The following is a 144,179-nucleotide window of genomic DNA, read 5'->3' on the forward strand; positions in this document are numbered from 1 at the left end:
TGGGCATACTATATTTTTGTGCTGTATATGTATTTGTGATTTTGCTGATGCAGCAATGGAATGGCTGTTTACATTTCTGTGGAAATTTAAGGTTCGGTCTTGATCACTAAACAGAAATTGGTCCCATAAAGGCTACTTTCTGCCTATCATTCTCTGCGGCTTGCACCACAACAGTGCTATAGATTAAAGTGGCTACCATACAATTCTGCCCCTATAGCACAGTGGCTGTTGATACTGTATACAAGCATCATCAATGCACAAATTATGTATCAAGTAGTTCCTTACCAGCAGAGCAGATCTTATCATCAGGATAGAAAATATTATAACAATTATATCCTTCACTAGATTTTGCCTTACTGACAACATTTGGTACACTTAGCAAATTTAAATGGATTCATCCATCTATACAGGCACACTCATATATTTCCAGGTGCACATGCATAAATGCAGGCACAGGTGCGACTTTTGTTGTCAAATATATTAAAAAATCTAGGTCAAAACTTCCCTGGGTCTAGTCTGAGTAGGACTAGTGCTGAATACCAGCTGTGTTTCTACTATGTTAAGCTGGAATGCCTTTACTACGTTTTTCATCTGTCTAAAAGACAAGTATTTTCCAAATCCTTTTAAACAAATGCACACTAGTGCATAAATTTGAAAGATGAGAAACCAGGTCATAACTTGGGCTATGACAAGTTGACTCAGGTATCAGTATATTTACACAGATGCAGCACCATGATACAAGGCTACTGCATCAGCATCAATACTATCATCAGATAAATGACACAAGACTGGATGGCAAACCTTTGGTTAACGGAACTAGTGGAAATTCAGGTGCCATAATTAGGGATGGGCAATACCAATTACAAGATTTTCAGATGACTATGAAGATGGACAAGAGGCACTTAAGAGATTGTCTCTTTAGGTCCGATGCAGAAAGGGTTCTAACCATGATGGCTTCTACCAAGAGTTTGCCATGGTTCCCACTTATTAAAATGGAGCATACCCAGGCCAGTTACTTGTCAAAGCTTCCACTTGCCATGCTTAGAATCGCTTTCACAGAATTATGATTCCAATCGATGCTCTTGGCGGTGTTGGATGGACACTACAGCAAAGTACATTAGGAAGAGAGACTTTGTGTGGGCAACCCTGTGTGGAGGACCTGTGCCACTATTTATTGCAGTGCCCATTATATATAGACCAAGAGACCGATTCATAAAACCCCTGTTTCCAAATGGAACTCACTTGAATAGGGTGAAATGGTTGCTGAGCGATACTGATGACTTTGTAACTTATAAAGTAGCATTCTATGAGTTGGCAGCTAAGAAGATCAGGAGGAAAGAACTAGATAAAATAGTGGTCAACTGCAAAGGGGATTCAGATATTTAGCACATTTTACTAGAGAATTTTCTGCTATTCTATTTTATGCAACAAACAATCTTAGTAGTTGTGACCGTGGTTTATATTGTATGTGTGGTGCCTGATGATTTTTATGGTTATTACTGTTTTTCCTTTTGTTATTTTTCTGAATGATGCCATGGCCTATGGCTAGCGCAATAAAAGTCTATGATGATGATGATTGAATTAGGGGTGGGGGTGAAATGGTTTGGTTCACTTTTTTCTTTTGCAGCAGACCAACCTTATATGACACTCCCAAACTGACTTACTGTCAGAGACTGGGTAGATGAGGAAGAATGGTGGAGACCGCCACCCCAGCCTATTGCCTAGAGAGGAGGAAAGGGCAGATAGCATAGACCTCCAGGAGTGGTTTGGCACAGGGCAGACCTCAGAAGGAGATGAGGACAAAACTTGGGAAATAATGGGAGAGGAGGAGGAGGAGGAAGTGGACAACATTCAGTAGACAGAGCCTGAGCAGCAGTTGAATGAGTTGCTGTCACTGGAGAGTATTCCAGAACCCATTCCTTCTCAGGCATTCGCTGAGAATAGCAGAACAGAGAGCTGTGAGGCAACAGTCATGTACCAGTCAATGTCAGAGGCAGGAGGAGTAGTAAGATGAATAGGGAAGTAACGGAGAAGTGGGTGGAGCTTCACTCAGGGCAATGTTAGGCATCACAGTGCATCTTTAATTTGTCTCTGTAAATTGTATTTTTTTAAATATATATATATATTAAATTTTCAAATTCTGCATTTCAAATAAAGCATCTTTTATTATACCATGTTTTCATTGACTTCTCGCCCTCCCCTTGCAAGGTTCATTTATCTTTTCCACCATTCCTGCATATTTTAATATATCCCCCTAATTTTCCTATCTTACATCAGTTCAAAATATGTTATGCTGTTGAATTATTTTAATACTTCCAGCGTTGCTATGCACAATTATTTTCAATATGCTCAGCAAAAAAATTCCACTCCTCTTTAAATATCCATTCTTCTTGTTCTCTTATTCTACTTATTCTACTTGTTAGAACTCCTAATTCTGCATATTTCTACCAGTCTTCCAGTCTTTCTACCAGTTGCCAGTCTTCCTTACTAGGGACCTCTCTCACTTTCCATTTTTTAAAAAAATAATATTTATTAAAGGTTTCAGAATTACAGAAAAAAAGAAAAAAAATTAAAAACAACACTACAATACATAAAAAGGAAGGGGGAAAAAGCAAAACACAAAAACCAATGCAACAATACAGCAAAAAGATACAAAAAGAAAAGGAAAAAAAACCACAAATCCCATATTACATATCTTTAACTTCCATTTGCTTGTTTCATTGACCTCCTCACACCTCCCTTTTTGTATTCTAATTTGATTAGTTATTTCAGCAAATTCTTTCCATCTTTCTCAATTTTCATTATAATTTATCTTAACAATTTAACCTATTAATTAACTCAACAGATCCTTTCCATCTTTTCCCCATGTTCTGTTATTCGAATTACCTTAGTTTATTTAACCTTATCTTACCGTAAAATACTTTAGAGCTTAAAGCTTAATACTCGATTATACATAACTCCTGATATCATTTCTACTAGAGTCATATAGTTTCATTCCAACATTTTCCCTAATATTCATTAATTTTAGGCCAATTCCCTAGAAAAAAAGAAATTTTCTTTATCAATTTTCTTTCAGTCTTCATCCAACGTCTCTTCTTCCTGGTCTCGGGTCATGTCAGTCCTTACTGTCCATTCCATCTAGTCCATCAACCTGGTAATCTTATGTCCGAGGCCCTTAAGTCTCTTCCATGTCCCTTCTGCAGATCTTCTTCTTCTTGTTTATACTTGCCCTTTTCCTTGTCTTTTGTTGGTCTCTTTCTTAATTTCTTTCCTTTCTCATTGAGGAGTAGGACTCTGGGGGATTCCAACCCAAAATTATCTCCATCTCCCTTCATCAAATCAGCCCATTCCCCACAGTCCCACTCCCCACAGTCATCAATGTAATCCAAAAAGTATTTAAAAGCATATTTCAAGGTCTCTCCAAAGTTAAGAACCTCCTCAGCTCCAGACTCCCCCTGGCCCACTCCAACTTCAATCTTCAATGACAGCGGCTTATGCTCCTGTAGGGCCTCGGGTCTCTCCATTTGTATTATTTGAGGTGCAACCGCATCCTCCTCCATTATCTTCTGCAGTTGCCCAGTCAGTACAGGTTCATGAGTTGGTCCCTGAATGATTTCTGTATCAATATTCCCTGTTTGTCCACAGTTATTAACCGCAACAGTCATCAAGTCCATTTTCTCATTCATCAGATCCATCTTCTCATGCATCTCTTCCAGCAAGGCATTTGTCTTGCATAAAGCAAGCACCCAAACTTCCTCCCAGCTCATATTTAGTCAAGGTCAGAAAAGACTGGTCCCACGATCTTAATCTCACAGCTGTTGAGTCCTCAAGTAGACTGCAGCAACAATTTAACAAGCTCCCTCTAGAGGAGACAATTTCTATTTGTATCCATTTTTTTTAAGGCAAGTCCAGCAAGGGAAAATTACTTTCATTTTTCAAATATTTTGTTTCTTTAGAATGCAAAAGACAACATTGGAATCAGTTTATTTCTCTTCTTTAGCTATCTGTCAAAGTATTCCATTCACAGTCAATAAACCTCTCCAACTATTTCTGTCTCTGACACCCCGTTCCCAGGTTAGAGACGGTGGAAACTTATCTTTCTTCACTCCCTCTCCTGCAGGGGTTAAACAAAGTCCCCCCCCCTTTTCTCCTGCTTCCAAGGGGGTTTCAGTAATTATAAATGAAGGAAATTTAGACTTTTTTAACGACTTTCCAGGCTTTAGCTTACAAGGTTTTTTGCTATAGTCTATATACAAAAAGTGGAAGACGGACTTCCTGTTTTGAACCTTCCCGCTTCGATGCCAAATTAAGATATTTCTTGATCCAATTTTCCGTTTCTACTCACGGGTACTTGTTTTAAATCCAATTGTCCACAGGAAAAAGTCAGCACTCTCCGGCAATGGCTATGTGGCTTCACTCCGTGAAAGTAGCAATCAGTTCGCAGCACCGCGCCGCTCACCCCACTTCGCTCCGGCGCCCCAAAAAGGGGTTCCCGGTGAGTAGGGGGGCGCTCCTGGTGCCCTGCCGAACCCCACGTTCCCAGGCTTCCTCCGCCTGGGATTTCTAGCGGGTCCCCGCCTTCGCCGCAGCGGGAAGACCCAGTTTTCACGGAGCTAGTTCCTCCGGTCGGAGGAACTCCGCCATTTGCCGATGGCGCTAACCCGGAAGTCCTTCTCACTTTCCATTTTGGGGCTAACAAAATCCGAGCTGCTGTTGTTGCGTACATGAATAAGTTCTTCTGACTCCTGGAAACCTCTGTCTGAATAATCCCTAACAGAGATGCCTCTGGGGTTTTTTTTGGGGGGGGGGAGGTGTTTTAAACATTTTTTTCATCTCATTATATATCATCTCCCAACATACTTTAACTTTTTTGTGTGTCCACCATATGGAAAAAGTTTCCAACATAAATCTGATTCCACTTTATACATTTTAGCCAATCTACTCGGAGATAAATGATCTATGGATCATTTTCATATAATTCTCTTTCAGTGTGTAGCATGCAGTAAATTTCAGACCATTCTTCCAAAGTTTCTCCCAGAGGTTTAAGTTTATATTATATCCTATATCTATTGCCAAGTGGGTTATTGACTCTTTAACCAGCTCATCTTTTGTTGTCCATTCCAATAATAGTTTATATATTTTGGACAATAATTTTTTCTTGTTTGTCAACAAACCTTTTTCAAATTGTGAGTTTTGGTCCAAAAAGCCATTTTTCTTATCTAATTTAAACATATAACGTAATGGGTGATACTGTAACCAATCAGTAACTTGGCCCCTTACTTCTTCCAGTGGTTTCAATATGGGTTCACTCCCTGAAAAGTCCAACAAATTGCTATAGGTCACCCACCATCGATCCATGTTTATTAGTTTGATTGTTTCAATTGGCAACAACCATACGGGTGTTTTTCTTTCCAACTTTTTTTGTGTGTGTTTCTCCCAGACTCCTGATAACATGGTTCATAAAACTCTTATATGTTTTAGCTTTTCCAAAGGCATGCATGCCAACAAAACTTCATGTCGTGACCTTCCAGGTCTAAAATGTGTGCATTCTCCTATACAATCCATTTCCTTAGCCAACACAGAGAAGCCACCTCATAGTACAATTGTAGGTCTGGCAGGGCAAAGCCTCCTCTTTCTTTTGTATCAATCAAATTTTTATGTTTATTTTGTGGCTTTCCCCCCTGCCAAACAAATTTAGAAATATTCTTTTTCCATTCTTTGAGGCAACTTAGTTTGTCAACAATCTGGATTGACTGAAATGAAAACAACATTTTGGGGAACACATTCATTTTGATAGCTGAAATTCTCCCTAGCAGGGAAAGCTTCATCCTTCCCCAAATCTCTAACTCTTTTTTAGTCTCTTTCCATAGTTTATTGTATTTATCTTGAAATAAGATTTTTCACCATCAACCAGATCCCACATATTTCACTTTCTTAACTATTTTTAGGCCACTCTCCATTTCCAAAACCTTTCTCAACTGGTTTTTCCATGTTTTTCACCAGCATTTTAGTCTTTTCTGTGTTTATTTTAAAGCCCACCACATCTCCAAATCTTTTAATTTCTTCTATTGCCTTGGGGGACACTAGCTATAGGTTGTTCCAATGTTAACACCACATCATCAACAAATGCCTTTAATTTATACAATAGATGCCTCACCTCTATACCTTTATTCTCCCTATTTCCCCTTATATTTGTGTAAATTGTGTTAATAAACAGAACTGAAAAAGCTTGCTGTTTCACTGCCTTCCTGGGAATCAGCCACAGCTGTCGACAGCACCCTGACACTTATACATCAAAACGCAATTCCCTGTTAGATGAAAAACTCTCTGGATTTTGAAATTCACCTCCAGTGTACAAAAGGTGTGTAAAGTATTTCATGCAAAAGATGCATAATACAAAATGTGTATTGTATGGGTAGATGTGTCATAAGGCAAGTGCGGATTTTGAGTAATGAGTGCATACAAAGTGTTAAATATAATGCAGACTTTTATCTGTTCTTTAAAAAAAAATGGAATGGATTGAGCTCTGTGAGACTGAAATGGGGTGGAATTAAGTGATCACCTCATCTCTATATATCCTATGCCAGGTCAATTCAGCCCTGTGCACCTGATTCACTGTAATAAATTGTTATTAAAGAATTGCTGTTGAAAGTCAGCAGTTTAAGATGAACTAACCCCACTTGCCAAGCGTAGGATGTCACCGTAGTTTTATCAACTTACTCTGTCCACACTGTTATAGTGCATACCCATCTATAGGAATTGACAGAGAGTCTTCTCTTGAAGGCTTCATTTCTTTTATTAAATTGTCTTTTATTTAGCCTATGTTCATTTGGGCAAATTAGAAAAAATCCCTATTAGGAAAAGGGCTTCTGATAAACAGCATCCTTATGTTATACCAAGCTGTAAATCAAAGGCAGATGCAATGAAGTTCATTACAACATATAAAATGAAAATTCGAAACTTTTCTAAACTACTGATTTGCTGCCTCTTTTTAAAATTTATTATGCTGGATTTAATTTATTTTAGAACGTGTTAGACATTACTATTTCGTATCGCACCATGAAGACTTGATTTCTGCATACGCCATCTGGAAAGGAAAAGCACCAGCATTGAGACATAAATGTGAATTAATAGACTCTAGCAGATGGGGTGGAAAACAAAAATCACTTGGCAACCTGCAGTTGTCAGTCAAACACTAGCACCAAAATGAATTCTTGGGCAGGCATATGGCAATAAGCCAAATCCACACCCACTGCAAGTCCACTGTGATATTATCCAGAAATTCAAAGTGAGTAAAATACTAGTTAATCAGGGGTGTGTTTTTTCACATATTTCACTGAGTTTAGAGAGATGGCTATCATAAATTGAAAAATACCATTGTTAATTAGTCATTTGATAGCTTTATTAGACCTTATATTTATGAAACATTTATAGCACGGCAATTATCAAATGGATGCGTGGTGGCAAATTTCAAGGCCACATTGTGGAATATTTTCACATGTTGCTGTTTAGTCATTTAGTCATGTCCGACTCTTCATGACCCCATGAACCAGAGCACATCAGGCACTCGTGTCTTCCACTGCTTCCCGCAGTTCCTATTCTCACATAGGAAGCTGTTAATACACATGGGACTTTGGTTGGTCACCTGTTTCGGAATGGGGGCTGGGTAGGAATTTTTCCAACATGGCAAATTGACAGTGGTTGCTTGGTTTTCACCTACCTCTTAGCAATCGTCACAACTTTGTAAGGTTTGGTGGTTAGGCATTGGTTTCGGTGAGTGTGGGGAGGGGAGGTGTGGCCATCACCTGCCTCTCCAAGTTAGAGGGTATTCCGTTAAAGAAATCCAGGGGTCTGGATCTCGTCCGAAGCCCGGGAGGGGCTAGGGCCATGCCAGGACCACCAGCAGCTCCAGGGGTGAGCACCAGTCAATAGCCATTGATGGTGCTCCCCCTGTCATAGTTTACGCTTTGCAGGCTTCCTGCTGGGTGGGCAGGAGCCAGTTATAGTCTGGATACCAATGCCTAAGCCAATATATGAAGACAGCCCTGTATTGGGAAGCTTTTTATGTTTGATGTTCTGGGTATAAATAGAACTACTACTACTACTACTAGGACTGCCATCTGAATAGGCAAGTACAGGATTGCACTGTTTGTTTTTTCACAAGTTGGTAGATCTTAAGATTCTAGTAAAAAGAGATAGAGAAAATACCACTTACAGGCATCAACTGGGAGTGATGATTGAGGCCCAGGACAGCCTTCCTACATGGCTTCCTACATGGCTCGTGGATGCCATTGGTTCTTCCTTTAACTTCTAGAACAGTCAGGGCTCTCTACACAAATTTTGAATTTGAACTGGCCTATAATGGCTAGGTGCGGGGGGCGGGGGGGCAGGTCTCACCACGATGGACCTGACTGTAGCCTGGCTTCTGTCAGGTCGACCAATTGTTCATAAATCCTGGCTGTGCTGGCACCTGGGATCACAAAGTAGATCCCACAAGCCTGATATTTGTCCACCACCATGGATTTATTTAACCATAATAGTATGAAGTAATGATGTCATTCTTGAGTGGGGTTGGTAATATTTATTACACTTCTATGCTATTTATTAATTAAATTTGTATGCTTCTCAGAACCCTGTCCTGACATTGATAGTAGTAAGTTGGTTAACATTGGAAATGAGCCAAAAAAATTCAGAATACATTTTCTGTGTGTGCGTGCACTTGTGTGTTGTAACCCCTAGAAAAAGAATGCCACTTAGTGGAATATTCTCTGACATTTCCCCACCATTTTGGGTGGTAGGGGTTGTAATTTCCTCCCCACAATGTCCTGGAATGATGCTAAGCCTTGGACATTTTGGAGGTTCCAAAATGGTGGCCAGACTGCCTGTGCAGCTGCTCCTGTTGCCACTGTTAGCGGTTAAACTGTGGGTTAGTGCTATATGCAAACAAGCTCCCTGTGACCTCATTTTATATTCCATCCACCTTCATGCAAAATATTGCAAGCTTATATCTTACTATGAATGCAATCATACCAACACCTTGTGATTAATGTTCCCTACATTTAACAGTGTAAATCAAATGTTATCTCTTAAGTGTATGTGTGCCTATTTATATGAATGCTATGTTTCATATTTGTTCTGTGTTTGTACTTCAATATAAAGAATCCAATTTCCCACCCTACGCATAGTGCTTTCAAGTGTTTTTAGGACTAATTTGTTCTTGTAATGTCATTGGGAAGATGCATTATGTAAATCTTAAAGCTTCATCCCTGGAAACCATTTGAAGAAATAAATAAAGAATTTCAATCATGCAAAACTATCTTTGTGTCAGTAAGTCAAATGCTAGTAGGAGGTGCACATTCATTTTATTCCGCCAGTCATCATAAGGCAATTCTGACACGTACCATTGGAAGATTTGCTATGAAAAGCTATGAATGGATTAAGGAATGAATGCAGACTTTAATACCATCAGGAAATAAATAAAAACAATGGAAGACTTGGGGGCACTATTCTGGATAATAAAGCATCCAGACATGAATTTTCCAACTTTGCTATGAGTAATGCAGAGAATGGCAGGCATATAATTTTAGATGAAATTAAACTGTGCTATGGTTCTGCTTCAGAGCAACTTGCCATCCTTGGTCTTGATTTCCCTCCATTATTATGAAGGGGGAAAGGGCAAGGACTATGCTTTCTGCTTACTGGGACCCTAGCTGGTACTTGCTTGCTTGGGACATGTGCTGAACTTTGATCATTTTTTGACCATAGCTGGGCCAGACTTAGTCAGAAGTGTGTGGCCAAAGCATTTAAGTCATCTTCTTCAACATCAATACTACAATGATCTGTAGCAGCAATACTGCATAAATGTTTAAAAGATCTCCAAAATGGTGGCAGGTGCAACATATGTGCAAGGATCCAGAGCTGGCACTTTTTTGTGGGTTGGTGGAGAGTGTTGGAGCAATGAGGGACTTGGGATTTTGCATATCTTTTTGGCTGGACCCAAAGTGCACCTGCCACTAGTGGGGCACCAATGTTCAGGGAGCTTTCCGAGGTCTTTGCTAGTACATTGGAACTTTAAATGTCAGCTGACCTTTGACTGTGTTTAGGATTGTGCTCTACACCAAAGTACATTTAATTAAAATAATCATACATTCTTCCATGCTTATGCCAGTTATTACTACTATCACCACTATTATATTTTATTTGTGTATATGATAATGATGATGATAAATCTATGTCTATGGCACTGTAATAATACTATATAATATCATGACACATTTATGTCCGTGATACTACGACTACTATCATATTCGTCTTTGAAAACGTGTGTTTTCTTTAGGTTGGATTCCCTCTTCGAAATTAAAGAAGAAAAGTAAAAACATATATTTCGCAATGTGATTTACTTTTCTCTGAAGGAACCATATCTCTTGTTGTTTTATTCAGTTCTGCACTCAGTAGCTCTAACCTTTCCAATATTTCTTCATAGTAGAATCATCCTTGGCTGTATAATTCTAGTTGTTGTTGTTAAACAAGATGACAAAAACAAGATTAAGCTTCTCAGGTGAAAGATTCACAGCACTATCAATTCATATAAGGAGATAATAATATTAAGAAACACTATCGTATATTGCATTCTACCTTTGCAAGATACAAACTAATATTTTATTCATTGAGTAAATTTTCTATTAGCATGCAGGAGATAACTTCCTTGAGCTACTCCTTCAAGAGTTTACAGTATTTTATTGAGATATTGCAGCTAATTCAGAATTTTTTAGTCATGGCTCAATTTACATGAAGTTTTAAAACATTTTCTAGCAATATTTCACTTGCCAGTCTGTTATTCAGATGTTAATATTTTGGATTATATCCAATTGGTCTGACTGTACTAGCTACCAATTAGCTTCTGGGCCCAATTCAAAGTGCTGCTTTTCACCTATAAAGCCTTAAATGGCTCAGGACCTCTGGACCTCAAGGACCGCCTCTCTCCATGTGAACCTACCTGGACCCTGAGATCATCTTCTGATGTCCTTCTTCATGTGCCTCTTCCACAAGAGATCTGGAAGATAGCAGCACAAGAACAGGACTTTTCTGCAATGGCTTCCCATTTGCGGAATGTTCTATCCAAGAACTTCATTCTACAACTTATGTGTCAGGCAAAAATATTCCTGTTTAACCAGGCCTTTGGATCATTGACATCTGATGCCCTTTAAAAAGGTGTCATAGAAGGGGAGATTATTTGGTTGTATTTTCTTTGTTTTTTATGTTTTTTATATTGTGAATTTATGTTGTTAACCACCCTGAGATCTACGGATATATAGCGATATAAATAAGGCATCGGTTTTTCCGGTTTGTGAGAAAGGAGGTGTGAAATCTGCAAACAGCCCTCTACAAGAACCCATCCTTTGTGCCTAGCAGAGAAAGGACCTGCTGGATATGTCACTAATTTGAACAAAGCTGGACGTACATGCTGTTCTCCACCCAGTGGTCCACTGAGGCTTGGCTGAATCTCCAACCAGCACCTGCTCCTCATTGATATTGGCTCCATCCCTCTCCTTATGTACCAAGTGGCTCCATCAGCTGTGTCTCAGGTAAGAGCACATATGACAGCACTGGTCACTGCCCAACTTTTCACAAGTCAGCAAAGGAAATTATTGCTTTCATTATTTTGCCAGTTGTTACTGTCAGTTGAAGATATATCTACTATTTTACCAATAGCATTTTTTCAATATAGTCATAGCTCTTTTCCACTACTATTTTATCATTCAGCTACACAATAATGATTTGAACATGTAAGTGAATTATTTGAAATGTAGGTGTCTTTGTTTTATCTATCTATCTATATTTATTTAACCATTCATTCATTCATTCATTCAATTAAAGCAATCAATTAAATCTATCACATTTTCAGTGTGTGGAGATCTGTGACATATTGATATTACATCATAAGCCATAAGGGAAGAGAAAACATAACTTGTTACCTGGCCATGGCAAGTTGCAAATTTTGCTTTTGTAGCTGTAATGTAATACATTTTAAGTGTTCTGTTGCAATCATTTCATGTTTCACTTTCTTCCTTTAAAAGGCACATCACTGCTTGAGAGACATCATATTGATTTTAACATGACTTTGGCTTCAGGCGTTCTATCACATTCTCAGAACACATTATGTAATTACTGATTTTGGAGTGTGTACTGAGTTTGTGATGGTTGAATCTGTTGGGAGTTCCAGCTAGCTGAAGCCTTGGCAGAATCATACAGTTTAGAATCTTGGGGCCATAATGACTATAAAGGTCAATTGCTCCTGGATGAAATAATTTCTTGGTGATCACAATGGAAGGGCCACCCTTATGTGCTCAAAATAATTATCTGTTATGAAAGCTCCCTTCCATTAATTGGGAATTCATTGTCCATGAAAATGTACTTCTTTCTTTCTTTCTTTCTTTCTTTCTTTCTTTCTTTCTTTCTTTCTTTTAAATAGTCCTTGGTCCTAGGCTAGATGTGGACTTGCAAAGATCACAATTCAATTTATTTTTAAAATGTCTATTGGCTCAAGTTCTGATAAGCTTACTGGCCTCCCACCAGTCACCAAATGGTCAAGTAAGCATGAGGCTTATTCGCTGGAACCTTGCCTGTGGGAAACAGTTTAAAGTCCCCAAAATGGATGTTCCAAGGGTGGGACGGGCTGGGGCTGAACCAGCTTGGGATGCAGTGTATCTCGGGTGTCATTGCCATCTCATGATGTCATTCACCCCAGATTAAGCCCAATCACCATGTCCCTCAACTTCTGTTATGACCACCATATGTAGCACATCTGCATATACAGTAGTGGTCTCACCAATCCACAAAACCCCACCAGAGGAAGGAGTGAGTTTGGATTGTGCCCTAAAATACTAACACATTATAAAATCAAACTGCATATAAATAAGTTTGCCCCTTTTAGAGGTTCTTTTTGGGGGGGATGGGGCTCTTTAGGTGGTGTGCTAAACTGCCCACGTTCAATCTTATGCATAGTTACCTGGGCGGTTCAGGAAAATATTACTGAGCTCATCTGGCTATACTTCCGAGTCAACATACACAGGACAATGATGACAATGTTTCCAGAAAATTTAGAGTCTTAACCTGAACCTTATCTTTAAAATATGGAATATTGTGCTCCCTCATTTGTGACCCACGTTTGTGAGAAAATGAAGGTGCATGAGTCATGCCATTAGTAAACAACACCTGCTGATTATTGCTACAGGATATCTCTCCAAGCCAATGGGGGCACAACTTTTGATAACTCTATTTCTCACCAGTGTTTTTCTTGGGGTTATCCATCATCGGACTATTGTCATACATGGCCAGGAGTGACTGTTGCTGGTTTTGAAGTATGTGTATGTGTGTGTGTGTGTGTGTGTGTGTGTGTGTGATATTACTGTTACAAACCACAAAAGAAAAGTGGAATAATTTGCCATGTTTTAGGGTTTCATTATAATGTGTAATAGTTTTTTTTAATAATATAAAAATGAGGCTGCTGTATAAATCTTTCGAATGACATTTGAAAAGGACCCAGATAAGCTGGTGAAAAACAAATGGCAACTAATGTATCTTTCACATTGGCTGTGGCAGTGATTTACTATGTTGTCTGCGATGCTAAATATACATCATAAATCCCTCCAACAGGAGCCTTATTATGTTCATCCATCTCTTCCCCATGAGCCAACGTTTTCGCTTTTCATAAACCTTATTGTATAAAAAGGGCTCATTATAGGGAATAAAATGCAGGTGAAAGCCAGTGATCTTCCATTAACCTAATGAGGACTTTGTCTACAATGGTGAAGTGAAGACACTCAGAAAGTGATGTTATCATTAAAAGCGTCATATGGAATGACACTTGGAAGCCTACCTTGTTTTGTGCTAGAGAGAGACACACACACACACACACATAAATCCTGTAAACTTCCACTAGTTGCCCAGGTAATCTTCCCCTTGCATACAAGGCATCATGTAATGTCTATCAAACGATGTAGACTTCAAAAGAGGAAGGAAGTTGCAAAGCATGTCAGATGGGATGAGTTTGTTTCCAGGACCTTTCACATAAGTTTTAAAGGATCATTTTTCAGTCACTCCCTGCTTTAGCTGGATCCTTGATAAATGGCAACATACCTGGCCGTTACCTGCTATATGTTTTGTACATGGGGGAGAGGGCTATATTTAAAATCTATATATCTTTTTCTGCCACTTTTGCAAGATGTGGACATATTCAAAGCAAGTTTTGATGGGTGGTGGCACACTAGGGATTTGTGTCATATGCCCACACACATATAGTCAGGGCTTTCTTCCCTTCCCTTCCCCTAGTGTGTGTGTGTGTGTGTGTGTGAATTCTGTCTGGCAAGCTGAAATGCTTGTACTGATTGAACAATCATAATAGCATGACATTGATTTCCATTCCTTTTTTTTAATATTTATTTTTATATGTGTTTCTGATACAATTCCATAACAAAGAAATGAATGGAAATAATGCAAAGAACACACCAAAAAAAGTCTGAAATAGAAAAGAAATTTTAAGACATCGAAAAATAAACAGAAAACCAGAAAGCATTCCTCCACCGGCTTCCCATCTTCTTTTTCCATAGTTCCTTTTGTCTCCTCTTTTTCTTGCGTTTTCTTGGTTCACCCCATCTATTGCAACTACTGTTATTATACACAATTTAGTTTTTTCTTACACTGTTGAAAATCTTACCATCCTGCTAGGTTAACTGTTTGTTTATAATGCTTTTTCATATATTCAATAAAAAATATCCAGTGCTCCTTATATCTTTCGTCATTTTGATTTCTTATTCTAATCTAGTGGTCATCTCTATCCATTCCTGATATTTTACTGTTCTAATGTTTATTGTGGGTGTTTTTATATTTAGTGTACACCACTTTGATATCCCATGTTAAGTGGTATATGAATCTGTTCAATAAATGATAAATAAAAATTATAGTCTGAAACTTTGCCGCTAAGTTATTGTCTGAAATTTTGCATGTATATGAAATGAATATAGCTGCAGTCCAGAAAGAAAAGTAACATCACGTAAAAGCTATCATTCTCTCTACACTCTTTCTTATTGTCCCAATCAATTATTCTGAACCATTCTTTTGAAAAGAAAATGGGAAAAGAAAAGATGAACCAAGAAAACAGAACGCACAACTGTGACTAGAAATCTGTTACAGATCATGTTTTTCTATTTTCTCATCCTGTTTTTTTCCAGTATGCCTGTTATAGTTCTCTTTTCCCTGCTTCCAAACAGACTGGATTATAGAGAGGAAGAAAAATTCTGAATTGCCTTTCTACAGAAGTATAAATAAATAATCCTAACTACTTTTATTTCTTTGACTTCTTGCTAGCAGTAGATAGAACTCTTAACAGTTGTTATACTCAATTTCCCCCCACTGGTAAAATAGGAAGAGAAAAACCTTTATCAAATTAAGTAGGTAATTTCCCCTTGAAAATGCTTTCATGTGACATCAAGAAATGTCTGTGGGCGATATAAAGTATTTTTATTATAATTTATGTATAAGTTAATCATTTCTAATTTATGAAGTTATAAATTTGTGTCCAATATCCTGAGCCATATTCTCGGTGGATGAAATGTTCCCCAAAGAAAGAAAGAAGTAGTCAAAGCATCATCACAATTCTCTACCACCTCCATTTTTATTTTCTAAACTAGTGAGGATCACATTCTGCCCCTTGATTTCAAATTGCAAGTACCACAAGAGTCTTCAAACTTTGACATCATGACTCCCTAAAAACAGATACAAATAAGTTCTAAGATCTCTTAAAACACTGTAGGCATTCTAATCTCTTTGGTAAGTGCAAACTATCCATACACATGTGCACATGCAAAAGAAGGGAAGAGGAAATCTGAAAAGTTTCCTCTCCAGCCTGGAACTCATTGACAGCTTCTGGGACCACATCAGAGATGGTTCCTTTGTGGTACAGAATGTAGGGTTGCTTAGTGTGGTACAAAGTGTGGATGGCCGTGTGTGGTCGATTCCTACAGCAGCATCACAAATACTGCCATAGCCTCTATATGACAACAGCACATACTGTGAAAATGTGCCAGGTGAGAGTTGGATCATGGGAACAGGCCCCATTCACTAAATCTACACAGCCTAAGCACAACTGGGGAGAGCATTGCTTAGTGCAAAGCTCCTGCTTTCACTTAGAGAGCCTACACTAATATATGCAAAAGAACTGTACAGGTCCTACTCACAAAGTCCATGTTATTGGTCTGCACACACACACACACTCACTTGCCACATGTTCTTAAGTCAGTTCATTCATCTGAACAGGAGTTGTGGGAGAGGTGTTTCTTCTCATATTGTCTTAGTAGATTGCAAGCTGCTTCCTTCCTCTGAAACTGCTGCTGAGTTTTGCTTTTATTCCCATCCCCCAACAGCAGAGAAGAAGGAAAGACTACATCCATACAAACTAACCCCAAAATGAACAGGTTTGAGGAAAAGTGACATTCTGAGGCTCTGGAATTAGGATTCCAAACCTGTGAGTTTGGCAACATGGCTGGAAGATAGGGCGGACTCTTCTTTCTGGATAAATGACCATTTCACACTGCATGTGTCAAGGCAGATTCTGCATGCATCAAAGGCCATTTTGGCACATCTTTGTGGAGAAAGCCAGACAATGTGTCCTGAAAGGGGGGGAAAGACCACACTATGCAAGCAGCTCTCTGACAAGAATTTAAAATTTCTGATGATGCACAGTGTGGCTTTATGAATTTTCTGAAAGCTGCATACAAGAACAGTTATGGGATAGGGAGGTATAGAAATGGGCTGGTGTCTTCCCTAGCCGTCATTCAACTATCCATTTCATGAGGCCTGAAACATGGTTACAAAGTTTCATAGAAGCTCTTAGCATCCTCTTCTAAGGAATACAAAACTGAATTCACTGGTGTAAATGGTCAGCAAGGGCCCCAGCATATAAATATTAATTTTAAGTTCCCTCTTATGTTCCAGTCTTGCTATACAAATCAAATATATATTTATTAACTCTGAATAGCATCATGCATTGTTTAGCCTCTCTTGTACAGCCATTTAAACACAGAATATGCAAGATAAAGCATTCTAATTTTTAGAATTATGTGGCAACATTGTTTCCTCTCTCCATTTATTCAAAGCTTTTTGATTTCTTTACACAATTTGCTTTTTTTTAAACCAGAATCTTAATATTAATAGATACACAGAGGCACTATTAATGTACTCTCCTGTTCTGTATGGAATTTGTTTATGTATTTTATCATTGTAATGCTTTCATCTGTTTTTATAATTGCATTTTCTGTTGCTGCAACCCACCCCTAGACCTTATGGTGAAGGGTGAGTAAGAACTCTTATAAATGAATTAAATAAATGCTAAATAAATAATTTGGATAGCAGCAACTTGGATAGCAGCTATTATGCTTAATTGTCCAAGCTGATAAGACATAAAATAACCTCAGATTATTTTGGGTTGCATCTCCTTAGGTTCCCCTGGAAATATTTATTAAACCAAGCCCAACAGTTGGGATGTCAGGGCCTGGACTGAAGGGGAAGGCTGGGAATCACCCCCTGCTCCTCCTTTGCTTCCCTTGGAGGTGGGGTGAAGTGGGGGGAGCAGTCCCCTCTTATCCAGTAGTTTCAAGAGAAGAGGGAGACAGGTTTGAATTGCAGCAGAACTCAAAATTGCGTTTCGAGACCCCCAAGCCCTTCCCCCGTAAATAACTTCACACTGACACATAAATTTTTATTTTTATTTTATTGGGCAAAATTTTAGGCCACAACTTTATTAATTACAGAAAAGTGAGAGGTATTGGCTTAGACACTGGCAACAGACTATAACTGCCTCCTGCCTCTCTGGCTGGTAGTCTGAAAGGGTAAACACCAAACGAGGGAGCAACATTGATGAAGATCAACTGAAGCTCATCCCGGGGTTCCTGTGGTCCTGGCATGGCCCTAGCCCCTCAAGTGGACTTCGGACGAGATCCAGGACCCCCATATTCCTTTACCGGAATACCCTTATTCATGGAGGGGCAAGTGATGGCCACGCCTCCCCTCCCACATACTCCCCTCCCACATTCAATAAACCAATGCCTAACAGCCAAAGCTTACAAAGTTGTGAGAATTGCTAAGGGGATAGGCGAAAACCAAATGGCTGCAGCCAATCTGCCAAATGGAAAAAGTTCCTACCCAGCCCCTGCTCCAAAGCAGGTGACCCAAACCGAAGCAAGGCCAAAGCAGCATGACCTAAAATAAGGGAGGGAGGGCGGGTGTTCGGCAGCACGAAGCAAGTGTCCCCAATCACACCACGCTGCCACTTTTATAGGCCCTGGGAATCACGCCGCTCACCCTGATTGGCGAAAACAGCCTAGCGCGATCCCAGGGCCTAACGGTTAAGGCTTGGGCCAAACCTAGCTACAACCCACCCTGCAGAGATGTCCCAGGGGCCCGAGCGCAACCAGGAGCTTTGTTAAGGAGGATCCCATCTTACAAGTTATGAGGTGTCAGGAGAAGGAGGGTGTGTGGGAGAATTGCCAGCAGAGATGTACTTGGAAAGCATAGAAGCACCACCATCCACACGTACAGGCCGCTCCCTTTGAATTCAAGAGCAAAGGGCTCAAAGACGTTTGACTCCTGAGACCACCCATAGGGCCACAGGCTGTTGCTGGGGAAAGAAGGGGACAAGCTCAGAGTGAGCAATATCACTATGGAGTTAAGGAATGGGTTATTTGTCTTGCACCACAAGAACTGAATAAAACCATAAATACGAACTTTCTTGCTTCTGCCTTGATCCTTGATGCTGCTGGCGGAGGATAGAATCCCCCAAGGCTGACACGGTCCATGGCTGAGGAGCAAATAATGCACTGACTTACATGCCCAGGAGGTGAGAGATGTTTCCCTTTGATGTAATCCTTGATTCCTGTGGTCTCCTCTTTGTTATTTGGTGAATTGGCAGGTCCTCTAATTTGTTACATTTTAATAAATATAAACTTTCTTACTTGAGACTTCTTTCGAGGTATGGTAGCAATACTCATTGGTACTTAAAATGTATACTTCATAAAACTAGGAGGCAACTTTACTTAGAACAATAAAGATGTGGCATTTCATAGCCACGTCTAGGGCTATGATGCACAGATACAGCATGCATAGATACAGCATATTTGGGTATAGGCTTCTCCCACTAACTACTTCCTCTACATTTTCTCTTGAGTTTCTTTTTCCAGCTTCTTTACTAGATTATGACGTTAGACAGGAACAGTATATGCTCTTGTCACATCCACAGTTTACTGCTTCTTCTAAAAGCAAAGAAGCAATAACAGTCATAACTATAGCTAGGCTATAAATGTTGTGTCCCAAACAACGCATACTAACTCAACTGTGACAATAAATAAGCTCCAAAAGACTCTGGAAAACCTACAGTGGTGAGAAGAAAAGGATGCAATTGACTCTCTTGACTTGCCAGCCCACAAATATTGGTTCCAAATTGTCCAATTAGAAGACATGTGGGGGAAAGACTGATTCTCCTCAAGGTTCTTTTTTAATTTGCAGTTTTATATTGCTCGTATAAATATAGACAATTATGGCTAAAGCAATTCATGATTTCACTGATGAAAACTAGTTATTTCATCTTTTACATTTTTCAGTACAGAAGATAAAATTATATCATTCCTTTGTGTATGTGCATGCCTCTGCATGCATGTACATACACACATACTTAATATTCCTGTTCTGCCTACTACTAGAATGAAATGAAGGCAAAGATAATTGCTTACATGAGAAATGATGGGAAACAGTATGATCCTATGCATATTTATTTCCATTACTCTTCACCTCTTCTGTTGCAAATGAGGGAAGATCAGCAGCCTTTGCTTTTATTTTTAACTGACCACAGCTTAGTGTTGTGTTTGAACCTGAACAAACTGTGGTTCGTCTTAACTATGTTTTGCTACAAAACTTCAAAATGTGGTTTATATAGCTTGCTTGTTTCTTTAAACCACAATTAAGAGTAGCCATAATTTGCAGTTTTGATATTTGCAAAGCCAGAGTTTTTGATCTCCTCATGACAATGCCAGAATAGAAGAGTGGGTCTTTGTGTTGTAATTTATAGAAAAAGTGCTATTGAAATGCTAAATTTCAAACAGTTTCCCGTGATAAGTTTTTTGGCCTAACTAGAGAACAGAGCTGCATAAATGTGTCTGGCAAGGATTTCTCCCCCTACCCTTTTTAAAAACACACACGCACACGCACACACACACAAACAATTTTGTAATTTTGAAAATTGCCCGTTCAAACATGTCTGTGACACAACTTTCAAACATTTCCCCCCTCCAGCAAAGCCACTTTCTGCATTTTCTCTTTCTTTTATTTGGGATTCAGCAGAAGAATTATCCAGCCAACAGGAAGTAATGTGTCAGCCAAACCATATTCCAGCATAATTATGCCCACCTGGTAGAGAGACACTCTGCCCATGTGCTAAGGAGGGGAAATGAATAGGCTGTCTTTTTGAATACCACCAACAATAACATGATTTTGCTTGCTGCTGTGTTGCATTAGTACACTGGCAAAAGCAAGGTTTTGTCTTCGGGTGATCTTTGAGAGAGTCTCAAAATGTATGACAGAACCATCAAGAGTAACAACTTAATAAAACCAACACAGAACACTGAATTAATACAGTAAAACACAGATCTTGTTGTTTCTAAGAACTGAAAGAAGCGTAACTTTGAAAAATGTGGGGCATGGACTCTATTCCGCATGCTTCTGAGAGAAATGGCAGAAATGCTGATAGCTTAAATTCATCCGGTGACATTGCCAGCCATTCTCAACAGCACACTACTTGTCAGTTCTAGTGTTTGAATCCTTACATTATCTCACCTGAAAGCCATTAAATGGCACACAGACATCTGTGTTGTCTTACAGTTATGGAAGCTCCTGAGGACTGGCAGGGATTCAAAATCATTATGTTCCAAACACACATACGCCAGGGTGGAGGAGAAAGAAGCAAAAGATCAGCACGACAACATTGTCTGGTGGTCATGCCAACCTTAAAACAATCCAGACACATTCTATGGTTGGCAAGTTGCCACGAAATATCATAACTCTTGAAATCAATAGGTTGGAACATGTTAAATTAACCATTCATAATAGAGCTGAACCAAAATTTCGTGGGAGGCATGTTTCCAACAAACTTTCTGAGATTTTTATTTTCCTCACCTCTTAGAAAAAGAAGGAAACTTAGTTGTCAGGGTTTTTTCCCCTGAGCAATCACCACTTTTTAATTCTAATTTTTATAACCCAGTAAAATAGATCTCATAAGGAGGATGTGGGAACAACTAAATGCTATTTAATTAACAGTTATGCTTAAAGAAGGAGAGAAGTTTAGAGAAGTCATTAATGAGTGGAATCTGGTAACAAAATATGCAACAAGAGAGTTGGGAATTTCAGGACAGGGAATAAACTACATGTTTATATAAAACTAAATAATATTTATCATTTTGGATAAATGAGTAGGGTGAGTTTTTATGAAGAAGAAGAATGAGCCAAACACCATCTGTGTTATCCACACATTTTACCGAGTGACTGTTAATATTATACATATTTATAAGAGAGGAGGAGTACACTGTACATTTTAAACGATGTCTTTTTCTATACTGTTATTATACTCATGTTCTGCTTCACATTAGTTGCATAGAACATATATCAAAGTGGTGGCTGCTATTATTATTATTATTATCATTATTATTATATTAAAAAACTTGGGGAGAGAAAAAAGTTGTGTTACTGACACTGCTAGTTGTGAACCCCACTCCTAAAGATACTCTTGGAGAAATTATCCTCTCTGTCTCCCCAATTTCTCTGTTCATGAATAGGGTGGAAAATTTTGTGGCGCTATAGACACACAGCTCTAATTCATAATTTACAGCAGACACCTGCTAGAATGATTGCCAGGAAATAGACCAGGTCTCCAGCTATGCTGTGTTTTCCCTTCTCAGCTTGTGTGATAATGCAAGTGTCCTTCACCCAGTAGATTTCTTCTTCTTTGCTTGACTGAAACTGCCTGCTTGGCTTACAATGATGAGTGACCCTGAAATCTCTTTTGCTCTAACTGGTGTCACAGAACCACACAGAAGCTTAAATCACATCTGCTGGAGCCAGTTATTCAAGCTATTTGGACCAAGGTCTTGTTACTTTCCCCCCTCCCCTTCTTGCTAAGAGAATCTGAGTCTTTGAATGCTATTTTCTTGTTTAGTACCAAAGTCAGCACTTGACCTGTGCAATCTTCAGAATCACAGATTTGTGTGTTTTTCATGGCATTGCATATCTTGGTTTCCTGCTCTTCTCATGATATTTCTCTGCATTTTTTCCTTGTCTGCATATAATCTTCTTTCCTTGTTCAGAAAACTAGAGGAGCTTCACCCCGATAAGAAAATACTAGGTTCATTTTTAAAAGTCTAAATACTACTGATAAAGCAGGGCTTAAAGACCCTGTTTTAGACTTTGCAATATTTCAGCAATGGACAGTTCCATTCATCAGAGTACTTTTAAGCACTGTATAATATTAAAAAAATCTAAGATGTTACTGTAGAAATTCCCAATCCATTTCACTTTAAAATGTGTATTGATAGCAATTCTACTCGTTAGGCTGGCTGGTTAAGTGTGGGTGTGTTTGTGTAAAAGGGGGCATAGTAATAAATTACAAATCTAAGTAAGAGCATTATGGAAAATGAGATCAGAAAATGTATAATGCGAAAACATAAGCTATAAACTATGCACAGATATAATGGAGGTAGAAATTATAAATGGGCTGAGACAATTTCTAAACTCTTATTGCTATTAGCAGATGGCATCTGCTTTTTATATACCTATTCCAAAAAAGGGAATTGCAAAATGGCTTTAGATTCTGCAACCAGAAACCCCAGATACTAAAATCTTTGCAACAAGAATAAATTATACAAATTTATATTGATTTGAAGGCTTCGTTTAACAAAATGATTAAGTCAATAGGCCTTGGGATGGATCCCATGAGAGGATGCAATGCAGGTGGGCTGAACAGATAAAAGTAAAGACTAAAATTTTGCAAAACATAGCAGTTTCATAGAATACATCATTAAATCACCATTTTGTTTGTAGTCCTTGCAGCTGGTATTTGAATTCTGGTATTAAATCCAGTTTCTGTGAAAGAGGACAGAGAGAATATTCAGGTTCACATTTCTGAGGAACCATTAATGATTACTAAAATAAGGAATGGAAGGGCAGACTGACAAGTTTCAAGGAACTGGCTTGGTTCTCTGCCTTCTCTGTTAAAGCTAGTAATAAAGGCAGGAGATGTCACAAGGGTCAGGAGGTAAGGTCTCCCCTGATATCCAGCATTTCTTCCCAGAGACCTGACTAACTGTCAGTCAAGTGACAAAGGCTATCACCTTAGATACGGTAATACTGCTACCTGACTTCTACAATTTTTGTCCATTTGACTTTCAGCTATGTGGTAAACATTAAAATGGATAGCTATCCACTTGCATCTTCTCTGATATATGGATGAAAGCCTAGTATATAATAATTTTCAGCACCTGAATGAGATCTGAAATGAAGTATGGGCACTTTTAACATTAGCTCACCACCATTCTGTCATGGCACTAACATTACAAGCTCTACAGAGTCTTGCCCCTCTTCACCCTTAAGTCTTGCTTCTGTAGCTTGTCTATTATTTATCATACTGTAATACAGGACTGGAGTGATTCCAGCTAGAAAAGGAATTAAAACACACAAACACAGACTTCACCAAACAGATTTAAAATGCTGGATTTATGAAGATCCACAGATGAATGGATGATTCAAGAGTGGTCCACACTCCAACTCATCTCTCCAATGATACCTACAATATTATTTGTTTTACAGATAGCCAGAAGTTATCAAAGCAGTGGACAATAAAATAAACTTAGGCACAATACTTTTGTGTACAGTCATGTGATTTAGCAGTGAGATTGTCACCGCTCATGCACACTGGTCCCTTCAATGCTCCATCAAGTGTTCAGCATACGCTGTGAAAAGGTATGCTTATAGGAATTCTAGTTGCCTTACTCCATGCACCACTGAAGGAAAAGCTTGTATGAACAGTAATGTATTCACAGTATACACCTAAATCATAGACTAGAAAGCTTTACCAGAATTCTTCCATTGCTTTAAGCATTTTTTCCCTTTAGTAAAAGAAAGAGTGTAAAATCCAAACTGCTCAGGACCACAAGGAGCACTCTCCCTGTCTGAACCAACTTGGACCCTGTGATCGCAATCTGAGACCCTTCTTTGTGTGTCTCCCCCATGAGAGGTCTAGAGGGTGGCATTATGAGAAGGGACTTTTTCCGCAAGGGCTCCCTGCTTGTGGAATGTTCTCCCCACGGAGGCTCACCTGGCACCTTTGTTACATGTCTTTAGGCCTCAGGCAAAAACATTCCTTTTCTCCCAAGCAATTAGCTAATTAAACAATCTGTGTCCTTTTAAACTGGGAGGTATGGATTTTGTTTGTCACCATCTTATTAATTTTTGTCTTTTAAAATTGTAAACTACCCTATTATGAAGAAGAAAAATGAGAAGGAGAAGAAGTCACTGCTTTCCCTCAAACTATTAGAATTTCTCTGAGACCCCCAAATATATATTAAAAAAATCCTTGGAAGTCATTTTTAGCCTATCTCCTGAAGCTTTGAAAATTGTTCAGCTGAGCACTTCACAGCAGCACTTTGTTAGCTACATTAATCTATAGATTGCTGGACTTATGACACATGCTTTACCTTTATGTTCATCTTTGAATTTTCTAATGCCTGCTTAATTTACAAGTGTTTTCATTATTGTGACCTTTACTCTTCCTCTTTATAATTCTGCCAGTGTATCTGCCATAGATGTATATTAATGCAGGTATTGGTAACCTACAGGCACACATTTCTTGAGTAGATTTTTTTTATAAAAATGCATAGTGCATGGGTCTACTTAGCTCCGATTAATGGTGACATCATTTATGTTCACATTCTGAAGCATATATTCTGAAGCAGTTAAAGGTCAATAGGCAAGTTCATGCAAATGCCTGGAATAAAATTATATTTGATACTGCAAAACTGAACATGGCTTGGGTGCTTTCATGCTTAATGACTGTAGACTGTAAATAATATTGGGGGAGAAATGCACTGAAAATAAAATAAAATGTCAACCACATTAAAATCTATCAGAACATGTATTTTTTATATATATATATATGAGGAATTAGAGAATGAGTAAAACATGAAGGTAAAATGTATTTTTGTGACTATTTAATGTCTTGCTCTGTACAACTCTGTGCATTGGATGACTTTGCCTGGCAGCATGGGACCCAAAGAGGAGCAGGGAAGGTTCATTTGCATCTCTCAGAACTTCTCTTGGGATCTCATGGGGCAGTGGCACCCTGTAGAATCTCATGCGGTACAAAGGGCAGGACTTTAAAAGTTCTTGCTCACAGGTACTCAGTGCCATTTTCCCCCTAGCCACCTTTCTACCTAATCACCCTCAGTGCAAGAGCCTCTATGGGTGTGATGGGTCTAGAAGCCTTTCGCAAGGAAGACCTCTGCTCACTCAGAGATATATTTATAGTCTTTATTTACATACATATTTACAAAGGTACAGAACATAGATTCATGCGTTTGAATCCTCAGTAGCAGATCCAGGAAGTGGGAGCTTTCTGCTCCTCCTCCAGCAAAGGAGCTGGGGAAGCCCCAAGCACCTCCTTTGTTCCCTACGTTTTAACCCCTCCTGTCCTGTGCAGAAGGAATGGGCATTGAGTCTCCCTTTGTCCCTGAACTAGTCAAGTGGTGTTGCTGCTCTCCAGCATCTGGGAGCATCCTCATCGCTTGAGTTCCTTCGGCTTGCTTGTCCTTCTCTCCCTCTTCTGTCTTTTAAAAAGGCTCCTGTTCTTTTCCCTCCCTCAGCTCCGGGGCATTCCCAGGCAGCCCCGTGACAATGGACTATTTTGGTTGCTGGAAAGGATTTTTCTCCCAACCTTAATTGGCCCCTAGGCTGGGTTTCCCTTTTTGCCTTTCACTCAGGGACATAAGCTTACTTTTCTTAGGCAATGTATATTGGCGGAAATGACATTGGGTACGATCAACATAGTAAAGGGGACTCCATAAGGGGACTGGGGAAAAGATTGACCATGGCACACCATAAACTCAGGTTAGGGCCCCTGCGTGGCTGGAATCTCTTATGCTAACCACCCCAAGAGACCCTGCATGCCTGGCTTGCACCACTCAGTGCTGGATGACCCCCAAAGAGAAATCCCCCAACTCTGGCAGATGGTCATTCCAACCGCAAGGGCTGTTGGAATGTGGAATGGGATCCTTGCCCTACTTCCATGCCATCCCCACTTTCTACTGCTGTGAATAAAGTTTTGGCCTGATATTTCACAATCCTGTGTCTTGTTTGTTAATTCATGACTGTCACAGGGTCCCAAAAATAGCACCAACGGGGGGGGGGGCAGAGAAAGAGAGAGAGAGATTCTAGTTTCCCATTGAAATGAAACAATATGGAGCAACACTTGTTTGGGTATTTCATTTAGAATATTAAACTATCCCACTGCAAAGAAAGTCAACGAGTAAGCAGAATCTTATCGAGGTGAGGGAGGCCTGAAAGGCATAGGATTGGAGCCAGACATTCTTTTGTGCAGAACTCTACTCAGGGGACATTCCTGTGGGAGGAAGGAGGGGAAGTAAATTTTGCTAATTTTGCCTCCTGAAGTTGCAGAATGGAATGTGGTGCAAGGGAACGTGATGAAAACAGCCTCCCTCACCTTTCACCAATAGCACTGCCACTGGATCGCAACCCATCCATGAATGGAAGAAGCCTTTCCTTTCATGGAAGTCCATGTGTGGATTCAACCCTTAAGAACTGTGTGTTTTTCAATTGTGCATTGTCCCGAAAAGCTTTTGTGAGGAAGAAAATTTGTAGATGTTTCTTTTTCATTATAGGTCGTCACAGAAATGCCAGATAAATATGATGGAACTTGCATGCACTGTTAAGAGTAAAAGGGAAAAAAGGCACTGAGATTAATGTCAAAGGGAGGCAGGGCAAGAGGCAGAGCTATGTGACATGTAAGGTCTTTCGAGCAAGGACAGAAAGCCTGAACATCAGAAACAACACAAGATCATAATGATTTATTTGGCCATAAAGCATTGCTCTTGTTCCACCACTTCTTTGTGTTCCCTCCTTAGTGTGATCAAAAGGGCAAAGTTACAAATATGAAAAGTTTTGGTTCTTTTTCTGCTTGCACGTAAAGAAATCAAAGTGCTCCCTGCCCCCTTTCAGGCCTAATAAGCTGGTTTTTGCTGTTATTCTTCCTTCTGTTGTTTAGCAGTGATTTCATTTATGTGGACAAAACCCTGGTTTTGACATTTATAGTTCCTAACTAACAAGGTACTGCTTTCCATTTGTAAGATTCTGGTCTCTGAGCACAAAGTATCGCCTACATTCTTTAATGGTGTCAAACACCATCTGGAGCTGGGTTGCTCTAGCCAGACAGTTTCTACTTTCTATAATACTCAATAATGCTGAGTGTGTTTAAAAGTAGCTTATGATTTGGTGTGGTTCATATAGAAAATTTCTAGAGATTTCCTCTTTGCCATGGGTACATTCTGAGTACCCATGGATTGAAAGTGGGTCTAGATCATGGCTGGGCAAACTAAGGCCCGGGGGCAGGATCTGGCCCAATCACCTTCTAAATCCGGCCCGCAGACTTTCTGGGAATCAGCGTGTTTTTTCATGAGTAGAATGTGTCATTTTATTTAAAATGCATCTCTGGGTTATTTGTGGGGGCTGCCTGGTGTTTTTACATGAGTAGAATGTGTGTTTTTATTTAAAATGCATCCCTGGGTTATTTGTGTGGCACAGGAATTAGTTCATTTTCCCCAAAAAATATAGTCCGGCCCCCCACAAGGTCTGAGGGACAGTGGACCAGCCCCCTGCTGAAAAAGTTTGCTGACCCCTGGTCTAGATCTACCGTATTTTGCGCTCCATAGGACGCTCCGGCCCATAGGACACACCTAGTTTTTTTGGGGGGGGAAATAAAGAAAAAAAAATTTATTTCCCCCCCAGGTGCGGGGCTGGAAGAACTAGGTTGGGGAACAGTGGGAAGGTGCGCTCTGCCTCCCCGCTGTCCCCCGAGCTTGTGGGGCTGGCGATGGGGAGAAGTGCGCTGATCCTGGGACTGCAGGCAGCTCTGCGCGGCCATCCGGAGCGGGGTGGGACTTTGCGCCCCGCTCCAGATGGCCGCGCAGAGCTGCGCTGATCCCGGGACTGCAGGCAGCTCTGCGCGGCCATCGGGAGCGGGGCGGGACTTCGCGCCCGGCTCCCAGTGGCCGCGCAGAGCTGCGCTGAGCCGGGGACGGCAGGCAGCTCTGCGCGGCCATCCGGAGCGGGGCGGGACTTCGCGCCCGGCTCCCGGTGGCCGCGCAGAGCTGCGCTGAGCCGGGGACTGCAGGCAGCTCTGCGCGGCCATCGGGAGCGGGGCGGGACTTTGGACCCGGCTCCCGGTGGCCGCGCAGAGTTGCGCTGAGCCCGGGACTGCAGGCAGCTCTGCGCAACCCTCGGAGCCGGTCTCCCGAGGGTTGCGCAGAGCTTCCTGAAGCCTGGAGAGCGAGAGGGGTCAGTGCGCACTGACCCCTCTCGCTCTCCAGGCTTCAGCGACAGCCTGCATTCGCCCCATAGGACGCACACACATTTCCCCTTCATTTTTGGAGGGGGAAAAGTGCGTCCTATAGGGCGAAAAATACGGTATATGATTACCTCTTCGCATCTTCTGAGGGTAGAAAACGCCTTGCCTATTGATAGCACTGTGGCTCTTGTAATTCAGCATCCAAACCTGCTTGAAGCATCCTGTTTTATTTGGTAACATCTGAGGAAAATTGGGAAATTGCATCAGTAAACTAAACTCATATAAAAATACATACATAAATACATACATACATACATTTATAGAATGATGAGTATTCATAATTCTTTGGGAATGAGAAATTAAATTATAATATTCCTTCCTACAATTATTTTTCCTTAAATTACTTTTTTATCCTTTAAAGCAGATGGCACAATGTAAAGGATAAAATAAGTGCCTTTTATTCTGTTTTACTGTGTATAAACTTATTTCAACCTATATGTTTTTTGTATGGAACTTTGTAAATACTTAAAGAAGAAGTCTTCTCGATACGAATGCAAGGCAGACCTTTTAACATCACAGTAATCCAAGTTTATGCACCAACTACTGGTGCTGAAGAAACTGAAATTGACCAATTCTATGAAGACTTACAATACCTTATAGAAGTGACACCAAAGAAGGATGTTCTTCTCATTATAGGGGATTGGAATGCTAAAGTAGGGAGTCAAGAGATAAAAGGAACAACTGGCAAGTTTGGCCTTGGAGATCAAAATGAAGCAGGGCAAAGGCTAATAGAGTTCTGTCAAGAGAACAAGCTGGTCATCACAAACACGCTTTTCCAACAACACAAGAGACGACTCTACACATGGACATCACCAGATGGGCAGCATCGAAATCAGATTGATTATATTCTCTGCAGCCAAAGATGGAGAAGCTCTATACAGTCAGCAAAAACAAGACCTGGAGCTGACTGTGGCTCAGATCATCAGCTTCTTATAGCAAAATTCAAGCTTAAACTGAAGAAAGTAGGAAAAACCACTGGGCCGGTAAGATACCATCTAAATCAAATCCCTTATGAATACACAGTGGAAGTGAGGAACAGGTTTAAGGATTTAGATTTGGTGGACAGAGTGCCTGAAGAACTATGGATGGAGGCTCGTAACATTATACAGGAGGCAGCAACGAAAACCATCCCAATGAAAAGGAAATGCAAGAAAGCAAAGTGGCTGTCCAATGAGGCCTTACAAATAGCGGGGGAGAGAAGGCAAGCAAAATGCGAGGGAGATCGTGAAAGATACAGGAAATTGAATGCAGATTTCCAAAGAATAGCAAGGAGAGACAAGAAGGCCTTCTTAAACGAGCAATGCAAAGAAATAGAGGAAAGAAATAGAATGGGAAGAACCAGAGATCTGTTCAAGAAAATTGGAGATATGAAAGGAACATTTCATACAAAGATCACCATAATAAAGGACAAAAGTGGAAAGGACCTAACAGAAGCAGAAGACATCAAGAAGAGGTGGCAAGAATACACAGAGGAATTATACCAGAAAGATATAGATGTCTCGTATACCCCAGGTAGTGTGGTTGCTGACCTTGAGCCAGACATCCTGGAGAGTGAAGTCAAATGGGCCTTAGAAAGCACTGCAAATAACAAGGCCAGTGGAAGTGATGGTATTCCAGCTGAACTATTTAAATTTTTTAAAGATGATGCTGTTAAGGTGCTACTCTCAATATGCCAGCAAGTTTGGAAAACTCAGCAGTGGCCAGAAGATTGGAGAAGATCAGTCTACATCCCAATCCCAAAGAAGGGCAGTGCCAAAGAATGCTCCAACTATCGCACAATTGCACTCATTTCACATGCTAGCAAGGTTATGCTTAAAATTCTACAAGGAAGGCTCAAGTAGTATGTGGACCAAGAACTCCCAGAAGTGCAAGCTGGATTTAGAACAGGCAGAGGAACCAGAGACCAAATTGCAAACATGCGCTGGATTATGGAGAAAGCTAGAGAGTTCCAGAAAGACATCTACTTCTGCTTCATTGACTATGCAAAAGCCTTTGACTGTGTCAACCACGGCAAACTATGGCAAGTTCTTAAAGAAATGGGAGTGCCTGATCACCTCATCTGTCTCCTGAGAAATCTCTATGTGGGACAAGAAGCTACAGTTAGAACTGGATCTGGAACAACTGATTGGTTCAAAATTGGGAAAGGAGTATGACAAGGCTGTATTTTGTCTCCCTGCTTATTTAACTTATATGCAGAATTCATCATGCAAAAGGCTGGGCTGGATGAATCCCTAGCCGGAATTAAGATTGCCGGAAGAAATATCAACAACCTCAGATATGCAGATGACACAACCTTTATGGCAGAAAGTGAGGAGGAATTAAAGAACCTTTTAATGAGGGTGAAAGAGGAGAGTGCAAAATATGGTCTGAAGCTCAACATCAAAAAAACGAAGATCATGGCCACTGGTCCCATCACCTCCTGGCAAATAGAAGGGGAAGAAATGGAGGCACTGAGAGATTTTACTTTCTTGGGCTCCATGATCACTGCAGATGGTGACAACAGCCACGAAATTAAAAGACGCCTGCTTCTTGGGAGAAGGGCAATGACAGGCCTAGACAGCATCTTGAGAAGTAGAGACATCACCTTGCCAACAAAGGTTCGCATAGTTAAAGCTATGGTTTTCCCAGTAGTGATGTATGGAAGTGAGAGCTGGACCATAAAGAAGGCTGATCGCCGAAGAATTGATGCTTTTGAATTATGGTGCTGGAGGAGACTCTTGAGAGTCCCATGGACTGCAAGAAGATCAAACCTATCCATTCTTAAGGAAATCAGTCCTGAGTGCTCACTGGAAGGAGAGATCGTGAAGCTGAGGCTCCAGTACTTTGGCCACCTCATGAGAAGAGAAGACTCCCTGGAGAAGACCCTGATGTTGGGAAAGATGGAGGGCACAAGGAGAAGGGGACGACAGAGGACGAGATGGTTGGATAGTGTTTTCGAGGTTACCAGCATGAGTTTGACCAAACTGTGGGAGGCAGTGGAGGACAGAGGTGCCTGGCGTTCTCTGGTCCATGGGGTCACGAAGAGTCTGACACGACTAAACGACTAAACAACAACAACAAAGAAGAAGTCAACAGATTTAAGTTAATCTATTGGTTTTAATGGGTCTACTCTGAGTCTGATCTGCTCGGATAACAACAAATTTCCTTTTGTCCAAGCTGCTGAAACATGTTGACTATTATTCTCTTTGGAATACCTATGCAATTTTGCCATTTAGACAGAAAATACCAAAGTTACAGGCAGAAGAAAATAGGATAGGTCTCCAATGAAATGAATGGAAAAGCAGGAACAAATGTAAACTGAGAATGAAAGCAATTAAATCAAGGCAAAATGAAATGGCAGCAATGAAAAAAGAACATGATGTGAAATTAATGAGGTCTAAAAAAATATAAAATTGGGGGAAATGTATTTCATACTTCCACAATTGCCTCCCTTGTTATTGTGCCCCTGTCCCTTTTGAATTCATTCAACTCAAATATTAAACCAAATACATATTGGCAAAAAATATTTTAAAAAATTAAATAGGTGTTCAGAGTATTTGAGGAATTTTGATTGACCATTTTTAGTTTAATGTGATGTATTTAGGCACCAGAATAATAAACTTCAGATAGAAACCATGTATACTTCCAAATACCATCTCCATGTGACTGTGCCTGAAATCTTTCTGGGAACTGATGGAAGTGAAAAGTGCAATTGTCTCCTTGCCAGAGGCTGACTTCCACCTTTAATGCATAACTTTGATTTCAGCACGAGATTTCATTATTAGATTTGGTTACAATAAACACTTCCACAGTGCAATCTTGATGCGTCCTCTATTAGATTACAGTTTTCATTCCAAATCCTTCAAATATTTCTATTCCCAAGAAGTGTATTTAGAAAGTTAAAAACAGCAAAAGGCAAAGTATACAAGCCAGGAAGAAAATGTCAGGCATGGTGCAGTTCTAGTCAAAACAATAGGAGTGTGTCTACAGTTGAACATTCAGATTCCATGGCAGCCCCATCCTCCTAGCTCTGGTATCACTGCCTGTTACCTGGATGTGAATGGGATGGGGCAGTAGCTAGGGCAAGGCAACACAACCACACCAGTAGGAGTGAAAGATTGGCCCCATTGATGTTTCCACACAGCTGAACTTCACTGCTGCCCTGCCCTGCCCCTGCCCTGTACAAGTAAGCTGGTGCTGAGAGAGGAGCTCCGCACCTCTACACACCATATGGCTGTTCCTGTGTATAGCAGGTGTGAGGAACCTTCAAAAGTTGCTGAGCTACAACTTCCAACCTCCTTGGCCATGCTTGCTAGACTGATGGAAGTTGTAGGTCACCAACATCTGGAGATTCCCCACACCTTGCATATAACGATGGGGAAATTTTCATTCCCTCCAGATTTTTAACCAAATCGACCTAATTTGCACCTCATACAATTATCTATCAGATTTCACACTTCTCTGAATTTTACATTTTTTTAAAACAAAAAACAAAATATACAAATGCACATTTTAATATTGCACAAATGCATATCTTGAAATGTGAACATGGGATCAAATGGTTTTTAGTATAAAAAATAACAATAATTAAACCATAACAAGGAGCTGACAAAAAACAGTGACACATAATGGTACATTGCCATTATAATATAATGCCATTAGTCCTGTTTATAAATTTACATATATAATTTTACGTTTTTTCCCAATCATAATCTCAAAGTTTGCAGCCAAAGGTGCCCATGTACAATTTTCTTGCTAGCCCACATAAAAAGCTATGCCAAGTCTTTTGAAACTGGTGTGTCTCATTTCCTTTTCTTACTGCTCCGAGTTTAACTGTTAGTTTCCTTGCCCACTTCCAAACAATGGCAATTGCCATACTTCCATGTACCAGCATTGAAGCATATTAGGTTCAACCATCTTCCAGGTTTTAGCAATAGCAAGACTTGGAGCAATTAATAGAAATGTCACCAGATCTTTGTACACTACTGTTTTAGATTAACCATTAAATATCACAGATGGTTGTGGATCAAACTGCAATGACTGAATAGAGATTCATTTAATTTCTTAATATTCCAGAATCGGACAATTTCTGCACATGATGGGATTTAAGTGTATCTACCTGGGACGCAGGTGGCGCTGTGGGTTAAACCACAGAGCCTAGGACTTGTCGATCAGAAGGTTGTCGGTTCGAATCCCCGCGACGGGGTGAGCTCCTGTTGCTCGGTCCCTGCTCCTGCCAACCTAGCAGTTCAAAAGCACGTCAAAGTGCAAGTAGATAAATAGGTACCACTCCGGCGGGAAGGTAAATGGCGTGTCCGTGCACTGCTCTGGTTCGCCAGAAGCATCTTAGTCATGCTGGCCACATGACCCAGAAGCTGTACGCCGGCTCCCTCGGCCAATAAAGCGAGATGAGCGCCGCAACCCCAGAGTCGGCTACAACTGGACCTAATGGTCAGGGGTCCCTTTACCTTTACCTTACCTGTATGCTAGATTGTAATCAAGGACCCTGACCTCAGGGTGCTCCAGACCACTTCCCATAGTAATCCACTTACATTCAACTAGCAGAGCTAAATATTAAGCATGTATGTTTCTCTTCCCAGGATTCACATAAGATAAAGCTTTAATCAACATTTTGACTAAATCTATGTGAGTGAAACTTCTGATGAATTTTGCATTCTGGCAGAAGCCAAAGTATCAGTAAGTATAATGGATGGGGTAAATATTCTTAGATTAGAGTGTAATTAGAAGTGATTTGGGTGAATTTTACTCAGGCAAAGCACCCAAAACCAAACATTTTCCACATAGCCTTAGCCTTTTCCTCTGTCTCAGAGGAAAAGCTACTTGTCCTTTCACATTAGCTGTTCCCTGCTACTAAATTAGGAGCATGGACAGACACTATTTAGATACACTATCTAGCAGCCTTCCCTAATCCAGGTGCCTTCCAAATATTTTGGACTTCAACCCCCATAATCCCTAACTATTGACGATACTGGCTGGGAATGATGGGAGTTGTAGTCCGAAACATCTGGGAGGCAGTATGTTGGGGAAGGTTGGCTTAGTGATATTGCAGATTTCCTATACTATTCTTTCTTGATCAAAGCTTTCTTTGATACTGATATATTTTGGAAAAGGGTAGGTTTTAAAAATATAAATTGACCTTTTCAATAACCATTTATATTTCCCCCATCCCCCCCCCCGCATCAAATTTAAACAAAGGGGGGGTGGAAGAGAAAATGAACATCAAATTATGCATGCAGCAAAGCTTATCAGCTTAATAGTTGTGTGCACATTTAACTTACATTTGAATTTTACCAGGTCACTGCTCTTTTTCTCAAATCGCACTTTAACTCTGTCAGCAATCAATAAATGAAGTATTCTGAGCTTATTGCTCATTTTGCTTGTTCTGTCTCGGAGGCTCTTGTCACTGAAAGAACAGTGTGTCCTTTCTCAATCCAGCACTTCCCCCCTCTAACATGAGCATTTTGTTTCAGTATTTTGGTGTCAAGAGATTAACAGGCTTTGGGGTTGGTTGGGGGAGATCCATCAGAGCATTTTTATCTAAAATTGCTCTTCTGGATGGTTTGGGTTATTTTTTCCCCTTTTGAAACTTCAAAAAGAGCAGATATCTTTTGGCCATCTCTAGTTTAACTCACAAATGAATTACTGACAATCATTCTTCATTTGAAATGACCTCTTTGCAGTTAGATGAGTGTCTAAAACAGAGTGTTGAAGAGAAAGATATTTTAAAATTTCCTTGCTAGTCATTTTTACACACAATGGTTAGCTTACTTCTGCCCAATACAAAACACAGAAATCCTTTGGGCAGTTTCTGTAATGTACAGATTTCCTTCTCTTGATTAGAATGGTAATTCTTAACTATACTACAGAGCAGGATCTCAACCAGATATGGATTTCTGTTTTACCTGAACAGGAAATTGGAATATGAGTAGAGGCCATGGGCTGCACATGCCAGTCAAACATCCAAATTCACTGGCTATGCCATCACCACTCTGACCTCACACTGAGTGCAAGGTTCTGATGGAGCATGGTCAGTGGTCCGGGGAGGTAACTCCCTAGACTGAGACCATGGTTGCTAATTCTCTTCCCACACCGGGTGAGCTCCAGTCACAGGAACAGTTCTGATAAGCACCCCAGCCTCAGAACCTGTAATGTGTTGAAGGATTCCTGTCTAGGTTTCCCAGACCCATTCAGTTTGGATGGAAAGAGAGGCAACATGCCTTTGGGAGGTTGTGTTCCATTTTCTGCCTTGCCACTAGCCCTAAACTAGGGAGGTTCCTTTAATAATTCAAAAAATGCTTCAGGCTGCTCAAAAGTATGCATCACTTCTTACTCCCCTCATATCTTCAATTTTCATGCCAGCTAAAAGCCTGTCACCAGGATAATTTGCCAATTTATGTCACACCCACCCAGCTGGGAGACACAAACCTAGCAACACACAGCAGATGGAAAACCCTCCATCCTAAATGTCATTGCAGGATGTACGTGGGTGGCGCTGTGGTCTAAACCACTGAGCCTAGGGCTTGCTGATCAGAAGGTTGGTGGTTCGAGTCCCTGCGACGGGGTGAGGTCCTGTTGTTCGGTCCCAGCTCCTGCCCACCTAGCAGTTCGAAAGCACGTCAAAGTGGACCTATGGTCAGGGGTACCTTTACCTTTACCTATACATTTACTTTTCCTGAAGCAATATGTAGGCAGATACTGAGGTCAATTACACCAAACTAGAGTACTAGGCATGCATACTCCACTGAATCCAGCCTGGCTAGTGAGCTGACTATTCAAGCCTATGGTGGGCAGCTGCTAACCTTGCCCTTATTTTATCTCTTGCTGGACTTCAAATGGACCCAGCACTTCACAGGGGCAGGGACAAGTGGTATTCTGTTCACAAAGCAGAAGGGTAGTACCAGAACTTTGAAATATATGTTAATATATTTTGCAGATGGGGAGGAGTCATAGAATCAAGCACAAATAGCTTCTGGAAATTCTCCAGTGTATTTGCAAGTGGGGTGGATTGTGGAAACCATGTCACCAGATTTATCCAGTCAAAATTCTCCAATAGCTTCTTAGGGCTGAGACTCACCAATATCATTAACATAGCTTCCTTCTTTGTGTCCAACTTCACAATAGACAGTTTACTATATGAATGACAGTCTGGTTCATGTTCAGTTTGATAAAGAATCTTGAGAAATGGGAACAGAGGTGGGATAGAAGTTCCCTACCTACAGTTAACACTCAGACTGAGCACCCAGACAGCCGACTGAGCAGGCACACAGGTCACCTGGTCCCTGCCATCTCCACTATAATGAAATGTATTGCATTTCTATTTAAATTACAGCAGTAACACCTAAATTTTGATCTATAGATATAAATTAGCTTATGCAAATTGTATACAAATCAGGATTTTCTTTTGTCTTCATTATGGATGATGCAGTTCCTCCTTTATGGCAAGGGATAAGTGATCACCAATGGGGGGGGGGGCTTGCTAAGCTGGACTGATTACTTGAAGTAACATAGAAGGGAAATAAATTTCCCAAACAGCTAGGATTGGGGTTGTCAGGGTCTGCTAGCTTTCCAAAGAAAGGCAAAGCTGCACTGCCTTGAGGGTTAAAAATGCAATGGATTGTGGAGGATTGTCCAGTGTCCCCCAATAATAGGATTACATGTGAGACTACACCTCAGGCCACTCTCAAAACCCAACACTCTGCTATCACACTGGCCAACCAGATGTCCTTGGTTTAACTTAATATTGTGTTAAATGTGTTTTCATTCTTGGAATAGCATGCACAGGAAGCTTAAAATTGCTTAGAACCTTGTATTAAGATACTTGAACTATATGAAACAATATATAAAACATAAAAAATAAAATAAACTGAGGACACTGGATAACCCCTTGCTTTTTTATATCTATGGTATATATTGTAAAAAGCTTTCAGAGTGCAGAATGAAGAAGGCTAACAAGATAATATAAAACATCTATAATTTGATGAGACATAGCATGCAAAAAAAAATTGTTGCAATTTAAGTTTTAGTATAAGGATGGGCCATAGTCAAGCAAATACATTAAATAGAATAATCAATAAGCAGAACAAAAGGATCATGATGTACTTTAGGTGCTAATGAGGCAATTTATAAAGATGGTACAAACTTGTGCAGTGTAAAACATTGCCTAGTTTAAAGGTCATAATTAAGATGTAAATCTAATTCTTTCTTAGTTGGTTGCTTAGAGAAAGTAGAACAGATATTTGTCCAACTAGGTAAAGGTAAAAGGTAAAGGACCCCTAGACAGTTCAGTCCAGTCAAAGGCAACTATGGGGTGCAGCTCTCATCTCACTTCAGAAGAAGCGAGTATTTATCTACTTGCACTGGTGTGCTTTCAAACTGCTAGGTTGGCAGAAGCTAGGACAGAGCATCGGGAGCTCACCCCGCTGCAGGGATTTGAACCGCTGACCTTCTCATTGGCAAACCCAAATGGCTCAGTGGTTTAGACTACAGCGCCACCCACATCCAACTACATCTACAGTAAACATGATATCCCAAAGAACAAAATTCAGGATTGATTTGTTCTCAAAAAATGAGATTGCTATCTTGTGTACATATTCTCAAAGAGTGCATTTTAACTATTCTCACCCCTGTTTTTTCATATAACACTATACAAGTTGTCTTGGCCTTGCTGGTGTCACTCATACAAGGAGAGTCTGAAAGACAAATATTTTTCTCTCTAAGAGTCATGAAAAATGTAGGACAGAATCCCAAAACAAGCCCTGGAACAGATGGTGCAGAATGTTGGTCTGCAGGAGTCCAAACATCTTTTAAGACTTGGATCTGGACTTGGGCTAGAGCTGACAAATCTGGAATGTCAAAAGCATGGTTCCTGGTAGGATTACTGGTGGCAATCACAAGAACAGCCCACCAGCAAGATTAGTATAAACTCTGACTATTCCTAATTCAGCATGAAGGCAGACATGATGACTCCTGAGTTCTCATTCAGGTCAGATGTTAAACTACAGAATTTCATTCTGACTTTTTCTAATAATCTGAATTTTGGTAACTCAATGTTTACAGCTCAAAAATACCCAGATTCAAAGATGTGAACTTTTGGATCAACAGCACAGGTTCACTTAAATTTCAGACAGAATGCAAAATGGGGCTTTGGGTCACAGCTTTATAGTTTCTATATACATAGCACATAGGAAAGATTCAGCAAGTGTATTTAGGTTGCACAATCCCCGTGAGCAACAGAAATCCATACTGAATGCGAATGAAGCAGAAGGGAGTTTGGATCAGCTCACTGGATGCTTCTTTTAAATGCCTTTTACTTTGTAAAATTTCACACCCAGAACTTTCCCTTCAAGGAAAACCTTCCCATGCATTTTTTTTTAAGGATCCAGTGGCTGATGTTTCCCAAGTCCCTGAAGGAATAGCTTTATGTGCACAATCTCCCAGCAGTGGAACACTTTCACACTTACACTCATGCACACATGTACAGGATGCTGTCAATTCCATTACTATACTATATGTAGGAAATATTTCCTTTGCAAATAACTCATTCATGGGAGCATTGCAATACATCAGTTCTCCATATTTCCACAGCAATTTGTGATTTTTAAAAAACAAACAAAACAAAACCATAAAGAAAATTTGTTAGCATTTTCGTGCAAATTTCTCCTACAAAGACATTTTAGTATGCAGCTTTGACCAATATACCTAATTATACAAGCAGTTTTTCCTAATATAATGCATGTCATTTCCACTAATATGAGCATTTTATGCACATTTTCCCCCTAATGTATGCATTGTTTGGGTGCAAAATTTTGCACTGCAAAATTCAGAGATGTGTGAATTTCCCATGATAGCTGTGTTTCAGTTCAGGCATTAGTTCAAAAAGTGTGAATTGGGTAGCTTCTCATTAAGATGTGGAAAAAAACAAAGTTCTCCTCCATTCCAACTCCAGCACTATGCTCAATGATTGGCAGCTTTAGAACAAATTAATCTTATTTCAAAGTAAAAAAGCATGTTCTGAATTGACTTCTCACATGATGACTTCTCACAATGCCTTTATCTGTCCAATTTGTGCATTTCATCCCTGAGCATTGATTTGTTTGCTTTCAACCATTGTTGGTATGACAGCATTAGGAAAACAATAATTTCTCTGTGTTTGCTATTTTACAGAATACAAAAATGTTTGCAGCGATTTGCAGAGAAGTACTAATCACAGTGAAAACATTTTAAAGTGTCATAATACGCAAGGCAGCTTGTTCCACTTTGATCCACTGTGTAGGTTGTAAAGAAACAGAAATGCTTCAGGTCTGTATTAATTATGCTAAACAGAGTATTACTAAGGCTAAAATAACAGCATAAGTGACAACTACAATTAAAGGCCTAAGAAATAACTTCAGGAAAACTCTTCCATTTCATACACACACACACACAGAGAGAGAGAGAGAGAGAGAGAGAGAGAGAGAGAGAGAGATGGGGGATGAAAAATGGCAAATAAGATTATGTTGTACCAAATGAACACTATGTGGCAAACACTTTCCATACATAAGTTTATTTGCTTCCAAGATAATGTGCTGACTATAAACATGTAAGATTTTGAGAAATTCATATCCCTGGAGAGAATATGTTAGATAGATCACGTGTTTTCCTTGCAGACATTTCAGTCTTACCATACCATTAGCCAATATGAGGTGATTTCCTGAGGTGGCAGATGCTGGGGAACCTCCAGCTGTTCTCTCTAAGGTCCCTGGCCATTCTCCTCTGTTGGAGGACAGAGTTGTATATGTTACATGGCATGCCCCAGCCATCATTCAGTTTATGGAACGGGAAGGAACATCATCTTGTCCTCTGACTCAGGTAGCAAAATGTCCATGACAAGCCCTGCTGTCATCTCCAGTTAAAAGTATCAGGTAGCAGGCAATGTAAAAGACCTCTGTTGTAATCATGGAGAGCTGCCAGTCAGAGTAGACAACACAATACACATAATCTGAGTTGGTATTAGGCAGGAGTAGGGAATGCTTTCAGCCTGGTGAGACAAGATCCTTATCTCCATAAGTTCCAGAGGCCAAGTATGTCAGGTGGGAATCATAACAATGTCAAATGGCCAAGATACTTTTGAAGAGCTAAATATCATCTAGCTTGTTGAGAAAACAACTCCCCTCTGCACTGCTGAGGCTTTTTGGAGTGCATTTTGGACTGGTCAGCTAACCCAGGTGAGGGTAGCTGATGAATCTTGAAACCCTTGATAAGTTTAGGATTTCCCCTGCATGGAAAGTCAGGTTTCAGTGGATTGAGCAAATAACCCCAGTAGTGGGCCCAACAGTCAAGAAGGTGGTTACTGCATGTGCTGTAGAGGGAAATGAGGGACAGAGTAGTCTCATCAACTACAAGGAAGGTATTCCATGTAGGAAAAGGAAAACTCTGAACCTAAACCTCTGCTGCCTTGCATTCATGAGAAAAGTTTCAGGAGCAAATCCTGAGGAAAAATCTATACCCATTGCCTTGTAGAAGAAGAAAAGGCTAAGGAATAAACCTGCAGTCAAGGTGGTACCAAATGTATTGCTCTGCTTTCCTTTCAACAACATCAGTGAGGCCTAAAAGTGGGGGAGTGTCTTGCATTCTGGGCAGCCAAGGACCTCCAAACACACTTCCCAAGCTTGGGCCCCAGAGAGGTCACTTCGTTGCTGTTAACACAGCAAAACATCACAGGAGGCAGCAGTTACAAGTACTAGTCTCCACAACCATAGCAGGCACTGTGATTCTCTGGTGGTTTGTCTTCACCCTAAGAGGTGCACTCCATTGTCTCTTGAGACAGACGGATGCCAGCAGATCCGTTTATGCCATGTACTTAATATGCAAAGCTGCTGCTTCTAAACTTCTTTTAGTTTAAAAGGATAGGAATTCAATGGTACCTTGGGTTAAGGACTTCATTTGTTCCGGAGGTCCGTTCTTAACCTGAAACTGTTCTTAACCTGAAGCACCACTTTAGCTAATGGGGCCTCCTGCGGCTGCCGCGCCGCCGGAGCACTATTTCTGTTCTCATCCTGAAGCAAAGTTCTTAACCCGAGGTACAATTTCTGGGTTAGCGGAGTCTGTAACCTGAAGCGTACGTAACCTGAAGCGTATGCAACCTAGGTACCACTGTACAAAAACCCCAAAAGCTTTATTGAATGATTTAAAAGACTTGGGATACAGTCTCCATTGTGTATCCCATTCTGATTGATTGTGCTTGATCTTGTGTAAACCTAATTTTGTGCCAGATCACAATCCAAGGAAAATGGTACTTAAAAATGGAACATTCTATAAGTTAAATTTAATTGTACAAAAAAATAGTACCCATACACAGACATTAATTTAAAATCTAAATCCTCATCCACATCAGCTAGAGTAGTTACTGTAGTTAAGATTCTCCTGTGTGATGATTATTGGAAATGATAGTCCCTGTTCTCCTAAGTTCCAGACAACAATGATCTATTTTTGGAATTAAGCATTATTTTTTCCTAATTGGAACTGTGTTTTGATTCTAAAAGTGACTTTAATTAATCTTCTGGAAATATTGTTACATAACATTTCTGCAAAGGTGTTGTCTAATGAGTATAGCTAACATTTCTAGTTTCATTACAGTTCACTGCTTCACATGTTTTAAACCAGACTTCCCCAACCTGTTGCCTCCAGATGTTGTTGAACTACTACTCCTTTCTTTCCTGAACACTAGCCAGCTGGGGTGAGTGGAAGTTATAGTCCAAATATTCAGGAGGGCACAGGGTTGGAAAGGGTGAATTGAACTGTTGACACAGAATCCAGCGAAGAATTACTCTCTCTCATCTTCAATCCTGACATTTCAATGTGCCAGGATAATAATATGAGTCTATGAGTAGTCCATCTATTGTATGTTTAGTTTTCGGTTGTAAAAACCTGTGTTGTAAAATTGTTGCTTTTGTTTTAAAGGCCAAGAGGGTTAAAACTCTACAGGAATGTTATAAGTACAATAGTATGTTTTGTTCAGGAAATGTTAAGCCTAGAAACACAGTAACTAGGAGGCCATGGACATTTAACCAACAGCCTATTCTGATTGGCTAAAAGGTTGAGAAGAAGGATGGAAAACAATGTAGAAAATAGGGTCATTAATTCTGGAGTCAGAAATGTGGAGATATTAAGATAGAAGGTAAAGGTAAAGGCAGTGCTTTTCTCTGGGGGTATGCAGGGGTATGCATACCCCTAAACATTTTGTGAATCCAAGTCTGGCTTCATTGAGGGGCAGTATTTCAATATGAGTAGGAAAATGAGAGTACCCCTAAACATTTTTTTTAGAAAAAAAAGCACCCCCTTCTTGGCGGGGGTTCTGAATACTTGCTATTTGCCCCACACTTAAGTGCCAGGTCATTCTTTATAGAATATGCAGTAGGTTCAGCCAGTCAAAGTCCAAAAGCTCAATGGGCTGTGTAGTGGATGCAGCTAGACTAAAAGAAATTAAGAAGAAGGAATTATTTGTTTGACTGTTTGCTTTCCTCCCTTTCATCTTATGGTGCAGACTAGGGCATGTTCTGTCAAAGCCTAATGTGTAAGGATATAATAAAGACTACAGAGAGAATTGATATGAAACATTTTGAGCAGTGTGGGAAAACACTACATAAAATATGAATTGTGATAAAGATAAGTGTGAGAACTAATGTTCTCACTGTCTTTGGAAGCTATCAAGTTGGACGTGATGTTGACAATGTCGCCTGTAAACTGTGTTTATTTCATAGACTTCTTTAAGCAAATTAAAAGAGGTCAGCTTACAGCTTTAAAGAAATATTTTTCCTGGAAGTAAGTTGGTTGCAAGAAATATTTTTTTAAAATAAAATCTCTCTCACCTACATGATTCATTGTAACAAAAACTTGGACAGGATTTATTGTACTTTTCTTGATTGGTTAAATGCAGTTTTGCTTAAGGGGAGGGGAAAGAGAATCTTCCTGATGTGCCTTTCAGTGTTTGGAGCTTTAATGATGCCTTGCGCAGCAATGTAATTAACAGTACCAGTGATATATAGCCATCGTTGGTTTTCAGTGGTAGAAACAGAAGGCTAATGCCAGATTGCTTGTTAAAGGTATACCCGGTTGCAAAGTACACCAGATGAGACAATCCCCCAGTAACCACATAATGAGGTAAAGACATCTGTAAGATTTTCTTAGAACTCTGAATGTGAAGATTTAAAGTCTCCGGCTATGGTGCAGATGGAATTATTGTTATCCCTATAGACACTGTCACTGGTAACAGATCAGTCCTCCAATCTGAGTTGACTGCTAATAGCTCGAACCATATTTTTCCTTAACAGAGTTAGCACATGGTGCTTCCCTCAAGTTCCTGGATACTGCCTCTCCCAGAATTACTATAGAAAAATTCAAACAAAACTTTTATCTAGCAGCATCCTATATCTTGGGGAAATGATAGTCACCTTTGTTTTCAAAGAAAGTCTGGATAGGAATTAAGGGCAGCATGTGAGGCCAGAATATAAGGAACCAGTGACTGTTTAGATAGATAATTAGGTAATATAGTAAAGATATAAAGGCAAAGTAAATATATTTTATCAATAATAAGACACTTACACATCATAGTTTTTTATGTGGGTAATTTATTTATGAAAAACCAAACATTTGTTGTTGTTATCTACCCTTCACTACCCTTTAAAATTCAGTATTAAAAACAGTCAGAACAAATTACAGTCTCAGGAATAGGTGGGTCCTGAAAACAAATATCTGAGCTGTCAAAGCCCAGAGTAAAGAGGTGTGTTGCTGAAAGCTGTAGAGTAAAGGTGCCAGATGTGCCTCTATGGGGAGGGAAATCTATTATCTAGGGGCAGCAACAGAGAATGCCTGATCCTGGGCAACAGATCCTGAACTTCTGAGGGTAATTGAATTTAGCAAGATGGTCCCATCTTTTGATATTAACCCCTGAAACTATCAGTAGGGAAAGAGGTGGTTTCTCAGAGATCTGGGCCCTAAGCACCTCTGTCCAAAAGGGGTCATAGCTGGTGAACCAGTTGGAGCTGAACATAGGCACTCCTAACTACTGAGGCCACCCTGCCTAGAACAAGTACCTCTTGTACTTGAGAACTTGGAACACAGTATACTCTGTTTTTTCAGGATTCAGATTAAATTTGTTGGCCCATATCCAGCCCATCACTGCCTCCAAACACCTGTCTAGCACCTCAGTTACCTCCTCTGATCCAGTTGGAACACAGAGAAAGAGCTGGGTATCCTGGTGTCATCTGCCAGTGTCTTAATGCAGATGTTGAAAAGCATGTGAGGGAAGATGGAATGCTGGGACACATCACAGGAAAGCCCCCATGGTGTTGAACAGTGGCCCTCATAAGCACTGGAGATAGATGCAGAACCATTCTAGCACAGTGCTTCCATCTCCCACTTCCCTGAGCTGTCCCAGAAGTATCAATAGTATCAAAAGCCACTGAGAGGTCAAGAAGAACGAGTAGGGTTGCACTCCCCTCATTTGTCTCCTGACAAATGTAAGAGTCAGACCCACTGGTTCAGACAGGGGAACATTCTCAATCCTCTCCAGAGATGCCAAAGATTGAACCTGGAAACTGCTGCACGCTCTGCACTGAGCTACAGCTCTTCCTCTAGTTGCATAGGTGTCATATGCATTATTATAAAATTATACTCCATTGGAAGTTGCATTGCAGATCTCTATTACATTTAAAGTTAATACAGGCCCTACTTTACCAATGACAGGTGTCCTATCTCTTGATTCTGTTGCATGTTCTTCTTGCTTGTGTGCTTATCAGTTCAGGAGGTGATCCAGTCATCTAAAATGACCGAGTACCTAAAAATATTGACTACAGCATACAGTATTTGTCATTTCCCTTGGAGTTCTGAAGTAACCAAACAACTTACAATAACAAAAAGTACCATGTCCTATCAAAATATAATAATTTCCAAAGATATATAGTGTGTGAAATAAAATAGTATCAAATACAAATTATAAAGCATGTATACTAAAACATTCCATTAATGATTAGGAAGTTACTAAGATTAGGAGGCCCAATACGTAGGTCTTTGGGTAGTGAACTCCTTCTAATCTACATAGAGTGGAAAGCATATGCTACTGTTTAATACGAGCAAAGAATTAATTAACAGTTATAGTGGTAATGAAGAAGAGAGCTGAGACATAGACAAATTGAGTCTGATTGGGCCTGCACAGGCTCTTCAAGTGATTAATTGCAAGAACAGAGCATTAGCAAACGAAGAATCTCTGAAAGCAGAGTTTTTAATTCTTTGCTGCAGAGGAAACCTTTTTAAAAGAATTGTAGAACGGGGAATAGGGCCTCATTAAGAGGTTAAGGAGTGGAGGCTTTTAATGCTTTTTGCCTTAGATATTTCATTAGAGTGAGACAGGAACATTCCCCAAGTAATATCCAGAAGGGTCAAGAATACGGTGAAAGTTGCACACCTTAGCCCTGTCCTCAGCTGCATGGGGTGTATCTAATGGTGCATCAGAAGATAATTTGCATGGAAATTTCTTCCTGAAGATTATATTTCTTTGTACTTTACTGCATTCAGCCAATCCCAGGATTTTCCTGCAAAAAATGCTCACCATTTCAGGAGGGGGAGTCAGATTTAAAATGTGCCTGTCCTTGTAATTTAGGAATTTGTTCTCTTTGTTCTTGGAGTCTTTTCAACATGGACAAGAGATGTGTTGAAACGGACATTATGTTCTGGATAAAACCTAACCTCCAAAGAACGAGCAAGACACTTATATGTGGGCAAAGAACACCACTTGTATTGAATACAATAAAATTAATGAGTTATCTCTCACACATCTTAATGTATGCCCAACTCTGACTATCTATCATCTATCTATCATCTATCTGTCTATCTGTCTATCTGTCTGTCTATCTGTCTATCTATCAATCTATCATCTATATGCCATATACATTACCACATGTTCTGCAGTGTTAAAGTTGCCAGCTGTGGGTGCTCTGACTGCTAGATCACCAGTTTAGGAATTCAGACTTATGAGGAAACAGTGCAGGCTGTGCAATCAGATGCATCATGCTGTTCTAGGTAGATTCTGAGTTTTTGCCCTTCTGTTGCTCAGGTGCTGGTACTTTCTGCCCAGCTTTTTGGAGATCAGGAATTTGCAGAAGACTTTACAGTGGTATCTTGGTTTAAGAACAGTCCTGTTTATGAACGATTCAGTTTAAGTACTCCGCAAAACCGGAAGTATTGTCCTGGTTTGAGAACTTCACCTCGGTCTAAGAATGGAATGCGAATGGTGGAAGGGCACCAGCGGTGGGAGCAGTGACAGAGCTTCATGCTCCAGCACCAGGGGGGGCAGAGAGCAGGATGGGCGTGGCTGGCACACATCCTGGGGGCGTGGCGTGCCACCCACAGGCATGGCACAATGCCTGTGGGGGCATGGCGCCCCACGCAGGCAGGGGGGCAGCGGCGATGGCACCCCACCGGGATAACGCTGCTGGGGCAGTGTGCTCCCCCCCCCCACACTCTTCCTCCTCCGCCAGTGGGCGGGAGGCCTCATTAGGGAAAGAGCATCTCATTTTTGGTTTAAGAATGGACTTCTGGAATGAATTAAGTTTGTAAACCAAGGTACCACTGTATTTCAAGGTGCATTAGATAGTCTTTTGAGTATCACAATAAAATAATAATTGAACTAGTTCAAAGTGGTGTCCAATCAACAAGAAAATTCAGGTGAAGGAAGAACTGAATAGCCAGGTACCTACCAGGTTAATTGGAATAGCTAGAACAGAAGATCAGCTGAGGAACATTTACAAAAATTAGTGCCTGTTGAATTAAGTCTGATACGGGAAGAAGTATCAGGACTCATCACAGCTATAATTTTAGTGATTATTATCCTTGTTCTCAGTGATAGTCATCTATTCCACATCCTTGCTTCCAATATTAATTAAAATGAGAACTGAGATCAATTTATCAATGCCATGTAAGTCATGCAGCTCTTACTGATTCTGTGACTCTGTTGCTTGTATGGCTCTATGCAGTTTGTGCACATTTGTGTCTTGTGTTTTACATGTTCATGTTCACTGTGTGCTATGCTGCAAAAGCAGGAATGGGGAAGCATTTTCAGCCCAAATGCTGTATTCTGTCATGGGCAACCTTTTGTGGGCTGCATGTCACAAAAAAAGTGGTCAAGTGTCAAGGCAGAAGTTGGGAGACAGTTGGTGATGTTAACTCTTTATTAAAATAAAATAAAAACAGCACAGGCCTTGTGAGCATAGCAACTTTTCCCAATGAGGCAGTTGCAAGGACTGAAGGTCCCCGCCCTCCCACAGCACCCTGTCTTCTCCTTCCCTGGGTCCTTCCCAAACAACCTGGGACTTCTTCACCTTGTCTGTCTTTGTTCCACCCTCTTCATACCTTTGTGGGTTCTGGGTGGCCATGAGTGAGGGGAGCTGGTTGCATCAGCAGGAAGAGATCTCCTGGCTTCTTCAGCAGCCTGCCTCATCTCTGCCTCTTGGCCCACCTCCTCTCCAGCCTTACTTTGTAGGACATTAAAGGCCTTCGTTTTCCCTGGTTGACAATCTGATCTCAACATCTGCAGGGGATTGCCCTTGTTCCTGCATTTCAGTTGGTTGTGTGTTGATTTCAACTCTTTGTTTTTGATGGTATTCATTTCTCAGGGCTTTTGTCTGTGTCCTGGTGGTCTTCTTCTGTTGGATTTTGTAATGTCATTATGTTCTCATCCGGCTCCTCTTCAAAACTCACACTGTTACTGATGGTCACCTTATGTTTGTGTATTTGGGATTCTGTAACCTGTGGTATATTCACTGAACCCAAGAAGAATCCTTTCCACTGCTCTAATCTGCAGCTTGCTGCTTTTCTATTCTGAAACGTGCATCAGACTTACATAGTTCGTATGGCATTTCCTCCTGAACGCTCGGCATCCCCCAGGTGATGCAATGTTCATACAGGTTTCTTTTGATATTGCTCTTGTTTACATGTTCAGTTTTTTTATTGTCTGACTCTAATCCTTTCAGTTAAGATGGAAGAACAAATCCAAAACAAAGCATAAAGTTATTTTTCATAGAAATATAATATAGGGTAGATTGTTATTGCCTGCAACAAAGGAATTCAGAAAGTTTTGTGAAGCTTTTTTTAAAAAAATGTAAGGAACAATTTCAGATCATCCATCATACCAAGACCTTTGAAATTGCTTTTGCACTTTAATTCCACCTCAGTTGCATGTAGAAATTAAAAATCCACTTCTAGAGATCCCTGTTATTCTTCACAGGGTCCCAGAGGTACACCAATGAAACTAGTTTTTAAAGCTTATTAAACATATTAAAGGGAATATGTCCCAGGCACACATCCCAATTAAGAGCAACATTTTGTATTCATTTACACCCATGCATCTCAAATTAGATCTGCAAGATTTTATGGATGATGTGGGAAGAGTATTTAGACCACATTTTGTGGACAAGCACAAGATCACCATATAGTTAACCTTAAATATCAGTTCTAATTTAAAATGTTCTTTCTTTCTTGGTGGGAATTGAGGCACAGAAGAGAAGAATTTGCTTTTTTATTATCAGATTTCTCTATATGAGCAAGAAAGATATCTAGAAGACAACTTTCAGGGTTTGGAAGTGCAAACCATATTTAGTTAGAACTGATGAAAACATAAGAATCTGCATTGCTACCTTCACCTTTAATATTAATTTATTTCACTCTGATTCTCCAAAGAGTTCATGCTACTGCCTTTTATATCTTATGAAAATTTGTACTTGGTCCAGGATGACTCTTTGGGTTTTGTGGCTGAGTATGCATTTCAATCTCAGTCTCCATGGGCTGTGACACAGGTCAGGAGTATAGAACCTCCAGCCTATGGATCTTTAACAGATTTTCACCAGTTAAATATAAGTTGTGCTAGGAAAGGAGGTGCGTGGGGTTATAAAATCAATAAAAAACAATCCTTCAAACAATTTGCATGGGGGAAGGAATGTCCCACTGTAGGTGACTGCTGTAGGAAGCAACATTTTATGATTACAGCTTTTTAAAGCCCATATTTTGTATTTTACATGCTGCTTGATCTGCCTCAAATTTTTGTAACTGCCATAAAAAGCTTTGGTCAGGGAACAGTGGGCTTAATGGCATGGCTGGCCAGGTTGGGACAGAAAGTGGGAGGCAGTCATATTGCTGTATCAACCTAGAGATTATACAACGACTGGAAAGGTCCTAGATAGATAATTAAACAGTCGGTCTATGAGCACTTAGAAAAGGATGCTGTGATTGCTAAGACCCAACATGGGTTTCTTAAAAACAAGTCATGCTAGATAAACCTCATTTCTATTTTTGATAGAGTTACACACTTGGTGGATCAAGGGAATTCTGTGAAGACAGTGTATCATGATTTCAGTAAGGTTTTTGACAAACTCCTCCATGATATTTCTGTGGAGAAGTTGGTCAAATGTGGGCTGAATAAGGTAACGGTTAGGTGGATTTGTAGCTGGCTGACTAACCAAACAAACATAAAGAGGGCTCAGTAATGGTTCCTCTTCATCTGGAAACAAAAGTGACAAGTGGGGTGCTGCAGGGTTCTGTCCTGGGCCTCTTTGTTGTCCAATGTCTTTATGAACAACTTGGATCAAATTTGCAGATGACACCAAACTGGGATGGGTAGCCAATGCTGCAGAAGACAGAATTAGGACTCAAGATGATGACCTTAACAGACTGGAGAACTGGGCCAAAGCTAACAAAATGAATTTCAATAGGCTCAAATGTAAAGTTGTTCTCTTTGGCAGGAAGAATCAGCGGCACAAATATAAGATGGGGGACACCTGGCTTGCCAGTAATACAAGTGAAAAGGATCTAGGGGTCTTAGTGGACCACAAGCTTAGCATGAGACAACAGTTTGAGGCTGCAGCAACAAAAGTAGAGTGTCTCAGTCAAGGAAAGTAATAGTCCCACTCTATTTTGCCTTGGTTAGAGCACACCTGAAGTACTCTGTCCAGTCCTGGGCACCACATTTAAGATGGATATTGACAAGCTGGAATGTGTGCAATGAAGGGTGACCAATTTGATAAAGGGTCTGGAAACCAAGACTTATGACAAACCATTGAGGAAGTTGGGTATGTTTAGCCTGGAAAATAAGAGACTGAGAGGAAATATGATAGCTATCTTCAAATATCTTAAGGGCTATCACATGGAAGATGGAGCAAGTCTGTTTTCTCCTGCTCTGCAGGGTAGGTCCAATGGCTACAAGAAGGGAAATTTCAACTAAACATCAGGAGTAACTTTCTGACAGTGGAACAGACTCCCTCGGGAAGTAGTGGATTCTACTTCCTTGGAGTAAGCAGAGTTTGGAAGGTCATCTGTCATGTATGATTTAGCTGAGATTCCTGCATTGCAGTGTTGGACTAGATGACCCTTGAAGTCCCTTCTAACTCTCCAACTTTATGATTCTATAAGGCTGTGGCTGTCAGGTGGTGAAAGTGGAGGTGGTTTGGATTGCAGCGTATTCTGGGCTGGTTCAGCCCCTTCATGCCTACAGAATGACCAGTTCTGAGTCCTTCCATGGGCTGCTGCTGGCAGGGATACCAGTGGTGGCATTTATATTCAACCACCCATTTAGCAGGCAGAACTGGAAACTCTACACCAACCAGCAAAATGATGTTGGTGTCACACTGGTGTCACTCCTTGGGCAGAGACCAGCAGGGCTAGGTGGAGGGACACCTCCACTCAGTGTAAACATTTTCAGCGTGATACCTTTTGGGGAACTGGCATAATATGATGGCTAAGAATGTGAGTTAAGAAGCAAGAATTTGGAATTTTCATTCAGGGGAGTTGATGAAAGGAAAAGCACTTTTAAGTCTCATGTGTTTTAATGAGAGGGGATTAAGCACGTGCTTTAAAAAGCTTTTCCTATTGAGAGAAATGGAATTTCAAAGTGCAAGCATGAACTGGATTCTGCCCCCATGCCGTTTCACGTACAGCTCGTCATTTGTGCTGCCCTACAAAGATGAAGCTGGCATTTCTCTCTGCATTACAGATTCCAGTAATGTAGGAGCTAAGAAAGAGTAGAAAGGTGAATTGCAGTGTCCCCAATTCAAAGCTTATGTCAGCCATCAATCCATACAGAGGCCTTAGCTAACCTGTCATTCTAACAGGAGAGGAAAAGAAAAGCTTGTATCTCAGTGAAGAGGAATACAGAAAATAAGATAGAGGAGAGGATATAGCAAATGCCTAACACACTGGAGTCATAGCTTAATTTCCAAATCAAAGAAATATGAATATCATTGTGTAAGCAATGATCACCATAAGGGTGCATATTTAAGTAGGTGGTGCTACTGAAAGCAAAACTCATCTCACAGCAGGGTACCTTTGCAGTCCTTCCCAACTTTTGCACACATTTGCTCTTGCTGGCAGGTGGTTCGATTGCCACTCACAACTGAACTGGCACATTTCTTGACATTTCAGGAGCCCTCCAAGCAAACAGTGCATAGTACTTCTGAAAAGGTAAACAGGTGCAGCATTTAAAAGACAACATTCATCTCTATCAGACTTATCATTCCCTATCATTCCTCTGCATGTCCACTTAACAGTAATGGGCTGCTCTAGATACTCTTAATCATGCCAGATCGTTCCCAGCTACATGAATGAATCCATTGACTTCAAAGGAGAGTATCCTAGAATACGGTATCATTCTACGTGAGTAAGATAAGAGAATCTAGTTCTTTACATTTGCCAGCCACTTTCTTTTGATCATGTAGTTCTAACAGTCTTTTGCAAAAGAACCTGCCTGGAGAATAGCCTGTTAAAATGTGATGAAATATTGGGTAAGAAATATATGAAATGCTGGGGGGTGCGGGAGAGGCAGCTCCAAAACTTGCAGAAAGATGGGTTCATTATTCTATTAAGGCATAATCATATGCATGTCTATTCAAAAATAAATTATGTTACATTCATTAGGGCCTTTCTTCCAGGTAAGTGGGAATAGGATTTCAGTCTTAGCATGTCATTTATTTGGTCTCAGAAAACATGAAGCAAGTGGTTATCTATTTAATATGCACCTAATGTCAGAGCTGCTTCAGGCATTCACACTTCTGCAGAGAAATGGGAAGTGCAAGTGACTTGCAATTCCTATTTTTGTGCTTTTTAGTTCATCAAAAATGAATCCTTATGCATTTTCCCTGAAGAAAAATTTATGAGAGTGCACACACTTTGAAGAATGTGTGTCTTCCCATAAGAGAGATGTGCCACCCCACCTCACCCCATTTTAGCCGGAGCAAAGGCGTGTGAAAATAGCACTCACTGTTTTCTCTCCCGAATGAATATTCAAAACTACTTTGTATAACACCAGACACCTTGTCAGTATTAGTAAGGGAAAATCTGGATATTTGAAAAGGCACCCCACGTTATCCCTTCCTGACCCTATACTCCACCTCCCTCTTCAACCTGATGTAAGTGATCAGGACTCCAGGTTAAGGATGGGGAGAAATTTGATTCAGTTTTCATTTAAAGGCTAATCTCTCTCATTTGCACTTACCAAAACAATATGAGAACTGAAACACAGCTATCCTTCAAAATCCACACTTATCTAAATTTTGTGATGCAGTTCTCCAAAGATTGTTTACATATGTGTGTGTGTGTGTGTGTGTGTGTGTGTGTATGCACACGCACGCATGCACACACACACACACACACAGGCAGCTGCTTTATACTGAGTCAAATGATTGGTCCACCTAGCTCAGTACACTCTACTCTGACTGGCTGTGGATCTCCAGGATTTTTCCAGCTCTATCTGGAGATGCCAGGGATTGAGCCTGGTACTTCCCACTTGCATGGCAAATGCTCGACCGCTAACAATGGTCCTTCTTTAAATAATATGTTAATTGAAATAACATACAACATTACATTACATTAGGATAAATTGCTTGCAAAGTTATGTATATTAGTCTCCATTATATATATAAAGCCTAACAGAATTAACTTCATCTTCTCAGGGATACTCTTGAAAAAAATCAACTGAAAAACATGCCCATCACATGCAGTTAGGCGTTAACTTACCTTGAAAAGCATACACCAAACCATGTGCCAAACAGAGCTTATAGCAGGAAAAGAAGTCTGGGAAATGCCTGTTTTGTTTTGTTTTGTTGTTCTAAGGCATGAAATCTACACTTGCAAATCAAATTGCAGTACTTCTGACAAAATTGCAGTGATTCCTTGTCACTAAGACTCTCAGAGTTCAGGTTTCATGTCAACACCCTTGCCAGTCTGCAAATAATGCGATTTTCAACCCTCTAGGATCTCAAGACATGCAAACTGGAAACATTCCCTTTACTGATTGGAAAACAGTGAGACGTTCTCTGCCACTAAAATGGTAGATAATCCTCATATAAAAGAAGACTAGTAATAACCAGCAATTCCACACAACAGGCAGTGTTATGGCACAACACCATCCTACAGGTTCTGCAAGTTGTATTCCTGACCAACAGAAGATGCTACAGCCTCTTCTGCAACCAGGGCATGGGGAATCAGATGGACACAAAATTTGGCCAATAGCATCTGGGCCAATGGGTGCGCTTACTCAGAGGCGGACCTAACTGAGTCTCTTGAGGACTTCCCTGAGGTCTGCTCCTGGGATATTTAAAATGTACCCGACACATAGCCAAAAACTCTCTGTTAATCAAACAATAGTCAATTCTCATATAAAAAAAGACTAATAATAGCCAGCAAATGACACGTTTTGTACATTTTGAGGAAATACATGTTAGAGTAGCATGCTTTGCCACCGCCTTGTATCTTGAAACCCAGACCTCCAACAAAGGGTAGTATAAACTGTTGTTTCACTACTGCTTTGTTTTTTATAGTTTGGTTTCATGCTGGTTCCTTTCAAAGTACTAAAGTTAACAATGAATTCTGAACATATATGTACTATCTCTATTGTACCATTTTATTGTTGTTTTTCCCTTCCCACCCCAGCTCCTATTTAATTGAAGTACTATTCTGTCAGAAGATTTTTCTTTAAGAACTGGAGAACTATTCATAAGTCTATTCTTCTGATTGCCTTCACTTGTTTCCCCAGGGTGTCTTTTGTTGCTTTAGAAGGTTTTGTCTGAAGTTACGCTAAAATCTTTCCGTGTGTGTGTGTGTGTGTGTGTGTGTTTGTCAGACCCATTTCAGAGAAGCAGAGAAAATAGGCAAAACAATTAGATGCTTTTTTGATTTTCCCAATACAAAAATCAGGCACGCATATTTCACTTTTTTTCCAAGAAGGAAAATGTAAAATTCTACAAAAGATGAAGAGCTTTGCAGGGGCTTTGAAAGATACCTTCTAAGTTATGTCAAAGTGGTGCATCACTCTATGAACAAATAGCTCAAACTTTTCTTCAAGATCCTTCTGTCACTGCTAATTGTACTTTCAGGGCACAACAAATGCTCCACCAGAAGCATCAAGGAAGGTGTGCGCTCAATTACAAACAATGAACTTACTTTGCATGGTTTTGCTTTTTAAAAAAAACCTGAATTGATGGCAGTGAGGGAAAGCTACCCAGAGACCTTTTTGTTATTGGGCAACCCCTGATGAAAGGGGAACCTCAGGCCAGGAAGACTCTGTGTCCAGCCAGCTCTTGAGACTACCAGGCCACACACTCTGTACCTAGGCCATATCTTCTACCCAAAATGTGCTGTGTTCCTGCTTGACTTGCTAGAATGTGTCCTCAAACTGTGCTAGAATGTGCCATCTTGCTTGCTAGAATGTGCCCTCTTGCTCGCATGGATGGAGAGTGGAGACACATGTGTATGTATAGAAAGAAGCCTCTAACTTGAAGATGAATGTAAGAGCTATACCTGCTTCTCCACACACTAATCCCATTGATGCATATGGCCTCTGGAAAGTTGCCCAGGAGGAATGCAGCCCTCTGGCTGAGAAGGTTTCCCCTCCCTGCTGCAAATAAATAATGTGCATGAGATTAATTCAGATCATATTTGGCTGCAGACCTAGAAAAGTTTACCTGAAGACAGCGAGGCTCACTTCTGAATCAATATTTATAAGTGTTACTCAGTGTGCTTTTGTTCACACCATGCAGGGAAAGGGAGGTATGAAAACCCACTAAAGCCAACACCTTCTTCATATTCATTTCATTACTGCTACCAAGTGGATTTCCCCACCACCACCACCACCACCATCTCTCTCTCATTTGTCAGCCTCAATTAAACAGCCTTTTAACCCTGTAGTTTTAACTGGCCCAGCCAACTCTCTATGCTCGTTAGAGTGGTAAGGCAATTGGACATGTCTTCATTTTTATTGTAGGCTAACAGGTTAATAGTTTTGAAAATGTGTTATTTTTCGTTTTAAAAACTTATTTCAGAAACAGTCTGAGATGTTAACTGGAAGTGCAAAATAAAAATAAATAACAGCATATCAGCTGATCCTAGACTACAGTGTTTTCCTAAGCAAGCCAAGCCAATACCTTTCAATTTGCATTCAGCTTTTGGGTCACTTTTTAGCTTCTTTTTTTCTGTAGTATGCCAACCATTTACTGTAACATTTTCACTTCACACAGCTCTTTCTCTTCAAGTCATCTCTAGCCTCCAACAACTTTTCTCTACTTACCAGCTTTGTTTATATATAACATGTTCACTCCACCCCCTACAATCTTCTGGCCAACCTGAAGGCTAGTGGGATGCTAATTCAGTTACCATTCTCCAGGACCTGTTAAAGTTATTTTTTTCTTTCTGAATTTATTGAGTTTCACTTCATAAGCACATAAGAAGAGCCTGCTGAGAAAGTTCAGTGGCCAACCTACTCCAGCATCATGTACGAACAGTGGCCAATCAGACGCCTGTAGGAAACTCACAAGAAGGACTCAAGCACAAGAACACTCTCTCCCTCCTCTCTAGCAGCTGGTCTATTTCACCTTAAATACCAGGTTCATGGGCTAAAATTTGATCCTTCTGGTAACCAGGCCCTCTAAAAGAGAAACCAAACATTTTAGAAGAACAAATGAGAACACAAAGTGGCTGAACATTCCTCCATGATAAGGTTGAGCTATGTAATTTCCCATTCTGCTGAAGACCTAGGCTGCAATCCTAAAACCAGATTCGGGAACGGAGATATCCTGGGAAGCAGTAGAAGTGCCCACTGGTATACCCACCAAAAGATGATTTGTTGGTGGCCACAGAGTGCAAAATCACCTCATTAATCAGACATCTCCACAAAATTGGCTGACAACTACCCGTCTTATTTCCACCCCAACCCTGGAAATCAATGGGAGGGAAAATTAAAAATCCTGTCCCCCATCTCCTGCCCAGGCCAAATCAATAGAATAGGACCCCACCTGCAAGGTCTAGAATTGCTCTGCCCATTGGGAGTAAGCCCCATTTAAGTCAATTGGGTTTAATTTTCATTAAACATGTTGAAGGATCTTAGCCAGAACCTGCTGAATATAGCAGAGTATACGCAGACTGTCCAGAAGCAGTCAGTTGCAGGCAGGATGAAGCAGGAACAAGACGCTTCTACCAGTAACTTGGTTACTTATAGGTTTATTATTTATAGCTGAATCACAAGTTACTATATACAGGATACAGACACGGATCTTAACTCTCTCACAGAACAAACTCCAACAAACTCTCAAACCACACATTGACCAACCAACCAACCAACCAACCAACCAGGAAGGTCATGAATCATCATGCCTATGTGGTGACCTAGACCAATAGCAGAGTTGTATCCAAGTTCCCATATCTCTAGGCAAAATAACTCCCTCTGCTCAGTCTTCTTGGCTTTTGGCCAACTCCCTAATAGCTTCTGTGGGAAGCTGCATCAAATAGCACATAGTCAAAAATCCCAACTTAAGATTGGACTGTAACATTTATTTAATGATTGCTCTTAAATAAAGCCCAATGTCAAAATCTGCTACTATTGTCCTGTTTTGTGATTCATGCTCTTATATTATAAAGGAATTCAGATTCACACCCTTTTCTATCTGAAAATTCAGTTTTGAACAAATTGCTTTGACAACTTCAGCTTCACTTAGTTCATATCAACTCCTGTGGCTTCAACCAGCTTGACTCTGTTTCATTCACTTTCAGAAATGTGACTAAAATTGAAACAGACATTGCTTTAGCACAGCCAACCTACCTAACTTTACTTGAAGGTGCTAGAGGAACTGTGGTCCTGGCATCTGCAGTGCCATTTGTGGGACATAATACAAGGCAATAGTCAATTAGTTTGTGGTCTGTGAATGATGGCATCAGATGGTTTGCACATGTTGCAAAATTCAAGAAAAATAATAATGTTGTCTGATTGCTGGGGGGGGGGGGGGAATCTAGCAGACTGAACTACCAACTTTGAAACTGCTGCCCCTGAAGATACCATCAAACAATGTGCAAAGATCTGTGGATTCTAATTTTAATGAGCATCAAGCAATAGATTGTGTTATTCTTTATTAGCTCTGCTAAATTGGTTGAAAGGTTCACCAGGTTACTATTCCACATGAAATCTACATCAGATCAAGGGAGCAGTCTACAGCTCTAGGCATGTGATGTTAAAAGCCTGTAAAAGTAAGAAGCAGCCTCTTACATTAAAGTGTTTTATGGATGAAAAGTTCTCTTCTGAAATAGAGATTCAGAGGTATATGAAGACAACACATGGTTTAAATTATATGATGAGACTTCGTTTTCTTTAAGTTCTTTAAAACAAAATGGTGAGAATTCACCTTAGCTTAAAATAAAGCATGTTAACAATACGCCTTTCCCAATTTCCCAGATACATTCTTTCATTAAGAAAATAGGCTTTGGGGTGTTTTGCAGCTCTCTTTGAGGGGAGGGGGGAGACATTTGTCCATAATTATCTGGAGGTACTTTCTACTTCCTTGGGTCTCCCTAGGAAGTATGGCAGAAAACTGTGGACAGAGTGGTTCATTAGAAGATACTTTGCCTTTACAGTTGAGTGATGCTTCAACTTTTATTGAGGACGTGCCCTTCCCCTACGATATTAGTTCAGGGTTGTTTGTTGATCCATCTTGTCTCGGAGGCACAGATGGATCAGAGAGCTTCATACTATCTCATGCTAGTTTGTCAACTGTGATCGTACTTGGCTAGAGATAGCCAGGCTTAGTGATTCATGTCCAGGTAATTTTTATTTAGTTATGATTGTTATGGGGTTGCCTTTGATGATACATCTAAAAGAACAAGTGCATAGCTTGGGGGTATTCTTTGATCCAACTGTCATTAGGGGTCAAATATCCTCTGCATTGGTAACTTCAAGGTTGGATTACTGTAATCTGCTCTATGTGGGGCTACCCTTGGGCCTGGTTCTGAAATTAGAGCTGGTGCAACAACATGTGACACCATTGTTAAATCATCTACACTGGAAGCCCACCTACTACCAAATCAGATTTAATGATTTTGTATTATTCTTCAAAGCCTGAATAACTTAGGTTCTGGGTACCTCAGGAATTGCCTGAATCCATGTGTTCCATCTCAGTCACTGAGATCAGGCAGTTACGAATACACCCTTCGACAATCATTATCTGATTTCTGATTTGGTTTTAATTTCATCTGTTTTATGTAAAATTGCTGGAAACAGTTTTTATATTAATCAGTGTTACATAATTTCTTTTAGAAATAAATAAAATAAATTGTCTAGAAACTGCAAAGGTAAAAAATGTGGCTGCAGCAGTTATAACATTGTGGCACTTTTTGTTGTTAATCTGGGACTCATGTGATTCAACTGGTAAATATATATATATTTTAATGACTCATTATATCCTAAGAATGATGTGGATTTAAGAGGCATGAAGTTTTTAGACCAAGTCCTATAGATTAAAACACAGAAGAATCCATTAAATTCCCAGGTCAGGAAAGAAAATGTCTTACGATGAGCCACTTTTTGTGCACTCCTGAAATAGCAGTGTTTGAGTTTGTTGTGTGTGAAAAGAGACCTGACAGGCAATATTTCATCTTCATGGGAAATAGTTTTATCTTGCTTAGTAGAGCTGAGAGGCTTCCTATGGAGGCAAAGGCTCACAGTTTGGGAATCATGGCATGATCTTTCAGCAGCGTGGTCTGCAAGTGATGAAGCTAGCCAGCAAGACAGCCATATTCCATTCTAAAATGTGCTAAAGGAAGGGAAGAATGGAAAACCTTTTCTTTGTCGGGGGTGGTGTGGGAGGGAGTTAATACTTTTTGCTGGGTCTGGGTTGTTCTGGGTTTTATGACTGCATGGTGGAAACAGCCTTTGGAGGCTCGTTGCCCTAAAAAGCGGCTTTTGAATCTCTGCAATAAGCCAGAAACCCACCATCCAACCCCATTTCTTCCCCTCTCCATAAGCAGGCTGCATTCCTCTCACCACCATCAGCATACATCCAGCCATGGTCCAGCTGCTGGCTCCTATGGTAGGGAGCAAGAGCAATAGGGGGAGGGCTTGGGAAATTGAAGGGGAAGAGTTTGGAGATCCACACTTAGGTGAGCATGAAGGCAGAGACATAGCTAGGTGAGGCGGGAGGCACTGGGCATGCCTGAGTCACGCATCTCTCCTGAGGGGGAGGCAGCAGGCGGACTGCCGCAAGCCCCATGCTGCTTTTTCGAGCATCATGGGGCTTGTGTCTGCCCACCACCTCAACCACCCTACAGCTGAGGGGGAGGCTTCAGAGAGGCTCCATGCAGCGCACCCTGCCTTGGCTCACCCTGCCCCCATGGGCGGCTCACTCCGGCCCCAGCTGCAGGGTGTGTGCACCACCCTGGGCACCTGAGCAGCTAGCTACACCGCTGCCCAGATTCCCTCATCCCTCCGAGGGCAGGTCTCGCTTTGGAAAATCAGTGCCAGGGCTGTAGCAGCATCCAAGAGCCCTTATGCCACCTTCTCAAAATCTCAAAATCAGGCGGGCTCTGAGAAGGTGGCAGGGTCCACCCTGCAAAAATCAAAGCTCAACAACTTTTCATATTTGGAAATATGGCAGCCCTATGCAGTAGCAGGCAATTTACAACAAGCTGGTCACATAAAAATGTTTGATTCTTTTTTATTTTCAGTGTAGGGTACTATTGTAGAAACCCTTTTTCTTGTCTTTGTTTTAAGGATGCCTGAAGAATTTGATATTTGCTAATCCGCATGGGAAATGACCTAATAGATACCTCTAGGACTAATGTGCGAATCAGAACATAGCTGTCTACAGGATTTCAAACTTTGAATGTTGTGATACAGCTTTCAGGATTTAAGTGTACCAAAATACACACTTCAAAAAACCATGTTTTGAGAAAAAAATACATGTTACAATGTTATTTTGAGAGGATTTTTTAAAAAGAGATTTAAAAATAAAGAAATCCCAAACAGGCAATAACCAGTATATTTTAAGTAATAAATATTATTAGGAACTCCATTATCAGCAATGATTACAATTCCAGAGCAGTTTCTTTCTTTTTATCCCCCCCCCACTGTTTCTTTAAAATTACAGTATAAATAACTGAAATATGGCAATCTTTGAGGCATTTTTTTTTGCAGTCTGCAAATGTAATAAATGGGAACTTTTTTTGTAAAGAAAGGCATTAACAAAGAACTATCTACATGCCTTTTGTACTCATGTTGAAATCTTCTCTGTAGTGAAAAGTTCCAATATGTTGTTCATGTATTAGCATGTAAGTGAATTGAAAAAAAATATGGATTGAGGCAACTGAGAATGAGAAGAACTAGAAATAGAAAGTTTTCTTGCACTTTGTTAACAAATATATTGGTAAAGAGACAGCATTAGTACAGGGTTGTAAGAAGAAGAATCTTTCTGGATCAGAACAAAGGCCTATCCAGTCTAGCATCCATTCCCCCACAGCTTGAGCACCTGAGAGCATGATGAAGAATCCAAAACTAACTCCTAAGCATCCTAAATTCAGTGAGTGGGGCTGGCCTGAAACAGGAGGGAAGTGCAGTGGAGCTGGAATGGTGACCACATCCTGGAGTCTGGACTGGACAGGAGGAGGTTGAAAGGGAATTGTGTGAATCCAGGGCCATCTTCACCCAGGGGTGCAAGGGGTGCGGGGCACCCAGGCACCAAAAACTGGGGGGCGCCAGATGTATGCCTACTGTATAGCGTTCCCTCTCAGTTGGCAGCAGTGTAAAGCACTGGAGTGAAAGTCCCCGCCCCCCCTCCTCCATTGCTCTGTTATTCCATAGCGTCAAATATTCCAGACGAGTCAGGAAACAAAAGCAGTTTTTTCACTGTGTTGTTGTTACAGGTGAGTGATCCCCCCCTAAAAAAAGCCAACAACTTTGGCTTCCCCCTCCGAAATAAAGCTCAACAACTTTGAGGGGCGCTGGGTGGATCTTTGCACCCCAGCGGCGCATATGCTAAAGATTCAAGAGAACAGCTCTAGCCAATACCATTTGCCTGTTCTCGTCTCATATTTATGTTATGGTGCATTTATACTTTCATAAATTCTCAGACGTGAATAAGGTTCAAGTCTTAATGTGGTGTCTTGCTGTTTTATAAATATTTGCTATAAAAAAAATCTACAAAGCAAGAATATGGTATCTTAAGTGTACAAGGCGGAACAGAAGTAAGAAGAAAAAGAAAATGGAGTATATCATTTGTCGCCAGTAAGGAACTTCCACATTCATGAGGGCTAGAAACATTCAAAAGAATAATGCTGAGAGTCTTCAATAACTGAACAGAAGCACTATGCACCATGCCAGAAGCTAAACTGCATGATTCATGGTGCAATTGCACCCATGCAGAAAATTAACATTCCTGGTCATTATTATGATTTTTAATGGCAGTAATTTCCAGGATCTTGCTTCATTAACTATTTTAAATGATATTTTCAGTACTTGAGTTTTGCAAGTATCAACATATTATAATTGTGTGGAGATATACACAATTAAATCTGTTATACTGCACCTGATTACACAATGTTTATCAGAATAATTGTCTAGTTACATAACTGGCACTCCAAAATTCTTGTTTCTCTGTTGTCAATACAATATGAAAAACCCTAAGGTTGTGACTGACACATAAAGTGCTACAAAATAAGAACAATTATTAAGAGTAAAAAAAGTCATTCCCAGTTTAGGAAGAAGATCCATGACCAGTAGAATCTATGTCCATGTCTATCTCTTCTAGGTAAGTGTGTGGCCTTTATTTTATGTCCAGAATATTGGCAAAGGCCCAGTAGACCAGATGTTGCTAGAACACATTGGGGTTGCTATTCTAAATAATAATAGTGCAAGATTTCCCCACAAAAAGTTGAGCCCTTCCACATATTTTATCGGGCCTCTCCAAAAAAGATATTGGGTGAGTTTATAAAAAACAACTACTGGAATCTATTTTTATACACTTTCATTTATAATAGTGCTAGTAATTTATAAATCAATAAGGGTTTTTTGTTTTTGTTTCACTATGTATTTTATCTGTGTAGAAATGATAAGAGGAATACAAAGCACACACATCCACTTAGTTTGTATGAATAGGTGATTAAATATTTGTGGGCGCCGATAAGCATCTTCCTTAAAGCATTGTTTGCCTTTCCAATTTGATCTGCTTCCCAATGAATTTACTGCCTTAGAATGTACGTTCGTTTATCATAACGGTGTGTGATGCATTTGGACGGTGAAAGAAATTACAGTGTCATTTTGCTCACATTATGTACCTTCATTCTATTCACTATGTGCCATTTCCATGCTAACTTAATGGTTACATTTTAAGGAGCACTTTTCTTGAGGAGCATGGCAGTGACTTGACAGCTTCTGAACAGAAATAAAAATATATTACTGATAATGAGAAATGTTACACTTAAGTGTTGGGTATTAGAAAGTAGGGTAAAACAGAAAAAGTAGATTTAGTCATCAGAAAAAAATCAAGATGCAGTGATATCTTTTTGCAGAATGCACGTCAGGCAACAAGACCTATAAATAACCCATTGTCTGGATTGTGAAGAAGAACTGAATAACAGTAATGGAAGAACTCCCTGTGGTTTGCGCTTGATTAGCTTGGAAATAATCCAAGATACACCCCACCAAATGGGGAAATATTTTTTTTTTAAATAATATTTATTACTTTTATAGATTACAAAAAGAGAAAACAGGAAAAAAAAACATAGGAGGAAAGCAAAAAGAAAAAAACAATACAATACAATATATAAACAATGCAAAACACAACCTAAACTCAAAACTAAACACATTAAACTAAACTAAACAAACCCCACTCCCTAACCTTAACCCTAAATGAAACAAAACAAAAACAATTTAAAAACATACATCATCTCTTTTCCGTACTCTATCTTTCATTCCCTTGTTTCCTCGACCTCCTCTCACCTCCCTTTTTGTATTCCACTTCTTTTAATTGTTTCAACAAATCCTTTCCATCTTTCTCCATTTTCTATCATATTGTAAATAACGTATTTTTTAACCTTATTTTCCATTAAAACTAAAATACTTATATATGCTTAACTTCTTATAACATTTCTGCTAAGCCCATAAAAAATCATTCCACCATTTTTCTATCACTCATTAGTTTTACCATAAGTCTATATATAAACTTTAAATTTTCCAATCTTCTTCCACCATCTCCTCTCCCTGGTTTCGGATTCTGCCAGTCCTTTCCGTCAACTCCGTAAAGTCCATCAACCTGGTGATCTTATGTCCGAGGCTCTTAACTCTTTTCCAAGTCCCTTCTGCAGGTCTTCTTCATTTTCTTTAATGCTAAAGAGCAAATCTCGGGGAAACTCCAACCTGTCAATCCTTTTCTTCCTTCTGAACAGATCAGCCAAATTTCCATAGTTAAAGCTACAGTCCATAAAGTATTTCAGGGCATATTTCAAGATTCCTCCAAGTCCAAAGGCCCCCAAAACTTCAATCTCCTCCAGGCCCGAGTCCATGTCCCAAAAGTCAGTTAATCCCTGCATAGAGGGATCTTTCCAACTTTCCTTCTTTAGTCCAAGCCAGGATCCATTCCTCAGAGTCTGACTTTTCCTAAATTCAATCATAAAAGGCCTCAACTTATAGTCCTCAATTTGCTTCTGTAAAACCACGGATCTCACTTGTATTACTTTATGTTCAACAACAGCAGCATTCTCCTTCTCCTCCTTCTCCTCCACCATTTGTCCTGCCAAAATGGATTCCTGTACCAAGTCCTGAATTATTTCTGTGTTGGTGTTCGCTTTTTGACTCAAATTAGTCACTTTCTGTTCCAAATTATCAACTTTAAAAGTCATGTCATCCATCTTCTTGTGAAGCTGTCCCAGCAAACAGCTTATCTTACATAAAACAGTCACAATGGCCTCTCCTGTCAACATTTTTAAATGGTCCAAGGTCACTCTCTGGTTCTCAGAATCCTTGTCTGCAGCTGGAAATCCCCCAGTTGCACTCCTGTAACAGTTTCAAAAGCTCCCTCTAGAGGGAAACAATCTCCACTTGTATCAGTTCTTTCAGGCACAACTCAAGCATTAAAGATAAATTTTCAGTTACTTTTCCTCTTTTTAAACGCAGAGGAGGACAATGGAAACAGTATCTTACTCTTATTTAGCTAGCTGTCAAATCCGTTCTGTCAAATGCACTCCCTCCAAACGTCATCTGGCAGCCCGATCCCAGGTTCAGAGCAGTGGTAATTAGATTTTTCACTCTCTCCTGCAGGCTCACTAGATCCAAAATTTCCCCCTCTTCTCCTGCTTCCAAGGGAGGTTTTGTATTTTAAACTGATGGAAATTTAATCCTTTGCCAAAAGCTTTCAAAGACTTTAACTTGTAACGTCTTTGCTTCAGTCTATTTACAAAAACGGAAGGCGGACTTCCTGTTTATGACCTCCCGCTTCAGTGCCGAATTAAAGTATTTAAAAATCCAATTTTCCGATTTACTCACGAGTAGTTGTTTAAAATCCAATTGTCCACAGGAAAACGTCAGCGGCAACAGCAATGCGGCTTCACTCCGTGAAAAAAGCAGTCGATTCAAAGCACCACGCCACTCACCCCACGTCGCTCCGGATCCCCAAAACAGGGTTTCCCCGCGAGTAGGGGAGGCGCAAAAGGTGCCAGCCGAATCCCAGGTTCACAAGCTTCTCTCGCTTGTGATTTCAATGGGTCTCCACCTTCGCCGTGGCAGTCAGACCCTGTTTTTCACGGAGCAAGTTCCTCCCGAACGGAGGAGCTCCGCCATTGCCGGAGGCGCCAACCCGGAAGTCCCTCAAATGGGGAAATATTTCAGCATATTTCAAACCAATATGAAATGAGTAAAGGTAAAGGGACCCCTGACCATTAGGTCCAGTCATGACCGACTCTGGGGTTGCGGCACTAATCTCGCTTTATTGGCTGAGGGAGCCGGCATACAGCTTCCGGGTCATGTGGCCAGCATGACTAAGCCGCTTCTGGCGAACCAGAGCAGTGCATGGAAACGCCGTTTACCTTCCCGCCGGAACGGTACTTGCACTTGGCATGCTTTCGAACTGCTAGGTTGGCAGGAGATACGAAATGAGAGGTACCACCTATTTCTGTTCCCTCAAGGCAATTTAATTGAGAAGGGTTCTTCCACTGAATTGTATACGGAAATTTAAAGAGGCTTCAGGCCCAAATATTTCTTAGATGGAGGAACAACAGGCAGTTTCTCTTTGCTGTAATCTCCCCCTTCAAATATTCCTGTTGAATGCAATTGATAAATTGGGGGCAGGGCAGACAGAAACCTATACCTGAAGTTCCCCTTTTTCCAAGGATCTTCAGTGGGAAGGACGGTTGCAGATGTTTCCAGTTTTCACATTATTAGGGTTACCACCTCTAAGCAATACCCGGAAGGAAAATGGGGGTAATAGCAAGAATCCCTAAAGGCAAACTGAGGGGGAAAATAATTGTGAGGCAAACCACTTCTGTCTTCACTGTTTCTGCTCACAGTGACTCTGCCGGGATGCAGGAAAATGTCAACTCCCCCCAACTCACCACCCTGACATACATAAAAGGATTTGGAGTTAGCAGAACAAAAATGGGACTAGAGCTGATTATCCCCAGTCAATCACGCCTGCCCTCTCCCATCATGTATCCCTGCTCTTCCTATTGTTGTGACAAGCACTACTCACATAGCCTTGAAGGCCATCTATTTGTATTCAAATCATGTTCATCCATCCAGTAGATATTTCTGAGTGTTGTTCAAGCCCAATCCTATCTGCAACTTATACCTTCAGAACTGCTGGAGCCAAGGAGGCTTTCTACGCTGAAGATTTCACATGTGGAGAGAGGTGGTTTTTTGGCTACCCACTTTCCCACAAAATCATGCTCAAAGTGGCTCACAATAACAACGAAAAACAGGGATGCATTTCAAACAAGCACTACAAAAGCTATTTCATAATAACATAACATATATATATATATATATATATATATATATATATATATCATACAAAAACACATTTCAATACTTTAATTATAACAAGATTACTTAAACAACACGTAGTACCCAATAGCAAAAATAACAAAGGAGCTTCACAGTTTCACCTTAGTCCTAGAAACACGCTTCCCATGATGTTACTAAGTGTCACCTTCCTGCACCCATTTGCAAGGCTTCCAAGGGTAAAGGTTGGGATAGTTGGAAACACCCCTCTCATGATGCTGCTCATAGTCCCTCTCCTACAGCAGTTTCTTCTAAGGCTTCTCCCTAATGGCATAATTTAAGCTCCATCTAATTGTCGTCATCCGGGGATCGAAAGGCCAGCTGGCTAGCCCCCAGGTGGATCGTCTCCTTCCAGCTGTGCCGCTGCGAAGATCCATCGACCTCTGGCTCCGACATAAATCAGTGACCCGAGCCTCCCAGACCTGGGCACACTATACTTAGCAGTGTAAACTGCACAACAGAAAAGACTGAAGCTTGTGAATACATACTATTAACTACAGATTTATTAAACATAAATCAAGACAAAGAAACATGTTGTCTCTCCCTGCCGTCTCCTCGGAGAGAGAGTCAAAGCAAAAGCAACACAGCGGAAGTTCCGTTTACGCCAGCAAACTGTGCTGGAATGTAAACAGACATATGACACGTAACAATCCCATATCTGCAACTAAAGGTGAATGGAAAATCCCAACACTAATATCAGTACAGCGAACGCCTCTTGATGACTCAAGTAAGCAAAACATGCAATGTAAATACAGAAGACAAAACCAGCAAAGTCGAATTGCTGTGGGGGTGGGGGGGGGACTAAAAATCTAGCACTGACCCAAAATAGGTGTGGTTGTGTTCCAATCCACAAGCAGGTTTGGGGCCACTGGAATAGATTGGTCTGTTGTAAAAAGCTGACCAAACCTATTTTTCCACCATCCCTATCCATACACACACACATAAAATATGTATAAAAAACCAAGGTGGTTGTCAGTGCCACAAAATATACTGAGATCTGAATGTATTCTCAACAATCACCACCTTTTCTTCCTAATATATATTTTTAATGTCGCAGAGAAAACACTGTATAATCATTCCGTTGTGTGTAATAATGGCAGGCTGCTGAATTGCAGTGTATATTTCAATATGAAAGGGCCATGGTCATATGAACAAGCTACAGGTCATATTACTCTCAGAGTACTGAAGGAAACGAAGCAATTGCTGTAATGGTATGGTGCACTATTTTCTATTGTAATCTAATATGAAGATTTTTCTAGCACCTGCACATCTTTAAGTAAAATTGCATGCCTTTAAGCTTTTATAAGTCATTAGTTTGGGAATGGTGCCCTTAAAGCTGTTAAACTGAATACATCATAAAAGTGACATTTTGTGGCTTGAGAAGTACTGTTCCCGTAGTGCTAAACTCACTGCTAAGAAATATCAATGGTCATAAAAAGTGTCTGTTAACAATCTTGAAAGGTCAAGTATCTTTGCTTGTATAAAATAATTCCCCCTCCAAGAGTTCTCCATTGGGAATCCAGAGGCATAAGAAGATTGGGATTCTTAAAAACTGTATGTACCAAATTTCCTTCTTCAAGTTATTTATGGTGATTTTCAGGATATGATGCTCTGAAAAATTTGGTTTAAAGTAAGCAAAATATGCAGTTGAAGTGGTTTGTGAAAAACATGAGAATAATTGACCCAATGTAAAAAGATAGCTTTCTTTTGAGAAATCTATTCCGTTGAGCTCTCTGTAATTTGCTGTAGATTTGAAAAATCAACTTAAATTATAGGCTTTTAACTCTGGGGTTGATCTAATAACCAATGAAGTGACTGGGGGAATTATATCTAGGTACCAGAAAGGACATAGGTAATGTACATAAACATAATGTGCATTTATTGGGAAGATATAGGCCATTTGGCTTACCACCATGTGCGCAAGCAATAAAGCAAAAAACATTCATGTTGTGATATACACTAACATTTTGTGATGTACACTATTGCATGGCCAATCGTCAGAAGCACACCACCCAGCAAGTTAAATAAGACACAGGACATCAGTGTTGGGATGAAATAGGCCACAACTTTATTGATTACAGATGTAAACCGGTTTTGGCGAAGGCATTGGATATGCATCTGAGATCAACCATCCCATCTGCTGGATGGTAATGCGATGTGTTGACCCTGGAAAGGAGATTCTCCCCCCCCCCCCCCATATTGAGTTTGATGCTCCGTCCAGGACAGGTGCCAGCTTGTGATGGTGACTGGCCCCTCTGAAATCATGCATGTGACATGTGTGACATCAGGAAGTTGGGAAGAGCCAGGGTGGAGCCAAATGTGGCAGCAGTACAGCTTCAGTGACTGGTGGCTCCTGCTGCTCCTGCTCCTGCCACCTGCTTGAACCCTCCTTCCCCTCTGTGGCAGGAAGAGGAAGAGAAGGAGTCGCCCCTAAAACTGCACCATGCTTGTCTCTGCACTTGGCCTCTTCCAACTCCTGATATTTTTGGACATTGCAGGGCCTCCCAAAAATATTGGGGTAGTCAAAAGAGCTTGGCCCCCAGGATTTGGTGCCCCTGCTCCAGGGCCACCTCAGGAAGGGCCCCGTGTGAGCTCCCAGAGAGCAATACCCCTCCCTAGACACCCTTAGCAGGTTACCCAAATGTTAAAGAGCCAGACCAATGCCTTAACGTCCAAAGTTGTGACAATTGCTATGAGAAAGGCAAAAACCTGCAGACAGGACAATTAGTCTGCAGGGAAAGTTCCTCCCTGACCCAGAATACGATAACCAAATATTCCACAGCAAGGTCCTAGCATATTTCAACATACTCATCTTTGGGCAGGACCACAACACAATACGACAGGACAGTGGGAAATCCAGCGCCATCCCAAAGAGGGCCAGAGCCTGGGAGGCACTCACAGAGGGTGCAGAGTGAGCTTCAGCCAGGTCTCTGCCTACCATCAGCTTCTCCAGCCCTGACTGACACACATCATAGGCACCTTTGGTGCATCATAATGTTACTCACGGATGCCATGGGGCTTGCTGACGTGATGCAAGCACACCCCATGGAGCATGTGCATGTCTGCCACAAAACCTTTAGGGGGCCAGCCCTTCATTGAAAATTTTCCAGGGGCCCCTGCCCCCCCCCCACCTTGGCACACCTGTCCCCGAAGAGCCCCTGGATCTGGTCCATGACTACCCATTCAAGAGCCCTGCTTGAAGGGAGATTGGCAACTGGCTGCTAATTTCTCAGATTTTCTGAATCCAAGGAGAATATATTAAGGAGTGGTTTTACCACTGCCTCCCTCAAGGAGGCAGGGACTACCTGCTCTTACAAGGAGGCATTAATCATATATATGTGTGTGTGTGTGTATACACACACACACACACACACACACACACACACACGGTTTGTCCTCATCAACTGCCTCTTGGAGGTAACAACATTTTAAGGATACTTCTTAAACAACAGAAAGCGACATATTCATAAAATGCTGATCACTAAGAAAATGGGAAAATGGGACATCTGCGCTCAATATTTCTTTTAAACCAGCCTCCCTAAGAGAATGAAGAATACACTATTGCCCCATTACACCCTTGATCCAGGTTCAAAATGAGAGAGAGAGAATTTACAATGCCAGCAAATATACGTTTGCTAACACATGGCAAATTAAAAAGAATATCTGGCATCGCTAAAAAATCTCTTACTGTTCATCAAGTTGGTATCCTGCTGGAGTGCCTGCTTTCCAAACAGCTGTTGCACTAATCACACTCTCTGATTCTAGCTATAGATAATTATAATTTATTTTCTCCTGTATGTGACAAAATTCAGTGTTCTGTATTCATAGCAGAAATTTGCTAATACAAATTTAATTTAAGAATACATACTTATGGCACTAGCATATTGCCGGGAGAGTTGTACTAGCTATAGCAAATGGAATTTGCCCTACTAAATGCCATATCTGGATGAAAAAGTATGAGCTCTGATTGAGAATAACTCTCTCTCTCTAACTCACTGGAGTTTTGCTCTGTCAGCAAAAACAGGTCTAGTGAAAGTGAGAAAATTGCCGCTTTATTTTCCAAGAATCAAATAAATTTGAAAAAGTGCATATTTTACACCCTAGCTCAGTTCACCAGCAGAAGCAATAATTGCATTTATCGTGCCATTATACAAATTAATTTATCCATGTAAGGCTATCTTTGTTTCAATGGATATTCTCAGATAGATGCAACCTGATTATGTAAGTCAGTCCACAACAAAATAAGGATGGAATGAGCAGCTAATTCTGCCCTCAATCAGTGGTATATTTCACCTTGTTGCATGCCATTGTATCCACTGTGTGATGCTCTGCTGCATCCTGTTTTGTGCATTCCATGGATACTGTTTACATAAAACACACTTTTCAGTGCACTCACTTGCAAAATATGCATATTGCACACATCTTTTATGTGCACACTTTTTGTATATAAAAATCCAATGAACTGTGCCATTTGATAGAAATGGCTTCCTCTCTCAAATATTATCTTTCAAACTGTAAGGGACATGGAGGAGCCCTGACATGTCAAAGGTGGGGTTAAACACATGACTCCATAGGCTCTTTGTGTCCATGTTGCTCCTTTGTGAGAGTAGTAAGGGAGGCCCTGTTGTTGGTGTCACCTCTGGGTTTTGGGACCATGATCTCCGCTTCCTTGAGGAAGGACTTATGGCAAGAAGGCCCCACACTGGGGGGCATGCATGACATCAAACATGCGGCACCCCGCCAGGATGCATGGGCACCTGTCAAGATGCTCTGGCGGACAGCGCAGAGGGCAAAAATCACCCTCCAAGGCTCTTGGGCGATGGCAGTGGGCGCCATGGAGGGTGCCAGCACTCACCCAGGGGGGTGGCAGGGGATGGCAGCCCCCTTAATACTGGGGTGCAGCACCCCCTGCCTCAAAATATTGAGGGGACTGCAGCCCCTCGCACCCCATATGCCCGGTGCTGCTGCTGGCAAGAGATGATTGCACCTCACAGCATTTGGTAATAATGTATTTGCCAAGTATGCCTTCCACAGAGTACAGCACATTAGAAATACACCATATTGCTATGCAAAACATCAAATATGGCTTTGGCCTGCATGCCACAGCTGCCATCATCACTACAAGATGGATGGGAATTTCTTAAAGGTGAAATATTAATCAAGCATCTGGAAACAAAGCTTTATGAGGAATGGTTGAGGGAGCTGGGTATGTTTAGCCTGGAAAACAGGAGACTGAGAGGAGATATGATAGCCATCTTCAAATATCTAAAGGGCCGTGACATGGAAGATGGAGGAAGCTTGTTTTTTCCTGCTCTGGAGGCTAGGACCCAAACCAATGGCTTCAGGTTATGAGAAAGATGATTCTGACTAAACTTCAGGAGGAACTTAGATTCTTTGCATTGGAGGTTTTTAAGCAGAGGTTGGATCTGTCATGGATGTTTTAGTTGAGATTTCTGCATTGGCACTGACCCATTATATGGCCTTCTCTGTGATGGTTTCCCATTTGGGAAATGCCATCCCTGTACCTGTCTCCTTCGACGATTTTCAGAATAAATGTAAGAATGTAAAATTAAAAAAGGTAAAGGACCCCTGATAGTTAAGTCCAGTCGCAGATGACTTTGGGGTTGTGGTGCTCATTTCGCTTTACTAGCCGAGGGAGCCGACATTTGTCCGCAGACAGTTTTTCCGAGTCATGTGGCCAGCATGACTAAGCCGCTTCTGGTGAAACCAGAGCAGCGCACGGAAACACCGTTTACCTTCCCGCCAGAGTGGTACCTATTTATCTACTTGCGCTTTGACGTGCTTTTGAACTGCTAGGTTGGCAGGAGCAGGGACCAAACAATGGGAGCTCACCCCGTCGAAAGGATTCGAACTGCCGACCTTCCGATCGGCAAGCCCAAGGCTCAGTGGTTTATACCACGGCGCCACCTGCGTCCAATGTAAAATTTACTTTGGCTTTAAAAGAGGTTTAGAGAAATTCATGGAGGAGAGGGCTATCTATGACTACTAGCCACAATGGCTGTGCTCTGCCTCCACAGTTGGAAAGAGCAATGTTTCTTAATATTAGTTGTTGGAAACTAGTATTGAGGAGGAGTGTGCTCTCATGATCAAATTCTACTTGCTGGTCTCCCACATGCATCTGGTCTGCTAGGACTAGATGGGCCATTGACCAATCCAGCAGGCTCTTTATGTCTTATTGCAGAGAACAATTTGTTCTCTCGGGGTAGAAGAAGCAGCCATTCTCTAACTTTGGTATAGTTCTTGTTATCAGAAGCGAGTCATACCTTTTTCATTGCTTCTGCTCCACTCTATTTTTTAAAATTCCTATCATGAAATATCCCACTGTATATATAAATCAAGGAATCCAGATAAGTTCTTGTCAGGACCACTGCACGCTGTGTTAGTACTGTCAGATCAAATATGTGGTTACCTGAACACTTCTCTTTGACAATGACGGAAAAGTAAGGTCTGAGAGCTTCTTAAGCAAAGCTTGAGTTTAGGGTGTTATTCAGACATATTTGCCAGCCTCAAACATAGGTGGGAGGCTGAGATTGTCTATTTCATGCTGTGCTCCTGAGTCATTCAAACTCTCTCAGAAGCATAACATTCCATCTATTCATTCATTTAAAAACATTTTATACACCACCTTTCACCAAGACTGGTTCCAGAGAAGTTTACACAATTAAAACATTACAACAACAAAACATATAAAATTACTAGCAGATAAAACAGCCATCTGCAAGATTTAAAATGCCTAAAATGTAAACGCCTGAGAAGATTAAAAGGTTTTGGCTGGTGCCTGAAAGAAAGCAGTGTTGGTGCCAGATGAGCCTCTCTAGGGATGGTGTTGCATACACAGGATGACAAACCCGAAAAGTCTTTCTGTCTAGTTGCCACCTGCTTCGTGTCTGTTTGACAAGGAGGGAACAGAGAGGATCCCTCGGCTGATGATCTAAGAGTGCAGGCAGGATGGCATGGGAGAAATGCAGTCCTTCAGATACCTGGTCCTAAGTCTTTAGGGATTTTAAAAGTCAATACTAGCACTCGTTTGAGAGCAGCCAGACAAGCCAGGGAGCTCCTTTGCACTAGCAAAATATGAAATGAATTTGGCATACCTGGCAGATGCATTCTGTACAAACTGAAACTTTTGAAACATATTCAAAGGCAATCCCATCTATAGAAAGAATGGGGGACCTTTGGCCCTCCAGATGCTATTGCATTACATGTTCAATCAGCCCTGAGCATTGGTAAAGCTAACTGGGAATGATGGGAAGTAAAGTCCAGGAACATCTGGAGGACCACAGGTTCCTCATCCCTGTGTTACAGTAATCCCATCAGAAGGTTATCATTGCATAGATAACCATCGCCAGGTTGTCTCTGCCTCTCCAAGAGCTTTTGAACAAGACAAAGTTGATAGAAGGTACTCTGGGCTTTAAATGTCTAACTTGAAATTTTTAAAAATATACTTTCTGCGTTTTAACACATCAGGTGTGAATTTTTAATGTGAAAGTTTTATGTTGAAAATGTTTTCTATTAGGATGTTATATTAGGATGGTGATAATAATGACAACAACAAAGTTGGTTCTAGGAGAATCACCAGGCTGTGAACTTTTTCCTTCAAAGGGAGTGAAACTGCCTCAGGAGGTGGTGGACTCTCCTTCCTTGGAAGTTTTAAAGTAGATTTTGGAAGAAGATCAAACATGTCCATTCTTAAGGAAATCAGCCCTGAGTGCTCACTGGAAGGACAGATCCTGAAGCTGAGACTCCAATACTTTAGCCACCTCATGAGAAGAGAAGACTCCCTGGAAAAGACCCTGATGTTGGGAAAGATGGAGGGCACAAGGAGAAGGGGGTGACAGAGGACAAGATGGTTGGATAGTGTTCTCGAAGCTACCAGCATGAGTTTGACTAAACTGCGGGAGGCAGTGGAAGACAGAAGTGCCTGGCGTGCTCTGGTCCATGGGGTCACGAAGAGTCGGACACGACTAAACGACTAAACAACATCTGTCATGGATGCTTCAGCTGAGATTCTTGCATCACAGGGATTGGACTAGATGACTCCTGGAGTACTTTCCAATTATACAATTCTATTATTCTATTATTCCTTTCAGAATAGGGTACATACCATCTTCATGAACCTGGGAACCAAATTCCCACAATTCCTCTGTCTTATCAGAATTTAGTTTCAGCCTGGAATAGTAGAGGCAGCAATCACTCCTTGGATGGAATGTGAGATGTGTCATGCTTGCCAGAGGACAGAGAAGTGCAAAGATGACTATGATGAGAAAACCTTTGGAATTCTGTTTTACAGATGTAAATACTGGTTTGAAACAAAACATTCAGAGAAAAGACAGCTGAGTTCTAGTTGCCACCATTACTGTCATCACACATTTAAAGAAAAATAAGTTGTAGCATATGTAGGGGTCCAGAAGATGGCTAAATAAATAACAAATGTATCACTTGTTCAAAGAACAGGTGGAACCTATGATCTTTCAGCACAAACAAAAATTCATGGGTAGAATAAGATATGCTAAAGGGCTGGAAATGATTCACTGCTTTCTATACAAGCAAGGCAGCTACAGAATCATAATTTTCCCTCAAGCAATTACAGGTTAAATCAATATAGTGACCTCACTAAAATGACTTGTGTGGTGAAAAGTAAAGCAAGATACCATGTATAAATAATGAAAAGGCTAAAAGCTGGGAATCATTTACTATACATATTTTAATTACTTACATGTTTACACTTTTAATTCTTTTTTTATTTATTGTTTCATTTACAGGTAGAAATTAAAAACTACACCTAGACTATATTAGTGTTGTGTGCTACTTTATTCCCTCCAAACTATTTACTTTTACAGAATACCACCGACATCAGTTAATTAGCAGCATAGTTAAACACTGAGGGTAAATAATTTCACTACATTCCTAGTTTCAGGTTTGTTTGTGTCTACTCATAAAAAGTAGCTTTCTCATGGGTAGTCCCTTACAGACAACAGGTCCTTGTTTTTCAGGCAGACACTCTGGTTTTGGGCAGCCTGCACCTTTAAGAGCTGGAACTTTCCTCCAGTAGGGGCATGACAGTTACAATATATTCAGATGTGTACACATATATTCATAGAAATGTATAAATATCAATACAACCATGCTCATCAATATACTGCTAATAGTAGGAGATACCCTGATAAGCAGTCAACTTTTTAAATAAGGTGATTGAATAAGGTTAAAAAGGGAACCAAGTGAATAAACTGGAACTGGAATCGGACACAGGTTAGAGCTCACCTTTGAGCCTACCAAGTGGCAATAGCAACGGTGAAGAGGACCTTCTTCACCACCTCTTTTGCATCTGCAGAAAACAGCAGCAGAAGACTCTTTCAGGTGGTTCGTCATTTAACCAGCTGTGCCATCGGGGCCTGATAAGGCATCCCAAATCTCCTGCAATGATTCTGCAAAGGTTTTTTTGCAGATAAAGTCTCTCAGATTTGGGAAGAGGTAGCCTCCACTGTGGGAGCAGGGCCAGGGCATGAGAGTGCTAGAGTCCTGCCTAGTCAAGTTGCATGGAATGAATTCCAATCTGTTACCTCTGAGGATGTGGACAGGCTGCTTGGACGAGTGATCCTTGATCCTTGCCCATCCTATCTAATAAAAGCAAGCAGGGAAGAGCTGGGTGATGGGCTCTGCAGGGTGGTGAATGCTTCCCTCTGTGAGGGAATCTTTCCAGCCCTGCTGAAAGAGGCAGGCATTAAACCGCTTCTTAAAAAAATATTTGGACCTGGCTGATATGGCCAACTATTGCCCAGTCTCAAATCTTCCATTCTTGGGCAAGGTGATTGAGCCACAATTTTATTCTGTTTTTAATGTTCTGTTGAAAGCTGCCCAGAGCCAAAAGAAGAAGAAGAAGAAGAAGAAGAATTTAAAATTGCAATCCTATACACACCTGTGAATAAGTCCCATCAAGTTCAAAGGGGCTTAGGTCTGAGTAATATATCACTTGTATATATCGTGCTGTGTGCCTGCAATTTTATGTACATTTACTTGCATAGAACCTAGACTTAACCACCAACACATACAATAAGGATTCCTCTGCACATTTATGTAGAAATACATGCCAACCTTACTTGCTGAAATTCCATCTTCTACACAACTGTCCAGCAGCCCTGTCCTCATTTTCTCCTTCTCTAAATTGAAGTCAGTTGATGTTTTTTCAGAGTAAAGCACACACAGAATCACACTGCAAATCTACAGTCCAAAACATTCTTATTCAGGAACCAATGAGTAGAATTCACAGGTATCCTCCCTACAAGAATGGTTGCTTAAGCTAGCCTTGTGTATTTCCTGTGCATTGACTTTGGTGCAGCAATTCTCAACCCCCAACCCCACCCACCACCCACAAGCCCACTTGAACACTGCCAGAGGTCTTGGTAGTTTGCAAACTGCAACAGCTGTCCCTTGAAATTCACACTTCTCCAAATTTTGCAATGAAGTTCTCCAGACAATTAATACATACAAAAATGTCTATAGTAGAATAAAGTGTGCAAAAATGTATATATTAAGGTAAATAAGTTACAAATATGCATTACATTAGGATAAATTGCTTAGCTGGAATGAGAACAGTAGGAGAATTCTGCACTAAAATCCTGATTAATTTCATGAAAACTTTTAAAAATAAAAATCCAAACTGATATGGAAATGTGGAGATCTGAATGTAAGATTTGAAAAATGAGAAACAGAGAATAGCTTGGCTGAGTCCATTTGAATTGTTGGCCTCCCTCACTTTTTTAAGTACCCCAATCCCAAAGCTTTCTTGGGTGTGCAAAACTAGGTCTATGGGGGGGGGGGTTGCATCCCAGTAAAGGTTTACTAACTTTACATTCTGAATGCTGGCATTTAAAAATTAGCAAGACAAAAATTAGCAAATTAAAGCAGATGTAACTGATAGCATATTCCACATGTTGGCATATTGTGAAGCATTTTAGCATCTTTGTTCGTTTAATTTTAAATGTTAGAATATGAGTGTTATGGAATTATAAAATCAGAAGGCATGAATGTTTGTCAATAGATGTAGTATAGTTGGTAGCCCACATAGGCCCTAAGACACTGTGATCTTTCTAATCAACAAAGTTTAAGGTTTAAAATCTCATTAGCATTGCCTGAGTCAGCATCATTAAAGATCATCCTAATGAGCATAGCATATTTGAGTATAATGGCTGATATTTATGTTTATAAGCACAACAGGGGAAAACAGAACAGTAAAATCTGTTAATCTGCTAATTCTGGACCATAAATCATTCTGCTTTTATCTCTTGAGTACATAGCATTATATCATTTGCAAATTAGCATTTCCACTTCCTTCCCTCTCCCCAAAATACACAAAAAGTCATGATGTCAGCTAATTAATTCTACAAAACAATTGTACCAAAGATCATATGTGCACATAATTCAGTGACTTCTCGGAATGCATGTGCTTTGCAAAGAATTATTTAAAAGACATGCTTGTAAAATTTCAAAGCAAAGATATAGTCCAGTGAAAGTTAAGCACTTGATCTCACTAACTTCAGCGGGGAACAAATTAAACATACTGAAAGTAATGGCACCCCAAAGTGCTTAATTTTGACAATATTTTGACAATATTGCACCCAATTTCAGCAACAAGGGTTTGGGGTTTTGTTTTGGTTTGGTTTTGTTTTTTTTAAAAAAAGAAATGTGTGTATTTGGAGACTGTCTGTGGTGTACTAAAAGGAAGTTTACAGAGCCAAAAAAACATTTACTGCAGTTTCAGTCATATGAAAGCTTTGATCTTTGGATAAGAGAAATGCTAATGTACAAGCAAGAAAGGTAGTAGACAATATACTATCAATTGTTAAATGTTTGCCGAAGCGGGGACCCTTTTAGAAATCACAGGCGGATGAAGCTTGTGACCGTGGGACTCGGCAGGCACCCTTAGCGCCCCCCCAACCCGCAAAGGAACCCACTAACGGGCTCCGAAGCGAAGAGGGGGAAGTGGCGCGGTGCTGTGAGTCAATTGCTTTTTCCGTGGAGCGAAGCCACATAGCCGTTGCCGGAGAGCGCTGCCTTTTTCCTGGGACAATTTGGCATCTAAAATAATCACCCGTGAGTACTTAAACATTGAACAATTGGACTTCAAATAAGAACTGGCGATTAGAAAGGAATTGGACTTAAAAATTTACCTTAATTTGGTACTGAAACGGGAAGGTCTAAACAGGAAGTCAGCCTTCCGTTTCCTTGTAGTCAGAAGAAAGCAAAGACAACGTAAACTAGAGCTTAGAAAATCACTTTCAAAGGATTGGTTTTCACCATTTAAAATCGTTGAACCCCCCTTCGGTAGCAGGAGAAGAAGGGGGATCTTTTTTGGACTGTTTAAACCTGCAGAAGTTAGTTTAAAGTAAAGTAACTTTCCACCGTCCTGATCCTGGAGCGGGGTGTCAGAATTGACGTTTGAAGCTCATTGACCAGAGACAAATGTTTTTGACAGATAGTTAAAAGAAGAGTAACATTGTGATTCCACTGTTTCCTTTCGCATTTTAAAGGAACAAATATTGACAAAATATCTTTAAAAAAGAAACTTTGTTGCTATTGTCCTTAAAAGAAAGAACAACCAGAAGTTTTCCCCCTAGAGGGGGACTGTGAAATTGTAACTAATTCTAGGGAGCTTGCAGCTGCCACAGATTACAACCGTTGGAAAGGGCTTGTGACCTTGCAGGACAATGTTTTCAGAAGCACTGTTGGGTGCTTTCTGTAAAATAAATGCCCTATTGGATCAGTTAAGTCATAAGACGGATTTGATGACTAATGCGGCCAGAACATTTGAACAGGTCGTGGGAAACTATATGGAGCCCACCCAGGAACTTAAACAGGAGTGTGCCATGACAGAACAGTTGAGAGAAGAGGATGTTGCTGAATCTTGAGCGCCAGAAAGGGAGGAACTTTTGGCCCTGCAGGAAAATGAGCCTTTGGATTTGACAAATGAACTTGGAAAAAACCAGATTTGGAAAGATAAAGTTTGGATTGATTTGGAAATGGGGGGTTGGACTGACCCCCCTATGCAGAGATGTTTGGACTTTCCGAGTCTGGCAATGGGCCGTCAGATGTTTGGAGCTGTGGGGGCTCCCAATTTTGGAGGGAATTTGAAACATGTCTTAAAATACCACATGGAGTCTAGTCTGGACTATGGGAAAGGGGCTGATTTGTTGAAAAGGGTCAAAAACACTACCAAGCTGGAGTTCCCACGCGTGAAAGGAAAATATGAAGAAGAGCTGCGGAAGGGACATGGAAGAGACTTGAAGGCCTCGGATATAAGATCACCAGGTTAATGTGCCAGACTAATGGGATAAAAAGGACTGACAAACCCGGGACCAGGAGGAAGGGACGCTGGAAGAAGATTGGATTGTTCTTATTTCTTTTTTCTATCATTAGGAATGTTTTATAAAATTGATGAATGTTAGAAAAATGTTGAAATGAAATTACTTGGCTCTTGTAAAAATGTTTAAAGAATTAGGTAAAAAGGTAATGGTTATGAGAAGTTGGTAAAAATAACATTTAAGTCTTAAGCGTTAAGGTTTTTTAAAAGATAAGATGAAAATAGAGTAAGGTAATGTAATGACAGAATACTATGAATTATGGAAAGGATTTGCTGTGACAACTATTAATCAAGATACAAGAAAAGGGAGGAGGAGGAGGTCATAGAAAGAAGGTAATGAAAGTGGAGAATTTGAAAATGATGGTTTTCTTTTTTCTTTTTCTTTTTCTGTTTTGTCTTTTTTCTTTGTAATCTTTAAAAAAACTCTTTTTTCAATAAATATCATTTTAAAAAAACAAAAACAAAAAAAATTGTTAAATGTTTGCTATGTCACTGACTCTCCAGCAGGTGCCAGTGATACTCATGGAAGCCAACTTTATATGTTAATGAATGCTGTTTGGTAGAAAGAATTCACATTTCCACAGATTAAAAAAAATCAGAGGTAACCTGATCTCTCAGCACTGGTTGCCTTCACTTGACAGTTTAATGGCAAATCATGTGAATTAGTACCAATAAAAATCAGTATCCATATTAAATATCCACTCAAAGTCATGGTACACCAATTGATACAGTGACACTAGATGTTAAGGAAGGCTCAGTCCCTTAATTTTATATCATGCAGTGATATGTTGGTGGATTTTCCTGTCTCATGTATTTATTATTATTTATTTAGCACATCCCAAACTTCCTCTGAATTGCTCAGAGCAGGATATACCGTTCCCCTTCTCTTGTTTAACCTCACAGTAATTTGCAGGGCAGGATGAGAAAGAGTATCTGGCACAAAGTCACTCAATGAGCTTCATGACCGAGTGCTCATTTGTGTTGTCCCTGCTCCTAGTGTAACATCTTCAACATCACACTGGTTTTTTTCATGTGAAGTGATTTGAATGTTCAGTCTGCTTTGCTTTATATGGTTCTGCCTGATGGAAGGCCCTGCTGTTGAGAGGCTCTTGGAGTAAGTAGGAAGAAGCTGATGACCAGCAAAAGATTGCCTACTCCGTAACTGAAAGAGAGCTGGGCAAAATATATTATTTTCTCTCTTACTCTACATAGTAAGTAGGAAGATAACTTATACAGAGGCAGACCATTGGTTCAAGTAGCTCGGGATTATCTAGCCTAGATGATGACCCTCCATGTGTTTTTGGGATTCTACTGCCATTATCTCAGTTGGAGTCCTATCTGGTTTCCCATCAACATCTGGAAAGCTCCAGAATGGCTTCCCCTGCTGAACACTGACAGGCAGCAGCTTGGCAGAGTTTTGACTAAGAATCTTTCCCAGCCCTGCCTGGAGGTGCTGGAGATTGAAACTGGGGCATTCTGTAGGCAAAGCAGGAGCTATGGCCTGTCCCTTAAGATGCATTAAAAGCACACACTATTCAAAGGAAGTGTTCCTGGCCCTGTGGGAACAAAGCAATCCTGCCTGTCTTCCTTTGTCATGCACTAAATGAAGAGATCATAAACTATTCCAATGAATATTTAGTTGTTGCATCTTAATCCCACATTTCAATCAGCATACCCATGGCAGCAAGCAGAGATGGTGAAGAAACATACAAACCAAACAATGTCATAAGTAAACTAATAAAAACAATAACTTCATGAAACACAATAAGCAGAGGCACTTAGATCATGTCTGTAAAATGCATTGCCACCCTCACCCCCAAAGCCAAGTGAAAGAGAAAAAAAATGCAACTCAATACACTTGCCATTCAATAAGGGGGGGGGGGCAAACTGATTTCAGCAACCATTGTTCAAACAGCCAATCTGATCCTTGCAAAACAACTGAAAATCAGTCCCTAAACTGCCAGAGATCGAGGATAATCTGCTCCAGACAATGGTTATGAAACCAGATATTATTTTATTAGCATAAGAGACATGACTAGCTACATTATGTGATTGTTATTTAGATGTTGTAAAATGAAGATTAAGTAGCCAAATGAATGCACCAAGATGTTCATTATGCTTCTTTCCCTTTTCCTGCTTTTCCCCAACACATAGTAGATGCTCTAGGAAAAAAGAAAATCTGTGAATAGAACAGGTTGCATAATGTAATCAAGAATAAAATAAAAGGATAGATGATGTTCTGTATGAAACAGGTAGGGCTAGATATGAGCAATGTGGAGATAGCAGAATGGAATTAAGTGAAGATAACAAAAGCTAATACAAAGAATGGAAATAAATTGCAGAAGAGGTGAACATAATTAAAACTTTCTCCCCAAGTACCTAAGAAACTTGAGATTAGGGAAGGAGAAACTCACCCTCGGAGAGATTGCAAGAATAATACCCTGACTGCTGAGACAGGTATGATGATAAAAATTAATGAACCTATTTCTTCAGTATTCACAGTAGTGAAAGTGGGGTAGGAATGGGGATGGGGAAGTCTTTCAATTCAGTTCACATTTAAAGGCAAACCTACCTAAATCAACCTTTACGAAACAATACACAAACTGAAACACAGACGGCCTTCAAAATTTGCACTTCTTTGAATTTTGCGATTCCATTTTCCAGCCCAGTGATGTGTACATAGAAATGCGTGTATTGGTGAAAATAACTTACAGAAATGCATTATATTTTCAGAAATTGCTTTGCAAAATTGTATACATTATGGAAAATTGTATATGAACATGTGAATATTAAGAGAAAATTGCACTAAAATGATGGTGAAATTTCATGAGGACTTTCTTTTTAAAGTAAATCACAAACAGGTGTGGAACTGAACTTATGAACCTGAATAAACGAGGAACTTAGAGAAACTAAAACTGACAGATTTGCCCATCTCTACGCAGGGAGGGGTATGTGCAAGATAAAAAGAAAAAAAATAGCAATGGACCCACTAGAACAGATGTTGAAAAGGGAAAAAAAATCAGCGAGTATATTAAACTACAAGAAAATCACCTGAGAATTCATAATGGTTAAGAAGGTAACAAGCCTTGACACCAAGCAGCAGCTTATTCAATCAGGTGCTTATAATAACATGAAATAGCCCTGGAAATCAAATCTCCAGTTTATGTGTAAATCAAGTGTGTCAATGCAGATATTATTATACAGGATGATTAGCTAATAAGCCCATTGAAAGCTTTGTTGAGGCATCAGAGCAAAACTGAACAAATATAACTATATGAAAAATAAATTAACTATTTGTTAAAATAAAATCATTGGCCCCTTAGGATTGTATTGGGCAAATGCACAGGAAGTGTTTCATAATGGACAAATCCATATATTCTTTCTAATCCCCTGACTTCAATACTGTAGTCACTTCTGTGCAGTTTATACCTTAGGATTTATAGCATCCTGTCCTCAACACGCCCGGATTGGTTATACTGTTTTCCTTATTCTTCTGGTCTTCTCCAAACCCATAAGAATAGGATCCTGCCACTTATTATGTCTAGCTACGGCAACACCATTGTAGTAGGGTGTGGAAAATATGTGTGCCAATCAAACTGGAGCTTTTTCTTCTTTAGCTCAAGGTATTTTAATCAAATGTATGGCTTTTTTATAATAATTTTATTGGTTTATACAGTTTTTCAAACATAACAACATTGTAAAATAATAAAAATAAAAATACATGTTTGGCTATATAAGCCTGTGACTTACATCCCCAGCCCCCCGCCCACTGATGGTTTTCATACTTATTCTTTAATCCTGCAATTGATTATATTTTATTATTGTTAAATCAATTTTTTTAATAAATTAATTGTAAATTACTCTTAATAATAAGTGATACTTTTAACCTTGCAAAACTTCTTGCAACCTTACTAACGATGTCAGTTGTTGACAGTTGTCTTTCAGATACAACATAAATTTATTCCAGTCATTCAGAAAAGTCTGGTCCTGCTGTTTCCTAATTTTTCCCATCAATTTTGCCAATTCGTCATAGTCCAATAGTTTCATCTGCCACTCTTCTTTGGTCGGTAATTCTTCCTGCTTCCATCTTTGGGCTAATAATGTTCTCGCTGCAGTTGTTGCATATAAAAACAATGCTTTGTCTTGCTTTTGTATTTCTCTTCCTACGATACCTAAAAGAAAGGTTTCTGGTTTTTTTGTAAATGTATATTTCAATATTTTTTAAAGTTCATTACATATCATTTCCCAGAACGCCTTACCTTCCTTACAAACACACCACATATGATAAAAGGTACCTTCTTTTTCTTTACGTTTCCAACATTGATTATATGATCTATACATTTTTTGCTAATTTTGCTGGTGTTATATACCAGCTATACAGCATTTTCATTACATTTTCTTTAAGCGAATTGCAAGCCATAAAATTAATCCCCTCCTTCCATAATCTTTCCCAGTCTTCTAATTATATTTATAACCAAAATCCTTTGCCCAATGTATAATAATTTATAATAAAAATTTATTATTTATACCCCGCCCATCTGGCTGGGTTTCCCCAGCCACTTTGGGCGGCTTCCAACAGAATATTAAAATACAATAGTCTATTAAACATTTAAAGCTTCCCTAAACAAGGCTGCCTTCAGATGTCTTCTAAAAGTCTGGTAGTTGTTTTTCTCTTTGACATCTGGTGGGAGGGCATTCAACAGGGCGGGTGCCACTACTGAGAAGGCCCTCTGCTTGGTTCCCTGCAACTTGACTTCTTGCAGCGAGGGAACCACCAGAAGGCCCTCAGAGCTGGACCTCAGTGTCCAGGCAGAATGATAGGGGTGGAGACATTCCTTCAGGTATACTGGACCAAGGCCATTACAGATTTAACAAATGTATGCTCACCACAGACTTGCTCAAATTTAGTGGCCATGTCCTCTTTTAACACAACTGTAGTTCTTTTGAGGTTACTTTTGAGGTTACACTAGAGAACTCCAACTGATCATCATCACCAAACTATAACTCCCAGTTTTGATGGAGGTAATTGTGACAATACCGCGCCTGGGTTTTCATGCCGTGTGTGAGTGTCTGGTCAAGCTACAAAGGTGCTTCTTGTCTTGTTCTCAGACATTTGGTGTATACAACCAGAAGGGGAGAAATCCTGATCCCATGGAGAAGAAAATTCAGAAAAACTGCCAAAATTCATTCACCGTTTGCAAATGAGGAATTTTAAATACTTGTTTGTCTGTTGTATGATGTATTGCAGCAGTATCCTGGATATTAAATAAAAAGTGGCAATTTAGAATCTTTTGGCTTAAAGGAAGTAGCATTTAAAGGTAATATCAGATTGAGAATGTTAGCCAGGGTTAAATGCATCAAGATACGTTTTAAAATACATATTGAGAGAGAGAGAGAGAGAGAGATTTACTGATATGTATTTAAGTGTGTTTATGTATTCCAATTTATGTGTGTGTGTTTTCAAATATGTGTGTTCACATATTTAATATGCATTTAATTGTGAATCTGTGCAGATTTTAAAAAAGAAAAGAAAACAGGAATTTAGAAATGGTCTGGAACACCTATCCCTACAGTCTCCCTCATCACATCTGAATTGTGACAATGTTCTCATTAATCTCACTTGTGATACTTAAGAAGCATGGAGTGCCTTGTCATAATGGTCTCTGCTGAACTTGACTTTGCCCTTTACAATGTCATGACCCTAAAACATAACAATCTCAGAAGTGGAATAAAACATTTCATTCCTGGTAAACAAAACTGTTAATGTCTATTAACAACCCCACAATAAGTCCCTTTTCCCCATCTCTTTTTGTCTTTCTTGTTCACGTTATCTCCTTAAGTGGTTCAAGATGACTGAAGTTCAGTTACGGATCAAACACTTAAAGTGATACTTTCAAGTACCAGACATCAGCTATTCTTATTAACATTTTGCAGATAATTTCCTACTTTGCTGCTTTAAAAGCTTTTTCTAGTGCCTTCTTTGTTGTTTTCTTTAAATATCAGATACAGCAGGTTGTAAGAAACCATCACGAATTATTTGAAGATAATTACATGCCAGGGTGCCCTTGAGAAGAACCAAGTGTTTTGTGAACTCTTTGTTCAAGCTGATTAATACAGTGCATAGAGCAATGTATAGAAGTATTATTTGGTGGGTATTTGGTGACATATAGGTCATAAGTTGTTAATTGCCTTTGATGACTTCACACTGCAATAAACATCACTGTGTATGCTAAAGACCCGGGAGACTTAAGATACAGATAACAAACAACAAGCACCAGGTCAGCCTCATGGTGAGCAGGGAGTGGGCAGGAGAGAAGCTCTTGAGTAGGATATACCCCTGGAACAGCTGTAGTTCAGTTGGTAGAGCATTCTCCTGCTTTGCATGCAGAAGTTTCAACCCCTGGCATCTATAGTAGGGCTGGGTATGTGCCCTGTCTAAAATCTTGGAAAGCTGCTGCCTGTCACTGTGACATCCTAGCGACTTTCAGGAACATAGACACCTAGGATTTAGCTCCTTTTGCTATGAGTTGCACTTACATAAACTGTGAAAAGATATTGACAATGCCCAATGTATCATTACAGATTTAACAAATGTATATCTTCACCACAGACTTGCTCAGGTTTAGTAGCCATGTCTTACAGAAACTTTGAAATGGGTCATCTTGATTACTGATTTGTTTATTTATTTTTTAAAAAACAACTTTTTAAGCAGAAACTTCAGGCAGCGTAGGTGGTGGTAAGGGTCAATAATTATGTTTAAAAGAGGACTCCATATTATATTTGTATTTTTAATATCTGTTTTTGTTTTCTTTTTATTTAAATCAGTCTTCTATATCTTATTGTATTATGAAAAGCGTAAATAAAAATCTTACATCCATAAAAACTCCCCAAGAGTAGTGGATGACTTCTTGGTTTTAATTTAGAAACAAGACCAGGTCATTAAGGACACTAAAATCTGGGAAGGAATTTGGAGGAGAGAAATTTCAGAAACATCCCTTAAAAAACCACTAAAGTGCTTCTGCATGTAGATGCAAAACCTTGCCTACAATTAGCTGCATGAATCTGGCTATTGAATGCAGAATTGATTTTCTGAATGCCGTTTGATTTTCTTTGCATAAGGTTCTTCGGTGAACTGAATTCACAGGGAAGATGCATTTTTCTATTTGCAGAAGAGCACATTAAAATGTTGCTCTGATTCATGAGATTGAGTTTGTTTTATTTTTCCAGGAGCCAATGATGAGAGACAAAAATTGGGGTGCGGTATAGCAGCCTTCATGCTAGCAGCAAGTCATTCATTCTAAAACCTGATATTCCAGAATCACTAAAAGAAAGTTGTAGGCTTTCTGCCCCCTTCCCCAACCACCCCCGTTACTATAAAATTCTATGAACTTTTTTGGTAGTGTCAGTTTCTGGTTATACAGGGACCTGGTGATAATGTGCTCCATAAATACTGCATCCCTAGATTAGTTTTGCTGATCAAAAGTACTTTTAATAGAAAAGGGCATTCTGTTTGGATGATAGGTCACAAACCATAATGTAAGTCTCTGAAGTGTTTATCAAACAACATGTCATACTGTTTAAAACCAATTCTTCATGCATATGGAAATCTGCCTCGTTTATGAGTCCAAAGTGAATATTCTCATATGTATCCTTATTACTGATTATTTTATCACACACATGAGCAAAAGTTAAATAAAAATTCATTTATCACAAGGATAGCAATTAATGAATAATGAAAAAGCCCTCCATGTTATGTCTGATGTTGAAAGAAACTTTTATAAAAACAGCATCTAATGAACATATGCATTCCCTAATGTTTAGTTAAATGTGGGCTGTTAGGATTTCAAAGAAAACATGTATTTTGTTTTCCTATCACTAAGTATCATCTGCATATTAGTATTACTACTATTATTATTACCCCTTTTTCTACCAATGCTTTTATTGTATAACCTAAAGCTAAAGACTTACAGAATTGGTTTGGAATAAATCCTATTGTACACATCATTAAAACATCTGGAATATGATTATACTAAGAAACATAGGAAACTGCCTTGTACTTCATCCATCTAGCTCAGTATTGTCTATACTGGTTGGAAAAGGTTCTCCTGGATTTCAGACAAGGGTTTCTTCCACTCCTACCTGAAGATGCTGGGAATTGAAACTGGGACCTTCTTCCCACAAAACAGATCCTTCACCACTGTTTTATGGTCCTTCTGCAATGTTGCTTAAGTAATAAATAGTAAAATTTAATTTGCCAGATTAAAATATTATACAGTTATACCTTGGTTCTTGAGCTCCTTGTTACTCATACCTTTTGGCTCCTGGACACCGAAAACATGGAAGTAAGTGTTCTGGTTTTTGAATGTTTTTTGGAAGCCAAATGTCTGACATGGCTTCCACTTGAGTGCAGGAAGCTCCTGCAGACAACCGGAAGCTGTGCCTTGGTTTTCAAATAATTTCAGGAGCGGAACAGATTTCTGAAATGGATTACGTTCAAGAACCAAAGTATGATTGTATCGTTCAACTAGCTATTTTGTGTGACCATGCTCTCTCTCTCTCTCTTGAAAAATAAGTAAATTTACTCCTCTTAACAGCTTGATTTACTATAACATTATAGAGCCTTAAGCAAACATGACCCAATTGTTTATGATTCCAGTCCAAAAAACTATGAGTGCTGCAGATGACTCTGACATACTTATGATTTTTCAAAGAGCCATGAAGCGTCTTTGAGCTCTAGTAAATTGTAATAGGTTATGTCCTTGAGGAAGATGGTATTTAGGAAATGGCTACTGAAAACCCGAATACTGAACTAAAGCAGCTATGGGTATTTGGACCATTTCTGAAGTGAAACAGCTGTGGTCTGAAATTCTCCAAAGTGAAGTGGGTGGGTGGTTCTTCTGTAAGGGAAACTGCCCATTTGCCTGTTCTGGATGAGGCTGCACTCCCTATGCAAGAGAAGTTTCATAGCTTGGGGGTGCTACTATGACTTGTATACAAATTGCGGAAGTTATTGGACAGTGATAATCAGACCATGGTGACTTGTGCATTGGTAATGCTACTGGCCACATCAATCCCTGCCAAGCTCTACACAGGATTCCAGGGGTCTTGGCCCTCAAGCAGTGTCTGTGCTCCTTTGGAGAATTGAAGACATGGCGGAGGCTGTCGTACAAGGCTGTCATAGAAGGCTTTAAGAAATATGATTTATTCACATTTTTAGATCAGTTTGGATGTAGTCCAGATTCTACAACGTGGTCATCTCAAGCAGAGCTTGTTCTCCACAGCAGTGCAGCACTAGAGTCAAAGGCTCCAAGACTGCTTTCAGCCAGGCTGCCCTAGATGGATTTCTGTCATTGTTCTGCCCCATCTTCTTCCCAGCACACCTTGCTAAAGACACTTATTTCCTGTCACCTCACACCTGTTACCCTAGCAACCTCCCAAATACCCAGTCCCTGTTCCCGGTGGGAAGGACAGTTCTCTTGTACTGCCAAAGGCCCTCAATGACCTTATAACCCTTCCAATTACTGAGAACTTCGGGTGGCTCTCTCTTAGTTATCTCCCATGGCTCAGACACATGGCTTGCATCCACCAGGAGCCATGTGTTCAGTACTGTGGACCCTCTTATGTGTAACTCTCTCCCAGCTGAGATCAAACAGTATTTTTTTATGAACCGTCCTGTGGAATGCCCGCCCACCAGATGTCAAAGAGAAAAACAACTACCAGACTTTTAGAAGAAATCTGAAGGCAGCCCTGTTTAGGGAAGCTTTTAATCTTTAATAGACTATTGTATTTTAATATTCTGTTGGAAGCCACCCAGAGTGGCTGGGCAGGGTATAAATAAATTATTACTATTATTATAGTTATTGTTGTTGTTAGTATTATTAATATGGAGTTAAGCAGTATATAAATTGTTGAAACAGCAACTCCCCATAAGAAGAAAATGCCATTATTATTTCTTTTTTTGACTTGTTCATTGCCATATACACAGGTCTCAAGCCGACTTAGAAGAAAAGCAAATAACTCAATAATTATACCTTAACATATAAAACTATAAAAAATACTAATAATCAGCTAGACCGCTGCAAAGGATCACAATACTCTCAAACCATCACTATTACTCAAAGTATGATTGCTGTAAGAATCAACCAGCTAAATCTTCCATCAGCAATAAAGACTGAAGATTTGGGACAAGAGAAAGCTCTTTGCCTAACGCCAAAAAGATGTAGATGTAGTCACCAGGTGAGCTACTTTGGGGAGAGCATTCCATTTATGGGGACCACCACTGGGAAAGTCCTTTCTCTTCTCGCCAACCACTAAACTTCTGCTGGAGGAGGGATTTGGAAATGAGCTTCTAAAGACGATTTCAGGGCCCATAAAGGCAGGTTTGGGAAGCACTGGGGTCCCAAGACACATAAGGCTTATTGCTCCAGGAAGTTTATATTGTTTGCAGAAAAATAATAAAAGACCAAAGGAACATTTATTCTGTCATTATTTAATTGGTACATTTGCAATTAGTTTGACTTCAGGTTCATTTGATTTTATTAGTTATAAAATGCAAGCTATTTATTGGATCGGTGTAGGCAAATATCTATTTTATTATTATCATTTTATGATGATAGTTTTCATCTGAATGAAAGAAAAGTTTTTTAATGGTATATACTACTCTGGATAAAACGAGTAATATACTTTCTAAAAATGTCAAGTAATGAATATTTAGTACAGCACTTTAATAACTTTGAGTCAGTTCTCAGGGGTCTGATGAATTAGGTTTATGACTTCCAGGTTTATGTTCAAACATGTGGAAGTAGCAACTAATTGAGTCGAGTCAAGTTTTAATATGAGTTTTCATCACTTGGTTATATGCAGCATGCATAAACAAGAAAAATGCAAATTTTTCATGGAGAAAATGAAATGTTTCTGATAAGGGTTGAGAAATCTGTTGACAAGCTATTAAAAACTGTCTAGATTTTTTTTTTGGCAAATGTATTTTCCAAGGACTCCATTCTAATTATTTTTAACCTTTCTAGTCTTGATGTCAATGATATATACTCTGTTCAATCCAACCACTAGGAACCCTAGTGGGGGCCGACTGATTGCATTGAATAGACTTTGGATCAGTCCCCAAAAGTGCATAATAATTTACACCATAATACACACACACACACACACACACACACACTGATGCATTACTCACTTTCCATATTTGTGCCTTCATCAGTTGTGTTTAGTAATGAATTAAATCTCTTCTATAGCCATGTACACATTTCTGTTATAATATGCAGAGTTTAGTTTCTGTAAAATCCATGCAGAACTTTCATTATGCACCCCTCTTAGGTGGATACGTCGCTGCTGCTTCATATACGTCAGTTAAAAAACACAGGTGATATAAAGCACAGACTACTATCATTGCCTGTGGTTTTCAAATTGGATGTGGTTATGTGCATTCCAAAGGCAGCCCAATTTTGTTTTATTTTTAGATGACATTTTTTGAAAGACTCCCAAGCTGAAGAATCAGAATAACTTCTATCAGTATTGTTTCACTGTTTAAAACACAAATGAACCCATATATTGGATATTTTCTAGGCTTGTTTTTTTAGATGTGCCTTGTACATCTTTTTGCTCTTTATTTTACAGTATCATCAAAAAATGTATAGTATCACCACAGAGCCTCATTAAAAAAGAAAAAAAGCAATCCTTCTTGCGGTGTTCAGAGGCTCCTGGTCTTAAAATGAAATGGATTTTCATTTATTTATTTCTAACACCTTTTGCATTCTCTGTATGTTTGTTAGCATGTGTCTGCATTGCAGTTCATTGATGCACCTTTGTGATGGAAAAAGTAAGGGGAGCAAGGCAGCTCCTCAGTTTTTCATTGGTTGCTTCACATTTACCAACTTACTATGCAGAGGCATAGCAAGGAACACACTTTTAATATTGGAAAATCAATCCCGTCTAATCCAAGTCATTATTCTTCTAACTCCCAGATGCTGACTGCAACAGCCAACAGTTTCTTCCTGTGTCTCACATCTGAGCCTGTGGATTAAGTTTAAGCTGCAGAAGCGTAGGTGAGAACTTTTACCACGGCAGCTGAAATGAAGTGGGAAGGGTCATAGCTCAGTGGTAGAGCACCTACTTTGCATGCAGGTGGGGCTGAAATATAGGAAACTGCCTTACAGTGAGGCATATTATTCATACACCAGTTCAGTATTGTCTACACCGACTGCCAATGGTTTTCCAGGGTCTTTGGCAGGAAAGTACCCTAACCCTAGAGATGCCAGGAATTGAACCTGGGTTTTTCTACAAGCAAATGGGATCCTCATAACAGAGGGTCCTGGTTGCGCGCGGGACCCAAGAGCTCACCTGATAGGGTTAAAATGGGGGGGAGGAGCAAGAAGTCCTGCCCATTCCCCTGGGATCACACCAGGCGATTTTAGCCAATAGCCAGTAGGTGGCGTGATCCCAGGGGCTTTAAAAATGGCAGTGTGACACAAGGAGGGGCACTTGCTTCACACTGTTGAACACCCGCCCACCCTCCCTAATTTAGGTAGAGTCACTTGGCCTTGCTTTGGTTTGGGTCGCCTGTTTTGGAACAGGGGCTAGGTAGGAATTTTTCCATTTGGCAGATTGGCTTTAGCTATTTGGTTTTCGCCTACCCCTTAGCAAATCGTCACAACTTGTAAGGTGGCGGTTAGGCATTGGCTCAGTTGGATTGTGGGGAGGGGAGGTGCGGCCATCACCTGCTCCTCCATGAAGAAGGGTATTCCAGTAAAGGGATCTGGGGGTCCTAGATCTCGTCCGAAGTCCGCTTGAGGGACTAGGGCCATGCCAGGACCACAGGAACCCCAGGGTGAGCTTAGGTTGGTCCTCATCGACCTAGCTCCCTTGTTTGGTTTACCCCATTTGACGATCACCCTGAGACGTGGAGCCAATTATAGCGGGGAGTCAATGCCTAAGCCAATACCGCTCACGTGATTGTATTTCAATAAAGTTGTGGCCAAAAATTTTGCCCCAAAACTTAAACTAATATAAGTGTCCATGTGTATTTATTTTGGGGGTGGGTCTTGGGGCCTCGAGACGCAAAGCAAATGTCCTACCATTGAGCTATCACCTCTTCTAGAAAAGAGACACATAGCTTGGGATTATAGGTCAGTGATTGAGTACCAGCGTTTCATGCAGTAAGTCACAGCTTCAGTCTCCAGCTCTTCCAGGTAGAGAACAATCAATATAGACAATACAGAGGCAGTGGCATAGTGTGGGAGGGCCACAGGGACAGTTACCCCGGGTTCAACATTGTTAGTGGGTACAAAAAAATCAGCATCTGGTGCTGCCTCAACACAGCTGTGTGCTTCCATTGCTGGGCTCCACTGAAAATGGCTTCTTCATGAAAACCAGGAGGTGACCTCTCCAGACAACGGAATGACTTTTCTTTTCTTAGCTCTGCAGCTATGATCCCCTGGGTGGCATGGATGCTGTTAGGCAGTTGAATGCACATGCATACTCCATCCGTTTCCCTCCCTCCCATCCCCACTTCTGTATTGCTCCAGGCACTGGCAACCCACACTATACCAGTAGATGGAGCAGGCCTATAACAACTTCTGAGTTCCCTCCTTATGAACCAGGCGACACAAAGCCAATCTTTGCAGGCTGGTCATGACTCTATCCCTGATATGCAGAAAGCTAAGATGCAGAACGGAGCCATTCCTCGTTTTGCTTTTGCATCAAATCTGTATATCATTACAGAAAACCCCATCATATGTGATGGACCTATGCATTCAGAAGTAAGCACTCCTCTTAAACTCAGAAGCTGGGGAAAGAATCAGATTGCCAGTTCCGAAGCCATATGCCTTCTTTAACATTCACGTGCTCTTTGCACTTCACAGGGCACATGGCAGGAATACCCAAGCACAAAGCAACAACAAAGAAATTGACCTGACCCCTTTCTGGTTTATTTGAAGTGGTTATCTTAAATGCCAGTGCTTCCCCTGTTTATTTTGCATTCCTCTTTGCAAAAGACAAAGGTCAACAGTGAATAATAAATAATATGAACACTAATTGAGAGGACTTCTGCATCTTTGTTAAGTTACACGGCTCTCTCATCTTGTCATTTGAATTCCCCAAACTGTGACAACTTCATTGGTGAAGCATTATTATTATTTGCATGCCTAAGATGGCTTAATAAGCATGCTGCATTTTGAAACGCATGGGTTTGTGGGTGAGTAGTGGCAGGAACATTCCTGGAGCAATCATAAATATTTAGATCAGTGTGTTGATTTTAATCAGTTAAAAATGTAAATGATGTGGTTCTTTGTCATGAAGGAGAAAGATAACAACGTCACATCATACTTTTATTAAAATTTCATAGAAATAGCTCCCTTTCAGTGCTGTCAATCTCCTTGTGCATTTTGTTTTTAATTATTAAAATTTAGTCTCATTAGCATGGCATGTGGTGTTAATGGCATTTGTAATGTAAGCTATTTCAATAAAGCTATTTCAATAAATTGGCTGAATAAGTTAGAAAAATTATGCCTAATGTCTTCAGTTAGGGGAAAAAATACATCAGAACACAAACCTCCAGCATTTAATTCCTCTGATGTTTTGATAAAGACTTTTTAAAATTTTAATTAGAACTCTCTTTTTAAAAGTTTGTTAGAATGGTAGGTTGCTGAGTAGACACCTACATTATCAGACAGATTTCGATGAGTGCTGTGTAGATTGAATTGCTGAGCCTGGAGGCTGGAATATTAAATGGTAGGACCTAATAGGCACATGCACTCTTTAACACATGTAGCCTTTCCATTAAAAGGAATGCGGTTATTGTTTCAAGAAGGGTAACTGTGTTTGTATTTTCCTGCTTGTAATCAGTTGCTGGATGCAGCCACTGGTTGGGAGAAGTTCTTATGGAAGCACAAGAATGCTGTTTGGGTTTTCAAATGCAACCATGTGATGGGCAGAGAGGAGCTACACTTGTGTGGTGAGCTCCTCTGTCATGTCCCTGATGGTCCAGCTCCACCACTGCCATGGTTTAGGCTGAAGGTCTGACACAGGCATCATCATACATTATTAGAATGCGGGATTTTGGACTGTTTGGGGAGCGAGCCTATGTCCATACAGCAGACTCCCCACTTCAGATCTTCAGTCCTAATGTGATGGTGAATTTGTTCTATGGAGGACACAACTGCAGGACCAGAGCCATCATGTGTGGACCCAAGCTCCTAGTTATCGTGACAGTAATTGCAGGATCCAAAATGCCTGAAGCAGGCTGCTGCAGCGATGGAGCAGGCCAATCGGGTGCCTGGGGCAGCATGCGTTCCTTGCACCTGGGGGCAGGGCCAGTCACCCATGGGGGCACTGTAGGGCCTCTGAGGAGTCTGCCTGCCTCCTCCCATTCAGCTGCCCTACAGCTGAGGGGGAGGCAACGGACGGACTGTTTAGGGCAGTGCAGAGCCTGTGGGTGCTCAAGCCACTGTGTCACTCCCAGGAGAGACGCATGGCTCGGGCGTGCTGCAGGCCCCACAGTGAGTGCCTCCCACCATTTTGTCACCTCCCCCCAGGGGGGATACTCAGGGCAGACCACACCTACTACACCCCCCTTGCTACACCCCTGGGCTACTGTTAATTTTTTTTTAATTGCATATTCACAGATGTTCCCACTAGAGAACAGAAAAGAAGATTCAGTTTAACTTTGAATTGTGCTGTCATGAAACTGTTTCAAAAATGTCTATCCCACCTAATTTCCCAAAGATACTCAAGGTGGCCAACAAATCAAACAACAGAATATTAGGAAACAACTTAGGTCCAGGGTATTTTAGGGACCACCTGAACACTTATATCCCAGTGTGATCTCCGAGGGGATATGTTGGAGCATCTCTGGTTGTCCCCCAAGTATACAGGACTCATATGACATCAACATGAAACTGAGCCTTCAGTGTTACTGGCCCACTCCTATGGAATTGTCTCTCTCTACATATATTAAATAAATAACCATGCCCAATTTTAACCCAATCTCCAAAATAAAAAGGTTAACATAAAACAAAAAATAACTCGAACCATTCCAGAAGAACTGAATATGATTTGGCCCACTTAAAGCCAATAACACATTATATAAGAACTCTGTGTTGTATCTAATGTTAGCCATGTTCAGGATAGATAATTTAGGTCCATTAATTTCAATGAGTCTACTTTAAGTATAATGTATTTGTATACAACTCTTTGTGTTTGGAGCACCCAATGCAATCGAACTAAGCTCGTGTCTGGATTCAGCATTGGTTTTTAATTCCACTCCAACTTTCTCTGCAGTGCTTAGATACCTTTTGAGTATATTTTAGCAAAAACCATGCAAATACATATTATGTTCACATTTCTAATTAAGCCAATAAAGTGAGTTATGGCTTTGGCAGTATTTCTTATGGTTGCCTTTTTCCTCTTTAATTAATGTTTCATTTTTCATCCCTGCCAACATAATTGCTTGTAGTTTCTCTATAACTTAGTGCTGATTATCTAGAACAATGTCTTCTGTAGAAAGAGATGAACAAGGACACTCTCAGACTCATCTTCTGGTTTTTATATTGCAGCCCTACTATTTTTTATTTCCTGGTTTTTATGCTTGAAATAAACTTTATGAAGTACAGACACAGGGAATATAGCGGCTCGCCAGACTATGCAATTCACAGATCAACAGATTATTTACTATCTTGCCTTATATGCCATTAAAAACACTTCACTTGCATTTGCAGGATGTAGTTGAACCATACAGTAAAGAATGTAACAAAATGAATACTTACCAGAGATGGGGGGGGGGGGGGGTTTCAATTGCACCAGACATGAAGACATGCTCTCCTTTAGTCCTTTTTGCAATCTACCAATTTTGGTCCACCCAACTGTGCCTGTCATTTCTAATCAGGCAAGAGGCAGAGATTTCTCATAGAGCTCTCAGCAAATAAGACAGTGTTTTAGCTACAGCAGTGATTTTCAACCTGTGTGCTGTGGCAGCCTGGGTTGCCTCGAATGATGGTCAGGGATGCCACAGGCAAAACTGGCTTTTGTCCCTCTTTCCTTCCCTTGCTCCTCTGATGCCCTCTTGCATAGGGTTGCCATATGTCCTCTTTTTCTAGGACATGCCCTCTTTTTCATGGAGTTGTCATAGCAATCCATAGTTAAAGGTTGTTGCTGTTTAGTCGTGTCTGACGCTCTGGGACACCATGGACCAGAGCACGCCAGGCACTCCTGTCTTCCACTGCCTCCCGCAGTTTGAGATTCAGGTAGGTAGCCGTGTTGGTCAGATGCAGTTGAAATCTATATTAAAATAAAATGTCCAGTAGCACCTTAGAGACCAACTAAGTTTGTTCTTGGTATAAGCTTTTGTGTTGGTAGCTTCAAGAACACTGTCCAACCATCTTGTCCTCTGTCATCCCCTTTTCCTTGTGCTCTCAATCTTTCCCAACATCAGGGTCTTTTCCAGGGAGTCTTCTCTTCTCATGAGGTGGCCAAAGTATTGGAGCCTCAATTCAGGATCTGTCCTTCCAGTGAGCACTATGCCTGGACAAAGACAACAGGCATAGTTAAAAGTAGAAGTAGACAAATGTGTCCTCTTTTTTGCTCTTCAAAATATGGCAGCCCTTGCATCACTACCTCCCAAAGGCTTGCACAGGGATGTAGCTCTCCAGATGTTGTTGGACTACAACTCCTAAGAACTAGAGGAATCCCGTGCTCTTGCTTACAGGTGTTTGATGGGGTCAAATAAGACATGGCTCTGTGCAAATGTGCTTCTTACAAATGCCTCAGAAGCACCTGGTAAGACATGAATGGAGAAGCTTGGGCCATCCAGAGGGTGCTGGACAACACTCCCATCACTCTTGGACATTGGCCCTGCCATATGTTGGACCACAGGTTCCCCACTCCTGTTCTAAAGCATCCCTGGTGCTAATATTACCTCTTCATTTATTTGCATGATAATTTGTTTATAACACATCTTCTTCACAATTCCAGTTGCACAAAACAAGAGGTTATTATTCTAACATGCCAAGCTCACAAGCTCAAACTTAACACCAAGTGAATAAAAATTTCTACATGGCAGAAGTATTGCGGGTGATGAAGAATTTAACAAAGAGAGAAAGCATGTGGTGTGACTCTGATAATTGAAAATGTCAATCCTCCAACCATCTGGGATGTGATTCATAATTAAAACACTAATAGAGAGTGATGGATCCTTCATATTAGGCACATAAACCCAGGCTGAATTTGTGACCCAAACTAACTATGATGACTAGACCCTGAATATGGTGGCAGGGGAGATTAAACATTAACAGTGGTTTGGCATTATTTGTACTTGACTCTAAAATGTATGTAATATTTCTTGAAGTTTCCAGAAATACTTACTTTTAGGACATCAAAATAATTTTTGAGCCAGCAAAGTTACTAAATAGGAACAGAGGAAATTGCTTTATACTGAGTCACACTATTGGCCTATCTAGCTCATGACTGGGAGTAGCTCTCCAGGGTTTCAGACAGGGGACATTACGCACCTTACTTGGAGATGCCCAGGATTGAACCTAGGACTTTTTGCACGCAAAGCAGATGCTCTGCCACTAAGCCATAGCCCTTCCTCAAAGAAAATGGAACCATTACTTCATGTTGCACTCTGTAAAATGGGCAGGGCACATTTGAATTTATATTTTATTCTTGATATTTGTTTACAATGAAATAAAACTAGAGCAAATCACAAATTTATCAATCATCATTCCCTCCAGTAATCTGCATTTTAGTATTCCTTCAAGAATGCATGTTAGAACTCTATGTGGTTGATTCTTCCTGCACCAGAGCTACTACAGCTTTTAGAAGGAGTGTTGGCAGGAGCAATGGCATACACAGTAGAAACCTACACTGCAGCACTGCCCTCAGAAGAGGCCCTTATTAATCTAGCTGCAGACACTGCTGATTGCAGAATTAATACTGAAGTATCATTCATTCATTTATAGCTCTATGATATTTGCAGTCCAGGAATCAGTGTTGGAAATGTAGGGTGGCATGGCAGAGTGGGGCGGCGCTTCCCATTTCACTTCAAGCAGTAAAACAGGAGGTGCTACTCCTATCTACTTGCATAGTGATGTATGTGCTTAGCGTTATTTCACATGAGCAAGGATCCTGATCAGCTCATAGTTCCTCCTTACATGAAAGAGCTCCACATGTGGTCAATGGTGCATGAGTAGCATGAAAGTAGCCTGAATGCATGGGCATCAAAGGGGAACATGTAATCTCTTGACTGCTCCACATCTTCTTCCAGTACTCAGAAAGGGCCATGTGAATGCCTCACCCCCAATATAATCACCTAATAAGATTTTCTGTAGCGCCACAGAAGTATTCCTCTCATCAACAATTTGTTTTTTTAAAAAACAACAACAACAAAACATCATTTCATCCATACTGTTTGCCCCCTGAAGTCTTTGAATCTGATGCTGAGGGACAATCAGGTAAAATATCAACATATTTAGGCATTTTTTCAGCTTCATTACTTATCTTCAATATGACTGTCTCCAGTATTCTTTCCTTTTATTATTGTAATGCTTCCTCGTTTCCTACAACCTTAGAGGTAGAAATCATTTGCCATTAACAAGAAAGCTTTTCACTTTATACTGGCTCTTCATTATTCTGGTTAATTTATTCTTATATACATTTGGCACATTTTATTTATAAGAATGTGGCAAAGTGGGAAAAGAAAAGAAAAGAAGTGAATTCATTAACATCTTCCTATTCTTGTAACATATTTTAAAAACTGTCCAACAAGAATGCATTAATAATTAAAGGATGGAGAGCAAGCGGACTTCAATACAGAAAATATTACAAAGATCATAAGAACTTTCTCCAGCTATTTTGCCACTTAGAATGTCCTCGTTACAGCATATGTTTCCAAGCCTCAGCAGAACCACAGCATGGCAAAAGAAATGACTTGTGCTCCGATCTCTCTAGTGTTTCTGAAACTACCCAAAACACATTATCCAATAATAAGTGGCTTGAAAGTATGCCAAGCCAATGAAAAGCTAAGTACATTTCACTGTCATTTATACTTTGTTTACACTGTAGATCATTGAGCAACTGAATGTTCAGAGATAATCTTGGTAATTACTATTACAGACTCCTACCCACACATGGCAATATCTCCTATGTTAGTTTCAAGTTCAACCAGGTAGTTGTTCCTCTAACAAGAATTCAGGAGGAAATTTTCATTTTAAGACAGGAAAAATGTGTTAAGTACCTAGCATCAAGGGTTCAAAGTAATGGTATGTATTCCCGTCCACATCTTTTATTACACCCAAGCCTCTGTTTATGTCTATTTTATGTATCTTCATATCCACTTGATGCCATTGCTGAAGACAGAATAGTTTCCAAGAAACACTGATATGTTCCTTAAAAGCATTTCATAAAACCCAGGAGTAAGTATTCCAGTTCCAGGATACTTAATGGGTAAAAATGAAACCAACTATTACATACTGAAAAACTTTTTTCATTGATGAAAAAAACATTTAAAAAGTAGTAGTAGGTTTACGATGTAGACTGGATAAATCTCCTACCAAATGGCATTACAATCTTATTTGCACATACATCCAGTTGAAATCAGTTGTCTTCTTCTTACACAAAAAGTGTGAAGGAGTTGGATGTGTTAATGCTGAGACTGAGAGATTCATGCCATGAACTCCACCTGTGTGTATAGTGGTGGAATCAATATCCTCTTCAGTACTATGGGCAGCCCCTCATATCTCATGGTGCTCCCCTAACCTTTAAGATGTGACCTTTTGAGAGATGTGAGCAACCACCACCAGAAAAGGAGCTGGAAAGACCCTGTGCATAGACACATTATTTTGAATTCCAACCAGCATGCATTTTTGCATCTGTCATCTTTGAGAATACCCACAGTGCACAAATAGTCTGAAGAGCAGCATCAGAGCTGAGGTCAAGAAGGGACCAGAAACCTGGGAGGCAGTGGTCAGGAATAAGAGCTGGTGGATAAGGCCAATTCAGAGAGTCATTGAGAAGTCACAGCTAGTAAGGTCTAGGATGGCAATGTGTCCAACTTTACAGAAGACTGTCTTCTGTTTGGAGGAGTTATCTATTTGAAGGAGTGTTTGGTCCACATCCAGCTTAAAGATAAAGAACCATAACAGTAGAACTCTGTTCTGGAAACACATGTCACCAGGTCATAGCCTTCCCCTTTATGATGAGATATGTTATATTTCTTAAATTATAGCAATTGTTTGTAAATTTGTGTCTTTATGTACAAATTAGAGCATGCACACTTTATGTAAGTCTGTTTCCTATCTTCTGTAAGTGGCACTACTCTAGTATTTTCTCTTACTGCTCAAGCAAAGCTTCAGTCTTCCCAAGAGGGTTCCAATGTTCTTCTGCTATCAGGGGAATGCTCCAAGCCAGTCTCCTTGGCTTACCAAATAAGGCAACAGTTTCCAAAACTGTGACTTCCTAGATCCAAATCTACCAGTTCAAATCTCAGTGGCTTCTCTTCTCAGTGGCAAATCTCAGTCACACTTCTCTGAAGTCTCTCAGCCCCACTCACCTCACAGAGTGTTTGTTGTGGGGGAGGAAGGGAAAGGAGAATGTTAGCCGCTTTGAGACTCCTGAAGGGGAGTGAAAGGCGGGATATCAAATCCAAACTCTTCTTCTTCTTCTTCTGACAAATGGATTTAAATATTCATCACTACTTGCTATCCCCCCCCCCTTATTTTGCTTTCCATCCTCTCTCTGATTTGCTTCTGTTTCTGCCCCAGTACTGCCCATGAGTGTGTGCTCAATCCCTTAAAGCTGTAACCTTAAAAAAAAATGGGGGGAGGGGGGTCTAGAATGAGACTTTGAGGAAATTCAGTACCTTGCTCTGCTCTGCAGGTGGTGAAAGAAAGTAAAATTTGCTTCATGAAATTCAGATTGTGGAATACTGAATAGCTGTTGGCTGTGAAACAGTCATGTAAAGATAAATATAATATATAAATATTTAAATTAGATTCACTTGACTTGGAAGTTGCCACATTTGGAAGGGGAGGAAAACTTGGTCAAAGCCTTTTATCTCTCTTTTCTTAAGGAAATGTGCTGATGTTGTGGGATCACTGCAACCAGCTACGACAGGCAAATATTAATTTCCTGCTCTGTCACCCACTGGAAAAGTGACTGCAGACATCACTTTAACTTTGATGGAGCTCTTTGAGATTTCTTACCAAATGCCCTTGCATGTTTCTGCCATTCTGTTTTCATCTTAGAGAATACTGCAAGAAAGCCAAATGAAGGCTACACAGTTGGTGCACCTTATTATTATAAAATGATCATTCTAAATACTGTTTGTTCTTACCAGTGTTAAAAAACTGACTTTCAGTTGCTTCTTGATATGGGGGAAGCAGGGATGAAGTTTTCTCATGAAGCTGGGCACAAATTTCTGAATACTCATCGTGTACATCCCTTTCATTCAACTAAATGTATGGAGAGATATCTGTTAATTTCCATTTCTCTTGGTTTCTCATTTTTCTCACTTTAAATTCAATTCTCCACACTCCCACATCAGTTTGTGAATTTAAATTGATAGCATTTTAACTCATTTCTACTATGGTAATATATACATTTTTGAAGCAAATTTTCCCAGTACATTATGTGTTATTTTCACAAATGTATGCATTTTTATGCACACCTTTCCTTAGTATACTTATTTTTATAAAGTTTTTTGTTTGTTTTGAGAATGGCATCACAAAACTCAGAAAAGTGTCAGTTCAAGATAGCTGTATTTCAGTCCACATATTGTTTCAGGTAGTGTGGAATTATAGGTGTACTTTTGCTATATGAAACCCAAACCAAATTTCTCCTCCATCCATAAATAAACTGTAACACAAGCCACAACAGTGTTGTGTCTATCACTACTTCCGAATATTTCATCCTCATAATTTGTATGTGTTTATACTGAATGGAACTAGTAGCATCAGGTTTTTTATACCTGAGAAGAAAATAGGCCTAGGAAAAAACTAGCTGCAAATGAACCTTGCATTGGTCCCTCTCCTGACTCAGCACCTCAAGTGGCAGTGGGTGGCATAGTCTAGTTGCCCTTTAAATTTCCCATGATGCCCCACCCAGAGCAACACTATGTTGTGGTGGCCAAATCTAGTTGCCCACTGCTTATCAGAGCACTCTAAACTCTAAAAATAGCCTTGTTTTTTGATTAAATTAAGACAAGGCCAGTAGATCATGAGACTCTTAATCTCAAGATCGTGGGTTCAAACACCATGTTGGGCGGAAGACCATTGCAGGTGGTTGGTTGGACTACATGACCCTCATGGTTCCTTCCAACTCTATGATTCTAAGCCATTTCTTCTCCACCTAATGTACCTCATAGTGGTATCATGAGGTTAAAATAAAATAACTCAATGTATGGAACCTTGAGTTTCCTGTGGGAACAGTGGGATAAAAATGAAACAAGATTAAGTGAGGGAGAGGGGATGAAATGAAGTAATGGGATATATTTTCAGGGGAGAACTTAAAAACCATTTTTGTTTTATTCTTATTCTGCTCATATTTGGCTCCCAAGGTGAGCCACAGCAATTAAGTTTCCCAGGATTCTGAGTCCTCCTAGCCCCCCGGTGGTGCTGACGCAGAGGAAATAGTTCATGGAGTGCAAACCTTTCATTGCACGGTTACTTGTCTCTGTGCCATAACCAACAAAGAGATTAAAAACTAGTTCAAACCCAGAAATCTGTCCACCAAGCTTGTTTGTTCATTGCTTCTGGGGAAAACCACTGTGTGAAATCTTTCCATTAAAAGAGTGCAAACTGATTGAAGCTTTATATAGATGAAGGGTCAGGAAGAGACACTGGTCACCCATAAACACAAAGTCCCTCTGCCTGCCTACTGCTCTGAAGGCTCTTATGAATAAAGGTTTCCATTTAGGATAAGTGCTTGGAGGGGAAGAGGAAAATATTAATTTGATTTAAAAAAAATCAGTGTCATGAATATTTCATTCTACTCAATGCAGCATGATTCCTGTTTACCACCCATAAATTAACCTAGGGATATAACTTTTAAATTTACATGTGAAATTACATTTCCTTATAGATCTTCACTGAACCTTGAATGATGCATTGGTTTATCAAAATAGAGCTTTTCTTTAAAAGAGTTCCTCTTCTGATTTATAAGTGTGTGTCTCATTTCCCCTACAACTAGAGATCAAACTTTCCCAACTGCCAAATTGTATATTACCTTTCCTGAGGGACGTTTAGAGTTCTTCATTGTCTTATGCTTTGTCTCTGCTTATAAATGAATGCCAGTCATGTTACCTATGTCTTCCTCTCAATAAACACACAATGAGGAAGGAGGAAGATGCAGAGAAGGAAATGAGTGTCCATAATTGACATCTAATGGCAAATTCATTCTCAAAGCGTGTGTCTTTATGTAGCCCAAACTATCCATTCACGAAAGGGAGATATAAACTAGCCTCAGGGAATCCTAAACTTTGCAGAATTACAAAAGAATTTTAGGTGTGGGGAGGATACTCCAATGAGGAATGCTGGCTGTCTATTGGAGAGGGTGAAAATGGAAAACTGGGGAAATTGAATGAAGAATCCTAGGAGAAGCTGGCTGTTTGCATTTCTGAAAAGTTGCACATCTCACGTGTTAGAGTGACTGAAATTACACTTCCAGCCTTAAGTGGGCAAAATGGGTCTATCCCTACCTTTGTTTATAATAAAGGAATACCTAGATGAAGTTTATGAGTTTAAAAAACTTATAATACTTTGTGCTTGTTTCCTGTTTTATCCTCCTAAACCTATGCATATACTATGCAGAATGTTAGACTGCAGGAATGGTCACTCTTCATGAGTAACTAAAAATTACTGGATCTTCTTCATCCAAGCCCTAAGGTAAGATCCTCTCAACCACTAGTTCTTGAAAAAGGGAAGAAGGTGTGAATCAAATTTTCAAATGAAGGATTAATAACATGGACTACCAGCACACGCACATCACATACAGCCCCTCAAGCACCCTATTGGGCCTTTGGGATTCTCCTCAGGCCACATACACCCTCCCCAGCCACACCTTCTTTGGTCCGAATTTGCATCTCCCTTGAGTGCAGTTGCTGTAGAAAAGGGAAAAGTTGTGTTTCAGCTTGGTGATCCAGTTTAGGCACCTTTCAGGATGATGAGCTCACGCTCTGGGCTCTGTGGTGGAATAGGGGTTGCCCTTGAAGCCAAACTGCTTCATTGGTCTGGAACAATGGGGGGTGATGAAGCAGCATAGATCTTCCTACTCACCTTCATGTTGTGGCCTTGGAATGGGATGTAGGCTGGATGGGTATGTCTTCAGCTCCTGCAGGCAAGTGTTTTGGTCACTCTACTAGTTGCACTTTCTTTCGGCTTGAGGTTTGCTCCTTCACCAATAGTGTTGCCTTTTTGCAGGATTTTTTAATCAACCCAGCCTCTGCGTCTATTTATTTGGCCATCAGGTCAAAACAGCCAGATTCTTTCACCACATTTCACCACTGTACTGCTGCCTTTTAGAACCTAACCATCACCTAACTTTAATTACGTATCTCCTTCCAGTTCCTCTTATCTTATCTCTGCTCATGTTCAATGGAGCTTAATCCCAAGTACAGAATAGCAACCTCAGTCTGGATTCAGCCAAGTATCTCCAGATGAAAAATGGCAAATGAATAAATAAATACATTAACAGTACAGAACTTTATGGAACTGATGAGAAAGAGGAATGTATTTGCAGAAATGAATGCTAGATTAAATACCTTTCCTTGGGCAGGGATTTAAAACAGACGCTTCATGTAATTTATCAGAGCAACATTCCTAATGCATTTCATTTTTGTTTCTGATTATCATAATAACTGGATACTAAAACCCGAAGTTTGGTTTTAGAATGGAAGTAACAAAATGCAGAGCAAATAATTGAAAATCTCTTGTCACTAAAATCAATAAACCACCTGATTTTTAATGGGAGTTCTTTTATTATAAACTAATGATGTTTCATTACAATTTGGCAAGGGCATTATAGCCCTGGGATTTACCAAGTGTTCATGAAACCAAGGGCATTTTTCACTTGCTGGAAGAAAATCTGCTGGCGATAGCTCTCTACTGCTACCTTGAACATAACCTTTATAAAAGTTATATTCACAGTCCCAGTGAGAATTGCCATATATCCTTCTGAGATTAAATGGGAGGGCCTTTCTAGTGGTGGTGCCCAAATTAAGGAACTTGCTTGAGTGCTTGGCATGGATGCTTGGGACCTTATTTATTAGGGATGTAGGAAACTGACTTCTACAGAACATTGATCTATCTAGCTTTGGTCTACAATGACTGGCAGCAGCTCTCCAGGATTTTAGGCAGGGATCTCTTCCAGCCCCACATTGAAAGGTTGGGGATTAAATCAGGGACCTTCTGCAAGCAAAACAAATGCTCTCCTACTGAGTTGCAGCCCTTCTCATTATTGTATTTTAAGTGTCAGGAAAGGTCAGATTTATTCCCCCATGCCTATAGTAGTTTTTACCGTTTGTGTGCTTTCCTTGCTTTTGTTGTTTTGAAGTTTTTAACTTGCTGTTTTATCCTGTTCTAATTTTATAGTGTAAAATGAATTATAATGATCCCATTATAATTCATAATTTCCTCAAAGTGCAATGAATGCAGTGGCATATACAGGCAAGGAGTCTTTGTCACAGCATGATTTTTAAATATTTCCATATTGTGTGCCACAAACATTAATATTAGAAAGTGCATATTAAGTGTGCCTAGTGCTGTTAGTTTTCACCCTATGCTCTACTGGTTGGTACAAAGGCAGAACAGGCAGCAGAATGGGGCCTCTTAGCAAGTAATTGTTCAAACTTAAGAACCAAACTTGAAGTGAGGCTGGCTGACTGGCTTGTTCGTTTGTTTATAAGATTTGTAATCCACTCAAATGTCCCAGAACAACTGAGAATAAACACTAAAAACCCTAAGGTGAACCAAACTGCTATTGGTTCCTGTGATTACCTGGTCCACCTGGACTGATATGTTTTAGTACCCTCCCTGGATGGGACTGCAGCAAAATCCAATAGCTCCATCTCTCTGAGAGTTAGCCTGATGGCAAGTGAAGTCAGACCTGGGACCAGCTGCCAGAATCTCTGTTTTGAGTCTCCTAGTCCCTTGCTTAGCTGCACTGGGACTATTCAGATATATGGTAGTCACCTGTTGATTGGTACCATTCATATGAAAGAGTCATTTGCCATCAACAAGACCAATGTGTGATATACATGTCACCACTACAATGAGTGGATTGCAGAAGCCTAAGGTAAGATTCACAGACCATAGTAGGTATGCATATACTTGCATTTTCAAGACATGGGTACTCATTAACAGTGCTTCAGCCTGAATAGTAATGTCCTTGAATCTAGTGTCAGCTACCACATTGTCCATCAATTCACCCATTCACATCAGTAAATCTGTGAGTCAGGAAAAGAATAGGATTAAGGAAATAGCTGCAAGTGATGAAAGTAGTGCATGCATGACAGAAGCCGGAATACAAAGAGCTACAGCATATTTGTCCAAATGACCACCACTATTTGTGTTAAAGGAACACAAGATTTTGCCCATGGTATACAATAGTAATTTAGCACTATAATCAGTTTACGTAGGCAAAGTTTGCATAAATTGTGCAAAAATTGGCCAATGCAGATGGAGGAGCCCATAGACCCTGACCTGCAGTAAAAGGTCTCTGCAAATGAGACTTCAGTTAGTCTATTGTTATGTATTATAGTTGTAATAATTTAGACATCAATTGAAATACCTTCTCTCACTGATTTGCCTACAGTGCTTGAGGACCACAGGCTACCGGTCATTTTGTCATCTTCTGAACTTTCCCATGCAGAACACATAAATTAGAGTGCAATTAATTAATTGGGATATACAAGAAGACAGTCTGTAAACAAAGATGGGATGGGAATAGGGATGGAGAAGAGAAAGAGGCAAGTTTAGTTAGGTTTATTTTAAACAATCCAATTATAATGGGAAATAGTTACAATCTAGCAAATAATCTAATATGTACAAGACACTGAACATAGAGATGGGGGAGGAATTTGATTTAGTTTCCACTTAAAGGTGAACCTACCTAATTTACGCTTTCCGAAACAGTATGTGAACCAAAGTACAGCCTTCTGCTGAAATTTGCATTTCTCTGAATTCTGCAATGCCGTTCTCCAGCCAAGAATTGTGCAAAAGAAAAATGAATATACATTTCAAAATGCATTATATCAGTGACCAGTGCTTTGCAGAAATGTTTATATTATGGAACATTGCATACCACATTTTTGTCCACTGGAGGAAATTACAAAAACAGTATAGTAGGAGAAACTAAAAACCACTGTGTTTGTGAATATTCGTGAGGATTTTTTTTAAAAAAATAAATCTGGACGACATCTGGAATGCTGTGTCCAATTCTGGACACCACAATTTAAGAAGGTTGTTGACAAGCTGGAACATGTGCAATGGTGGGGTACCCATATGATCAAGGGTGTGGAAACCATGACTTATGAGGAAAGGTTGAAGGAGATGGGTATGTTTAGCCTGGAAAATAGGAGACTGAAAGGAGATATGATAGCCATCTTCAAATATCTTAAGGGCTGTTACATGGAAGAGGGAACAATCTTATTTTGTCCAGCTCTGGAGGGTAGGACTCGAAACGATGGATTCAAGTTACAAGAAAGGAGATTTTGATTAAACATCAGGACAACTTTCTGACAGTAAGAGCTTTTCAGCAGGGTAATAGACTCCCTTGGGAGGTTGTGGAATCTCCTTCATTGGAGGTTTTGAAGTAGAGGTTGGATGATCATCTGTCATGGATGCTTTAGTTAAGATTCTGACATTTGCAGGTGGTTGGACTAGATGACCCTTGTGGGTACCTTCCAACTCTATGATTTTATCATTTTATGAAAATAAAAATTGATCTGGCAATATGGGGAACTGTACTCAATACACCTAAGCCAGTCCACTGATTGTAAGAGGTCTGAGCATGGCTAATACTTGAGCACGAATAGCACTTATTATTTCCCTATATTCTAATGCAGGCAGAGGCAAATTTGCCCCTCCAGATGTTATGGGACTACAACTCCCATCATCCCTAGCTAACAGGACCAGTGGTCAGGGATGATGGGAGTTGTAGTCCCAAAGCATCTGTGGGCCGAGTTTGCCTATGCCTGTTCTAATGATTTTAAATATGCACCTCAAAGTGGAGCAAAGTTATAACTCTAAGTATATTTCATAGAAAGTAAATTCCACGGGGCTCAGTCTGAGCTATTTATGAGTCGATGAGCTTAGGGCCGGGATGCATGTTGTCTATTCCTGCACAACCATCAGTTTGATCCCACCATGTTTCAGCTACATTAGTCACAATTAGAAAAGAGACACACCACTTTTTTATTATTCCAAACAGTGTCTGACCTTGGAAGGACTTGGGAAATTGCCACAAGAGAAGGAAAGAAAATTATCTATTTTACAGATCTCTTATCTATACTCACCTTGAATTATGCGTAAAATAAAATTTGCAAAAAGTATGTCTGAAATCTAAAGAAAACAGTAGCTATTATGATGAAACTGGCTGTGGCCTTTTATAGCTTTTTCAGAAATCTTTTATGACTGCTCAGTTCCCTGCAGTGTATCTGTGAAGTGCAGAAAAAGTTCACACCAGATGATTATACTAAGGTACCAAAGCCAGTGAAGTGTGAGATAATCTTTTGAGCTGAGAATTAGTGTCTTGGGCAACCTAGCGAGAAACCAAAGGGGAGTTATTCCTTCAGTAAAGTTTAACATCTAAAGGCTCACCTGCAGCTATAACTCTTTATTACTCTTCAGATCAATACTTGTGACCATCTGGTTGCATGTTAATGTCCCTCCCCCTCCCTTGCTCTTATGTGTGACATGCTTTCTTTGCCAGCACAATGCAAATTCTTAAAGATCTAACAAGTGCAGTGCACAGCAATTAATATGCTTGCTTTAAAAACTCAAAAGTTTCTGGTTCCAGTCTTTCATCCCCAGAATATATTTTCCCCTTTGAAATTCACAAATGTGAAGGAAAAACCTATGTGAAAGTCGCTAGGGGTAAAATCCTCTGCATAGTAACTTAGAAGAAAGACCCACTGAGTTCAATGGGGCTTTTTCCCATGTGAGTGGATATCAGATTGCAGTCCTATGTATTTGTTCTTATTTTTTAAAAAACAACACCAACAACACCACTTTGCATTGATTTTAATTTTTTGATGTTTGCTGCCCTGGGCTCCTTTAGGAGGAAGGGTGGAATAAAAATATAAGAAATCTCACTAGTGGTGAAACATTTCCTTTAAAAACAAAACAAGCAAATTCATCAATTTCAATTGGACAGAAGCCAACACCACCACGGCCAGGGCTGTCTTAAGCATATCCAGCGCCGTGGTGCAAAGCTCCCTCCGGCGTGCCCCCCTCCCCCCGTTTCCCAGAGTTGTCCACCTTTTTTTAGGAAGGACAGCGCTGCCGGCGGGGCTGGAGGAGGTGGGCAGCTGCTGGAGGGCGGCTCCTCTGGCAGGGAAGAGGCAGAGGCTGGACATGGTGCCTCCCGGCTCAGCTGGCCACTTCGTGCAGTGGTGGCCATGGCAGGCAGAGGCTCCAGCTGCGGCGCTGCTGCGGTGCGGCATGGCGGAGGCGGGCGAGCTGATACCGGGAGGCACTGCATCTAGCCTCCACCTCTTCCCTAGTGCCCTCTAGAACTGGCACCCTGGAGCCCTGTGCCACTAGCCTCTAAGGGTAAGACGCCCCTGACCACGGCTTCCCACAGGACAAGACATAATTAGGTAACTCCTCCCATTTTGAGATCAGGAAATGAAGACAGCTAACAAGGCTGCGGAGGATTTTAAGGGATGCTTAATGGAAGAAAAAGTTTCGTGACTCAATTTGGCTGTTTTCGTAAAGTCTCCCTTAAATCAGATACGCAGCTCTGGTATTTCAGTCCTTGCAATCACTGCCCCCCCCACTATTCTTTATATTTTTATTATTTAGTGCTCATCCTGCAATAACATCAAAAGGATATATCCTACCCCACCCACAACATGCAAAATACACGTGTGAAGAATTACTATTGACCAGGCACCTAAAGATGAAAATTATGGTGTTTGGTGCATCTCTCTGGGTAAAACATTCCATAATCAAGGAGACACCACTGATAGGAGTGAATTGTTTTAAATTACAGTTTTTAAAAAAGAAAAAGAAAAACAGTGTGTAATAATGGTTTCCATTAGCTATTATATCAAGGTAAAGGTAAAGGTACCCCTGCCCGTACGGGCCAGTCTTGACAGACTCTAGGGTTGTGCGCTCATCTCACTCAGAGGCCGGGAGCCAGCGCTGTCTGCAGACACTTCTGGGTCACGTGGCCAGCGTGACGAAGCTGCTCCAGCGAACCGGCACTAGAGCAGCACATGGAACGCCGTTTACCTTCCCGCTAGAAAGCGGTACCTATTTATCTACTTGCACTTAATTGTGCTTTCGAACTGCTAGGTGGGCAGGAGCTGGGACCGAACGACGGGAGCTCACCCCGCCGCGGGGATTTGAACCACCGACCATGCGATCGGCAAGTCCTAGGCGCTGAGGTTTTACCCACAGCGCCACCCACATCCCTGCTGTTATATCACCCCCCCAATAATAAATTTGTTGATACCTCCTTAGTTATGAAGGTTTATTTCCTATTAGTCCTGCCTCTTTGCTGTACATTCTGATTTTCAAGGCTGTCAGTTCACACTTAACATATTACAGGCATCTCCTTTTGCAGTTTCTTCTTGGCATTTTCTGAACAAGAATTGACACTAGTCGTGGTTTTAAGCATTAAAACATCAAGCAAGGATGTTTGAGGTGTAAGGTAGCAGTAAAACAGCTGCCATTCCAAAATGACTTCAAAATAATGCAAACAAAACATACTCTGTATGGGTAACTGACCCATTAATTAAGTGCTAGAAAAGCCAAGCATGTTGCCTGCTGTGTTCTGAATTGTCTGCACATCACTGATTGGTCTGCGAATAGCTATCAACAGCATAATAAGAAATGATTTAAGAAAACTATTAAAAGTTAAAAACAAAGTTTATGGGGTTTGAACTGCTCCTTAAATGAGTGTGATTAATGCATGCTGGCAATAAATGCTCTGCCCAAATCTCTTAGCCATGTGGAGTCTTCATAAAAAGTGTTTTCATAGTTTTTCATAGGGCGGGCAAGGAAGAGAATTTTCACCATTGATGGTTTTGGGGAAAAACATTTCTGCTCCCCTAAAAGCACATCCATTCACTTAACATTCAAAACAGAAAACATTCAGTTCAGCCATAATCAACGGTTTCATACTTGAAGAACTGTTATGTGGAAGGCAATCTGGCTCTGAGAGAGAAAGCATGTTTTTAAAGTATCATATTTTCAATAAAAAAGAATGAGAGTGTTCAAGCTGTGCTTTCCCCTCCCTTGAAATTAATCAATTTGCATGCTAATGCTTTGTTAAAAATAACATTCATCACAATTTTTCCAGCTGCTATATGCAGGAACCACGAAGAGACTTCTTGAACTGCCTGAGGGGCGGTGATATATTAGAGTATTTATTGTGTAGATCACATGCAAAACTCTGACCTTACTGATACTTATGAGTCTAGATTATTCAGGAAGACTGCAAATCTTATCTTTTCAACTTGCTCTGTATACCTGGAGGCGAGACTTCTTTTTTAATGCTTTATCTGAAATAACATTATCTAACACAAGCTCTGAATGACTTTACAACCGTCTTTGAAAAGTGACAAGTATCTTTTTCTGTAAATGTGTGATGTGGTAGATTCTAGCTTAGAAAATATGTAGTCTTTTGGTGGTTCCATCTCTTCATTTGTTTTTTCACTGAAAAAAACCCTCTGAATACCTGTATTCTTCCTCTTCTTTTCTCCTGTTTCATTCCGCATAGTATGTGTTGGTTGGGAAAGCAAAAGGTAAATAATTAAAAGGAGAATTCCCTGGATATCTAGATCAAGGTTTGGGGCAAGTACTGTTTGATGAGAGAACCCCAGCAGAGATTTAAAATAATAAAATTTGCAGCAAAGTGTGGAAGTATAGGCTGTTAGACCTTTAAAATACCCCCTTTTAAGGTGCTTCCAAAATTTCCCCACTTCCCTTAGCAAAGAAAAAGAGCACATATTTGGTAAGTTAAAAATGTTTTACTTACAAACTCTTCAAAGGTCAGATTCATGAGTAGTAAGAAAATAAAGGCAGTATGACTGAGGTTCCAAAGTGGTGAGAGTTTCTAAATTATTTGTACAGAAACACAAAGATGTTTTGCTTGGAGCATCCAGCTTAGACCTGGTAGGGTTCACATGGTGGAATGAATAACAGTGGGAAAACAAAGAGCTTGATAATCCTTTCTCCCAAGGTGAGGGGAGGTGACCTAGCTAAATCCAGCAGGACAGTTTACTCTATGGTCTTAACCCCTTTATGCATTCATTAGAGTTAAGCATGTTGGTTATATGAGGCAGAATATCCTACAGAATACATATTGGCCAGTAGCATCTTCCCAGCACTGCACGTCACTGCCACTTACCAAAAGGGGAAGTGGGAGGGACAAGACAGTGGGAACTCTGCTCAGTATGGCTGCAACATTGGGAGTGTCAGATGGGCCATCAATCTTCTTAGTTGGCTACTTTTGGTTTTTCTCTGTGTATACACAGGCAACCAAGAAGTGGGAGTTATAGATGCTTTCCTAATTGATGGGATGTTGTTGGAGAAAGAGACTACTATTCTTTAGAGGCAGAAACACATGAAGCTGGCCCACGCAGAGATTGTCTGAGGTCTGGGGTGGGAGTCTTGTTAGAATAAAGTTAAAAACTCAAACAAAAAAAGCACCAGGTCCCTGGAAGCCACACACACACACACACACACACACAAACAAACACACCTTGGCAGGTTTAGCCCTCTGAGGCCTGGAGCAAGTGTACCGAGCTGCCCTCCACCCCACATGGGCATGACAGGAAGGCTCAAAGCATGAAAAGTTACAATGGCAATACAAAGAAGAAGAAGAAGAAGAAGAAGAAGAAGAAGAAGAGTTGGGATTTGATATCCCGCTTTATCACCACCCGAAGGAGTCTCAAAGCAGCTAACATTCTCCTTTCCCTTCCTCCCCCACAACAAACACTTTGTGAGGTGAGTGGGGCTGAGAGACTTCTAAGAAGTGAGACTAGCCCAAGGTCACCCAGCAGCTGCATGTGGAGGAGCGGAGACGCGAACCCAGTTCACCAGATTACGAGTCTACCGCTCTTAACCACTACACCACACTGGCACCACAGGAAGTGACATCAGAGATTAACAAAGCTGGATAAGTTATTTAGCCTAAACTTTCTGAACAAACACTGAGGGAATAAGTCTGAGCATTATGCCTATTGGTGAGGCAGCAAGGCAAAGGAGTGACGTAGAGAAAGAAGCAATAGGTGTGCCTCTGGTGAGCTGGACCCCTGGATACTGCCTGAATCAGGGGCTTCCTGTAGTGGCCATGGGTCCACCAGGTGTACCCTGTGGTAAGGTGTACCCTCAGGTGGATGGGTTGTGACTCACAATCTGAGGGAAGAGTTTTTGTAAAACCAGCAGGTTTCCTCAGGAATTCTGAGGAGTTCTGCCCATCCCTACTTTGCCCTAGGTGGGCATAATGACTGAACTCATTTTCAATACCCTTAAACCAGAATTCAAGGACAAATGCATATGTCTTTCCAACTGCTTTCCATGTATGCATCTGAATCGTTCAATGCAGGAGGGCTGAAGGATATTGAGATTGGACACTGCATTCTATCACTTGTAGGCTATTATGGCAACTGTCAGAATCTAACTAAGCCCTTAAGAATAATTGCTAAAGAAAAAGAAGGAAAATTAACTGCTTGAACTAAATAGTCGGGAGTCTTTGTACCCTGCAACATGCCCTAGTTTAATAAAATATATTTCTCTTTTTCTTCTGATGATATCTAGAGGAATACACTTTATTTAAAAATGTAGAAAATGTCAGGCTTCTCCTGAGGATACAATATGAATAGCTCACAACTGCCTCAAACCTGACTGAGTAGTGCATACACTACATTTTTATTAGGGCTGGATTAGAGTAGCAGCAATCCTGGAGTTTCAAATGCCTAACCACTGGAGACAATCAGAAGCACACAAAGATCTCTACATAATGAACTTAAATATTCTTTCAAACAGAAAATCATAATCTACTCTGCTGTAATCAAGTCTATATTGTTGCCGGAAGAATTTTAAGCAGCTGAATAATGTGTGCTGCTAGTGAAAGAGAAGAAGCAAAGAAATTCTTCCTTTTCTAGTGCTTCTATAAAAGCATTCCCAATCCCTAGTACTTATTTAAGTCTAAGTATAATTAAAGCCACAATATGAGGTCTCTGCTTTTTGCTCTCATGTTTTTCTCCCGTCAAAAATGGCATGAAATTGAAATCTGCCTTTGACCCCCACAACTTCTGAAAAATATTTTTAAGAAGCTTCAATATTTAAAATGATCATTTTGAAAAGTCTAATATGTTCTGCATAATAGGATGCTGCTTTGTTATGGGCTTCCTGTGTCAAATTCCTTAAACTCAGGCCATAGAAAATGCCTGCTGTTCTTCTGCGGCTGAAGTCGCAAAGCTCTGCCAATGGCTTTCATAAATCTCTACAGCATCTCCCTCCCCATTAGCAATACATATACTTTCCTAACAACACTGCTCTGTAATAAATATATTATCCTGGTTTATCCATTGTTTTAGAAGATCATTTTAATATAGATGTTTATATTTTCTCATTTGAAAGCCAGATTTAGGTTTTTGGTTGAGACAGAGAGAGACGTATAAGAATATACAAAGAATCCTGGAATGCATTAAGATGCTGGGACAATTGTGTTAGGTTACCTGGTTATAATGCTAGCACTTCTGTTCCATTTTTGAATGTTCATTTTACATTGCATTACCTGTTGCATTATGGAACTGTGGCTTTTTTCATAGGCATACCACCATGTCACCATTCTTGATGTGCATGTATGCTTCCTTTCCCCCAATGTAAAATGAACAACTGTATGCTGGAATGCTGCTCCAGATTTCATCAAGCACTGTAATCCATGAAAACTGAAATTACAGTGCAAAAGTCTTGTGATTTTCCATGTTGAAAAGTTGGCAAAAGGTTTTTTTTTCTGTAAACAAAAATAAATTAGCATTAAACTTCAGTTATATTTTTATCTCTCAAGAAGGGTGCATTTGTTAAACATCTGGTGTCAAGAGATAATTTGTTGCTATGTTTTTCAATGCATCAAAATAACATATATACAACCTGCAGTCCCACTTGCAAATCCCAATCTTCCTACAGGTTTACAAATCCTTGAATACCAATCTACTTGCCATGTTGCAAAAAACAAACACAGAGATACAAATAATCAGTCAATCACTTTATGGTGGTTTTTAAACACATCAGTCTTTTTATCACAGAATATAGACTCCCCTTTAAATATGAAATATAGTGAAATGTTGCTGAGTCCAATGTATGTTACAGTGGAAGTATGATGAAATAGTTAGGTGATTATTTCACCATGCAGGAATAGTGGACAAGTTCAAATCCATCTGACAGCATCCTATTCATGAATGAAATCAGAAAGGAAAATTTGAGCTGACAGGTCTTTCAAGTACTCCACACTAGGGGGCTCTTAGATTATTATTTTTCCAACCTTAAGTTCACCTCTCCATCACTTGTGATGTTTTAAGGTCCTCATGAAGATTAATCAGCATTTTCGTACACATTTCTCCTAATGCATTCATTTTTATATGCAGTTTTGCCTAATATAAATTTCTGTCCAAGCAATTGCCCTATATAGGATGCATTTTCAATGCTATTTTCACTAATGTACATCTTATGCACACTTTACTGTAGTATATATGCATTATTGTACACATCACTTGACTTGATAACTGTACAACAAATTCAGAGAAGTGTTTTGGTTCACACATCGTTTCAAAAAGTGCAAATTTGGTAAGTTCACCTTGAAATATGAACTGAATCTACTTTCTCCCCCTTCCCTGCTGGATAGTTCAATTCACTATGTCATAGTTGTGATGCCCTGCTATGCCCCCTAGGCCCAGCGTCCAGTGTGGTGGAAGCAGTCACACTGCCCTAAATCCATCTCTTAGTCTCCTAACAACTCTCAGATTCTGGAAAGTACAGGACAGCTAACTTTAATGGGACTGCTCAGTTTTCAAAGTGAAAAATCCTTGAGCCTATTCATTAGAGGTAAAGGTTTTACTATGCAAGTCTGATATTGTCCATCAGTGCAGAGAGGAGTGAAGTAATTTGAAAGGATCAAGATATTCACGGGGTTACATTTTCAACCAATACACATTGGAATCTCCTTTATTTTGTTCACTTATTTTCATGGCAAGCAGACTCCAACCAATGTAATAACAGCAATAGTGTGCCGCATATGCAATTACTGGAATTCAATTTAGAGTGATGCAAACCATTTGGAGGACACACTGAAGCCATTAGCGCAGGCGGAATGCAGATCCTCCTGCATTTCAAGACCCCTGTCCTTTTTAAAATGGAGATTGCACAAACCCTAAATACAAGCAACAAAAAGGCAGAGGCACGTTTTCCCCAGCAGGACTAATCCTACACAACCTGAACCTATGATTACAGGCTGAAGTGTAAAGGAAATTCAATTAAAATGTGTATTGCTACTATCTAAAGTGATGCACTAAAGAATGCAAGTGCCAGCTTGCTGTATGCTATGCTGAATACTAACAACATACTCTTAATCCAGGGCTTTCCTTTAAAAGAATCATCTGGAATCTAAATTTTTCTGGGTTTTTTTTCCCCCTTTCTTTTAGAAGAGGTACTCACAAATTATAGTTGGAAAGAGAGAAAACAGAAAAGAACTAGTTCTTGGTAATGATAACTCATTGGCAGTTGTTATATGCCTTTAGGGCCAAACTTGATGTTTGCTGCATATGTAGCATATAGCTTACTTTTTTCTTACTTAATTAAAGTCATCCTATTGGAGAAGCCTGTGCAGAAGGAGGGAAACTTATACCTTCCCTCTCCAGGGTAAGTCTAATGACACCCCCTCTGCTGGTGTGGCTACAAGCCTCAACACTAATGGGGAACATTTTTCAAAGGGCTCCTAGCTGCAGGAAGGAGGAGGGTTTAGACAGATTGAGTTGGGTAGAGGAAGGCACGTTTGACAAACCCTCACCATGATCAACTCCCACCCAGAAACCTATGTCCCCACTGTGGAAGGACATGTGGATCCAGAATTGGCTCCACAGTCACTTACGGACTCACTGCTAAAACTGTGTTTAGGAAGACAATCTTATTCAGCTACGAGTGATTGCCAAAGAAAAAAGAAGAATATATTTATATGCTGTCTTTTCTCTAGGCTGGGGATCGAGGCAGCTTACACAGATTAAACAACACAAAAGCTATAAAGTGATAAATAGACTTAAAACATCATAAAAACAAATCTATTGAAATACAAATAGTAAATCCAGCACAGCACTATTAAAAGTCCTTTCCTTCAAACACCCAACAAACCAAAAGCAGCAAGTTCCCTGAAGCCTGTTGGAATAAGGCCTTCCCCTGCTGGCAGAGGGACAACAAGGAGGGAGCCAGTCTAGCTTCTCTAGGGCGTTCTAAAGTCTAGGAGCAGCCACTGAGAAGGCCCTAACCAAAAGTCAAAGAGATGAGGCACTGGTTCTGCTGCAGTTGTATGGCTTTCTATTTATATTTTCAGTCATCTTCATCTCAGTTGATTTGTTCACCAGATGTGTAACAAAGGTAGCAGAAGGGTGGGATTGTGGCTCTGACTCCACCTCTAAAACTACACATAGAACAAGTTGTGACTCCTTGATATAGAGTTCCTATCTACATAAATTGAACTGACCATGACTAGGAGGCCCTTTGTTGATGCTGCTCTGAATGTGTGAGTATCAAGAATGGATCCAGTGACACTGTCCTGTTACCTTAACTGAAAAGTAACATAGTTCATGGTATAGAATTTGAGCTGCATGCTGAAAAGACTAAAGTTAAATCCCCAGCAATGTTAAGTAAGTCTAGGAAAGTAAAGGTAAAGGTAAAGGGACCCCTGACCATTAGGTCCAGTTGTGACCGACTCTGGGGTTGCGGCACTCATCTTGCTTTATTGGCCGAGGGAGCCGGTGTTTGTCTGCAGACAGCTTCCGGGTCATGTGGCCAGCATGAATAAGCCACTTCTGGTGAACCAGAGCAGCACACGGAAACGCCGTTTACCTTCCCACAGGAGTGGTACCTATTTATCTACTTGCACTTTGACGTGCTTTCGAACTGCTAGGTTGGCAGGAGCAGGGACCAAACAACAGGAGCTCACCCCGTCACAGGGATTTGAACCGCCAACCTTCTGATTGGCAAGTCCTAGGCTCTGTGGTTTAACCCACAGCGCCACCTGTGTCCCAAGTCTAGGAAAGACTGCTGCCTAAAATACTGGAAAACTTCTGTCAGTCAGAGTAGGCAGCATTGAAGTAGGTACACCAGTGTTCTGACTTAGTATAAGAAGACGTGTTTTGTTCCTGCTTTAACCATGATCTGGATAGAACCAAACAACCCTTTAGCTTTCCCCCTCCCAGAGCTGTCTCATACAGTGGCCATCGTATCTGAATATGCATATTTCTCTCTTCCCTCCCTCGTCCTTTCTCATTTTGTTCCGAGTCTATTAAACTGTAGCTCATTATTTTAAACTGTAAACTGCCTTGAGTGCAAGGCTGAAGCATATAAATGCAGTAAACAAATAAATCAATAGCAAGCCAAATGTACAATTACAGCAGAATGGATATGGAAAACATAATTAAATTGAAATCTCACTATATTAGCATGGGCATTCCCAAGCAGGCCACCTCAATCTGCCGCCAATGTTTGAAAATCGCCCAGTGTGTTTGGCAAGGCAGTGGCGGCTGCCCATTCGGCAAAAAGGTCACTGGTTTAGATAGATCCCTATCTAAAAAAAAATGTCACCATAGCAAAGACCAGCACCTTTGGGCTGCATTCACATGGCAGTTTGTTCCATTTTCTTGACTTTTCCCTATCTGTTAAGCTTTGCATTTTAGTTGAGCATTCACATGACGTAAAAGTCAGTTCCAGACCTAAACTGGATGAAGGTTTAGTGCTAATTTCCATGTTATTTTCTTCCAGGAAAAAAAATGCAAATAATATAGAAATGAGTGCTAAACTTGCACTATAGAGTTTCTCAAGTGGCTTCTGCATTGTGTGAAAGCTCAAATATAATGTGGAAATTAAGTGTTAGGGAACTGTCATGAAAATGGAACAGACTGCCATGTGAATGCAGCCCTGGTTATCGAACCTTAAAGGAACAAGAAGTTTCCATTCACAAGAGAGCAGATAAAATGACCATTATGCTGCTGAAAGGTCAGTGTGAAGCAGAACATGCATCTACCCTGCAGTGCAATCCAGTTTTTTTTTTTAAGGCAATCAGAAGAGTGCAAACCAGTCATGGAAGAAAATAATTGTACTGCTATCAAAAGCTCATGAAAAAGGGAAGTACCAGGGGGAAAAGCGCTCAGAAGAAGCTAAGACTGGGTTAGGAAATACAGTGATCTGGCATTGTAATGATTTGTCTTGCATTCAGGATATGCAGCTATTGTTAATTTTTGCCAAGCTATATAATGATTATATATAATGATTAAAAGAAAACTCTATTAGGAAATAAATAAATAAATAAATAAATAAATAAATAAATAAATAAGAGTCATATGCATCCTCTCAGAAAGCCAGTAAAGATTTAAAAGGTGTATCCACATGTGCCAGCTCAATTGTTGGCCACTGTAACACTTGCAAAAATGGTAACAAAAATTGAAAGGACACTTTACACACAGTGGGATGGTTTCACACAATCCCTCCTAGCTGCCGCTTCACATGCTGACATTGTTGGATCAGCCTGTATGATGATTGTGAGGGTGAGGGTTTTTTACCTACAGTATTTCCAATCATTGAAATAAATGGGGGAAGATTTGTGCTGATAGTGTTAGGTGGGGTAAGAAGGTTGGAATAAGGCTAAAAATTGGTTAATAAGAGTGCTAAACCTCATCCACTGATTTCATGAAATTCTTCACTCTGTGAAAGAAGCAGTACATTTTCTTACCTCCAGGGGAGAGGCTTAATAATTTTTATGAGATCGCCAAGGTGCATGGGTGTCCTTCCTTTTAACTTAAGGAAATAGAAGCACACTGCTCTGTGACACTCCACAGGCACCCAGCTGGTGTGCTTCTAGAGACCTAAGGGAAGGACTTGACATGACAACCTCTCACTGGTATTCCAGGAAGCTTGCTAATTTAGGGATCAGGTTGCAAAATGCTAGAGCATGGCACAACATTTTTAAAAGAAAACTTTAAAAGGAAGAGTGCAGAACATCTTTGATCGCAGCAAAACATTTATGATTAAGGTTAGTGCCAACCCTGCTTAGTTCAAAATTCCATTTTATAAAAATAAATGGGAGTCATCAGTGAGTAGAGACTGATGTCATTTGTGGAATGCCAGTTCATGTAACATACATTGTCAGAAAAGCATAAAATAGGGTTGATAGTAGCTACAACCCATTAACCTTTCCAAACTAAGCAGTGCTCAGTGGTAATGTCTAACATGCTGGAAGAACTAAAACAAATGACACATTGAAGACAAAATTAGGAGGCATAGAGAGATAGAGAATAAATAATTATCTGGTAACTAAGAAATATGGAAGCAGCATAATCAAATAACATCCTTTAAAACAGTACTAGGAAGACAGAATACAAAACATTTTACATGGAAAAATGACATTTTTCAGAGTTAATGAAAAATTCTGTCAAATCAAGCAGGTTAATGAATGCCTAATGGTTAATTTAATGCTTTCGGGCATGTACATCACTTGTACCATATCACTTGGTGACCCAAGGTTAACCATGTGAATGTTCTCCATTGAACAGTAGTTAAAATAATACAAGGTGCAACGATAGCAACAAAACCTCTTCCCGTAGAGTCTGATTTCTGCTTGCCATTTTACACAGGCAGACTATCACCAGTCAGTGACTGATGTAAGTGTGACCTATACATAACTCTTTGCTTGGATTATTCAGGCACCTTCACACGTTACAGAAAATATGGATCCATGCAGTTCCACTGAACCAAAACTTTCCTATAATGTTTGAAAGAGAGGGGAGTGTATAGAAAAGTACATGGGCACATGCTGGGATCCTGGGAGCATATTTCCCATTGATTAGATCCAGAATGGAAATTTTCCTTCTGTATTTGCAATGGGTATTCCAGTGGAAGCTGCTGCTCAAGAAGGGGGAAAATGAGAGTTTTTGTTTGTTTGTTTGTTTGTTTGTTTGTTTGTTTGTTTGTTTTACTGAAGTCCCCTTCTCCATACAGCCTCATGTGAAACTTCACATATTGTCCTCCAACTCTCTGGAGACGATTTTTGGGTGAACTGCAGGGAAAGCAGGAATAATAGAATCACCCCTCTCCATGAGGAGACCACCACTCATGATTTGCCTAGAAAACCCATTAAATTAATGACAATGACTAGCTTAGGCTCATTTATTTAAATAGGTCTATCCTACATAGAACCTAGTTGTCTACAAATAGATGTTACTGAATTTAGATGTTACTGAAAGCTTAGTCATGTGTTACACTGAACACAGGTACAAGCTGTTTCTATACACGGACAAGTGTTTGTGTGAATGAGTGCACACTTGCTAATTTCTACATCTTAACTCTTTGTTTATTCAGGCATTTAATAGTCCTGCTGGATAGCTCAGTTGGTTAGAGCGTGATGCTGATAACACCAAGGTTGCAAGTTTGAACCCCATAAGGGACAGCTACATATCCCTACCTTGCAAGGGGTTGGACTAGATGATCCTCTAAGTCCCTTCCAACTCTGTAATTCTCTGTGTGTGAATAACCATATGAATCTTCAGCTCAGCTACGGTGTGCACAGGTACATAGATTGTCCACTTGTTGAATGTGATGTGTGAACACCCCTATAATGTACTACACTTGATCTTAGCCCAAAGGCTGAGAAGTGATGTATATACCATATATAGATAATGTTTATGGTAGCACATGACATTTGTGTTTCTAAAACATTTGAAGCAGAACTACAGTATACTAAAAAAGCTCATATAAATGGCCCTTTCCCACCACAATCTCTCACCCCCACTATGCAATTTCCCCCCTTTATTCACACCAACCTTTTAAACCCACCCCCACCACCCACCCACGGCCAAAGAAAAGGCACAGGTTAAATACTCAAGTATTCATTACATTAATTTATTTTATGTATTTAGCAATGCATGGACAGATCAAATCCACACAATTTTGACTCCAAAGTAATATCTCATATTTGCACAAGGTTCTGCTTTGACTCCGGAATGGCGAAAGTAAGTCATTCATTTTGCCTAGCCCTAACTTGATACTATATATTTATAATTAAAAAGAAATATTTAAAATCAGACTTGTGAGGGCTGATTTTTTAATATTTTTTTAAAAAAGAAACTATGCATGAAAGAAGGATCTGCAGAGAGATGTCCAACTATGTAATTGTAGCTTATCAAGATCCTACCAGACTGAACTCCTGTGTATCGTGCCTTTGGATATGTTTTCATTGCACCTGTGTTATGCTTGTAAGTTGAAGGGCACACAGAGGTTGAACACCAGAAAACTCAATGAAAATTGCTACTAGGCACAAATGAACAACCAACTTCAGAGTTTGATTTTAGGCAGAATTCTCCTTTAGATTTTTGTTAAAACATCAGATTATTGGAAGTACAGCAAGCAGCTCACAACATACCCAGAGAGGATGGAAATGCCTCTGGCTTACTTTGAACTTCTTAAAAAAAACCTATTCCTCTCACCTAAAAAAACCACAAAACCCTAACTCTGCTTTATTATTATTTTAAGTGAAACTACTGAGCCCAGCTTGAAAGGTAAGCTTGAAAACAGGTAATTATAATGTCACAGTTCTAGCATTCTAGTTCAGGCTGAAGGCAAATGTGGGAAATCAGCCTAAAAATGAAAGGAACATAGCTGCATAGATGGACACTGATACTATTTTTCAACTTTTATTTATATATAATAAAATAAAATATTATTTTAAATTAATAATAATAATAATAATAATAATAATAATAATACATTGCATTTATGTTTTGCCCTCCCTCCCAAAGGAGCACAGAAACACATCCACATATGTAAAAGCAAGTAAAATAGTCTATAAACAGTTACAGCTAAAAACATCTGAAAACAATTTTGGTTAAAAAAAAACTTCTAAAAGCAGTAAAAATTAAAGATGTTCTTTCATCCAATAATCTCAGGGTTGCCAGGAACAGTGTTCTTCAGCTGCCAAATGTCTGTGTAAACAGGAATGTTTTCAAATGCCTCCTGAAAGTTAATAGTGATGGAGGCAGTCATATATTACTAGTAGGGCATTCCACAAAAGTAGTATCACCACTGAAAAGGCCCTGTCATCAAGGCAGCCCTTGGTGGCATCACCATCACCAGTGAGGCCCCACCTACAGATCACAGAATCTAACATGGTTGATACAGGGGAAATCACTCTTTTAGGTGATTGGGTCACAAACCATTTAGGGCTTTATATCAATGGAATCCATATTTGTGACATGTATATTAGATCATGGGAATTGGTCTTAAGAGCATCTAGTAGTGTATTGAGTTGCATGGGCCCAATTCAAAGTGCTGGTTTTGACCTATAAAGCCTTAAACAGTTCAGGACTATCATATATGTATTCAGTGTTCCTTAATGTCTGTGCATACATATATTACTGAATATTTGTGACTATAGAGCTATATGTACAACCTCCCAAAGCTCCAGTTCATCTTTAGTGTAACTTCTAACTAGGTATTTTTTTTGGGGGGGGGGGTGTTAACCAAATATATGTCCCCTGTATCATCCTGTAGCATCCTGTGTGTGTGTGTTTATATATCTATATCTGTATATTAATTAATGAAATTTGCAAACCACCCTTCATCCAAAGATCACAGGGCGGTTCACAACCTTAAAATACAAAAGGACAATGCAAAGTACACAATAAAACAAAAATAAACCAATAACCCCCCCTCCCACAAACACATTTAAAAGGACATAGAATGTTGAGCAGCTCAAGGCCTGATTATAAAGAAGTTCCTTCTCTGGGAAGAGCATTTCACAAATGGGGAGCCATCACAGAAAAAAGCCCATTCTCCTACAGAACTCTCTAGGAGGTAGGTGCATGAAGAAGGGCCTCAGATGATGATTGCAGGGTCTGGGTAGATTCATATGGGGAGAAGTGGTCCTTCAGATATGATAGTCCTGAGCTGTTTAAGGCTTCATAGGTCAAAACCAGCACTTTGAATTGGCCCCAGAAACTAAGTGTCAGCCAGTGCAGTTGGGCCAGGATCGGTGTAATATGCTCAAACCATCTCTCCCCAGTGAAAAGCCTGGCCACCAAATTCTACACCAGCTGAAGTTTTTGAACCACCTTCTGAGGCAGCAATACATATAACACATTGTAGTAATCCTACCTAGAGGTTAGCAGAGCACAGACGACAGAAGTTAGTCTATTTCTGTCCAAACAGGGGTGAAGCTGTGTCACCGGCTTAAGCTGATGGAAGGCACTATGCACCACTGTGGCCACTTGAGTCTCAAAAGGATCCAAAGCTACCTATCCGCTCCTTTAGAAGGAGTGTAACCCCCATCAAGAGCAAACCTCCCATCCATTCTGTCTAGGGAACCATTCACACAGTGCTTCAGCCTTATCTGGATTGAGCTTCAGTTTGTTGGCTCTCATCCCACTCATTACGGAGGCAAGTCAACGGTCCAGAACATCCACTGTCACCCCTGCGAGTGTAAAGGAGAAGCAGAGCTGTGTGTCAGCAATATGTTGATGACAATGTACTCCAAAACTCTGGATAACCCCACTCAGCAGTTTCATGTAGATGTTAAACAGAATAGGGGATGAAACTGAACCTTAAGGAACCCTACATTGAAGGCTCCACAGGGCCAATAAGCACTCCACAAGCATCACCCTCTGGAAACAGAAGAGGCAGTGGGAAATGTTGGCTATGTGTTGTTGTTGTTGCTGCTGCTACTGCTGTTTAGTCATTTAGTCGTGTCCGACTCTTCATTACCCCATGGATCAAAGCACACCAGGCACTCCTGTCTTCCCCTGCCTCTCACAGTTTGGTCAAACTCATGTTCGTAGCTTTGAGAACACTGTCCAAACATCTTGTCCTCTGCCGTCCTTTCTCCTTGTGCCCTCAATCCTTCCCAACATCAGGGTCTTTTCCAGGGAGTCTTCTCTTCTCATGAGGTGGTCAAAGTACTGGAGCCTCAGCTTCAGGATCTGTCCTTCCAGTGAGCACTCAGGGCTTTGGCTCCGATCTGGTGGAACGCTCTGCCACAAGAGACTAGGGTCCTGTGGGACTTGACATCTTTCCACAGGGCCTGCAAGACAGAGCTGTTCCACCAAGCCTTTGGCCAGGGCACAGCCTGACTCCCTCCTTTGGCAATCTTCACAGAACTCTAGCCCAATGGTTGCCATCAATTTGATTTGAATTAATTTTATAATGAAATGATTTTAGAATGTTGTATTTTTTAATTGTTGTTAGCCACCCTGAGCCCGCCTTCGGCTGGGGAGGGTGGGATATAAAAATTATTATTATTATTATTATTATTATTATTATTATTATTATTTCCTTAAGAATGGATAGGTTTGATCTTCTTGCAGTCCATGGGACTCTCAAGAGTCTCCTCCAGCACCATAATTCAAAAGCATCAATTCTTCGGCGATCAGCCTTCTTTATGGTCCAGCTCTCACTTCCATACATCACTACTGGGAAAACCATAGCTTTAACTATACGGACCTTTGTCAGTAAGGTGATGTCTCTGCTTTTTAAGATGCTGTCTAGGTTTGCCATCGCTTTTCTCCCAAGAAGCAGGCGTCTTTTAATTTCATGAGTAAAATCTCTCACTGGTTGGCTATGTACACTCTATCAAAAATATGTAGAGTAAGGAAGGCAGAGCTGAAATGGATCATTTCCCCCCTTTTTTGCAAAACATTTCATTCCACCTGAAAAGATCCCTACTTCATGTTGCCAATCTTTGTGGGGGGCAATCAAACAGTGGAGAAAATATTTGCCTTACGCAGTGTTACGTGCCACACAATTCTCTTCCTCAGGCTTCACATATCATGCTGAGGATTGCTTTCCTTGGAGTTTGTAGCTGCAGCCACCTTCGGAGAATTGACCCTCATCAATATATGGAGCTGAGCAGGATTTCCTCTATTCTTTGCCAAGAGAGGGGAGCAACCCCAATTTTTTAGTGAATTAGGGGCCCCACCCCCAGGAAGTTCATCTTTTTTCAGGAAAAAAAACCTTTGAGCTCTCCAAAATATCACCTTTCACTGGAAAAATGTGTTGCCACAAAAATGCAGCTGAGCCATAATTATAGGCCTTTAAAGGTTATGCATTTTAAGATCCTGGTTACTAGTAATGCAAGAATTTTTTTTTTATAGGTGCTTATTGTACCTTGCAATAAATAAATAGCTTGTAGAAGCAAATTAAAGGGGGAAAGATGACTTGATAACAGGATAATAATACCCACAGCATTAAAGCCCAGTAATTGAAGGCTTGCCATGACCAGTAAAATAATGTTCATTGTAATCTCTTCAGAAAATAGTACCCTGATAAAATTAGCAAACGATCATCAAGAAGGAATTTTTTAAAGGAATGGAAATTAATGGTCTCTGCACTAGAAATATAATGCTGGCTCTCACACTTTAGAATGGCAGACTAATTTCACAAATTAGACTTGTTAGTTAATTGCATATTTGAATATGCTGAGCATTTGAGAATAATTCTAAACATTATCAAAAGTCTTACATGGAATAAAAATGATGCCATAGAAGCAACATATGAATATACTTAACCAGTAGTAGCTGTCCAACTAGTGGCAGTAGTAATTGTAATGAGAAGATAACCACCCTCCCAGAGAATACTTAGGTGAATAATCACTCCTGGGGTCCCCATTGCCCAAGAATGATAGTGCTTCTCAGGTACCTTTCCACCAAAAATGTCTTCAGTTTCAAAAGTGTCACTTACATTAGTCTTTATCTTTAAGCAGTTTCCTTTTACATGACTGAGACAGAAGCATATCCATGTTCCGGCTTTCATGAGAACCATGAGATAGTCCCGGTGTACACTAGAACTGGCACATATAGAGGTTCATACATTGGATTTGGTACATATGGGGTTGTTTGAAGGGAACATATGGGTGAATAGACTGTTATGACCTGTAATGATCTCAGGCAGGCAAGCAAGCAAGCTCCAATAAAAATTAAAATGAGTCTTGGGCAGTTTTATGTACATTTATTTACAATTTACATCCAGAGAGTGGCTCCAGGCCTTCCGCCATTAGCTACAAGTTGGTCACTCTGAGTCTCTGCCCCTGTCACAGCATGAAGGGCGCCAAAGTCAAGTCCTTTCTCCCTTACACTTCTGTTGCATTTTAATCCCTACAGCTCTTCTGGTTTGGGGAGAAGGTGGGTAAACTCCCCCTCCCCGCTATCAAACAAATGCTGCCTGCTTCCCAGTTGCATAGCAACTCCCTCAATGCCATCTATCTCCTCCCCTCCCTCTGCCTGTGAGCTTTCTGAGTCTGGGAACTCTTGGTGAAGGGGGGCCGAACTAGCCCACTCCTGTTCTGGCTGTGGCTGCAATTCCTCATCTCCAGAGTCAGACCCTATCCTGTCTCCCTTTGTACAGGCATTGCTTCAGCTCCAGAGTCTGACTCTTCCCAGGCGTTTGATTCAGCCACATCCCTGACATGATCTGTTTGTTATGTATAGATAGTTTATCTGCTGAATGCAGGTTGGGTTGCTTGGGTCTCATAGCTGTCACAGGGGCTGTGGACATCAAATAGATCATGCCCCTACAGGCTGATGAATTGAGATGGTGTACAGCTTGATCTTTGGGACGCAGGTGGCGCTGTGCGCTAAACCACAGAGCCTACGGCTTGCCGATCAGAAGGTTGGTGGTTCGAATCCCCACGATGGGGTGAGCTCCCGTTGCTTGGTCCCTGCTCCTGCCAACCTAGCAGTTCAAAAGCACGTCAAAGTGCAAGTAGATAAATAGGTACCACTCTGGCGGGAAGGTAAATGGTGTTTCCGAGCGCTGCTCTGGTTCACCAGAAGTGGCTTAGTCATGCTGGCCACATGACCCGGAAGCTGTACGCCGGCTCCCTTGGCCAATAAAGGGAGATGAGCGCCGCAACCCCAGAGTCGGTCATGACTGGACCTAATGGTCAGGGGTCCCTTTACCTTTTACAGCTTGATTTTAGGATATCTCCAAACAATATCTGCAGATGTCCTCTCAAAGTCCTGGTTGATCTCTGGTTCCACTTAAGTGAGACCTAGTTTACTTGTATTGTGTTTCCAAGTGTTGGGCAATGAAGCAATAGGAACAATGCTGTAGATCAGATGGGTGAAGACTTGCAGCTAATCTACCTAGAATCCATATTGAAGGTCTGTGTTGTGATGGTGACAAAGAAAATTGTCTCCTTCGTGACTTTTGCATCTATTGTTAACAGAGTTTTCCACATTTGGGAAGGAAGAAATCAGACAACTTCTGAGTTAATCTAAGGAGTCTTTTGGGAACATTACTCACCTCTAATTTGGGACATGGTCAGCCAGCAGATGTAGGAAATGTAGTTCCCATGGTTTCCAGTGTTTTCAAATAATTTCCCTTGTCTCTGATAAATTACTTAAAGTGGTGGTTCGAGGAAAGGGCTCAAGAAAGCAGTGTCAAGAGCTGAGGTGTGGAGAAGAATATAGGGGTCAATGTACTCTGCACTTGACTTGATTCTAGATCAATACAGACATCCACTTTTGTAGATAACCACTTAGTCATATGTAATAACGAAAAGCAGGATGCTGCCAAATGGGACTATCAAGTCTGCTTTTCTCTGCGTGCATGATCGGTGTGGACTTTTGTCAGTAGATATATATTTATGTCCTGGCCGATACTAAATATAGTAGGTGTCCTAATCTATAATACATTGTGGCCAAAGGAGTGTCCTTTAACATGCTATCAAATCAACAAAGAAGGAAACATGAATGGCCATACTTTCTCTGCCACCACTTTGTTTATGGGTATATGAGGTTTAAAAATGTATTTTTCTTTTAGACCTTGTATGTGAGAAACTCAAGAATGAAATCCACATATTTTGTAGCAGATGCTATAGCAAGTTTTACAAGCACATGTTTTCATCAAACATGAATTTATTCTATCCCCCCCCCCCCCCACGCAGCAATAATTGGACTTTACTAGTGCCTCTATGGATTCTCTCAATGCAAGGATTCTTATTCACATCAAGACTCGTCAGCTAAGAAAGAGCTTCACATTGAGGCACTGAAAGCAGAGGATAGTGCCCCTACCAGGTTCAAAGTGCATGCAACACCTCCAAGTAAATTGTCTACACAAAGAGATTAGCTAGGGGAAAGGGCATCTATATCAAAGGCTGTTGTTTTACATGGATTAGACTTCCAGCATCTCTTGACTAGAAATTAAGCTCTGCTGGTATTGACTGTTCTCTTTGATGCTAGCACTTTCATATTCAACATAATACTATATGGGACAGTCTCATATAGCAATTAGATCCTTACTCAAAACTGGTTTTGTTTCTGCAAACCTTTGCCTCTTGCATTTTTGTGATTTGCTGTAACTGGGCTTTTTAATCTACGTACTTTAGATTTGGTTTTAGCTACTGCTGTCTTAAGCTATTTGTTTTATGGTGATTCTCTGCAATCTGTGTTTTAAATCTCTTACTGTTTTTAATCTTGTAAAGCGCTTTGAGTGTCCATGGACAGAAAAATGGGATAGAAATAATAAATCAAATCAAAAGAGTAAGACAGACAAATAAATTGAGAACTGGGGAAAATCAAGTTTAGTAGCCTTTATTCCCGATAATAACATCCACCAACTTGCGCCTGAAAAATTGTTTGGAAAGCTAATGAGAAGAGTTATGCTGCCATCTATTGGCAATGAATTTGTGTTTCATGATCTGCTTGTGTTATTTTTTATTTTTATTGTTTTTTAAAAACTACTAATTTTCATCCTTAGAACAAAAAATCCAGAAGGATTGCTGTGTTAAATCTATTTTGAATATACATTTGAAGGGAAAGTGATGGACATTGAGTAAGCCATACCCTTTGCACTTGCTGGTTTGTTACTTTGCATTTTAATAGAGATGGAACCAAATAAATAACTTAATGCTATAAAATCCTAATTCACTTGAACTGTGAAAGAGGAATGGAAAGGGTTCTCTTATCCCAGAAGTGTGATGATAGCAACAAATATCATCTAGTGATATTTTGTAGCTGAAAGACACAATCAAGAGAATCATTCACTCTTCTAAGGCTGTATCTTATGCACATTTAACTAAGGGTAAGCCGCATTGAACTCAATTAAGACTTAGTTCTAAAAAGACATGCATAGGATTGTGCTGTTAATCCAGTCCCATAAAGCAATTTCATGTGCATGTTTCAAGAGAATAATAAGGTTACTAACATGGAATAACAGTAAATTGCAAAGGTGTCTGGTATAACATTTATCATCTCCCATGATGAAAGTTCTTGAGGTTATGGTTTAGAACTATCAGGCAAACTGCTCACTTCCCAACAAGTGAGCAGATTCCAGGCCAAGCTTTATGTTGAATAAAGAAGTTGTGGGATGCACCTAATAGATGCTCAGCCTTAAAAGAAAAAAGGTCTCAAATTATGGCACAAAAGAGGGACAAATGGCCATCCTCCCTGTATTATTTTGTTTCTTTTCAAAATAAAATATGGAACAGAGCTTCCTCTGCAAAACAAAGTACAGTGGTGCCTCAGGTTAAGTACTTGATTCGTTCCAGAGGTCTGTTCTTAACCTGAAACTGTTCTTAACCTGAAGCATTACTTTAGCTAATGGGGCCTCCTGCTGCTGCCGCGCCGCCGGAGCCCGATTTCTGTTCTTATCCTGAAGCAAAGTTCTTAACCTGAAGCATTATTTCTAGGTTAGTGGAGTGTGTAACCTGAAGCGTATGTAACCTGAGGTACCACTGTACTTTGTTATGTCTCTGACCTCCCACCTGACCCCCTCCCCCAACAATGGTGCTACTCTATAATCTTGTGGAAGAACTTTAATGATGATAATAATAATAATAATAATAATAATAATAATAATAATAATAATTTATTTATATGGCGCCCATCTGGCTGGGTTGCCCCTGCCACTATGGGTAGTTTCCAACAAAGTATTGCAAAAAGTTTTTGCTTATGCGCTTACCTGCACTGGGGTCACTTTTTTCAAGCAACACTCTTCTGTTATGTTGGACTATCTTTTCTTTAAATTGAATGGGCTTTCAACTAATGAAATAGTGACTTCCTTTGTATATTGGTTGAGCAGGTAGTAAGCAAGCAGGCTGTATAAATTTCAAACCATCAGGAGCCCCAGAACACAAGCTCTCCTGATGTCTACCCAACTGCCTATGCCAAACTGCTAAAACATTTTTAACTTCCTTCTGTTTCCCTGACCAAATTCAAGTTGTACAAAGTGTTCCCTACAGTCTTCACAAAAGCAGCTGGGTAGGACATTGAACAACCAACTGCATATCAGCACCCATTAGGAAAGTTCTGATTATTCAACATGAATGGCTACACTACTGGGCCGAGGGGGGGCGGGGAGGTAATTGAAAGTGCAGAGTGCATTTCACATTACAGAATATGAATATTTATTTATTCCACTTTTCCATCATATTGGCATTCAGGTCAGCTTACAAAAATTAAACTGCCAACACAATTCCTAAAGTGGTTTAGCAGTCAATCCCTCTTTCCAGAGTACTCTGAAACTGAACCTTTGTAATAGAAATAGCCTCCTAGCACTCTCAGCAAACTACAGTTCCCAAGATTATTTGGGAAGGGAGTTATGACTGTTTAAAGCAGGATAAAACTGTATTAAATGTATAGTGCAAATGGAGCTATAACAACAGCCTAACTACAAGTGAGGGGAGGGGGAGAAGGCTGCTATTTTCCTAATTAACGGTGGTATCTGCATATAAAAATACTAATCAGTGGGATGTCAATTGGCCGTACTACATTTGTTGCTGATGTGAGCAACATACCTTTCTGTACTTCAGACATTTTATCCTTCTTCCCAGGCAAGGCTTTGTTCAACATGTTTTTCCTCCTCCTTTGCTTTTTGCATAGTGTGATTTGTTAATACCCAGCAAGATAGAAGAATCTTATTTGAAACACTTCATTGTATTTTATATTAAAATCCAAGAAATCCTAAGCCAGTTTAATGCATAGAAATGTGGTCAAATTTGCATCTTCTGCTTTGTAATCAGCCATGTTATTGTCTGTTACTCTCAGCTGAATCTTCTGTCAGAAGCAATACCTCTATCAATCTATCAAGAGACCCAAGCTTTAAGGTTCCCTCATTGAAAGTTCCCATTAGCATCACTGCCCAGAGACTACAGTACATATATTATTTAAGACTACACAGTGCTTCGAGCCACCTCCCATGTCAAATGACAAGGATATGCTATTTTATTTTCCTTAGGTCCACAGTTTTACAACCTTATTATTTACTTTCTTAAAGCACTGGAAGAACAAATCTCTGTATGGATCAATGTTAACTTATGAGTACTTATTTTTATTTACCTCTTTTAATTTATTTATCATTCATCATCTCATGAACATTTAGTTGACGTTGCTTATATTATCACTGAGTTTGAGGAGCTTTTCACACTATGCACTGTGAATAATCAGCTCTGACAACAAGCCAACTTTAGAGAAATTAAATTATTGAAAGAGAGAGAGGTGCGCATGCTCACACACCTTCGTCACACTTGTGATTATACAGTTCTGGAAAGCCAACTACTTTAAATGAAAATTAAAAAAAACCCCAGGCATTCATCATATCATTAACTGGTTGTTAAGAGTTGGTCTACATAAGATACAAGTCACGGGCTTAAGCATTCATAGGGAAGGTTTTCCAGTCCTTCTGCACCAAGCCATATTGTTCAGGAGAATGTCCCAAGTGATGCCTGCAATGAGTTTCACCATGCATGTTCCACATCACTGGAGGCCATTTGTAAAGGCAGGTAACTTCCCACTAAATAGGCAGGGTTTACATATTGATCTCTACTACCAGGGACCTGTAATGTATGGACTAGCTCACAATTGAAAAATAATAAAAGGTTTGAAAAAGAGGCGTTGATGTAAACGACAGAAGTTGCATTGGAAAGTGGGAAGATGCAGCTATGAAACCTGCCATCTCAAAACCTGTAAATGTGAATTATGGGAGCACCTAGTATATTATTTTATGGTGTGGATAATTTACTCAAAGTCTAGGTCCATAAAGGGAGACCAGTGTTCCATCTGTATATCAGATATATATCGGCAGGTCTAAAAAGTAATCTCCCAGGGCCCAAAGCAAAGGTCTTGCCTAGCCTTTTTGCAAAAGTATGCCAGGAAAAGAGATTTAAAAATGAAATGAAATGAAATGAAAGATAATGGAACATTTTGTATAAAGAACTATACATGGCACCATCTTAATTGGCCTTTAGTCTTCATACTAGGGATACATTCAAGTTCAAAAAGGTAATTGGTCATGCGTGCACACAGAGCTACAAACTTGAGATGTGACACAATCTCATTATACATTGAATCCAACCAACAAGACTCTAGAATGCAATGGAGAGGTCGTAACCCAGAAAAGATAAAATGATGGCCATTCCAAGGGATGCCAGCATGTGCCTTTGTATGAAGGTCAAGTGGTATTATATTCCCCAAAATACTTTCTCTAAAGGAGATCAAAGGAGTCTATTTTCAAAGCAATATATCGGGATTAAGCTAGGTCACGATGCTGCTTTGAAAGAGACCTGTGATGCATGATGACTTCTGTTGTCCCCTTCCTTGTTTGGAGTCATTTCCTCCCCATGCCACTCTTGACTCTTATTCACATCACTGTTCTATCTTCTCTCCTCTCTCATTTTAATCCTAGGGACAACAATGTCTCAAAGACATCTATCTGTTGCAAGTGACATTGGTATCTATGACACAAGGAGGGAGATGCAGCAAGCACCAGCATAACTGCCCTTAAGTTTCTTTGCCTTGTGGCTCAGATACATATTTAATGCTGGGCTGAAAGGAAATTGCCATGTGGTATGACATCATGTAAGGGATGCGGGTGGCGCTGTGGGTTAAACCACAGAGCCTAGGACTTGCCGATCAGAAGGTCAGTGGTTCGAATCCCCGTGACGGGGTGAGCTCCCATTGCTCGGTCCCTGCTCCTGCCAACCTAGCAGTTCGAAAGCACGTCAAAGTGCAAGTAGATAAATAGGTACCACTCCAGTGGGAAGGTAAACGGCATTTCCGTGTGCTGCTCTGGTTCGTCAGAAGCGGCTTAGTCATGCTGGCCACGTGACCCGGAAGCTCTACGCCGGCTCCCTCGGCCAATAAAGCGAGATGAGCGCCGCAACCCCAGAGTCGGTCACGACTGGACCTAATGGTCAGGGGTCTCTTTTACCTTTACCTTTATGACATCATGTGGGACTCAAAACTGCAGTACAGCCATAAGAAGCAGACATCATGGCTGCTTTATTAAAATCTGCACAGTGCTTCAGTTGCATCAGTACAAGTGCAAAACTAACAAAATGAATATTTTCTACTTTTTTATAAGGCGAGGCAGCTGGTTCCCACCTCTCTTTTTCATTCCTTTTTATGGGGCTATCAGAGGGGACATTCTTACTTGCGAGTTGTGCCTGTTTCTCAAGAAGTGCCATCTTTTCCTTCACGAGACAAAGGTGATTATGGGCCAAGGGGATAATCAATTAAATTGCTCTATTAAATGGTATTCCCAAGTTGATAGTGCATCTGAAAAGAAAACGTTAGGCATTATATACATATGAAAACAGGGTCCAGTGTTTCAATTTCAAAAGGAATTACTCTGAAAAGCTTGTGAAATTCAAGTTAAATTTCTCACAGGGGATTTAAGTATACTTTGTGTTGTGGTTTCATCCCCTCATAAAATTACAAGAAGCTAGTGCATTCCTTTGGAAATAAACATTATGGTAATGGCATACAGTAGAATGCCAAGTACCACTGAGCTAAAAAGAATACATCACAATTAGGTTTTAGCAAGTCTTTAGAGCAAATCTTTAAAATTCTTACTTCAGGAAGCCAGTCTGCTTACTTGGCTTCCTCATTAGGCATATGCATTCAGTTTAAGTTGCTATTATAAATACAGTGTATTCAAAACTGTTCATTAAAAGAGAATTTTCCCAGAGATTTTGTATATCATTGAATATTTTCATGTTAATTATTACTTTTTGATGGACTGTGTACCTTGAAAGCATTAATGGGGAAAGTTCAGTGAAGCAAGGTACGTTATAATTATGCTAGAATAGTCACTATGGAATGGACCATTCTTCTGGAAGGGTTTCTAATATAAATGGCCAAATGCTAAGCATATCATGGAAAGACTGTGAAGATTCATATGGGAATAAGTGAAATGAAATGGACCCACTGTTAAGCACTGGCTTCCTACTTCAAAACCTATTGTCTACAATGGCTTTATACTACCTGCAGGACTAGAATCAGCATGTCTCTGAGTACCACTTGCTGAGGAACAGCATTGTGAGAAGGCTAATCCGGGGATGAGGTCCATTGTTTTCACTGCTGCTACCTTGCGGTTTTATTGCTCTGTGATTTTACTGTGAATTCTATTGTTGTTGTTGCATTTTATTTTAGTATGACATTGTTAATTTTGGTTTTAATGTGCATGCATTTTTTTGCCCACGGACTTTTGGCTAAACGGCAGGTTATAAGTGTTCCTGTAAAAGAGAGTAAGCAAATAAGAGGTATTTTGTTGTCCACTGAGAGAAAAAGCATGGTGGACTAGACAGGACTTTGGTTTGATCTAGTAAATCTATACCTCAATCCCTTCCAAAACCGTTCTCAATAGTAAAAGCTTCTCAGAGGTCTGGGGAATCAGCAACACCATACTATCCTTATTAAGCTCTACACAGAAGCTACCCACCACCTGAACTCCAGAGCTCATTCAAAACTGGTTTTCTCCAAGAGTTTAATTGTGACCATATGCCGATGGTGAAATCCTATACATTTCTAGTCATAAGTAAGCCTCACTGGCTTCAGTGAGACTTAATCCCAGGTAAATTTGTATAGGACCGCAAATTTACCCTAAGCACCTTTGCAGAAAAGCCAGATTAGACATAAACAGAGCAGTGTGTGTGTGTGTAGTCAAATTTAAGGATTCATTCAGAACTGGACAGACCACAGCCTTAGTCACTATGGGAGCGGGGAATAAATCCCTTTCAATCATGCATTCATGACTGCATTTTCTTTAAGACACTCACCTTTCTAACCTGCTTGACTAGTAAGAATAGGAAAGGTTTGAACACACATGTTGTCAAAATATCCAATAGCCTTTATGCTACCAGTAATTGAAACAGAAATATATCCAACTGATAGTCTGTTGTACTGACTGCTGGGTGGCGCTTTGCAACAGCTGAAGCATCCAAGTCACCGCACATGCAACTTATGTGATTTTGCAATTTTCAATGAGATGCATATCCTCTTTTTAAAAATAAAAATACTTTCTGGAACTCAGAGCTCACATTCTCCATCAGATATCGTGCATATTACTGTTGCTGTGTGTGTGGATTGTGTTCGTTTGTTTGTTTGCTGTTTTATGCAGTGGGCTTCATTATGAACTTGGTTGAAATTCAGAAGAGTTAAAGATTTAGTGAGTCTGTTTACTTTTAAATTCTCCCTCGACAATAAATAATATTACTGCAAAAATGTAATCTTATGGTTGAGCGGGGGTGGAAAGGCTAGCTTGAGGGAGTATTTTAACCATGCTGTTCATATAGGTATCACCTGAATAACATGTTCAAAATGCTAGAATTGAGGCATACAAAGCATGTACACACAGGTTAAGTTAAATGTTTTAAAGCAGCCCCACTTGAACATGTTAGTGATTAAGTGTGTGTAATCATGTTTGATTAACATAGGACTGCCACTTAAGATATAGCTACATGGGGACAATTTGAGATGGAGCAGAGATTCAATTTTGTTTGTATTTTAATGAGGACCAACCCAATTCACACTTTTTGAACCAATTATTATTCAAAATTTGTAGTTCTCTGAATTTTGTGATGCAGCCAAAAGAATTGCACAGAAATGTACATATTAAGGGAAAGTGTGTAAATAATAATAATAATGTAGGAGGTGGTGAAAATAACATACAAAAATGAATTATATCAGGAGGAAAATGCTTGCAAAAATGTGCATATTTGGTATTGCATTCAAAAACATATGCCTATTTAGGAGAAATTCGCACTAAATCATAGATGAATTTTCATAAATTGATTTCTAATTGTGTAAGTGTGGGAAACTGAGCTTAAGATTTTTAAAAACACAGATACTCTCTCTCTCACACACACACACACACACACAGAGAGAGAGAGAGAGACTAGAACTGACTGATTCATTCATCCCTAGGTGCAGTTCTACATATTTCTGTTAAGCAGCTTTCTGTGCAATTCTGTGACAACTTTAATTTTGTCAGTGCAAGTTCTGGGGAGAAGAGGTGTTTGTGAAAGTGTGGTTGAAATTGCTGCAGTCACATAGGGAGCTATAATATTTATTTTCACCACTACCCCCTAATGAGGGGACTATGGGGTCTTGGTTTAAAGATGAAATGGAATAGCTGAGGAGGATAATGCCAATATGTCCAAATTTGGTTTGGCTTTTTCTAGCTCATAAACATCACACCTAATTAAGCAGTAGAGTGGAATTATCTGTAGCAAAACAATGTTTAACCAGAGGGTTACTTCACATAGATTACACATAGTGAAGAAGACAACAGCTGCCTCCTGACATGATCCCATCCAGCCCAGAACCAGAATCAGTTAGCCAAGAAGAGACTGACAGACTGGAGGTCTTACAGCTGCATCTAGCCAAAGGTTTTTTTGTTACTCTAAGAGACTCTGGGGCCTAGTTGCCCTAGAAGCTGTCAGCTTGAGTGGAAATACTATGCTTATTATCCTCCCATTAGTCTGATAAGACTTACCTTAAACTGTACAGTGGTACCTCAGGTTTAGAACTTAATTCATTCTGGATGTCCGTTCTTAACCTGAAACTGTTCTTAACCTGAAGCACCACTTTAGCTAATGGGGCCTCCTGCTGCTGCCACGCCGCCGGAGCACAATTTCTGTTCTCATCCTGAAGCAAAGTTCTTAACCCAAGGTACTCTTTCTGGGTTAGTGGAGTTTGTAACCTGAAGCGTATGTAACCTGAAGCATATGTAACCCGAGGTACCACTGTACATCATTTTGATTATCTTCGTCTGTTCCCCCTTCACCTTTGCTACATTATTCCTGTTCTGTGTTTTCTGACAGCTTTTCTCTGCCTTGGTGACTTTGCTTTCCCATAAAGTTCTCTTTTTCAACCAGTCCCCTTGGGCTCCTCACATCTCATTGACTGTTCCTCTCTCTCTCTCTCTCTCTCTCTCTCTCTCTCTCTATATATATATATTCAAAAAGCAAGGTTTGCTAGTGGTGATATCTCTTTAAAATATCTAGCATGGCTAGATTTGGAGAGGAAACATTAGAGAGGCCAAAAAGAGAGAAAACACACACACACACACACACACACACACACACACAATGATGATAGATAGATAGATGATAGATAGATAGATATGTTTAGTTGCACAAGAGCACCACACTCACTTTAACTGCACAATCTGTATTTACCAATATTTGATTGAATCCTGAACTTCCCTCAGTCTGTGGGCAGAGCCAGATGTGCTCATCTTTTAACCCTTGATCAGTTGTAATGGCGTCTATGCTAAAATTAGCTACCAGCTAAGGAACGACAGTATTTGAAGCAGCTATATACAGCTCATAGAATGCTTTGAGCTTCTTTAAAGGCACATGATTCAGTTCTTTTGTCAGTGGTAAGCAAGCTAGGGTGGAACAGCACAATCTAACAGCACAATCCTAACCACAGGTGCTGAGAAGTAAAGGTAAACAGAGGCGAAGCAACCTGCTCCAGTACCTGGAGTGGCGCTCATCCCAGGGGGCATGGTGCACTGCCTGCGGGGGGTGTGGTGCATACCCTGGGGGTGCTGCCGATCGGGGGTCAGCATTTTGTCACCCCTCCTTTGGAATGGCACCCGGGGCGGGCCGCCGCACCCCCCCAGAACGCCCCTGAAGGTAAAGGACCCCTGGACAGTTAAGTCCAGTCAAAGGCGACTATGGGATTGTGGTGCTCATCTTGCTTTGAGGCCAAGGGAGCCAGCGTTTGTCCACAGACAGCTTTCCAGGTCATGTGGCCAGAACGACTAAACTTCTTCTGGCACAATGGAACACTGTGACGGAAACCAGAGCGCGCGGAAACACCGTTTACTTCCCCGCCGCAGCGGTACCTATTTATCTACTTGCACTGGCATGCTTTCAAACTGCTAGGTTGGCAGTAGGTTGAGAAGTAAGTACTATTGAGCTCACTGACACATTTCTGAGGAAATAGGTTCAGAAATTGTATGTAGCTATTGGACATGCCACACAAATACAGACTGTGCACCCCTTCCATAAAATACGCAGCAGTTTTCACAAAGAAGTGAGAAAGACACTGTGGGAGGAGTTAAGCAACTGTATTTGGGGTGGTGGTAAGATGCAATGACAAGCATACTTCGACAGGAGGACATTTGACTGGATAATTTTATAATTTTATTTTTTAAAGTACATTTTAAGGCTCAAGAGAAGTAGGGATGGGGAGTTAAGAGTGAAGGACATAGCAAGGACACTTTCAACATGCCACAAGCTGCCCGTAATAGCAAGATATGCATTTAAATGAATAAATTGCAGTTAGAGCATCTTGTCTAATGAACCTTTGAGCACCAAGAGATGAATGCAATCTCCATGTGAAGTAATGCTCATGTATTTGTGCTATAAGAGCCAATAAGAACAGTGACTATTATTTGGCTTTATTTATTTGTTGAGTTATAATATTGTAGATGACACTGCCTAATACACAGAAGCAGACATACTCCTTCTTGCTCTGGAGAAGCTTACGGTCTAAATTTCAATTTCTGCTGAATATGATACTGTACAGCCAGCCATTTCCAATACATTAGCACCACTGGTTCATTTCATGTGGCCACTAACAAAGGCTGCAGATGGTAATGAGTTCTGGCTGCTACAAACTTGGGTTGGATTTTAAACGTTGACCTGAGGTGAAAGGTTTTGTCTCTAATTACCAATCCCTTATGACTGCAGCTCCCCCAACTCCTCTGTTCTGTTCAGTAACTTCAGCTGTTGTGAAATGTCATATGTCAAGAATTACTGGACTGAACCGTCACCTTTTAAACTCAAGTGATTTCCTATATACATCGTAGCACTGAGGCGAGGAAGTTAATGTACCATACCTCTCCACAGACATCAGCTCTACGGCCTCATGCTATAGAAGCACTGTGCATTTTTATTATGTCCTATGTAAATTAAGGGTGCCTTGAATTAAATCAGATTGGCCTCTGAGTATAAAAGTTAAAGATCAGCTTTCCTGGAATTAATCCAAGCAATGTTCAAAGATGCAGTCTTTTAGGACACCTAATTAAAGCCATTCCTCCATCACAGTACATGCCTCTAGTAAAGGACTGAGAATTGGGAAGGGATCCTGGGACAGAAGTATCTCATCTGTTGAGATACTGTTGAGATCTATAATACTGCAAAGTTATATGTGTCTACCCAGAAGTAAGTCTCATTCAGTTCAGTGAGTCTTACTTCCAGGTAAATGTCTATATGATTGAAGCCTAAGAGTAAAACCCACCACTTTTCCACTCCCATACTCACAGTCACAAGCCCCAAGAAGTGAATGAAGGAATGTCATGCAGAACCATGATTCCTGAACCATGGAAGTCCCTGGTTGTCTCATTGTGCCTCCTACTTCAAGTCACAAGGAACAAAGAGAAGAATTAGAAGTAAAGGAAGGAAACTGGACTGAGGGGTTTCTAGGGATTACTTTTTCTCAGAGCTTTAATAGAGTTGTTAGTGCGATATGCAGATGATATAGTCATAATAGCCAAAAGTCTACAAGAAATGCTGGAAAAACTGAACCAAGAATCAAAAAGGTAGGACTGAAGATGGCTCTAGCCAAGACTAAAGGAATGTTCAAAGAAGAGGATAATATACAATTAGAAAATAAAGCAATACAGCAAGTTGAAGAATACATCTATTGGGGGGGGATCACTCTGGGAGAGAAAACTGAACAGTGAGAATAAAGAGAAGGGAAATTTAGCTTCATAATGAAAAAATATAAATATTTCCCTACACCTGAAAGCTAAAGTGCTCAATATGTGCATATGGCCTGTGGTGTGTTATGGAGTGGAGAATTGGGCCATGGTACAGAGCAACATAAGGGACATGGGTGGCGCTGTGGGTTAAACCACAGAGCCTAGGACTTGTCGATCAGAAGGTTGGTGGTTCGAATCCCCACAACGGGGTGAGCTCCTGGTGCTCAGTCCCTGCTCCTGCCAACCTAGCAGTTCGAAAGCACGTCAAAGTGCAAGTATATAAATAGGTACTGCTCCGGCAGGAAGGTAAACGCGTTTCCATGCGCTGCTCTGGTTCACCAGAAGTGGCTTAGTCATGCTGGCCACATGATCTGGAAGCTGTACGCCGGCTCCCTCAGCCAATAAAGCGAGGTGAGCACTGCAACCCCAGAGTCGGTCATGACTGGACCTAATGGTCAGGGGTCCCTTTACCTTTACCTTACAGAGAAATATTAACAACTTAACATGTCATGAAATGCATGATCTTAGGAATATTATGAAAAGATAGAAACAACTAATGGAAGAAAAGAGTGTTAGTATGGTGATCCTACAATTTCAAAAGACCAAGGGGACAAGCACCTATGCAGTTGGTGGGTGATCTAAAACTATCAGCAAGGCTTATATGATACAAGAAGCAAACAACAGAAAACTATGGAGAAAATTTAAATAAGTTTATATCCGCCTATGGTTGAGAGATGCTGCAAAAGAAGGAAAGAAAGAAAGAAAGAGAGAGAGAGAGAGAGAGAGAGAGAGAGAGAGAGAGAGTGCACTTGAATGCTATAAATTCATTATCACATTCAGAGACATGGGATGAACATCATTTGTATCTTCATATTCCAAAGGTCACACTACCTTAAATGGGGTTAAGTTTGATGACTGCTGGAAAGCTTCAGCTGGTGCAGAATGTTCTGACTAACTTATAAAACAACAATGAACATTTCATTTATGAGTTACTTTTCTAGTGTATGAAAAGAGCACCGACATTTACCACAAGCCATTAAAATCAAATAGTCTTTATTTAAATAAATGTGTGTTTAATAATTTAAAATGATTATTTTACGTGATTTTAGCATATTTCCCCAACCCCCCCCCAAAAAAAATAGTTTTAAAAATCCCTGCCAAGAATCATGAAATGCCCAAGACTTTGTTGTAGAATTCAGGCAGGGACTGGAACACCAGCCAGCAGTCAGACTGTCCATGGACTGAATCCTTGAAACCTTGTGATTCCAAACTCCAAACATTGTCTGTAACCAATAAAGTTGTGGCCTTATTAAACCCACATCAGCCTCC

This window comes from Podarcis pityusensis (genome assembly GCF_964106645.2).
Source record: "Podarcis pityusensis genome assembly, chromosome: 9".
Taxonomy (NCBI): domain Eukaryota; kingdom Metazoa; phylum Chordata; class Lepidosauria; order Squamata; family Lacertidae; genus Podarcis; species Podarcis pityusensis.